At 45.3% G+C, this 144,179-nt stretch overlaps 2 protein-coding genes across 3 annotated transcripts; one reads left to right on the forward strand and one right to left on the reverse strand.

Moving 5' to 3' along the window:
• The first annotated feature begins 34,355 nt into the window (after positions 1–34,355).
• Positions 34,356–39,455, forward strand: fgf16 (fibroblast growth factor 16). Its single transcript, XM_056292443.1, has 3 exons — positions 34,356–34,823; positions 36,622–36,725; positions 39,205–39,455. Exons 1-3 carry the CDS (start codon positions 34,547–34,549, stop codon positions 39,448–39,450), a joined length of 627 nt encoding a protein of 208 aa, XP_056148418.1. The 5' UTR covers positions 34,356–34,546; the 3' UTR covers positions 39,451–39,455.
• A 2,731-nt stretch (positions 39,456–42,186) lies between these two features.
• Positions 42,187–108,373, reverse strand: atrx (ATRX chromatin remodeler). 2 transcript variants are annotated; one of them, XM_056282493.1, is made up of 34 exons: positions 108,077–108,373; positions 106,403–106,464; positions 106,212–106,261; positions 105,983–106,104; positions 105,805–105,885; positions 105,513–105,622; positions 105,306–105,373; positions 102,621–104,605; positions 102,389–102,455; positions 102,114–102,259; positions 101,821–101,994; positions 100,530–100,644; positions 100,322–100,421; positions 99,898–100,083; positions 99,605–99,746; positions 92,445–92,554; positions 72,873–73,019; positions 72,465–72,642; positions 71,801–71,938; positions 67,375–67,550; positions 67,139–67,256; positions 65,847–65,977; positions 65,311–65,405; positions 65,054–65,193; positions 63,761–63,911; positions 63,478–63,578; positions 62,473–62,581; positions 62,155–62,332; positions 61,833–62,024; positions 47,195–47,344; positions 45,092–45,208; positions 44,740–44,835; positions 44,319–44,447; positions 42,187–43,830 (listed from the first exon to the last, which is right to left on the reverse strand). In XM_056282493.1, exons 2-34 carry the CDS (start codon positions 106,457–106,459, stop codon positions 43,606–43,608), a joined length of 6,084 nt encoding a protein of 2,027 aa, XP_056138468.1. In that variant the 5' UTR covers positions 106,460–106,464; positions 108,077–108,373; the 3' UTR covers positions 42,187–43,605. The 2 variants fall into 2 exon arrangements, with proteins under 2 accessions (XP_056138468.1, XP_056138460.1); XM_056282485.1 differs by lacking the exon at positions 108,077–108,373 and adding an exon at positions 107,895–108,028.
• Between the last annotated feature and the right edge of the window lie 35,806 nt (positions 108,374–144,179).

A 144,179-nucleotide genomic window follows, 5' to 3' on the forward strand; every position in this document is an offset into this window, starting at 1 on the left:
TGCAGTTAGCATAGCCCTGCACTATGCCCTGCAACACCTGGAATCACCAAACACCTATGCACGCATCCTGTTCACAGACTTTAGTTCCGCCTTCTACTCCATCAACCTACTCAAACTCTTTACCATACTCTTGGATATGAACAATACAACCGAAACCATTGATCAGTTTCATATGCAAATATGGGTGTGACCACTAACTAGAGTTTCAAAGGCCATGTGTACTAGTCACAGAGGATTAGGGAATGTTGCAATCACACCATTGTAAGATGGTGACAGATGGTCAATGGTTTCAGTCGTTAGGCAACAGTATTGTACTGTGTTGTTTATAAGGGATGGGGATGCCTGCAGTCAGTTTAGACTGAAGATGTCACTTAGTTGAGTGATGAAACACTGTATCCAGATAAACCGATTCAACCTTGTTTGATTTTCTTACCTGGATTTTCTTACCTGGATTATGCATCAAGATGTTTCATGTAATCTTCTGCATCGGAATCTTGAAAGAGATTCTGATGGATCAGGGCATCATTATGTCACAAATTTTGCAAGCAATATGAATTATTGGGCCTAAAATCAATCAGCACAAGTATGTATAAACCCCAAACACACAGGCTAATAATAAAACACTCTAAAACACGGTTCATAAGGTCATGCACAAAGATAGCCGTAATTGGGATAAATGGTTAGATCCTCTGTTATTTGCAGTGTGGAAGGTACCCCAGGCACCTCTGCAGGGTTTTCCCCCTTTGAGTTGTTGTTTGGCAGAACGCTAAGGGGGATGTGTTGGACCTGAATAAAGAAAGCTGGGAGGGCAGTCCAAGCGCCAGTAAAAATGAAGTATAGTACGTCCTCGACCTGAAAGCAAAACTCCATACACTTGGGCAGTTACCACAGGAGAATTTGCTCCAGGCCCAGGAACGTCAGCAGCGCCTGTATAACAGAGGAGCGTGACTGTGTCTACTTGTACAGGGAGAGAAAGTCCTCGTATTACTTCCAACTTGTAGCTCCAAATTACTTGCCAAGTGGCAAGGACCCTTCATTGTCACATGGTGATTCGGGGATGTCGACAGTGAGGTTGTGAGTAATGACAGGGGAGGTGCAACACAGATTTACCTCACCAACCTCCTAAAAGCACGGAGAGAGGCAGTCCCAGTTTCTCTGGCCATGGTGGTATCAAAGTGAGATGAGTTCCCCTCCCTGCCAGGACTCACAATCCTCATAAAGCACCGCATACCAACATCTCCAGGTGTGATTGTGCACTCATGCCCAAACACAAAAAGAAAAATGATCAGGCAGAAGTCAAGGCCATGCTGGAAATGGGAGTAATAGAGGAGTCTAGCAGTGACTGGTGTAGCCCCATTGTCCTTGTGCTTAAGTCAGATGGGTCTATATGGTTCTGTGTAGACTACCACAAGGTGAATGATGTATAAAAGTTTGATGCCTATCCAATGCCGCTGGTTGACAAACTCCTGGACCGGCTCGGCTGTGCTTGCTTTTTTACGGCACTGGATTTAACCAAAGGCTACTGAAATTCCGAGTATAAGGAAAAAACGACTTTCTCTATGCCAGAGGGCTTGTACCAGTTCGTGACTCTTCCATTCTGGCTGTTCGGCGCTCCAGCTCCATTTCAGCACCTCATGGACTGTGTGCTGCGGCCACATGCTGCATATGCAGCCTCCTACTTGGATGATGTGATCAACCACAGTAGCAGCTGGGACCAGCCCAAGGCCCAAGATGAAAAAGCAGGCGAGGGCATCTCTGGGACTGGCCGGCTACTACAGGTGGTTCAATCCCCCCCTTTGCGGAGCTGACCAGTCCCTTGACCAACCTCACCAAGGTGTTGGCTGGATGTGGCGAGAGAGGGGGCATGGGCCATGGGGAGACGATGCATTAGCGAGGCTGATTAATGCTCAGCCTCAGGTGTGCCAGACAAACAACCTGCTCTTTATATTCTGCAGTGAGGCAGTGCAGGGAAGTCCTGGACTGACACCTCAAGCAAACACAAGCAAAGAAGAGAGCAACAGAGAGAGAAGGAAACAGAGAAAGACGAAGATTGAGAGGAGAAAGAAAGTCTAAAGCACTGCTGAACACCGGCCCATTCAGCGTGCGGAAAGGACAGTTAACTGTGTAAATTAAATAGTGTAAATAAAAGGAAGTCTCTGTTTCCGCCAAACCCGTGTCCATCCTCCATCTCGAAACCTTCTCATGGCACTAGCTTTGCCACAGCCTCTCTCTGTTTTTTCACCCATCCAAAAACTTCAGGATGTTAAGCCCCTTCATTTTATTGAGCATGAACTTTGTTTTGGTCTCGCTCCAGACATGCGATTGTTCACTGCCACTCACTATGTTGTCCTTCGTCTACTGTTTCTGGGTCAGATTCTAGTGGTGGGAACTTTTAGGTATTTACCACTGATCTATAATGAATTATAATAATGATACTGGTAGAATGCCCCCTATGGTTGAAGCCACCGTGACACCATCTTGGTATTCCTTAAAAAGCTGTTTATGTCAGGGGTTTCCGCTGGCTTATCACAATGACTAGATGTGCAGCATAAAGAATGCAGTAAAAATACAGCCAATATCAATGTTAAAACAAATAGTAATTTATCATATATGTATGGGTGTGATGTTATTTTTAAAATTAATTATTGTTAACTGCATTTTTTAGATCTGATGGTAGAAATGGCACACGGTATTAATGGTCAATGGGTATTAAGCAATGGTCAGTGGGTATTAAACACATCCATTCATCCATTATCCGAACCACTTATCCTGCTCTCAGGGTCGAGGGGATGCTGGAGCCTATCCCAGCAGCCACTGGGGTGGCAGGCGGGGAGACACCCTGGACAGGCCGCCAGGCCATCACATAAGGCCGACATACACACACCCCCACACACTCACACATTCAGACCTAGGGACAATTTACTATGACCGATAAACCTGACCTACATGTCTTTGGACTGTGGGAGGAAACCAGAGCCCCCAGAGGAAACCCACGAAGACAAGGGGAGAACACGCAAACTCCACACAGAGGGCGACCCGGGACAACCCCCAAGGTTGGACTACCCCGGGGCTCGAACCCAGGACCTTCTTGCTGTGAGGTGACCACGCTAACCACTGCGCTACCGTGCTGCCGTATTAAACACATTCATAATCATATCAAAGAAGGTTGAATTAGTTAATCTGGATTCAACCTCCTTTGATTTTCTTACCTGGATTATTGAGTATGCACCAAGACATTCATGATCTTTAGTAGGAATTCACATTGGCAGTGGATTCACCCAGTACCGGTGTGGGAAGATGGCGGCATCAACTTACGTTTGTGGCGGCCTCACCCAGTACCGTCCATGCAGTGTCTTTGTCCACGTCTGTCCATGTCTTCATTTGATGGCTGGGAGAGCTTGGTCTGCTGCATCCTGTGGGCCCAGGGACCACGGCTCTGCCCTGAGCTGCATACCAACAGGAAACACGAGGGCGGTCTGACAGTACGTGGAAGCAGGGCAGGCTAAGCTAAATGCTAGCCCACGCAGACCGGCAGTTCCGATAACACCGAGGGTGGTCTGGTGGCGGCCACGCCTGGCGTTGATGGTGTTTTTGGTGGAGTGCGGGGAGATGTGTCGATGGTGTCTGGCTGGGAGAGCTGGTGTTAGATCAGCTGGGGGAGCCTGGTCTGCCTGGAGCTGCGTCCGAGGAGGAAACACTGAGGGCTGTCTGACAGAATGCAGAAGCGGGCAGGCTAAGCTAACTGCTAGCCCATGCAGACTGGCAGTTCCAACAGTTATCCTGGCATTCGTTATCTCTGACAGCGATTTTTTTTCTAGTTTGATGTATGTGTCCCTGTAGTTTTTAGGTATGTTTGATTGTCTTTGTGTTGCACTGCTGTGGGCTGGGGGTAACGATATTTTTTTCATTTTATGTACACAAATGCATGAAATGAAATGGTAAAGTGTGCCTGATTCCTGATAATTTACAACAATATTATGGGTGACATAAATGCTTACCTAATGGGAAACAAGTTGCTGGCGATGTTCATCCACTTATTTGTGTCCACAACTACCTTAAAAACCTAACCTTAACCCTTATGTTAATTTAATGTCACCCCCGGGCGAATTGGAAGAGAGTCCCTTACTACCACACCGATGTAGGGAATAACAAGATGGCATCACGGTGGTTTCTCAGATTTTACATCAGCATCAATCCAGAGTTTATTATAGCTCAGTGATCCATATGCACAACCGTTTCTCTGAAAGAACTCCGGTTAAGGTGTATACAAAGCAGCCTAAATTGAATGATTGCTGAAAAATCTAGCTTGGTTAATTGCATTATGCTTGCATCCATTTAAACCTTAATTTGATGAAGGTATATTGATTAAACATGGCAGTCGCAATAATTAATTATTGCCTTAATCCGATTAAAATCGAATATCTAACTTGCATGTAAACACACTGATTTTTGATGGTGCCAATATAAAGGCAGATGGCTTTTCACAAACCACTTAACTACATATGGCTGTTGGACAGGAATTCAACTTGAACTGAGCATCACTTTAGGCCTTCTCATGGCGTTATATCTGAAAGTGTGCTGTTTGTCCAAGGTAATTTTGATCTGGCTATAACCTAATAATTTCCTAAATTTAGATCCTCAAGGGGAAAAAAAAGATATCGAAAAAGACCCAATTAGTAATCCACAGACTTGTTCCAAAGGCTGGAGACATTTATGTATACTAACTTTCCAGGCAAGAGCAGAAGATGTGATGTCAATCAAACATTATTCTACCAAAACTTTTTTCTTTCCCTCTTGTTAAAGCTGTTTCATGTTCTTGATGAAATCTGATTCAGAGACACATCATAATGAAATGGCAGGCACACATCATGGTGAGTCTACAAACTCTACCCCAGCGCTTCAGTTTAAGTGTAACGCTGCCTGCGAGGTCTCTATGAAATCCAGCTGTTGCCCTTACTAGAGCTGACAGACCATGATAATTAATAACCTCTCTTGTGCCTCACACATGAGAAGCCAGTGAGAACATGTTTAAAGTCAAAATACACACACTGCCATTACAAACAGCCCCATATTTCATCCATCAAGTGGTTACTTTGGTGTTGTATGGCCAGCGAAGTCTCGGCCTTTCACACCCGTTCTGGTGTGGCTGGCAGCTTGGATGCTCATTTTTGAAATGCATAGACAATTCATAGATTTATCTCAGCTTTTTAGAAAACATCAGAACTGACATGAAGTTGATATTGCGAAAGGAAGGTTTTGTTTTTTTGGGGGGGGGGTTTATACTTGTTTCCCCCTTTTTCTCCGCAGTTGTACCCGGCCAATTGCCTCACTCTTCCGAACCGTCTCGGTTGCTGCTCCACCCCCTCTGCCGATCCGCAGAGGGCTGCAGACTACCACATGCCTCCTCCGATACATGTTGAGACTCCAGTTGCTTCTTTTCACCTGACAGTGAGGAGTTTCGCCAGGAGGATGAAGCGCGTGGGAGGATCACGCTATTCCCCTCAGCCTCCCCGAACAGGCGCCCAACCGACCAGAGGAGGCGCTAGTGCAGCGATCAGAACACATAACCACATCCGCTTCCCACTCACAGACACGGCCAATAGGAACGCCCGACCAAGCCGGACGTAACATGGGGATTCGAACCAGCGATCCCTGTGTTGGTAGACAACGGAACATTACTCTACCCGGACGCCATGTGAGAGGAGGATGTAAGAGGGACCTTACTGACAACCTTGTTTGACAGGCCTTTAGAGAATGAAAGGGGTGGAGACCAACCCCCTTGCGTCCCCTTTCCACGGTAGTGGTCAGTCCTTCAGTTTCACTGTTAGATAGAGTTGAATAGACACGAGCAAACATACGCAAGCTCTTAAAATGGAAAACAGGCTCATACTAATGCATAAGCACGCAAGCAAACACCTCTATGCTATGCCCGCTGCTGAAGTGAGATCTGACTGGCTTTACTGAGATGCTGGCTCTCAGGTTTTCCCACTGACAGTTTTGAACCCATGCCCCCTAGAAACATCAGAGGGCTGCCAGAGTCAGGTTTTGATTCCAACTTTAGATACTAAAATAGATTGAAAATGTGGATAAGAGTCTTTGAACCGTCGGAGAGACGGACAAGAGGGTAAATGTCATTAGAAAACAGGCACTTAGTACCACCCATCCATCCATTATCCGAACCGCTTATCCTGCTCCCAGGGTCGCGTGGATACTGGAGCCTATCCCAGCAGACATTGGGCAGCAGGCGGGGAGACACCCTGGACAGGCCGCTGAGCCATCGCACAGCCCCCCCCCCCCACACACACACACACACACACACACGCACACACACAAATTCATAGGGGCAATTAAGTACCAGCCTGTCTAAAATATTTGCATGCCAAAACTACAAAATACTGTCAGTGTGTAAGAGTATTGTTCTTATGACTTGAATAACTGATGTTCACTAAATGTTGGCTGATGTGATACAGCTAAACTTTACAAGATGTAGATTTGTACAAATAAGTTAATTCCACATTAAGTGGTTTAAAACGTCATAGTCACGAGGACACACACACACACCCCTCCCCCCCTCCTCTTTAGCCTTGTTAGAAAATGCAGTGTATAGTTGTGGCAATAATTAACCATTCAATACTGCAAGTAAACTGTTGTCGATTGTGTCGCTTGTTTTTTTTTGTTTTTGTTTTTTTGTAAATGTCTGTCCCACTCTTTAGATGAAACTGCTCCTCATCCAACCTTTAAAAGATTGCTTTAGATCTGAAATATGATAAGATGATTTACAATATTCAGATGGACACAATGAACTTTTAATTTGTCCTTAATCAGGTGATCAGGTGCAAAATTAATTTTAGATTACATGAAATGCCCAGCAGACCAAACAGTTGTGGGCTTACTTCTCACTACGTGATACATACATTCCTAAAATCATTTCATGCTTAAGGGTACATTTGAAATACTAACCAAACATCGATAGTGCACTATAAAGCCACTCAAAGCACAGCGGCAAATTAAAATCTAAGCAACAGGTAAACCAAAGAGGCTTTGTTCCACCGTGTCCCTGATAACTTACTTTTATCTTTGCCCTGCGTTTTTTCCCCTCTCTAATCTCCAGCACATTGACTCGGACAAGGAAATGAAAACTTCTATTTGATTCCATAAATCCGTTTGGCGCACAAACAAAGCCTCCTCTCAGTGTGTGTTCCCCAAGAGAGGCAGTGCCTCATCAAATTACCAGAGCTATTCATATCTGTCTCTCCTCTGTTGAAAAGACTTAGGCAGAAACCAATCCCATCTTTCCTCGACGAGCTTCAATCTCTCCTAATTGTTCGCTTTTTAACCGGTGGATTAAATAGCAGCAGACACAACCAGTGGAAGTGACGTTATGGATCAAAGCTTCGGTCTAAACTGACATGGATGGAGATACCAAGAAATACACCATTCTGAGATGCTTGTCCGTTGACAGCCCCCTACCCCAAACTACTGGTGAGGACTATGTAGGAATAACTGATGGGGAGATGTTGGGTAGCATGACTAGACAATAGAGTGGCATTGTTTCTCAGGGTAGAATCACAACCAGAAATCAGGAATCAGGAACACTTTGTCATTTCACTTCATGTACTTGCATACATGAAATGAAATGAAATATTGTTCCCCCAACCCACAGCAATGCAACACAAAGACAAAAACACATATCGAAAAATTACAAGAACACATATATCCAAGCTAGAACACATATATCCAAACTAGAACACATCCAACCTAAACACATATATCCAAACTAGAACACATATATCCAAACTAGAACACATATATCCAACCTAAACACATATATCAAAACTGAATACATATATCCACACTAGAACACATATCCAACCTAAACACATATATCCAAACTAAGAACACATATATCCAAACTAAACACATATATCCAAACTAGAACACATATCCAACCTAAACACATATATCAAAACTAAATACATATATCGGAACTAGAACACATATCCAACCTAAACACATATATCAAAACTAAACACACATATCCAAACTAACACATATATCCAAACTAAGAACACATATATCCAAACTAAACACATATATCCACACTAGAACACATATATCCAAACTAGAACACATATCCAACCTAAACACATATATCAAAACTAAATACATATATCCACACTAGAACACATATCCAACCTAAACACATATATCCAAACTAACACATATATCCAAACTAAGCAACAACTAAAAAAAAAATCATTGTCCAAGAGTTTGAACGCCAGCCAGGATGACTGTCGGAACTGCCGGTCTACATAGGCTAGCAGTTAGCTTATCCTGCCCCGCTTCTGTGTCCTGTCAGTTCACCCTCAGTCTTTCCTCTTTAGGCGCAGTTCTGGATAGGGCCATGGTCCATGGGCCCACTGGACGCAGCAGACCAGGCTCCCCCAGCCAATCCAATGCCAGCTCTCCCAGCCAGACACCCTCGACACACCTCCCCGCACTCCACATGATGACACCAAAAACACAGTCAACACAAGGCGAGGTCGCCGTCAGACCACCCTCGGTGTTATCAGAACTGTCGGTCTGAATGGGCTAGCAGTTAGCTTAGCCTGCCCCGCTTCCAAGTCCTGTCAACCCGCCCGTAGTGTTTCCTCTTTGGGCGCAGCTCCAAGCAGGGCTGTGGTCCCTGGGCTCTTTCTCCAATCATCAATTGGCCAATTCTATCTAAGAAATACACATTGAAATCACTGCACATGCCAAAGATTTTCTCTTGAGCGTTTAAGAAACACATGTTATGATCAAGCATGCCCCACAGTTATTTTTTAATAGTGACAACCAATGCACTCATCTCATCTCATCTTAGCCTATATATTTCAACCAATTTTAGCAGCTTTCTTTTCTGCAAATGCACCTTTATGTGACAGGAAAAATTTTAAGTGTGGCCATAATCTGTAATTTCCAAGGCATGCAACCTTAAATTTTTCTGTCAGCATGGACTAAAATATCGAAAATAAGCACAGACTGGAGAGTTTCTCGTAACTCTGGCTCATTTTCTATCTGTCCAAGTTGGATTACCATCTGGGATAACATGGATGTAACGTGATGGAGGATTCAATTTCTATGAGAGCAGCGCTCAGAGAGGGGGCCCTTGTGAGTCTGATGCGTGTGTACATCCTTGTATCCTGCAGGGCAGAAGTTTCCCAAAGCCAGAGATTTACAGCCTTACTATGGGAGGCCTACAGCCCAGCATTATGTTGCTGTCTCCTTCATGTAGCAGACTGCTTTTGGATGGAAAAGCATATCTGCTTCAAACAGCTTTGCTAAACCAAGAGGCCCGAAGCCTGATTTTAGAAACTGTGAGTAATCAGTGCCTTGGCATGGTCAGCCAACAGCTCAGCAACAGGCCAAATGTAAAACACAAAGAATATGTACCAATGATTTCAATCATATCAGCCTTAACAACAGCAAACTGAATTTGAGGTGGCGTTTAAGTTTGTTTTTGTTTGGCTGCAAACACCTAGATTGATTAAGCCTTTTTCTGCGTGTCTGAACAACAGGTGTCTTTGTGTGTACAGGTCTGCAGCGGGCAGAGAGTGCCCGGCGCTTAGGGTTTCAGCCTTTGAAACCGATATGAGTGAGCTGCTTTTCTCAGGCCTAACCCCAAATCTGCCGTTGATGGACAGACCACCCAACTCTCTGCGCTTATAGTCACATAGAAAGGCCAGGAGCAGCTAAGGCAACCCCTCGCCCTCCTCTGGGGAGGAAACGGATCAAGCAAAATGTGCATCAAGTGAAGAGTCTTCTTCACAGACAAACAGTCAGACTTTCCAAATAATGGCAGCAGTGTTTCCTGGAGCTAATGGATGTGACTGGAATAACATGTTAAAGTGTTAAACCCAGTCCTTAATATCTTCCCCAACACAATATTGACAGCAATAGCACTTATTCTTTTTTGGTATTTTACCTTTTTATTAGACAGTACAGTGAAAAGGCAAACAGGACATGTGGGAGAGGAGTATGACATGCAACCAAGGTCGGCAGCTGGATTCAAACCAGCAACATCGCAGTATGCACTCTAACGATTCGGCTATGGAGGCATCCCTGTGATGACACATATTCTTGGGCAAAATAAAAAACAATGCATGTCAAGACGTATCAGAGAAAGTGAGATCCATAAAAGAAGGATAGCTAAAATAAGTGCCAGCTTGTGCACTCTGCTCTCTTCAGCTCTTTTAGTAAGTATATGATGATTTCCTTCTCTCTCCTTTGCCTGACTTTACTGGTGACTTTTACGCTGTCGTCTCATCAGAGTAAATATTCCCCCAGGATGCCGTAGTGACAATGATCAGATTGCCATAGTCATTGGTCAGAGGCGGAGGGCAAGGGGTTAATCTTGCTGGGCTGCTCAGTCGACAGCACTTCTTGGCCGACAGTGGACAAAGACTGAGACAACAAACTCACACCCATCCTCTTCTCTCCAGGCGTATCCCCTGTCACGTCTCCCTAATCATTTCGAGGGCAAACACGGCCACTTGGTGAGTTCAGCGTAGTCCTGCACTATACTACCATGCTTGTTCCTAAAGTGAAATTACACAGTACATGGTCACAATACATGGAGAATTTCTAGGCAGTATTACACTGACTGTAATGCAAATGTTACAGCTGTGTTCTCTCTCAAAAAAAAAAGTTTTAGACAGACAGACAGATATGATCATTTTGCTCTCAATATCCTCTCCATGATTAATAAAGGATAGCCGTGCAGGGGAGGGACACAGTAAGGAGGCACACGATGCAGAAGCAGTCAGTGCTAAACTGAAGGCAGAGACCGCTCCTGCTCTATCCCATTTTCTGGCACATCAGATCCACTATCTTTTCTATGGTTTTTGGATGAAACTGCTCCATCTATCAGCCCCTCAGATCGTATCTCGTTCTGTGACCCACCACTATACACAGGCTTGTGTGCCCAGTTAGCGATATGATACAAGCTCTCTTTGGCTGGTGAGGGGGCAACCACTGAGTCAAAATCCTAAACATATGTTCCCTGTGTGCTCGATGAGATCTGAGATACTGATAATTACTTTAATGGCTTTCAGGGGTGAGCACTTATGAGGGGACCCCCTCCCCAATTAAACTGGGGCCCCATGTGTCTCTCCAATCAATAAAATGGAAACGGGATCAGATTGCTCAGCCCCTTGCCAACAAACAACACTATGCATAGCCACCAAAATTTTTCAAAATACAACTTCAAAAAGGGGAATAGTCTGCCTCTTGCTACATAAATCTCACACAAAACAACAGAATTGTGAGGAGATGAAGAGTGATTAATTTTTCTGTGAAAATCTTTGTCAAAACGCTTACTTCACCCCGCACTTTGTTCATTACTCAAACACATCTGGTTGACAGGTGTCCCATCTGTTAAACGTTGAGTAATTTCATTCCACCGAAGAGGAGCAAACTCAGAGGAGGAGCGGAGGAGAAGGTATTCTATCTTCTATCTGTGATGACATCAGGGCTCTGGGAGCTTGTTAGAGATGGAGAGGAACATTGCTTGGTTTCCACAGACAGTAATCCAGCCTGCCGCTGTCAATGCCCTTTCAAAGCACTGATTACTCCATTTCCAAGGGTCTAATCTCTGTAAACAATCTCTGTTTTCATTATCTTTTAAACTGATTAGCCCGATGAATATAACTTTCCAGAGCTGGACTCAGACAGAAAAAAAGCCCTGCCATATTGATGCCAGCTGTAGCTGCATGACCTTACAAGAGAAATAAAGCTGTGATACAAACACAGATAGAGGAGAGGACTGCGAGGAACATATGCAACTAAGCCATGCCTGAAAAGTATGACAGACGTCGGATAAAAAAAGATTTCCTGAGGGAAAATCCTTAACCTACTTGTGGTTTTGCACAATTTGCAGTTGGATATTATACTCAAAACCTATGAGTAAACAAAGTCTAGACCATTTTCTCTCAGACGAGATTGACAGTTTAAAAACAGCCTCACACAGTAGGGTTTTGTACTTTCCATCACCCCCAGTACCAGCGGTGTATTTTGTAGTGTGCACCAAATGTACCGCTGTCCCAGTCCCAGGATCCCATATCAGATTTTAAGGCGAATAGAAGAGTTTGCATTGGCATTATGATCAGTCACTCCTTTTCTCTGCTCTCTCTCTCTCTCTCGCTCTCTCTCTCTCTCTCTCTCTCTCTCTCTCTCTCTCTCTCTCTCTCTCTCTCTCTCTCTCTCTCTCTCTCTCTCTCTCTCTCTCTCTCTCTCTCTCTCTCTCTCTCTCGCTCCATCCCTCTCTCTCTCTCTCTCTCTCTCTCTCTCTCTCTCTCTCTCTCTCTCTCTCTCTCTCTCTCTCTCTCTCTCTCTCTCTCTCTCTCTCTCTCTCTCTCTCTCTCTCTCTCTCTCTCTCTCGCTCTCTCTCTCTCTCTCTCTCTCGCTCTATCCCTCCCCTCTCTCTCTCTCTCTCTCTCTCTCTCTCTCTCTGGAAATGAGAAGCTTTCCATACTCGCCTTGTCCACACCATGCTTTTTCTCTCTCTCTTTCCTTTCTAGACAATGTGAGTTAATGTTTGCCAGCACATGTCTACATCTGTTAACAAACACTTCCAATATGTTGAGAACAACATTTTGGCCTAACTCTGCTCCATCAGGATGTGATGAACACTGTGCACCTGCCTCCCACCTCATAGCCTTGTTTCTGGCATTAGAAGAGACTGCCTTAACCAAACAACTATTTGCCCCCATAACATCAAAGACATATGAGGGTAAAATTTAAGTGCTGAGATGAAAACATGGTTGGGTGCTGTGGTTTCTTTTCCATATTAACCTCCCAAAACTAATTATCAGTGCACGAACCTGCTGCCCCCGTTCGTTTGTTTTGGTATTTCCCCGTTTGCCAAAAATCACTTCAAAACCAATTAAAATGTCACTGATAGAGGCCATTGATGTCAATGAGAGGAACTGTTTAATGTCTCTGAGCACGCGAGAAACATGCTTTCTGTTAATCCTATTTGGTAAACATGCTTTTATTAACGTTCTCATATGCAGGCCCACACAATTGCCTTAAACTGTAAATCACTCTAGATAGCAAATTATCCCTAAATAATATGCCAGAGCTCAGCCCAGGTATTGACTTGTATCAACATCAGGGGGTGGGGGGTAGGGTGGGGTGGGGGTGGGGGGAGTTGATAACACCAACCTACGTCAGACACTGGAGCAGCCTTGATTACAGATACTGAGAAGAACTTATCCAAGCGAGCCAGGAGGGGCAGCAAATTAGACTTGACTCTGCATTTGCACCGTGATACCTTGGAATGTTTAGCCAATGAAAGGAAAAAGTTGAAAAATGACTAACATCACCCCCGCCTGAACTCTCCACTTTAATTAGCTAATGTATCTCCATTTGTCATAGCGTGAGATTGCATGATTCCAAAGCAATCTGTGATGTTGGCTCTAGCTCGGGGGAAACATGAGCACCCTCTACTGACCAATCACACAATGTTATGGCCCTGCTAGTCTTTTGATTTCATTTTTTTTTTACTTAAGTGAAGGTTGACTGTTGAATACATCGTGATATTTCTGACACCGGATAATGTCTCATGATATTTCTGACACTGACTTGTCTTCAAATGGGGGAATACATCAATCCCCTAAGATAGCAGTATGTTACTGAGGCCTTTATAAGACACATGGAAATCACAGTTACAGCTAACCGTCATACATTCTGCAGGAAAACCTTGCTTGGTCCAAGACAAATGGATGGAATGGAAGCTCTGCGTCTATTAAGCACAGCAACTGAGACTATCTACACTTCCCTGGCTGTTTCCAGCAACCACAATTTGGCTCCCACCGCTCAACAACTCTGAACTGTTGAATATGTAATAAACCACTTTACTGTAGCCACACACATATCAGTGATCATGCAGGCTTCAGTAAAACCATAAATCCTTTTATAACACCTTGCAAGGTTTATAAGAAATCAAATATATGCTGAAAATAAGAACAGTTATCATTCTGAATTCTTTCTTCCCACATATATTCCAGCCAGGGCAGAATTAAGTTAATATAACAAGTACAAATTTAAGGGATATATTTGGATTTTCTTTGAAAGGAGATGACTAAATATAAAGTGTGGTGTAAATGTTTGCGTCAGCACAGAGATATTCCGAGATACAGAGCACCTGGCCTATCTCACCTCTCTGTACGGAACCCACATCGGTATGTCACTGTCTCCTGCGCTAAACAAATTAGCAAGTTTTGATTGATCAAAGTTTACACGAAAATGGGTATTCCATTTCAAACAGAAAGAGAGAGGGAGGTGGAGAGAGGAGGAGGCATATGAAGGGAAAAAGAGGCTGTAAACTTGCAGAGACGGAGAGAAAGAACAAGGGAGGAGGCGAAAGACTGGCGGAGAAGAAAGAGGGGTATAGAGGAAAAGGCGAGGGGGAGAAATGGAAAGAAGAGGAGAGAGAGAAAGAGAGCGCGAGAGAGAGGGGGGGGGGAGACAGGGGAGGGACAGAGAGAGACAGGGAAGGAGAGAGAAAGAGGGAGAGAGAGAGCGAACAAGCAGCTGGATTGCCATGTAAATAGCTGTGCAGATAGGTAGGGTTGGGCTCCTTGCCAAGGGTTCTACAAAGGGCTCCTAACATCTGTTTGAGGGTAGATTCCTGCTCCGTGTTGTAGTAAGAATAATAGCCTCATACTGAAGGCCTGTTCTCTCATCAGACAGGAACATGATCACGCATATACACTCACTGGTTTGAGCTCTAATGTCAGACCACAGCCTTTCCCAGAGCCGAGAAACCCAAACTGAACTGTTATTACACCGGACCTCAATCATCACAGTGGATAGACAGGTGGAACATCAGTCAGCAGATCTGCTCAGATAGAAAGGATAAGAGGTGGGGTGGTCTGAGGCCTAATTTGCCCCATTTACCTTGTAATTTATTCACTAATCAGCCATGTGCATCTCCTGATTTGAACACACATAAGTCATGGTCAAGTCAAAGTCAACCTGTTGGAATTGTTGCCTGTGTAACCCTTATCAATTCAACTGGTTGATCCATCAATCAACAACATTAAATTGTGCACAAACAAGGAGCATAAAGAAATCAGCACAGGGCTCCTATCGCCTAACTTATTATTGTGACCAAACCACAAAGTATACACTTTGGAATAAAACCTGGGAACTTTTCCGTTTCATTTCCATCAGACATTTCGCGAAAAATAAAAACCACAAGTTTGAAGTATGGATAATTAACTGCTAAACCGAAAGTCTTGGCGACTAAGTTGAAAACTTCTATCAAGGTTTTCCCATCAAGACAAAAAATACTATCGGGACAGCTCTGTTGGTGTGTCATGACAGGGATCTTTTTTTTCCCCTCCCCAAGAACATATGCAAGCAATTTGTTCAACAAATGTTGGTTTTAGACTGTGTTCCTTGCATACTGGTGGCTTCTCAAAACCTGGAGGGCTCCATTCGTTAGTACTTGAAAGCAATGCAAACAAATTAATTAACACTATCTTTACATGGGTTGGCCAAGGAAAGCAGGCGCTGAAATTTTACACCATTACCTAAATTCACATGCATCTGTCTATGTCTTCCACCCCCTCCTCCCCTTGCAACCCCACCACCACCCCAGCTCCAGCGCGCACTGCGCCCTTGAACAAGACCGAGGGACCACCTGCGTGAAAGAGGAGACCCTCTCTGTTATGTCTCTGCTAGGGAATGAAATAACACGGAATCCAGCTCTGCAAATAACTCAGAGTGAAGATCATTTTCCGCATGCCGCTTGACAAAAGGTAAAATAAGAACAGATGATATCCTTTCTGCCTCGCTGGGACTTCGTCGCTCCACTCTGCTGCTATGCTCAACTGTTCATCCACTTCGTTGAGCCGGACCCTGCATAAGGGTGAAGGGTTTTGACCCGTTTAGTGGCCTTGTCAACTGGGTGGTATGAGATACAAGTTTGCATTCCTAATAGCAACTGACATGGAGTCAGGCATTTTTTCATGCCCTCACTTGGCTGAGGTTAAGAAGGGGCAGAGGAACTAGATCCTAGATCTGATGGTTGTGCGTGAGCTGTCAGGAGCAACAGGAGGCTTTCTTCTGGCCTCTTGCTAAAGTGGCCATCCATCACAGGAGAGGGGGACTGTAAATGGCACTGCAGGCTCACTATCACCCAATGCTGGCCTGTGTTTCAAGAGATTCATACCCTGCAATGGCAAGAGACAACATATCTGAGCAGGCTCCAAAGAAATTTGCACAAATAACAGCCATCTGATCTATTTATAGGACAAGCATCATGGCACATATGTGAATGTAACAGTGACTCTGCTTCAAGGAAACATCCCCTGTGGTATCTACGTCATCTTCTCTGGGTATAAGATCAAAAAACATCGCATTGTGTTAAACACAATTGTTTTGTTTTACCAAACAAGCCTTTATTCAACCCTCTGAAGAGGACTAATGCGAAACTTGTCTAGTCTAAATAAACAGGCAAGGCACTTATTAGCCCCAATTCACATTGCAAGTGTAACCTCATTTTCAATTTCAGCTCTCTCACTCTGTGACTCATGGGAGAGCAACTTCAAAGCTGTAGTCGTGCACTTGAGGTCATTATCTTCATTTCTATATCCTCTGCAGGTTCTCAGCATATGGGAACATTTTAACTCTGGATTTTTTGTCTGCAGCCATAAATCTGCCATGTCAACTATAAAATATAGCTGACCAGCAACAGATGTAGCTCTAATAGCTACAGAAAAAAAATAAAAAAATAAAATCAAAATTTTACTACCCCTAGATTTTCAGCCTGACACTTAATGTGTAACCAAAAGTCCTTGTACAAAAGTTTGGAACATATCCCCAGGAGACAGTGAACGAAAGACAACGCTGGGAAGAGTAGGGGGCTGGGTGTTCCTTTTTTAACTCTCAATTATTCTGTTTCTCATGCTCACTCTCTCGCTTTCTTTTTTTTTTAAAACTCTGTCCTTCCAACCTTGGCTGAGACGAATCCTCTTTTCATCCTCTATTGCAGCGAGGGCCCTGGTGTCTGTTCACACAAAGCCTGACCATCCCTGACTCCTCATCAACCCCTTGCCCAATTCATCACCCAGAGGCCCCTGGACATTCATCAACCCCACCACCTTTCATATCCAGCATCAGCTGAAAGCCACTGTCCCACCTCTGACTTCAATACAGCCGTGACACACCCATAAGATTTATAGTGGCATAATTAGTAACAGTGAATAAGAATTGCCCACTGCAGGCTGTATGTTTTTGAGGGTCACCCATACTGTACCCGACTCCCACTTACTCTCACAACCAGTCACCTCTGATTGAAAATTTACCCGCAAAAGTCTTTAGACTTCATGAAATCTAGATGTTAGATGCAAATCACCTCATGACCCTGGCTTTGAACTCACTCATTAGCACTGGCTAAACTGGCATTTAGCTGTATCATCGATATGTGGATTTGGGAGGGGGGCAGTTGCCAACTCTCCAGAAATGTTTGCAAATGAGTGCATCGAAAGATATCTGCTGAGATGATAAAGATTTAGAGGTTTTTTTTGTTTAATTTAAAATGTATCAAAATTGGTAAGAACATTGGCAAAATGTTTTTTTTTCTTCTGCACTCCCCATCACCCCTCTCTCTTAGACTCTCTCTCATATTCTAACTTGGTATTGCCCATGCCGTTTCACTCCAGGTAGGATGTCACAGAAACGTGCCCTATCACCTTTGACATGCTTAAACAAGTTCTTTCGATAAATGTTTTTGAAGTGGTTCTGATGTTTTGGACTGTAGCTCAGCCGAGCCGGTTCAAAGCCATCTATTTTACAATGTCAATGTTTACGGCCCTGAACATTGACATTGTAAAATAAATGGCTTTGCACCAGTTCGACTGAGCTACACTTCAAATATGCTCAAAATGTCCTCCCAATATATTACTATAGAAATATAAATTTTAAAAAAAACATGTTATGCTACGACAGGCAACCCACACACCACCATCTGAAATAATCATTAGCAAACATAATCATAATCATAACTAAACTTAAAGGTAGAACGGTTGGTATTCTCCTAAAAATCAGTGTACAGACTCATACAAAAATCCCTTTCAATGACCCACTAGACGTGTGTGGCGGTGTCTGTATCTGCAGAGACCCTGTGCTGTCCCTTAGTTTTCTTATTTTGCTGTGTACGGGGCGGTTCTGGGCATCAACCTTTGGGCAGCGGGACTCTATAAAAACGCAGCGACCAGGTGCCAGATTGAGATTGTAAACACACATCCAAAGGGAAAGCTTTGACAATGGCGGACACAGCGCCGAAAAGACACAAATATGGCGTGGCGAAACGCCAAACAGACAAAGCTCGTTCCACAACGAGAGTGAATGTGGGGTTGGCTTTCTTCGCCCGCGGGTGAGCACTGACGAAGAGGATGGGAATGAAGAATTGGCCTGTAAGCAGGGATGTGTTCTGGCAACTGCGGTCAGGGGCGTGTCCTTCCGGTGACGTTGCGCCAAGGAGGCGGGGACAACTTTTGGACGTTGTGTTTACAAACCGAAACTGACAAATCCAAATCCCACTTGTTCCACCTTTAATAAACTGCCATTATTGTTACTACCGATTCTAGTATGGTGTACTGCAGTTCTGCGTGTGGTTTGTCCAAGTAGTGTTGCCGTACCACAGCAGGTACAATCGAGCACAGTATTGTTACGATCACGGATGAATAGGCTCGGTAGCCCTTGGCTAACGGGTCGAACCCTTTAGTCGAGCGGTTGGCGATGTCGCCCGCGGTGCGGGAGATACGGGTTCGCGTCCCGGCTGCGGCGGTTCCTGTGATTGCCCCCCGAATTCGCTACAGTATTGTCTCTCTGTTTCATTCATACATTCGTCTTCAGCCGCTTGGGGCGCCCGGGTGGCGTAGTGGTCTATTCCGTTGCCTACCAACACGGGATCGCCAGGTCGGATCCCCGTGTTGCCTCCGGCTTGGTCGGGCGTCGCTACAGACACAGTTGGCCGTGTCTGCGGGTGGGAAGTCGGATGTGAGTATTTGTCCTGGTCGCTGCACTGGCGCCTCCTCTGGTCGGTCGGGGCGCCCCCCGGATCGGAAGAGAGGGGGTGGAGCAACGACTGGGACGGCTCAAAAAGAGTGGGGTAATTGGCCAGATGCAATTGGGGAGAAAAAGGGGGAAAATTGAAAAAAAAGTCTTCAGCCGCTTCTCCGGGGTCGGGTTGCGGTGGCAGCAAGTAATAAAGGCGTTTTCACACTGGCCAAAAAAACCCACTAACATCCGCCTTTGGTGGTGAATATTACACTGACCAAAGGCGGATGTTAGCGGGGTTTTTTGGCCAGTGTGAAAAGTAGGGCACTCCAGACGTCCCTCTCCTCAGCAACGCCCTGTAGCTCCTCCTGGGGATCGATCCCAAGGCGTTCCCAGGCCAGATTGGACATGTAGTCCCTCCAGGGAGTTGTAGGTCTACGGTGGGGTCTCCTCCCAGTTGGCCTCCAAAGGAAGGCGCCCAGGAGGCATCCTAATCAGATGCCCAAACCACCTCAACTGGCTCATTTCGATGCGAAGGAGCAGCGGCTCTACTCCAACCCCCCTACCGGATATCCGAGCTCCTTACCCTACCTCTAAAGCTGAGCCAGAGCACCCTACGGAGGAAACTCATTTCAGCTGCTTGTATCTGCAATCTCACCCTTTCGGTCACTGCCCAAAGCTCATGACCATAGGTGAGGGTTGGAACGAAGATTGACTGTAAATTGAGAGCTTTGCCTTCCGGCTCAGCTCTCTCTTCATCACAACGGTCAAGTACAACGTCCGCATTACTGCTGATGCTGCACCAATGCGCCTGTCAATCTCCCGCTCCATCCTACCCTCACTCGTGAACAAGACCCCAAGATACTTGAACTCCTTCACTTGAGTCAACAACTCATCCCCAACCCGGAGGGAGCAATCCACCATTTTCCGGTAGAGAGCCATGGTCTCAGACTTGGAGGTGCTAACTCTCATCACGGCCATTTCACACTCAGCTGCCCAGTGCACTCTGAAGGTCAAGCTCTGATGAAGCCAACAAAACCACATCATCTGCAAAGAGCAGAGGTGCAATTCTGACATTCCCAAAATGGGCACATTCCTCACCTTGGCTGCGCCTTGAGATCCTGTCCATGAATATCACAGTCTCTCTATTTCATTACTTTCAAATGTATTAAAAAGTGGAAAACTAGAATGTAATATGAGTGTTATTTACTTGCTTAAGGTTGTCTGTCGTGTCCGACGATGACAATCCTGCCTCTGCTACTTGTGAGTCTTCTTGTTGCTGTAAAGCCCAATCCGCGATCCATACTGTCTGCCACAGACAGAAGAGGTGAGAGAACTGACTGGGGGTGCAGGTGCGGTACTGGCTTTATGTCTCTTTAGACGTCTCCTGGTTCGTTGATCACCTCGGTCCTCCTTGAGCTTTCGCACCCCCTTGTTGACAGAGCTGCCGCCAGATGGAGTGTTGGGCGGCAGTATCCTCCAACTGGCTCGGGTTCAGGCTACACTTTTACATGATGGTCTTCAGATGGTCTTTGCACCGTTTTTCTGGCCTCCTGCCAAGTGGCGGCCGAGCTGTAGCTGGCCATACAGCACTTGAGTGTTACATAGGATATATCACTATCGATTGTGATCATTTTTGTAAAGTGTTATAAAAATTATAATTTTATGAATGGTTATCTCGCAATATTACGCTAAATTCCTGTCAGATTGTTACCTAGCCAGCATACTGTAGTATATAGTGCTGCGCACTGATACTAATACGGAAGTAACTGTAAAAAAAACGGTGATTCGTCTGGCCATGCGTTTAGTGTAGTATGTGTATGCTGCATGGGTTGTCGTTAATACAGTCACATGTCATGCAGTCAAAGTCAAGTCTGTATATTCATCAGCTAAGTCGAGTCTTCCGGTCATGTAAAACCATAACATGGTGTCAGAAGCCAGTCTAGTTCGTTATTTTGCTGCAGTTGAGTTGAGAGAACTGAGTTTTCTACTAGCTAAAAGCTAAGCTAGCGTGTATGGTGTACACACAACGAAAGGTGAGCCACCGTCTGAAGATGGGCCAGTTTACGGTACCACCGCTGCTAGTGCTGAGAAACCATTTGGGAGAAAATTGGAGACGATGGGAACAGCGCTTCCAAATATACATGACCATGAGTGGTGCAGATCATAAGGAAGGAAAGGTAAAAGTAGCCATTTTACTGCACGCACTAGGTGAGGAAGCTCTTGAAGTGTGTAACACACTTGATATTGACTATGATGAAGAAGAGACTGTAGAAGAAATCCTAGCAGCTTTCAGAGCCTATTGTCAGCCTAAGAAAAACACAGTGTTTGAAAGACATCAGTTTTGGGTGCACCCTATGTCAGAATCTATCACGATAGAGAAATATGTGACAGAGCTCAGGCAAAAGAGTAAAGACTGAATTTGGCATCTCGGAAAATGACATGATCAGGAACAAGATTGTGTTCAGTATGAATGACCAGCACCTGAAGACTTTTAAGAGAACCAAATCATACAGTAGAAAAGGCGATAGACACCATGTCGTGCTGCTTAGACTGCTAAAGTACAAATACAAGCAATGGGTGCAGCATCCCAGGAGAGAGCTATACATGCAGTGCATGAAAACAGAAAACAAAAGGACAGTCAACCATGGAATAAAGGACAAAAATATCCAGTTCAATACACACAGAACAAGGGACAAGGGAACACATGCAGGAAATGTGGAAAATCACACAAGCCAAGGCAATGTACAGCATATGGTGCATCCTGCCACAAGTATGGAAAGCAGAATCACTATGCAAAGATGTGCATGTCAGGCAAAGCACAGCATGGAAAGACAGTACAGGAAGTGAATCCTGAAATAGATGCCATGTTTATTGAAACAGTGAATATTAATCAGCTAGACCCTAAAGTTGACAAATTGTGGTACTCTGAGGTAAATGTAGGCAATATGGCTGTCAAGTTCCAGTTGGATACGGGGGCAGAGGCCAACGTCCTGCCAATGAGGATGCTTAAGTCCATGAAAAGGAAGGCTAGGTGTGAATGGAGAGCACATCTACTACTACAGCCCACAAAAACAGTGCTGGTGGCATATGGAGGGATGAGCCTGAGACCAGAAAGGAAACTCACTCTCAAGAGCTCCACACCCAAGGCTCAAGCAAGTCTACCATTTTATGTATCCAGGCACTCCTCCATACCCATCCTACGGAGGGAGGCATGTGCATCTAGTAAAAAGGGTGGACATGAAACATCAAACAACAACAGAGCAGCTGATAGCTCAGCACGCAACTGTCTTTGAAGTTCTGGAGGAGTTCTCTGGAGAGTATCACATCCACACAGACCCCAAGGCTACACCAGTCATACATGGCTGCAGAAAAATACCACTGGTAGTAATGGACAGACTCAAAGCCACTCTGGACAATCTGTTAGAAGCTGATGTGATTGCACAGGTAACTGAACCGACACCATGGGTGAATAGCCTTGTAGTCACTGAAAGAAGGACAAAAAGAAGTTATGGCTTTGCTTAAACCCCAGTAAATTGAACAAAGCAATACTAAGACAGCATTACTCAATTCCTACAACTGATGAAGTTTTGAGCAAACTTGCTGGCAAGAAAATATTCACAGTGCTTGACGAAAAGGATGGCTACTGGCAAGTAAAGCTAGACAAGGAGTCATCACTACTGTGCACATTTAGCACATCATGGGGGAGATATTGGTTCAAACACCTACCATTTGGAATAAAGTCAGTGAGTGAAGTCTTCCAGCAACGCAACTGTGAAACATTTGGAGACATCCAAGGAGTTCACATCATAGCTGATGACATGATCATCACTGCATCTACAGAGAAAGAACATGATGAGATAATACAGCAGGTGATGGCCAGAGTGAAAGAGACCAACGTGAAATTCAACAAAGGGAAAATACAGTATAAGGTGAGCAGTGTGAACTACATGGGCCACAGTGTCACTGCATAGGGTGTTAAGGCAGATGAAGCAAAAGTTAAGGCCATTGCTGAGATGCCGCCACCTACTGACAAAACAGGACTACAGCGAATGCTTGGCATGATAAAATACCTAGCGCAGTATATCCCTGGTGAGGCCCGTATAACAGCACTACTAAGACAGCTGCTATGGAAGGACAATGTGTGGCAGTGGCAACATGAACATGATGATGCAGTCAACAAACTGAAACATGCCCTCACAAATGCTCCTGTGCTCAGATTCTTCGATCCAAAGAAACAGCTCATAATACAGGCTGATGCATCTAAAGGCGGCCTGGGGGCATGTCTCCTACAAGGGGGCCACCCAATAGCCTGTGCATCAAGGGCACTGACTGAGACCGAAAAGAACTATGCACAAATTGAGAAGCAACTCTTACCTATTGTCTTCTCTGTCAAAAAATTCCACCAGTATGTGCATGGGGTGAGGGTGAATGTTCAGTCAGACCACAAACCATTGGAAAAAATCATGAGAAAGCTACTTGGAACAGCTCCTTCCAGACTGCAGAGAATACTGCTTCAGTTGCAGTGATATGACTTAAATGTCACCTACACACCGGGTAAAGATGTGCTGATCGCAGACACACTCTCATGAGTTGTAATACAAGAACACCACACGTCAGCAGATGACGTCATGGACGAAAAAGTTGTATATGCTTTGGTGCCCACAGATGCCTTGAGTACAGAGACTCTAGAGCAGCTCAAGGGTGAAACAAAGAAAGATGAAACACTGTAGCTGTTGTAAGTCATATGCAGAGATGGTTGGCCCCGACACAGGAAGCAGGCAGATTCAAGACTGACTCTATACTGGCCTATCAGACACACAGTGGCTGTGAGAGAAGGAGTAATGTTTGCTGGAGACAGGATAATCCTCCCAAGCACAATGAGAACAGAAATACTACAAAAGTCAAATAAAGCTCATCAAGAGATGCAGCAGACTAAAGCACTGGCCAGAAAGTACTGATACTGGTCAGGAATGACAAGAGACATAGAACAAATGGTTGAGACTTGTGGGACATGCCAGCAGCTCCAGCCCAGAAACCAGAAGGAGCCACTGATCTCACATGATACCCCTGAGCTTCCTTGGCTCAAAGTTGGGGCTGACATCTTTGAAATAGAAGGTCAGTCATTTCTCTTGATAGTAGACTACCTCTCAAAACACCCAGAGGTACTGAACATTAAGGACAAAACATCCCACACTGTGATCAGCAAGATGAAATAGGAATGGAATAGGAATACCAAAAGAGATAGTGTGTGACCATGTTCCATTTGCAAGTCAGGAAATGAGAAACTTTGCAACGTCATGGGGCATAAAACTCATTCACTCCAGTCCAGGTTATGCACAGTCAAATGGACTAGCTGAGAGAACAGTGAAAACCGTGAAACTCGTGCTGAAGGAAGCACAACAAACAAACAAACACAGACTCCCATCTCGCACTTCTCACCCTTAGGAACACACCTGTAACAGGCATGGAGTACTCCCCAGCACAAATGCTCATGGGCAGAATCCTCAGAAGCACTCTACCGAGCTCCAGCACAGTTCTTCCAGTGCCCAAAGATGTACACTCAACTCTCCAAAATATACAGAAAAGACAGCAGCAGTACTACAACAGAGGAGGAAAGTGGCTTCCAGAACTGCACCCAGGTAGTACTGTTCACATGGAGACAGCGCAATGTTGGTGTCCAGCTGTGGTCACCGCACAGAGAGGTGAACCACGATCCTGACATAGTGACATCTTCAGGTCAACACTACAGACACCATCTGAGGAAAACACCACCCAGCACTCAGATGAACTTAGAAACAGACTTAACAGATGAGGGGCAAACCAACACACCAGATGCAGGTACAGCAGAGTGTTGATATCGAGCTCTCATCCTCATCAAGGCCAACTCAAACCAGGAGTGGTCGAGTTATTATAACTCGACTTTCTGATGAGCCGGCGGTGAGAGTCACGCTCCAACTATGCTCATTAAAAGATAAATAAATTGTTCAAGAAGGAAATGTGATTTGAAATGTTAGACTATTTGAGCAGCAAGTTCTTTTTTTTCTTATGTTAAAGCAAATGTGTGAGTTGGACAATAACAGTAATGAGACACAAAGTTCAGTCCTAAACAGATCTTCATTATAGCAATGTTGAAGTGTGACTTTCATGTTGAGAAAGGAGGATGTAGTTTAAAGTGCCGCGCACTGATACTAACACGGAAGTTGATGATGTGGATGTGGAGTAACTCTGTGATTCGTCCGGCCAATGCGTTCAGTGTATGTGTATGCAGCATGGGTTGTTGTTAATAAAGTCATCTCATGCAGTCAAAGTCAAGTCTCTGTATATTCTTCAGCTAAATTGAGTCTTCCGGTCATATAAAACCATAACACATACAGTCCATGCATTAGCTAGCGAACAGCCCATACATTCTGAGCATTTTCCACTTGCTAGCTTTGTGTGAACTTAGGATCCGTTAATGTTATCATCAGTTGTTGATGGGACACTTATTATTGTAACACCATACTGACAATAACACCATCTGGCCACAACCTAGTAACACTTCACGTGCATGAAAAGGTAACGTTAACGTCAATATGTCATTTTGCACTGGAACTGTAATTGTGGAAAGAAACAATATTTTGCTAAAAAATCTTACTGGAAACAAACCTTTTGGTGAAAACGGGCCGATTTGCGAGTGCTAATCGATTAACCAGCCCTAACGTTGGTTATCATAGCTAAGTTACCTGGTGTAAACTACTAATAAGACACGTTAGTCCCTACCTAACGGGTTTGACCCTTTAGCCGAGCAGTTAGTGATGTCGCCTTGTGGTGCAGTACACGCCGTATCGAATCCCGCACCGGGCAAGAAAATAACCGGTTACATTGGTGGCAGCGGTGGGATCCGGAAGTGCGCAGATCCTCAGAAGTCTCTTCGGAGCGCGGGAATAACAAAGCGCGAGGGCGCGCTTCCGGGGAGGGTGACGACTGTAAACTACTAATAAGACACGTTAGTCCCTAGCTAACGGGTCTGACCCTTTAGCCGAGCGGTTAGTGATGTCGCCTTGTGGAGCAGTAAAAACCGGATCGAATCCCGCACCGGGCAAGAAAATAACCTGTTACACTGGCAAGTTGATTAGCCACACATTCACCCAGCGACCAACAATGGTGCTCATGGATGGGCGTGTTCAACTAACGTTAATGTCGTTATAACGTATTTGTCAGAAAGCCCATGTGAAGTTGTTGTGTTCTTATGGACAAAGTACCCAGAGATGACTTTATGTAAAGGAGCTTTTATTCATATCTGTCGGCTGTACATGTCCACCTGACTGTCAAGGCATTGGAGAGCGCAGTCCCGGGGTTTGGCGCTTTTGCACCTAATATTTATATCCTTTCTGGGCGGGGTTACATCCGGTCAACAACATGTAAACAATAAGTAGTTCCGTATCCACAGTGAATGATAGAACATTTATCAATACACCACATTCCTCCCCAGAAACTTTAAACCTCTCATATTTTCATCTGAACAACAACAAAAAAAATAAAACCCGTTTTCCACCCACAGCAGTGACATTCTTTTTCCTATTACATACAGTCAACACTCAATGAACAGTTGTTTACAATCAATGTTTCTCCTAAGCAGATTATAAAGTTAACCTATCAGGTGCTCGTCTGTTTCGCTGTGGTCTGGTGCGTGGTGCTTCCGTAGCGGCAGATGCTTCATCTCTTTCCAGTTCGTCACTGGGTACCACCTCTGTTTCTGGAGCCCTGACAAACACATGTTCTGCAATGTCAAATTCTGGGTCTCCTGTGTTGTCTGTGGTCTTATCTGTGATCAACTGGTTAATGTGTTTCTTGAGGGTTTGCCCCTCTACCTTGACTAAGTAAGTCACTGGCCCTAGAGCTCGCTCTATCACCACTGGTTTCCATTTCTTCCCATCCCCTCCCCGAAAATCCCTAACCTTCAACTTCTGATTGGACTGGAGGGTTCTAGGACTGCCTGTAACCTTTGTGTGTTTCTCTTGCATCTGTGCTGAGAATGTTGGCTTTATCAGCGACAACCTGGTTCGAACCTGTCTTTTCAGAAAGAGCTCAGCTGGGGTTTTCCCTGTGGTTGTTGATGGAGTGTTCCTATAACTAAACAAAAAACTATCAATGCACCGTTGCACTGGATACCCATATTCCTTCTGCTTCTCTAAAGACTGTTTAAAAGTCTGGACCAACCTTTCTGCCTGTCCATTGGAAGCTGGATTGTAAGGAGCGGACTTGATGTGTTTGACTCCATTTTGTTCTAAGAAGGTTTCAAACTCCCTTGACACTAGCTGTGGGCCATTATCTGAAACGACCACTTGGGGGAGCCCCCACGCTGCAAAGAGGCCCCTCATTGCATCTACTAGGGCTGTAGCTGTAGTCCTGGTCATAAGCTTGACCTCTGGCCAGCGCGAGTATGCATCACTGACCAAAAGAAACTGCTGTTTCCCTTTTTCTGCAAAATCGATGTGGATTCGTTCCCATGGCTGCTCTGGCCATTTCCACGGGTGTACGGGCGCTTTGGTGGGCAGGTGTCTGTTTGCTTGGCATAAAATACAATTGTTTACCATATTTTCTATTTCCTGATCTAAGCGTGGCCACCAAAAATGGCTTCTGGCTACTGCTTTTGTCTTCACAATGCCCAAATGCTCTGCATGCAACTCTTTCAAGAGTGTAGGTCTCAGTGTCATGGGTATGATTACCCGTAAACCCCATAACACACAGTCGGCTTCCACTGTGAGCTCGTCACGTCTTTTCCAGTATGGCTTTAATTCTTCATCTGCTACATGTTTAGGCCATCCTGTCTGTATAAAATGCCTAACTTTTGTGAGCACCCTGTCTTTATCTGTTTGGATTTTAATATCTTTGGCTGAGACTGACATTGCTTCTAACCAAGACACTCTGTACTCTGGGTTACTCGTTGGTGCTTCTCCCTGTACTGGGAGCCTGGACAGACCATCTGCATTTGCATGCTGTAAGGAGGGTTTGTAGACTATGTCATACTGATAGGCAGAGAGGAGTAATGCCCATCTCTGCAGGCGGGCAGCGGCTAATGCTGGCACCCCTGTTGTTGGCCCTAGAATCTTTACTAAAGGCTTATGATCCGTCACTGATATGAATTTCCTTCCATATAAGTAGTCCCTAAATTTTTGTATCCCAAAAATGATGCCTAGTGCTTCTTTCTCAATTTGAGAGTAGTTGATCTCAGTCTAGCTAAGCGTGCGTGAGGCACATGCGATTGGACGTTCACTACCATCTGCCATTCTATGTGCTATCACTGTTCCTAACCCATAGGCACTTGCATCACACGCTAGTAATAGTGGTAGCTGGGGATCAAAGTGAGTCAGCACTGTGTCTGATGTTAACTGGCTGTTGGCCTTCTCAAAGGCTTCCTGGCACTTAGTAGACCATACCCATGGCTTGTCTTTCTGTAACAACTCAGTCATAGGCTTTATGATAATGGATAAGTTGTCCATAAACTTCCCATAATATGTCAGTAGGGCTAAGAATGCTCCCAGTTCTGTGACATTCTTTGGGGTGGGAGCATTTGCTATGGCTGTTACCTTCTCTTCCACGGGGTGTAACCCTTCCTTGTCTATTTTGTGCCCTAAATATGTAACACTTGGCTGGCAGAAGGCACACTTGTCTTTGTTCACCCTTACACCTCTGTCTTGTAACCGCTCCAGCACTCGTTCTACATTTTCCCAGTGTTCGGCTTTTGTTGTCCCTGTGATGAGTATATCATCTAAATAGCACACCACCCTTGGCAGCCCCTGTAATACCTGATCCATGATGCGTTGGAATATTGCTGGGGAGCTTGCTACTCCATATGGCAACCTGTTTAGACGATACAGCCCCTTAGGCGTGTTTATAGTAAGGTACTGCTTGGATTCATCATCCAGCTCTACTTGCTGATATGCTTGTGTGAGGTCTAACTTGGTGAAATACCGGCCACCTGCTAGTTTAGCAAACAGGTCTTGTGTCTTTGGCAGAGGATATTTGTCTACCTCTAGCCATGGGTTTATTGTCACTTTATAATCCCCGCATATTCTGACTTCTCCATTTGTTTTGGAGATACATACTATGGGAGTAGCCCATTCACTATATTCTACCGGGGTCCATACTCCTTTTTCTTGCAGTCTGTCTAGCTGCTGTTCTACTGCTGTAGTCAGTGCATAAGGCACTGATCTTGCTTTGCAAAACTTGGGCGTGGCGTCGCTAACCACCTGTAACCTTGCTTTTACTCCTGAAATGACCCCCCTGTCTCTTTCAAACACCTGGAAATATTTATGATACATCTCAGTCAGTGGATCTACTACCACCGGTACATGGTTCACTCTAGACCAGTCTAACTTTAAGAACTGGATCCAGTTTCTACCCATCAGTGTTGGCCCATGTCCCTTACACACTAACAAAGATAGCTGTTCTGTTTGCTCCCCACACTGTACTTTCACTTGGAATTTACCCAACAATGGAATCGGCTCTGAAGAATAAGTTTTTAAACTTACACCACATGACACTTGCTAAACCTCTGTCTGTACAGTTTCTCATTTATGATACTCATGGCTGCGCCTATATCTACCTCCATTTTGATCTTTACACCATTACATCTCACCATGACCATAAATGGTCTGACATATTCATTGTCATTTTTAGGCCTACTGGTAACTGAAAACAACCCCAAGTCTTTTTCAGTCCCTGTTACCTCGATGATGGTCAGCTTGTGGGTTTTGTTGGAGGCCCTGTAGTCCTCATAATCAGTCTCTTCCTCCGATGCACTTTGCTACTCGTGGGGGGACTCCTCCCTGTTGATGTAGCGAGTCTGCCTCTCTGCAGGAGTGGCCCTCCTGCTCGTCCTAGGTCCCCTCTGGAGCTGCCGTCGTGGTTGACCGTCTCCGACTCCGATGATGCAGTGAACCTGCACGCCCTCTCCAGATGGCCCTTCCGGTTGCAGGCTCTGCACTGGAACTCTTTGTACCTGCATGTCGCTGCTTGATGTCCCTCTCCGAGGCACCGGTAGCACGCCGTGTCCCTGGCGCCCTTTTTCATGTCGTGTGCCGCGTTTCCGCGCGCACTGGCGCTCCCTTTGTAGCTGCTGGCTCTCACAATGTCTGTTCTCAGCGGAGCTTGCTGGAACGCTCTAAGACTCGTGGATATGCACTCAAAATTGTTCACCGTGTCCATCACTTTAGCCCAGTTTAGCTCTTGTCCATAAGCAGCACTCAACAGCTTAGTTCTCAGCTCTTTACTACCGATACCATATATTAGCTGATCTCTCAGTTGTTCTTCTAGCGCCGCGCCAAATGCGCAAGAGGCTGCTAACTCTTTTAGCGCGGCAACATACTCGGCTAGAGACTCACCACTTTGTTGCTTGCGGGCACGGAAGCTATAACGTTCGCTCAGGACATTCTTCTTCGGCACATAAAAGTCCCTCAATGCCTTAAAAATATCAGCTAATGGCGTTTCCGATGGCTTCTTTGGCGCTACCAAGTCAGTCAGTAAAGCAAACGTCTTTGCACCCACCACGGATAGGAACACAGCCCGTTGCTTCCCCTCCTCAATCCCGTTGGCTTCGATAAACTGTGCAAAACGATCCTCGTACGTGCTGAAGCTTTCGTTAGCCTCGTTGAAGCACAAACCCGACTCACTGCTAAACACAGCCATTTCGTGACTGACGTTGCTAGTTGCTCCTTTGCTTGCTAGCTAGCGCGTTGCTCCGGTTAGCTCTCTCTTCTCTCACACCTTTTTCTCCGTCTCAGAAGAAAAAGTTTTCGTGGAAAAAAAACGAATCCCCCTCGTCGCCAGTGTTGTGTTCTTATGGACAAAGTACCCGGAGATGACTTTATGTACAGGAGCTTTTATTCATATCTCTCGGCTGTACATGTCCACCTGACTGTCAAGGCATTGGAGAGCGCAGTTCTGGGTTTTGGCGCTTTTGCACCTAATATTTATCTCCTTTCTGGGCGGGGTTACATCCGGTCAACAACATGTAAACAGTAAGTAGTTCCGTATCCACAGTGAATGATAGAACATTTATCAATACACCACAGAAGTCTGAGTAAGTAAGCGAGTAAATGTCAATCATTTATGGTGTGCTGCATGTGTAATTTATGTAGACAGCAGTAGCTTTCCTTTACTGCATATTCCTATAGTATACTGTATAGCTGTACTTGCATAGTTATGATAATTAGCATTTTTAGTGATTGATTAAAGTTTAAACAGTTTTATTACAGTCAGCTTCTATTCACAGTGTCATCATGAGCAAGAGGAACGGTGGCATTACCATTCGTCAATTTTATAGGCAGCTTCAGAAAAGACGAAAAGTAAGTTGAGAGAAAATGAGTACCAGTCAGTTGATAGTATACAGTCGTACAAGAGATGAGTCAATATTTCTTGATATGATAACCATTGCCATTTAGATCAGACATGGTTAGTAACCCATTCCTGAACATCATGGCAAGAAATACCACTTGTTTACTGATAATATTTCTTTCATGTTCACTCTGGTGCATTCAGAGTAAAGAGAGCGGGAGAGAGAGAGCATGAGGATGCTGACAGGGCAGGGAGAACAGGTAACACAGTGGTGATTGAGAAAAGGAGCAAATATTGGTGATTTAGACGAAATAATGACATCACAATAGTCTCATCCTAATGTTAATTTAAGGTGAGATATTCCTCTAAGTATGGCTTCTGGTGTGTATTTCAGATAATACAATCAAGCAGGGAGATTGGGTTTACCATGCCAAGTTTACGTGTTAATATGGAAATAAAAACAACAATTTGCTAATATCGGGACTTGTCTTCATATGACAATGCGTAGATTTCTGTTGATATGGTTATGGTTATGGTTGGTCTTCATTAACCACTAATCTCTACCATTACGTACAATGAAACAGGCAAAGGTAAAAAATAAAAATAAACAGCAACATAATACAATACAATACACTATTGGACGTGATTGTAAAAATGTAAAATGAATAAAAAAGTTCATCCCATGTGTTCGTGAATTTTTAAATCTTTTTCAATGGCAGGAAATGAGTTCAAATTTTGAATTGTTTTCTGAGGGGGGGGGCTGGCAGATCCTGGCAGATTTGCCCCCCTCCCCCAAATGTTGACTCCATGGCTACGGCCCTGTCAATGTTAATCCTACAGTAAGTACATGATGTAAAGAATGTGTAATACGCAGCTGAAAATGTGCAGTCAATACTAGGCCTGCTTCCAATCACAAACTTAAGACAATGATCCTACATTGTTGTGTCCTTGCAGAAAGCATTTTGTTTTTGTCAAATGAGGAACTCTAAAATGTATAAACTAATTAACCCCGCCCCCCACACACATACACACACACATCATCATCACCCCTGTAAAAATGTAACACACACACACACACACACACACACACACCAGTACTATAACAATTTCATAAATGATCGGCACCCCGAGATTAATGCCTTCAGTTTCTGCACCTTCAGCAGTAACTGCTAATATCACCATTTGCCACCATTCATAAAAGCAACAGTGTGTTGAATCTTGTCGTGAACCACAGTTACTCCACGGGGTTGGATGCCTGCGATGTGTAGACTTGAGGTGAGAAGTCCCCTCGAGAAAAGGGGGTTTCCGAAAACGGTTGAAAGAAGGTTTAAAACAACACTTCTAGTAGTTAAATCGTCTTATTGATGCAATCGTGCCCTCCCCGCCGCCCACCCATCCTGCTGTCAGTGGCATCTCAGGAACAGCCAGCTAATTAAAACACCCCTGGAATTTGTTTTCATTTCACTCCTTGCAGAAATAAAGTCTCCACAAAACGACCGCGTGTTGTTATCTGCCGTGGTGCAAGTCGCGGCGTGTCGCGCTATTGTGCACATAAAATGGGCCTTTATAAAAAAAATCCCCATTCAGTCGTAAATTACAGCTATTATTCATTGTTCGGGTTATGGCGCTCATCATATCCCCCACCAAGTGCACCGCTTGACGGTGCATGATGGCGCAGCTCGACGCTGCACCTGAAATATCAAACGCTTGACATCACCGTTCTTGCATGCTCGGCAGGCTGCCTTGACTTTGGCTGAGGTGAGGGGTGGAGATGTGGAGGAGATGGGAGATGTGGAGGAGATGTGGAGGAGATGGGAGTTATCAGCGATAGTGTGAGTCAGGAACACGGGGTAGTAGCTTTTTTTGCCGCTGCTTGAATCAAATGCAAGTCATTAAAAACGTATCACTGTGTTTTTGTGAGCCATCCCCTTCCCGAGCCATGTCTTGACAGAGACGTCTCCTGTCTGAGGGAGCACCACCTGTTTGGACACTTGTCGAGCAGAAACAGGGTCGGTGGAGGAAAAACTGACATGACCGCGTAGCCCGCGGACAAAACTCCCGTTGTCATCATCACACGTGGTAACTGCACGCGTTCAGAAAACAACCCCACCGGCCACATTCCGTCATGCACGTCATCGGATTTGGGATATTTGTCGCGGTTCCTTGCTTGTAGTGTAAGTGGTTAAAGCTGCTGGTTCGCTGCGAGCTCCGGAGGGGCAAGGAAGCACCTGCTTCCAGCGGGGAGGTGGAGAAAATGCTTTCATGAATATTTCGGTGTTGCACTGAATCCCTCGCAGAGGAGGTTTCGAACCGCTCTTCACTTGTGCACAGATTCTTCCGATAGTCTTCCGGAAAATATTCTCTCTTTCTTTTTTCTTTTTTAAATTCAGATCAGCGTGAGAGTGAGGAGGGGCAGTGGATGGTGCGACCCCCCCCCCCCCAAAAAAAAGAAGAAAAAAAAGGATAAATAATGCATTAGCTTTGTGGTGAAGTCGTTGATGCCAAATTTATGAAACATGTGGGTTTCATGTCAGCCACCATTTGCGTTTTAACTATAATGCTCTTTGCTTCCACATCTGTAACGCACTTCCAATGCACGACGACAAACTACTGGCAGGGTTTCTTGCTGTTGGGTAGGCGATGTGGTTTTATCACAAGTCCTCAAACCGCAGTCCACGGCGGTGAGGCCACAAGGCGCAAAGAGCCATAACACTCCTTCCCATGTGGATGTACTGCTTCTGCGTACGCGAGGATACGAACAGCTTGTAGAGACCCCGTGACAAGCCAGGAGACCGAGACGGCGGCGTCATCAATAACAAAAAGTTGGACTCCAAGTACACTTTCAATGAGAAAACTGATGCGCGTAAAGAAGGGATGCCAGCCAGGCGTGGCTTGTATTTGAATATCCAATGTGAGAATGCGTGGGGAGTATGTATATAACAGGGTATTTCCATCTGATAAACAGAGATATCAAACTGGTGAATGTAGTGAAGGACGACCGATGAACTAAGAGGACTCCGACCGAGGAGGGAGTTCATACCACGGCGGGGCTCGGTGCGCGCTTCGCGGCGTATATGGATCGAACTTCTGCGCTGCACCATCAACACTTTCCCTCCCCGACTCAACGTACATTTCAGTTGCGCTCAAGCAGAATTGGGCAGTGGTAGCCTGCATAATGGCAGAGGTAGGGAGTTTTTTGGGGACTCTCGATTTGGATTTACAAAGCTTTCCTGCACTCGGAAATATGCCCTTACCGGAGTCGCAAGTAGGCTTGAATTTGAATGAGCGGCTCGGGCAGATTGAGGGGAGGCTGCAGCGGGGGTCGCTGACGGATTTCGGACACCTCAAAGGGATTCTGCGGCGGCGGCAGCTGTACTGCAGAACAGGCTTTCAGTTGGAGATATTCCCCAATGGCACAGTGCACGGGACTAGACAGGACCACAGCAGATTTGGTGAGCGCAATTCATTCATTATCGCCCTGGCACAGCCTATTGGAAGACAAACTTTTGTGCGCGCGCGCGTGCGCGCGTGTGTGTATGAGAGAGAGGGAGAGCGAGAGAGTGCGTGTGTGCGCGCGCAGCGTGCGTGACAGTTCTGATATCATTATAACAGAGCGGGAACTGTATTAAAAGGATGACATTATATATATATAGATATATATCTATATATATATGAAGCTCTTATCTTACAACGTCAGGTCTACTTTCAGTTTTCGCGTTACGTCTGCTCGCCATCTAACGCAGCGCTTTACGCCGTGCCGAGGGTTGAGACGTGTGCATGGTGGTGCATTATAACGTAAAAACAACAAGATGAGGAAAGCCACTCCCCCCCCCGTGGTGCGCGTCGGGGCGCAGGTGTCTCTCTTCAGCCGCAAACAAGCACCGCGCACATGCAGCCAGGGGGGTGGGGGTGGGGGGCTGCACGTCTCCCCGGCTGCGCGCAAAGCAACCAGCCCACACAGGCGCGTACATGCTCCCCCGATGCTGTTATTGATGTAAATCATCCGAGGCGTGGTTTGCCCCGGAACGACAAACAAATGAGGCAAGGGGGCAGACATGCGTAGATTTCTCGCGTCCCATATCCATGCAGTCATTTCACAGGTGCAGGCCCTTGTTTGCTCGCTGGAAAGAGGAGTAAAAATTGAAGTATGACCACTGAGGAATTCAGGGAAAAGGTTTTAATGCTCGCTCCTCCTCAGCCAAAACAAGCCAGTTTACAGGGGTTGGGTGGTCCATATGTTTGTCTCCGGCTTCACTTGGCTTAAACTGCAAGGTCTTTGTCACAGCTACAACGAGGCCACGGCTTTGATTAAAGGGATATGAAACATGCTCCTCACCCCACAAAAAATTAGAGGGATCTTCTCTATCATCCTCTGGCATCAGATGAAGTCAGGAAGATGAAGACCAGGTGTCACACTTGGCCCATGCCAGTCAAGTCATCCCACTGCCTTCTCTGTTACTAACCTTTGTATCACCGTGTGAGGGTGTTAATAAGTGGTTGATGACTTTAAATTATAGAGGCTGTACTTCTTCCTTTGAAGGAGGCAATTTGCTCACTTTACTGTTACTTCCTCTGAGTCAGCAAACCATACCCACATTTCCTCTCAAATTAAATGTTCACTCACTTCTAGTAACCCACCGTGGGACTGCAAGACCGCGAGACCGAATCTGCAAGACGGAAAACGCACGTGCACGGTCTTCAGTTCGTGCAATATGATAGACTTGAGTGATGTATGGCCCGCAGTCCAGAGTGAAGCCAAAATCCAATAGTGTGATACTATTGTAGCAAATTCGGGGGACAACGCAACTACAGGAACTGCCGCGGCCGGGAAGCAAACCCGTGTCCCCCGCACCGCAGGAGACATCGCTAACCGCTCGACTTAAGGTTCAGACCCACCAGCCAGCGGCCAGCGTGTCTTCTTATCCATGCACGTTACACTATGTGAGAGGGTTACGTAGAGCAGAAATTCATCTCTGGTGCCGATCTCACCTGATTCATACAATTTTACCGGTCTTTGATACGATGTCAAAATCAAGCCAAACGTTAAACAGAGGACTGCAAAGTCAAGCATAAGCACAAGATGACAATGAAACGTCTACTACATCATACAGTAAAAATTATATGAAACTACTAACTGCACATGCACGACAACTGTGGGGTGCACATAGCCCCACTGTCAAATGAAGGCAAAAACACTGTCTGTTTCTAAAGTTTGTGGTCCTGTCTAACCAATGGTACGTTTGACCCCAGGTATCTTGGAGTTCATCAGTCTGGCAGTGGGTCTGGTCAGCATCAGGGGGGTGGACGCTGGACTGTACCTTGGCATGAACGAGAAAGGAGAGCTCTATGGGTCGGTAAGTCAAGTCACGTCAAGCCAGACTGCTCGCCCGCCGTGACGCTTTTCGGGTCATCCTCACAGAATGTCACGTCGTTACCATTATTTACAGACCACGCTATCAGGATGAGACATCAGGGTAAAATTAAGTGTGTTTCTAGAGGTCGGCTCCTTGACCAGGTTCCCATATGAGAGACTGGAGAAACGCGTGAGACAAAGCGAGTGCGTTTCTTTTTGAAGGCCGCATGCTACCCACCTCCTTAGTTTCCAGCTGCTTTCTATAATGGTCTGCAGCATGATCACTATTAAAAAAAAAAGAAAAAAAGCAATAAAAACCCGGGCTCTCAACTTGCTGACTTTTAGACTAAACAATCAATAACAACAGTGGCAGAGAGCTTGTACTGTTTACTTGTTTCTTCGCCATGGGACGGGGGATTTCACGGAAACGTTCAAGATCACACCAGACATCTATTTGCAGAGCTACGGAGGGAACCAAACTCTTCATCCAGTTTTGAGATATGCTAAAATATTTACATATTTCTGCAAGGAGAGAGGGGGAATATTTGGAGTTCACTTTGGATGCACTGTTAGGGGTGAAGCTAATTGAGGTCAGTGAACAGCTGCGTTTGGGTTAAAATGGAAATGTTAAGTATAGAAAATCTCTCATCTTTATGTTGTGTGCGGCACAAAATAAATCTCAGTGACCAGTTTGTACTGGTGGGAAAAAGAGAAGAGAGTAGAGATGAGTGTGTGTGTGTGTGTGCGTGAGTGTGCGCATGCGTGTGCATGTGTGTGTGGTGAGAGAGGGAGGGGTGTTTTGGCGACTCATATCAGGTATCCGAGGGCACTACCTGAGGGGCCTCTAAGGTTCGGACAACCCTTTGTTCACACAGGCCCTTCTTAAGCATGCCTAATATGTTGAAAATAACTGTGCGGATGTCATTAATATGTTCTATCAGGGTCTGGCATGCTGCAGCTTTGACTCTGTGTGTGTGTGTGTGTGTGTGTGTGTGTGTGTGTGTGTGTGTGTGTGTGTGTGTGTGTGTGTGTGTGTGTGTGTGTGTGTGCACGATTGCATGCATGTGTGTGCGTATGTGCGTGCAAGTGGGAGGGGGGATTATCTGGTAATCACACACCTGACTGAGTCACCTGACTGACATAGGGAGGGATGTAGACATGCCTGTCTTTCTTTGAGGAGCCAGTGGCTGGGATCAACCAAACCTCTAGGAAAAATGGCCAGCAGGTAGAAGGGTGCTTCTGTCCCACAACCAGCAGACCTTGACAAGCTTTTGATCCTGTGAGCGTTCTGTGTATATATCAGGATTGAGCAGGCCCAGTCATGTGCTCCTACAGCTATGTTTACAGACAACAGCTCACCGCACAGCCGCAGTCAAGCAGAACCTGACAACTAATTGACAAAATTGTTACCGGAGGAAAGGAAAGATAGAACATTGAAATAACTCGGCTTTGGGACAGAGCCAAAACCTCTGCACAGACACTTGCCAGACACTTTAAACACAGTGGTATTGACTGACCACAACCACAAGGATAGATTGAATGACCACAACCATTTATCTAATCTTGCAGAGATGCCATGTCATCCCCAGCCAAAATGGGGGACCGACTAAGTCCAAGGGAACAGAGTATCGGATCTGGATAGACAGAGAAGTTGAGGAAATAGGGAACTTGACTGTCTGAGACCCACTTCTACACAACCCTCACTAAGCCTTTATTTTTGTGTCTGTGCCGTCTCATCGATCCCCGCGATACGCCTGAGCTTCAGCCTTCTTAAAAGCAGCTCCAGGAGTAGGCGTTGTTACAGATCCATCACATGACTGACGGATCTTGGCAGAAAAAGCGGCTCTCACCCTGATGTCCTCTGCTGTGTTCTCACACACTCAGTCAGCCAGCACACTGTCACCTGCTGAACCCTCAGCCATCGCTCACACTGTGCTGTCAGTGGATGCCTATGCTCTTAGAGCTGTCACGTATACCTACGTGAGAAAGAGAGTGAGAGAGGGATAGGGAGAGAGAGACAGAGAGAGAGACAGAGAGAGCAGTTGAATGTCTATTCAGTGTTTTTGTTGCATCACAGGGAGCAAAAAGAATTCCCCATGCACACTGAAAGGTTAACAGGTCTGAGGAGTGAGTTTTGGGTGTGAAGTGAAAAGCCGCCACTAATGACTTTCCCTCTTTTTTCATAATGAGCACCTGCCTAAAAGAGTTTCTTTCCACTGGTTCCTTTCAGCCTTTGGGGGGAGCACCGAAAAACGTGCTGAGCCGAAAATGGCTAATGACATACATAAACTGTATTAGGAAGAGGAGCGAGATTTTCACAGAGTCCATCTCAAACCAAGTTGCATCTCTACATGTCTTTCCGTCTCTCTTTTTAGTTATCACCTAAGGTCTGTCAATTTCATTTCATGCAAGTTTCTTAACTGGTACCACATGTGCAAGGTGGTGCCATCTGCCTAATCATGTTGCTCTCTCCTTTGCAGAAGAAGCTGACAGCAGAATGTGTGTTCAGGGAGCAATTTGAAGAGAACTGGTACAACACCTATGCATCAACGTTGTACAAGCACACCGACACGGGGCGGTTCTACTATGTAGCCTTAAACAAGGATGGCTCGCCCAGGGAGGGTGGCAGGACTAAAAAACACCAAAAACTTACCCATTTCTTGCCCAGACCAGTGGAGATTGAGAAGATCCCACAGGCATACAGAGACCTGTTCCAGTACAGGTGACCAGTGTCCACACTGAAGGAACTGGAGATTCAGAGAAAGAGAGGAGGAGCGGCAGAGGGGTGTGGGTGGGGGGATACAGGACACAACTCAATACCCTCTCCACCTTCTTGCATCACTCACCAGCCCAACACCCCCGAGGTGTTCATGTTTGTCCCTCGTTCCACACAGTAAGCCCGCCGCTCCTTGGTCGTGGAGATGCAAGACATAAATATTGTGCCTGTGTTCTTGGATGTAGTCACTTAGCCCCTGTAGCAGATTCATAACCACAGAGCAGAGGGGAAACCACTGCAAATATGGAGAGAAGAGGTCGGTCTGATTTGCAGTCGCTAGCCTCAGGCCCATATGACCGCCCCAGCTGCCGGACGGGGAAAACGTCACAAATGAGCCACACATTCAGCGTTTGAAGAACCACTTTCGGAAGCAACTGGATGCTCAAGTGAGGAAAGACTGCATCGTTGTCCTCCAAATGAACCGTGTGGTCGCTGGGACTCTAGTTAGAGGGCGACCATCAGCAACCGAGACACTGAGCTCAAGAGGGTGAGGGGCCGCCGCCACACAGCTCATCAGCTGCATCTCTCATTGCATTCTAGCTTGGCCATGTTTACGCCGATCCTGAAGCTAGCGCGCCAGTTCACCAGACAGGCACGGCTCATTTCACATAGCATCGTGGTGAAAGAGACGTGGGTCACGTCAGACGGAGTGACACATCGTCCATTGGGATCTTGCAACCGTGAGGTGCTAAGAGGTCCGGTGAGAAATGAGGTGAGACACGGATGACCCAAGTTGATTAAGTTCTCTTTCGAATCAGAGACGAGAGCGTAACGAAATCTGTGTGTTCATGGTGAAACATTGGCCGATCAAAGAGCACTTAATGCCCCCAGGGATCTCCAGAAGTTTTGATGATTATATTTAAATAAAAACTAATGATTCTTTGTAAGGATTTTTTTTAAAGGTATATAGAGGTAAACTTGGGGCAAAAGCACTTCTCTGACTGTGGTTTCTGTAAAGATAATCTGCATTTCTGATGGCTTCTGAAAGGAGGGCGACTTGTAATGTTCAGGGTGTCAGGAACATTATTAAAAATACAAGCAGCTGAGGTGTACATATGGGTGATCCTATTTATGAGATGTACGATATATTTATTTTCTACATATAAAGTATAAATATAAATCTATATATTTATTTATTGCAAAGACTTTATTTTGTAATGAACTTGAAGTTATCTGAATTGTAGATTCTACTGAAATTATACAGAAAAAGCAAACAAAAAAAAAAAATGAAGAAGAGACGAATTTGACAATAAAATTGTCCTGCTATTGACTGTTCATTGTGAGAGACTATTTTTGCTTGGTTAAGGATATAAAATGTACCAATTAAAACCAAATCTAGAATATGTGTGAATATATGGAGTTTTTTTTTTTATATATCTGTCTCATCTTGACTCATAACACCTGAGAATATTCCTCAAAGCCAGCGGGTGGAAGTTGGCCGACAAACCACTTGTGGTTGAGGTGAAGTTGCAGAAAACCACCATAACTTTTAAACATAGCTTGTTCTCTTCCTTGTTTAGAAACGATGAGCCTTGCCGTTGACGCAAGGACAGCATTACAGAGCAAGTTCATAATTATTAAAACGCTCAAATGTAATCGTTTAAAAGCAATGCCCCTTTGGGTATTTCATCCAAAATAGTGACAAGAGACATGGTGTAAAAGGATACAGCTGATATTTTCCCACAAAATATCCATGCAATCCCATGGCAATTTGCGCCCCTAAGCCCTGTACCAAGTTGTTTTGCACAGGACTCCTCTGTCTCCATGAGGTCTTACAGTGAGCCTACATCCACCGTAGAAAATCAGATTCCTTATGCAACTGGATCTCGACCCCTAATTGGCTTTACACATCAGCATGGATTTAGGGCAATGATTGGTTGTTCGATGCAGGGGCCTCACAAGCTTGGTTTTTAGCGTGCACCGTGCCAGGCCTTCACAATGGACAGAAACAGCTGCCCGCTTCACGGCGAGCCAGCAGGGATGTGCAGCAAACCTGGAGTGGTGGTAATCCGAGGCTAAGAGGGGATGGGATCAACGTTTCAACATCTGCAAAGTTGTAATGTTTCTCTTCTGGCAGATATCTGTAAGCTGTGAGAGCAAGCTCCCCCGGGGGCAGGGAATGGAAAAGTCAAAAGACATGCAGGGGAAAACCCTGGCAGACTGAGAAATGAAAACAATACCGGGAGGGGAGAAAATAGATGAAAGATTGAGGGGAGAGTGGAGAGAGTAGGACAAAAGGGCTGAGACAGTGGTCTGGGTGTGAAACATCTCTCTTGTCTAGGCCCATTTCATCATGTACCAGAAATTGCTTTTAAACCAGCTATTTTATACAGATCATCTATTTATCATTTCTAGTTACTGGTGCCATTCTTGAAACATAATGACTTAATTTGACTTAATTCATAAGTCAAATATGGAAAAAATATATCAAATCATGTATGCAGGTATGTGGTTGACATATGTGGAAATTTAATGCTTGGCCGCTGACCATCTAAAATGCACACTAAGTGAGGTGATATTTGATGTCTTCTGATGTCATTAATTCTGTTGTTTTTATCCATTCATATTTACACACAGTTATAAGTAAATTCACCTTATATTCAGTCACTCACCCAAACCATATTTGAGTCAATATAACCAGGTATTGCAATCCATGTGAAAAATTAACAAAAAAAGAGGCTGTCATCCTTTTGGTCACTTTATTAAATGTTATATTAAATACGTATGAAGATAATAGCCGATTAGATTAATGACAAATCAAGTTGGTGTATTTGCTGACATAAGAACATTCTTAGGAGGGCAAAAGAGTTTCTCTACATTTATGAAATACACTTTGTGCAAACCTAGGAGCCAACAGTCTACACCAGTTTAATTATTTAGAAGCAAAGATGTGCCAAAGTAGAATACAGGTAGTCTGTGGGCCTGCTTGGTGAGAGCAGAGACATTGCTTAAGAGGCTGCATTTGACAAAGCGCTGTGTACAAGCCAGCCAGCTAACCAACCAGATTTCCAGTCTGTTTGAATCCTACCAGGAAACCAGCGTTTCAAATTCAAATTTACTGACAGACAAGCAAGACAACAGCTTTTGGGTCCTCTCAGTAGCTGGCTAACTTGAGTCTGCTTCACGAGGCCCAGTTTTTTACCTAGGCTCAGGTGTAACACAAGTGGAACATAAACAATGAACAGGACACAGTGCTATGCTAGACAACACCTGACAATGAGAATGACGTTACAAAAAGTAGGAACCGGCAGGCAGTTTTGAACACAAGCATTCCATTAACCATGTTCAGCAACAACTAATGTAAATGCCTAAAAGTATAATAGAAAAGATTTTCAACATATCTCAAATCTCAGAACTTTACAGAACGTTTTAGGAAATGGATATAAGGCCATAATTTTTTTTTTTCCTCTTCTTGTTGTATCAATTAATCTATCTCCTAAAAAGAGCAGGACTTTGCAGCACCAATAGCTGTCTGTTCGCTTGACATTGGTGGAGGAATCTATCTTTGCATCATACTAATTTCATCACCAACAACACTGGTCCCACTCAGGTTTAGTTAGGCATTTAAAACTGTATAAAAAAGAACCAGGTTTAAATAATCAACAACCCCTCCTTGAAGGAGAAAAACAATGCAACGCTTAAAAGCATTGGGGGTACAATTTGACTTTTTTTAAATACATGAAAAATGAAGAAATAGAACTCGAATAACATGAAGGCGTTATATACATAATTTCAGATGAAACTGCTAAAAACCCCAGGTCATACAGTCTATACATTACTTTGCACTTCCTCCTCTCGGTGACAGCACTGGAGAAGGAAGGGCGAGGGGTCTCTTGTGAGGGAGATCCTTCCATCCCAGTGGGGATCCCAGTGAACAGCCGCCTCATCTCAAAACCCACACACTCCCCCGCCTGGTGCACCGTTTTCAACCAGATTGAGGTGAACACTATGTTTCGACCATATCAAATACTATGGCAGTTTGGATCACACCCGTTCAACAGTGCATTCAGTAGAAAGAGCAGGGCAATGCATGGACTGGGCCACTGTGAGCCAGCCGGTTTGTTAGGTGGGGTTGGGGAGAAGGGTGAGGAGAGGTCTTCCTGACCTACAAGCCTTTGGAGGGCCCTGGATTCTTGCCCATGGCTTGGTGAGGGGCCATGCCATGGAGCTGTTGGTAGAGCCCCAGCAGGTCCAGCTGGCTAAGACCAGTGTTTCCCAGCATTCCGTTCTGCATGGCTAGCTGCTTCAGGTAGTTGGCCTGGTTGGCCATAGCCAGCTGCTGCTCCCGCACTTTCCTGTTAGCTACCACCTTCTGCACGTACATCATCAGCTGTGCAGACAGAGAAACAAAAAAAGAAGATTAGAATTGGTCTACTGTTCCTTTACAGATGGACGACAACAAAACAAGGCTAAAACATTAGGGAAAGGATGCAAAAACTGACTCTGAAAATGAGCTGAGTCAAAGTAGTTATTTTCTGTACAGTTGTAGCATTCATAGACTTTTTGTTTGGTAAATGGACTGTGTTAAAAACAGCTTTGGAAAACAAACATACAGGTAGCTTGGCTTTTGTGAATCGACTTGCTGGGGTGTAAAACAATAGCCTCCAGCTGCAAATCTTTGACAGTAACTGCTAAATCCATTTTCCCTAACAGCCTTTTGTGCAAGTGACCAACCATCCTTTGGAGGACCGTAAAAAAAAAAAAAAAGTAAAAAGGTTCTGCTCCTGAGAAAATGGCGGGTATCAATTGGGGAATCACCAGCCACTAAACCAGCCCTATACACAAACAATAAGCTAAGTTTCCATCCTTTGGGCTTACCGTCTGCTGCTTGCCAACAACATCCCTGTAGACAGCCTCCCGGTGCTTGAGCTCCAGTTCCACAGTGGCCTGTCTCCCAAGAGCCATAGACTGGACCTGGCTCTCAGTAAGTGCTGGATTCTCATTCCACTGCGGTTAGAGGGGACAGTTAACACAGGTTAAGCTCATGGATCATCATCATAACTACAATACCTATAATATCAATTTGTCTATTTCAATTAAATGACTTAGTGCTATAATGGCCAACAACTATTAGAGGCGAGTTTGTTTGAGACCATCTATTTTTTTCCCCCCATTGACTTGGCCTAAATGTTTATGATAGTCCTCAGGTGTATCTAATGTGCTCCTTGGATACAAGCATTGACAGAAGATTGGTTCACAGAAGAAAGGAGTTGTAATCTCTTGTCTGGCTGACACTCACCACATTGGCAATAATATCTTCCAGTGACTCCCGTGGTAAAGTCTTCAATGCATCTGTTGCTTCCAGAACTTTCTGGCGACCTTGGTTTATAAGGTCCTGCAGACACATGAACAGGAAGGGAAAAAAACAACCTTAAGTCCATGTATAAATAGCAGCTGGCACAGCCATGGAAGTACCAACTGTTTGGTAGGGGAGTAGGGCTGGCCTTCCTTGGGGCAGAGCTGGGCTGGCCAGCTAGTAGACTGCTGTCACAATTAGCAGCAGGGTCTATGGAATGTGGGGCTCCGTGCTGTGGGGGTGGAGGGGAAGGGGGGGGGTCGCAGGAGAGGGGCATGTGGAGCTCATTACTTACCTCCAGCTGCTGGTTGCTCATAGAAGCCAAAGCAGCCACGTTGAAGGGGAAGTAGCCGGAGGCGCCCATGTCCATCTGGGGGTACGCTGCCGGGTAGTTGGACCTCATGGACAGACCCTGAGAGATGAAAGACAGAAACAGAGGGGGAGAATGAAAGGCTGACAACAGACACCCCCCCAAACCATCAAAAGAGCAGGACTAGTGCATGTCAATCAGGGAAGTATTACGAACCACCAGGGGCATGATGGGAGAGCCTGGATGTCATCACTGTGACTGACAGAAAAGTACCCCAGTTAATTTAGCCTTCTCTTCTTCTTAACTGGCTGTCTCAATCAAACATGGTCTAAACACAGCCATTTTTAACAGCACAGCACTTTGGACCCTCCATACACAAATTACTTCTTGCTCTCCCATTCTTGTCATTGCCCTTGAATAGGCTACTTTAGTGTGAGTATATGCCTGAACCAAACAGTCTTGTCCTATTTAAGGGCAGCAGGATGCCAGTGTTTGTGTGTAATTGAGCCTCTGCTACAGATGCTCCTGCCCCTGCCCTGTAATAAGGCCATCCGGTGTGCATGTGTATGAGGATGTGTGAGAGACCAGGTCAAAGGCAGGTGTGCAAGCCTAAAAATCCCAAATCTCAAAACATCCACAAATACACATGTGAACAGAAATACACTCTCTCCTTATACACCCGTACATCTGCTCTTCTCTTGGAATGGGTACTCCAAAAACTGCCCAGTAACCATTATGAAGTAGCCCTTGTTTGAGTTCAATTGCAACTTTAGATAGTCTGCAGACCTCTTTCATAAATTCTCACACACACACACACACACACACACACACACACACACACACACACACACACGCATGCACACACAACACACACACAAGAGTCACGAAAGCGCCTTATTTCCAACACTTGATGTATTGTCTGAAATCTGAATTTATGACAGAAGTCTTGCTAGGCTCTGTACAGAGCTTAGGTCATTCCAGTGAGACCGAGAGCTCCTGAGACCAGTATCGTTTTGAACGCCTGATCACTCTCTCACCGTTTTTCCCATTTCCTGAGTTGCAAATATAAAATACATGCACATCACTTTTCCTTGTCACTGTAGACCAATCCTTCAGTAGTGAGGACAGAAACATGGGGAGGGTCATGTTCCACTTGTTTCTGTTCTCAAACATCACAACACAACATGGACGATATTGAACTCCCTTTCACTGACATATGGCTTCTCGCGGCACATCGGTGTACAACTCTTGACCATCTTTAGACTCTACCTCTGGGACTGGATCAAAGATTGGAGAACAGAGTGACTGCAATTTAAATCCTCCTATTCACACCAGTGCCACTGATTTGCCTGCGACAGGGTACCCTCTGTTCTCTTGAAAAGCAGAGGAGCAGAAGGGGAAAAGCTGCTTAGAGCCCAGAGAGGGCAGAAAAGGGAGAGTTAGTTGGAAAAATAATCGTTAGAGTGAATTAGACTCTAGGATTACACAGAGGGGAGAGGAGACCTGCTTCCTCACAGCAGCCAGTAAACCCTATCTCCTTTCTCCAAATAAACGCTACTAATTGCTCACTGACTTGTCCCAAAAGAGAGGGGAAGAATAAGAGATAGAGGAAGAGAGAGACATGGGTAGAGACAAAATAGAGGGTGAGCTAGAGGAAAAGGGTCAAGTGCAGACAGAGGGAGACAGAAAGTGTTCCTAAACCTTCTGTGGACCTGCCTGCTTACTCATGTACCACTCACTCTGCTCTGAGAGGCTCTCTGACTGGGCTGGCACTCATGTCAAGCATGGCCCGCCTTGAGAATCCACAAATGGCTGGTGTGTAGCAGGGGTCATACAACATCATAAGAGTTGAAGAGTGGCCCTGTCATCTGCCAGCTCTGAATGACAAGAGGATTATAAACACTCTGCATTTGCACCTCATGGCAAAAAAAAAAAGCCTTAGCTCACCCTACAATTAACGTCAGCAACATGGACAGCAAACGAAAAACAAAAGTTCAATGCACCTTTGAATTAAGACCAGGCAGGTGTAGAGATGTTTTGTCAGTAAATGCCATCTCTTGTCATGTATGTTTTTTTTTGTGCACCTACCTTCTTCTCAGCCTCATACTCAGCCCAGGCAGCCTTGCGTTCTTCCTCGCTCAATGCTTCCTCCTCCTTATGGTCTAGCAGGGAGTCATGCTCATGGTAGCACACAATCTGGTCCTTGAGGCTGTGCAGCAGCTCTGCCAGGAAGGGATCCTACAGCATGGCGGTCAGATAAAGAGACAAAATGATTAGAGGGAGAGCTGTGATTAGAGAGGAGGGAGAGGTAGCCTGGAAGGGATTCCATACTGTTTACCTGAGAGTCACACAGAGGGGATGGTTAGCAGATAAAATACAGCAATAACACCAGGACTGAACTGAAATCTTGGCTGTCTTCGTTATGGGCCCAAAATCAGCACTTTCAGTTCTTGGCCAATAGAGAAATGATGCGACAAATCTGACCAATAACCCTACACACATTCTTTTTATTATTTTGCCCAATTATTCTTTTAAAGATAACTGATGCTCTTCTCTGCCCTCTTGACATCCTGTTTAGCCATGTCACATTATGGATCTTTCTGGGGCTATGAATAACTGACTGCCTAATGTGAGCAAAAATGCTAGCAGTATTGAGCCATTTCATGGTTGCTGTTAAGGAAAACAAAGTGGTTGTAAAAGCTGTTATACTGAAATATTAAGAGGGGATACTCTGCCAATGAAGTTCTCCAATACAAATTTAATTTACTACCTGAAAACATGCCACTTAGTCAGCGTGCAGAGTAAAACAAAGCAATGTCACGTCAAATGTCACCTTCTCAACATTTTGACCCCATCAGACATCGCAGTCTTCAAAATCATTAAGTTTTGTTTTTTTTGGGAACATTGTCCTCTGGAAAGGACTGAATGTTGTGTAATGCTAATAAAGGTTGTTTTTTTTTTGTTGTCCCATCCATGTTGTTTTGTGACTGAATGTTCATTATAGAACTTAAATCCAAAATAAAACGAGTTTGATTCATATAACAGTAGTTTTTGAAATAAATGAGAGAAGAAAGAACTCTAGTACTGGTTTCCAAGTTGGCCGAAACGCTTTTTTTGATACCGTGCAAAAGAATTTTATTTTGGTGCACAAGTCACACCAGGACAATGCTCACCTATATGCAATTGTAGCCGATTTAAATGAGCTTTTAAGGATTAAGAATCACAAAACAATGACAAGCTGGCTTGTTACCAAAATGCCAACCAAATCTGCACTTGAACAACCAATCAGAACACTAAAATGTTTACTGATCAGATACCAGATACAGATGTGTGTGTGTGTGTGTGTGTGTGTGTGTGTGTGTGTATGAGAGAGAGCGCGCGCGAGAGAGAGAGAGAGAGAGAGAGAGAGAGAGAGAGAGAGAGAGAGAGAGAGAACACGTAAAAATAATTTAAAAAAAAAAAACCCTGACTAGATTCAGACGCCTTCGTGCGACTCGGGTTTCCATGACAACACTGTTATTGAAAACAATACCTGAGTAAAAACGAAGTGCTGGGCCAGCCCAGGCCCCGATCATGCAAACGTGGTTTAAATTACTCTCTCCGACTCATGTTTGCTTTTCTTTGTCTCGCCTTTGCTTTACATTAAAATGGAACTTCACAAAGTGGAAACGTCACTGTGCAAGCGTTGCGTCGGTACCTTTCAAATTGGCCCGCTTACAACGGGCTCTGCTCACTCTGTGTTCGTTTGATCGGCCCTTTCTCTCCTGCCCCCTTTCTCTCCGACTCTGATCAGTGACAACCAGCTCAGTGCTACAAACAAAATTAATCATAGATGTCATCTGTGTTGGGGGGGGGGGGGCACCAAAGTCTACGAAATAAAGCAGTGATTGCAAACTTGCATTGCATGTACAGAAAATAAACAGCACACCGGACCAGGCGAAACTGGATCCCTCAAAGGGAGGAAAAACTGCTGGGGAACCACAGGAGGCCCTATTTTTAGGCCTCTACAACCTTATAGAGCAAAAGATAAGGTGACTGATAAAGGTAAGAGCTAAACGGGGTATGCTCGGGTCATTCACCATGAACCGACGATGCTCGACGCCCACATGCAGGTCGCTAAACAACACTTGGGGACCCTGGAGCTAAGCAAGTCTGATGGTGGGAAAACAGAAACATGTGTCATTGAGGAGCATAATCAGGACAGAACCAGGCCACCCTTGAGCAGCCCGACATTTTGAAGCAGAGGCCCATCCGGCCATTTAGCTGAAGCTTTGCTCACTAATTAGGACATAAAAGCACAGAGGAGCTTGCAAGTTGGACAGGCACGGCAGGCATCCATAAGTGCTTTACTCTGCCAATACAGGATGGCTAAAAGTAAAGCAAAAAAACAAAAACAAAATACCGTTACATCCACTAACATGGATAAAAGCACTGGTACACAACATAAAAGACTATGCCGTTAACGATTAGCTGACAGCTACCAAATTGGGCATCTGTACATCTTGGTGCAATGATTGTCAATGTCAAGAGTTGCTTATGTGGGCCCTATGGCTGTCACTCTGAAGCAGAATCATGGAATAAAGGTATAAAAACAGTAATTTGTGCTTAAATCATCTGTTGCTCTCCTTTGCAGAAAGCCTGTCATGCTTCTGACAAATACGTATGTTGTATGGGATGGAGAAACAGGTGATCCGCATCAAAAAAGGATAACATCAAATCCGACATTAATGGCTAATGTCGTAATGGACTTCAGACCAGAACAGTATCCAAACGACTAATGAACTGAACAACTGTTTTGCAAGTTTTGTCAACACACCTACTCACATAAAAAGACAGTAATTCATGCTCTTGATTGTGCAGTACAACTCTTAATGCAAACACTTTGACTAACATGAACTAAAATGCCATTTTGCTTTTGTTTTTATTATCGTACATGATTTCACAACTGTTCATACAGAGAAAACAGAAAAAAATTGAAAATGGGTGAAAAAAATAAAACTGATTTCATAGGGCCATAGAGACGATACTCTGGAATGAACAAGTTTGACCATTGTCCAAATTCCTGGGCGAATCCCTCTTGATGTGCACAGACAGCAGACCATTTCAATGTTCACGAAAATACACCGCCGTGGCAAATATGTAGCCTTGGAGAGCTTCAGCACCCGTGTTCACTCTCAAAGCTTCTCTGACACTGAATCTATACTTGTTTACTCTTTCAATGTCATTCGGGATTAGCGCTTCAAAAAAATGTCTACAGAAGCAGCTGAAGCTAAGTGGATGTCAGTTGTCATGCCACAAAATGAAAACTATCTGTTCCTTAAACAACATCCGAGGGACCTTTCATGCAATGACCATTTACTCACATTGTGACTGACCACTTTTCTGCTAGATCAGTGGCTCCCAAACTTTTTCTGCAGGCCCCTCTTTTTTAGATCAAAATATTTAAAAGCCCCCACACACACACACACACACCTACATGCACCCACACACTCTCAGACATGTCCTTTGCTTCCTAATTCCTACAATTTATTTGAAACAAAGTCTGTAATTAATACAGAGCTGCAACTCCAGTGTGTGACATCTTACTGAAAAAACTAAATGAGGAACAATTTAGAGTAGAAGCATTAAGTGACACTACAGCATGCATTTTGTAAATTTTACTGTGTAACAATATTCATTGATTCCAACATTTTTTTCTGCACAAAAATGGCAAGTTTACCAACTCTCTGAGAATAAACAAAGACCTGAACATTTTCTCTGCAAGAATTACACTTCTAGTCCTGCAATCTTTTCAGTGACGGGTGTGGGCTGGCTTTGTGCTGAAGACCTCAAATCGGGGATACAGCTGTGAGACTGCCACTCTTTTGCCACTCTATTTTTCCCACAGCACACACACAACTGCTGCCGTGGGCTACGCGTTGCAAATTGTGGTCACTCACTAACTCGTGAACGACCTGAAAGGGATGTTTAGTAGGACTGTTTAGCAGGACACACTCGCAACTCCCATCAGGCATGCCTTGAGTCTGGACGGTTTTGTGCTTGTTAATTAGCCTTCTTCTAAGTTGTTTTACGGCAGTTGGCATCCGTAAATGTTGTATTATCGCCTTCTGCTAGATCGTAACAACTTCATAGTACAAACTATTTATAGCGTCCACCCAAAGTGAGGTATATTAGTCTCACCCCCCCCCCTTTAAACTCCGCACCTCCCAGTTTGGGAACCACTACTCAAGATCTAGGCTTTACCTGGACAGGCCACTGAGGTATATTTGCAGTGCCATTTTAAAAATGTACAATTTTTTTTTACATTTGTCCGAGGAAACATGAACCACAATCAGTCAAAGAGGAAAATCTCCCCTTGTTCCAATTTGCTCTGCTTCTGCATGCTCAGCATGTGCAAGAGGGGGATGTATACAAACTGCACACACTTTACTGAGAGAAAGAAAGAAAGAAAGAAAGAAAGAAAGAAAGAAAGAAAGAAAGAAAGAAAGAAAGAAAGAAAGAAAGAAAGAAAGAAAAGAAAAAGAAAGAAAGAAGCACTCTCACATTTTCCTTTTCACTGACTTTGGTACATGCTTTAAATTCTATTAAAGGAAGCATAGAAGAAAAGAAGAAAGGAAGCAAGAATCAAGAAAAGAGCTAATGCTTTATTCATTGGTATGACTCTTATCGACACTAACTATGGGAAACAATGCTGACAAGTTCTTATCTGCCATCTTATTTGGTAAGCTTACCCAATAACTTTGGATCAGAGATGCCGGACTATAGGGACAATATTGGCGGACGAAGCACTGGCGGACAAGATACATTTTACATTTTAAACAACATCCATTGCTCATCAGTGCAACTATGAAATCACAATCTCTTGAGCATACGTGAAACTATGTGTTAACTACAAAAAAATCTGACCACATGAAAAAGAGGGTCATCGTCGAGCTGCGGCGAACCGTCAGGGCCTTCTAGGCCTTCAGCGAAGGCCCAAGACCCCACAGAAAAAGGAAAACACTTTCATAAATATAATACAATCTTCTAATCAATTTGTTAATATCGCATTACATTTCGATTTCGACTACACATACGAATTCGGGAGGCTCTGCTTGCAGTCTCTCGGCCAAAAAAAATCATCCAATCAGCTTTTTCCCTCTTTTGTAACCGTGTGAGAGGACTCCTCCTGCCAGTGCCTTCGGCATCTCGAGTGAAGGTCTCCGCTATGTAAATAAGTTAGGTGTTAATACGGGATTGATAGATTACTCAATCAATCAGATTTTGATGTGTAGCAGATGGGCGTATTCTTTTATACTTGCACAGCGTCATAGTACCTTTGCTGCATACAGCCAGGTGACTGATTGTTCAGCCAATCACCAGCAGCGCCTAGGCAGTTGGTGGCTAATGGTAGCTAGCATTTGTGTTTTTTGATTTAGTTAGCTAAGCTAGCTAGCCGTGAATGAGAATAATGTCTCAAGGAGAACTCGTGAATGATGTGGTGGCAGATTTATTAGTCACACCATTTTCAAGAAGATTGTTAGGGGAAAAGCAAAGGATTGTGGAGACGGGCAGATCAACCCCACAGTCAGCGGCTCTGACCCAACTGGGGAAGACATATGTGCGGCATTTCCAGGCAAGCATCTACGAAAGGTACCCGTGGCTCACTGGATCCGAGCAAAGCGGAAAACTACTGCTGGGCGTGCTTGTTTTTCTCGTCAGAGAAGGAGTCATGGAACTACACAGGCTTCCAAAACCTGGCTTGTCTTATTTAAAAGCCAAAGGAGTGCTCTATGACTGTGCGATCGACCGTTTTATCCAAAAAAAAAAGGAGAATGGATTTTGTCTTCAAATAGACAACACTGGTGAGTCAAATGTATTTTTTTGTACAGGAATTTGATTTGCTTAATGTTGGCTTGTTTTTATGCCCAGCAGCCCGGCTGGGATGTGTTTGTTGAGTTTCTTGATAGCATATTCATATGCCCAGCGGGATTACTCCAGTAAGGCTGTACGTTACACCATGTCGCCACACGATGTCGCTGTTGTAAAAGTGAAAAGTGTCAAATAACGATGATGGTGATGATTGTGATGATAAACACTTTTGCGTTTGTAGCATGGCAATATCACGGCTGTGTTTGGGTAATTATGAGGAGGTGACGTCTCACCGAAGGCCTAGGTCTGAAATGCAAGGTCGGCTACTGTCATCGAGTATAGGCACGGTGAGGGGGTCAGTGGAGCTGAAGGTCAAATGACACCACAGATGCCCCCCTGGGGCCCATTGCATTCTGGGATGCCTGAGTAATTCCTACCAACAATGGCTCTGGGGTGGTCCGGTCCATCTCCCATCTTAGGGCACCATGACTGTGTGTTCCGAGCCAGCACTAATGATGGTAGGTAACCAGACCTGAGCTATTGTCATCATGAAGAATCTGGAGGGGAAGGCCTATCGTTTTACTGCAGGGGCACAAAGAGAGAGGTAGAGGGAAGGGGAGAAAGAGAGAAACGCTGGGTGGGCAGATGCTCGGAGGGGGGAAAAGAGGTAAATTACCCCACTCAGCTCACTTATATTTTTTCCTCTCCAACAAAGGAAGAGGAACAGAGAAAGGATATTTCTGAGAAACAAGATCTGGGAAGCAATTTTGGCATTTGGCTTCACAGAGTGTGTATGAGATTCTGACAGTAAAGATAGAGGCAGTGTTTCAAGCTTGAGGACAAGCAGAAAATTCCTTCCATTATACAACCTGCATAAACAGCATCTCCACGATCCTTTTCTAATAATCAGTGAGAGCCCGATAATCTTCTGTTTTGATTCTGAACTGCACATTTGGGTGCAAAGTGCCTTTTAGTAGACAAAGGGTCAACCAATGAGCTATTAATGTTAAGCATGCTCTGGGCTGAATATCTTGGCTTAGACAGACTGCAGAGCAAGGAAAAGAAAAGAGGGTTAGGGGAGTAAATAAAAGTGTAAGAATTGGTATACTAATCCAACTAGGCATCTAACAAGCATGACATTTAAACACTGTATCAAAACCTTTCCATTCTTACCACTGAGAGAACAATTTATGTTCTCCTGAAGCCAAATTGTTGTATGTGTATATTATAAAAATGGCTAACCTGCCAGCACTCTATAAATGATGTAAAGCAGTTTTGAATTTAGGCAGCCCCCCACATCACTGAGATGAAAACATGGGAGTCGCCACATGAGCGGGCCTCATGTAGAAGACTTAACAGCTTGGCACAGGCACCTAAATGTACTTTACCATGAGACTTTAGATGGCGCTTAACTGGAAAAGCTCTTATGCATTTAAACACCCCCCCCTTTGTATTAATAGCTTTGGTTGCCGCACAGGCAGGCTTTTTTGGCCGTGTTATCAGATATTTGCTCTAGCTGAGAACACTCTCAACCATGTTAACCCAATTTCCTGCCTCCAAATTGCGGCCTATTGTGTTGAGAAAATTTAACCACACTCCTGCATTCACCGATTTTATTTCTCTCATTACCACAATAATAAACCTCTTTTTAACAGGGAGATCCACCTCGTGGGGGGGTCATTAAGGGCAGGTGAGGAGAGAAGTATGCTGAGATTGACAGAGGGAAAGATGCAGTCAGATTCAAGAGTTTGATGGCAATGGACGAGGTTGAGTGTGCACGTACAGGAAGGAGAGATAAGGACAAAGAGGTAGGAGCACCTGACAGTGGGTAGAGGATAGAGAGATCCCATGTAGTCTGTACTCTTTTTGAGTTGCCCAGCAGTGGTCCAAGTGTACCTAAATAAACTGAAGGGTTTTCTCATCCTTGAGGCTGCACTTGCTTGCACTAACTTTTGACACACAGGTGCTTTAACCATAGCAACGGAGGGGGCCGAGGCAAGATCTCAACAGTAGGAATGCAAGGGGCTGAAATATTTTAATTACTAAACCCAGCCAGTCTTCCCCAGCTTCACACACAAAACATAAAATACACACATAACACTATGATACATACATAACCCTACCAGCCTGGTTCAAATGGTTTCGCTGCACTTCACCTTAGGCACTGTGCCTGATATTAGAAGGCCACCCACACCCCCAAGGACCACATTTTCTTTCATCTCCCCTAAGCACTACAGACAAGTTATAGGGTTTATCGAGCTGTCACTCAGTTAATAAAGGAACAAATCTTTCCATGTCAAGAAAAACAAAACAAAGACAATAAGCATACCACATTCCTACAAAAACAAGCATCGGCTAGCTGTGACGGGGGTATACATTTAAAGACCTTACTTCAAGGCGCGCAGTATACTTGAAATAATGAAAGAACTCCCAAACTAGGTCAGATTCTGGTATATGACTGGACTGTGTATGGTCAATGTTGGAAATTGAGGTCAGTTGGTTACAGGGATAATCAGTCGTTGTCCATAATGTGAATTCCTGGATATCAAAAGTTCATCTGCAATTTTCTGTAGCGGTCCCAGTTATATTTGTTGTTTAAGTGTACTGAAGTAGCGTATCACATAACATGGTTAAGCTACGTCAGAGTATATAAATGCAGTTACAAGAAATATACTTTCTGTTCACATCTTGGGATATTTGATTTGAAAGAGAACTTAATTTAATTGCAATTATAACTATTCTAATGATCTGATAACTCCCCCTCCTCTTTTATCCGTTTCTACCTGCGGATGTCTCTCGTTTTCCTAAGACTCACTCTGCATTGACATGCGAATTCACAAAGAATGGATTGCTGCCGCTGATAACACCATGAATTGTGCATCACTTGCAACCGCTATCTGACCTGTCTCAAGGTCAAATTCACAAACGATATTGCGCGAATGATATTACAGTGAAAAACACACCCATAAAGTTTTGCAGTCGAGTGCAATTTGCCCTTGTTTTGCATCTGATTGCAATTATCCATGTGGCAAACAGTTTTGGAGATAACGTGTTAGAAAAGTAACATTACAGTAATATATTACTTTTGGCAGTAACAAAGTCATACAATACGTTTCCAATAGGATTTCGGTAACATTATTACAGTTACTATTGCAATTGTAGGGCACGAATGTCCCTACCAGGTGACCAACGATAGTTCCAGCTAGCAGCGACATCACTGAAGTTACATGATTGGTCCGCCAACCGATGATGTTGCTGGTTAACACGGAAGTGGGAGTTTCCCTATTGGCTGAGAATCAGCGCTGCAGTTCACACGTTAACAAATGTGCTGCTTGTGGATACTATACGCCTCATTGCAAAAAAAGTCCAACTCACAAACACCAGCACTAATAGCCACACACAGAGAGAAAATTATTAGCATCTTCAGAAAGCTGGTGGTAACTGTAGAGCATTTATAAGGGGTGTCCCACCCAGACTTTCCAGTGATCATGGCAGCAGTGATTGTAGCCAGGTATTTATTTCATATAAAAAAAAACTGTTGCTATTTAACTGTATAAATAATCAAGATTTGAAAAGTGTTGTCCAGTATAGCTGCTGTTCACAGAACCAATGTCAAATAACTACTTTCTAAATGTAGTTGCAGTCCAGCCATATACTAGGTTTTTACCTAGTCTTGTTTACCTGCTACACCAACTGTGTCTGTGTTGCGTGCCAGCTGTGTTTTCTGAGGAGATTTCAAGTAGGCTACTTTGGAAAATGGGTTTGTTAAGTGGCAAATTCTTTAACTGGTACTGAATTAATTAACTAGATCGTTTTAACTACAGGATCATGGATACACATTGGTTTATCTTAATGTGCAATGGAAAAAAAAAAAAAACAAGGCTGCATTGCTGCGTCACATTGCTTCTGGTACAATGAGGAATTTCTTTTAATCAATTTCAAACAGATTGTACTCCTGTTGGAGGACCGTGTAGCTGGGCATAGAGAAAAAAAATAGACCAGCCACATAAAAATAGAAATGAGCAGCGTGGGCGCCCGCACGGGGGCACACAGCTTACATGGGTCAGTGTTGCAACTTCAGTTGATTACGATGAACATGTTCTGCCGTAGCAGACATTTCGCACCGCTTTTGTGCCTGGTGTATTTAGGCTGTAAATTAAGTGTTTGTTGTTTTTTTTAAAGAATTCATCCACACGGCGCCAGTGCGCCACCAGAAAAAATATCCCCCGAAGAACTGTCTTGTTGCCAAAATTCATTGGCTGAGATGGCTGCAGAGTCAGACTCTACGTTTTTGAAATGGGTACACCCCAATTACTTTGTTTATCAAAGAAAAGGACAAGAACATAATTTATCGGACTGTGATCTTTTTATTTTTATTATTTTGCCATTTTCCGCCATTTATTTGATCGTGATAGTCAGGAGACAGGAAAGGTAGGGAGGAGTGAGGGGATGACAAGCAGCAAAAGGCCCAAGCCAGATTCGAACCCAGGCCGCTGCAGTAAAGACTCAGCCTTATGTGGTAAGCAGTCTACCAGGTGAGCCATTGGGGCGCCCCCCAGACATTGATCTTTTGTATGCCTGCCCATCCCTGTGTCCAAGGCCATTCGTTTATTTAAAAAAAGTCTAGGCTATTTAATTTTTCTATATCATCACACTATTGTTAATAGAAGCTGTTTCAGGTCTATGGCTTCATCAGGCTATACAATATCGCCCACCTCTGGGTTTATAATGAACTACAATAAACTTGAACTTCTGTGCCCACTATGAAACAATATTACCCTCTTCCATTTCATAATACCTAGTTGTACTTCTGCAGTTATTTTGGCCAAGTAACGCAAAAGTAGTGTAATCAGTAATGCATTATTTTACACAGACATTAATATTGTGAAGTACCTTTCAAAACGTTATTTTCAAATGAAAGTAACTAGTAATATGTAATGCATTACTTTTTGAAAGTAACTTGCCCAACACTTGTTGTATGAATGGTGGCTTTGCGGCAAGAACACAGCAGGCAGGCTCAATGTCATCCTTGATGTCATCAAGTATAGCAAGATTTGTCTGACCAGGCAACCTGTATCTGTGAATGATTTCAGTCTCAGCAAAATCAAAAATTGATATTCTCTAGCGAAATATCTGCTCATGAGCCTGTCTGGCATGATAATGCCCCTTGCCTGGCAACAATCATTGCTGCCATGATTACTGGAAAGTCTGGGCATGACACCCCTTATAAATGTGCTTCAGTTACCACCAACTCTAGGACGACGCTAAATTTTGACTCTAGCTGTGTGTGTGGCTGGTAGCACTAGTGTTTTGCAATGAGGATCATTTGCAGAGAAAAGGGCCAATTCAGTACCAAATGTATGCATATTACCGAATTTAAATATGTGCAAATAGCATCGGAGCACCGAGACCCTATTTGCTTGGCAGCGCAGTTAGGGGTGCACTTCACCCTTTGCGGGTGTTTTGAGAATTACACGGTTTCTTTTGTCTTATTTGTGCAGGTTTAGTGGCCACAAAAACCACACAATCCTTTTGTGAATTCTCCAGTGAGTATTTTGTCCGATTGATTGTTATTTGGGGTGATTTAATTGTGCTCTCTCCCTCATGCCTCTCGGTGCTCAGCCGACCAAATCATGTAATTTCAGCGATGTTGTTGGTCACCTGATCCAGCGGCCCAATCGTGTAAAACACGATCAGTCAGTCAGAGACATTTGCATTTGTAGGGCTGGCCTGCTGGTCCAGTCCAGCCAAAAAAGAAACACTGGCAAACATGTCCCCAAACACTTGTTAGTATATTCAATACAAACTTTGTTCTTCGTTATGTCACTTCATGTTGCTGGAGGATGCGGAATGATTATGAGGCAGGTAGGCACAGTTGATCTGGGCACCAATCAACCATGATGCAACCAACCATATGATATTTTTCCCAAACGCAAACGGGGGGAAGAATATGAACTGCTTACAAAACAGTGGGCTGTTTGCACGAGCTGTTTGCACACACTGTATGGCACAATCAAAACACTCCTGGTCTTTTTGTTCAACTCTTTGAAATACGTAATTTTGTTCAAAAAGTTCTGCTTCATTTTGGATATATTGCTGCTTTAAAAGGACAACCAGTCTGACATGGAGGCCACGAAGACAAACACAGGAACGGCGAGGTGTATCTTTAGAAAGATGACAAATTTTAGAAAAAGCTGGCAGTTGGGTTACACAAGAGAAGAGCTACCCCAGGGGGTTATTTCTTTGCTTCTCCTAGGTATCTTGTCCAGACTAAAGGATAGGAGGCCAGAGGCAGTGTTACATCTGGGCTAATCTTAGGTCATTAAGAGCCAGCTGACTTCTAACTTTGAATAAGTCAAGTAAGGTGCTGCTTCTGCCTGCCTTGGCTCACTGCAGTTCTACTGCAGCCTTTCGAAAAGCTTGCAGAGTAATAAACAAAGGGCCAACTGAACACCTATCCACCATCGACAGCACAAACAGCAAGGCTGGCAGAAACTGTAAATGTTCTCTAATGTAATAAACCGCAAGTTGCAGACCTTTGGAGAGATAAATCTATTGTATATATTTTAAAAAATTTGACAGATGAGCAAAACATGTCCAGATAGTCAAATGAGCCTCTACATGCTTACAAGATGGAGCTCGAGTTGGGTGGATGGAGTGGGCAAATGAGGAGGACGCGGCTGGCGGGGAAGGTGTAGAACCTCAAGTCTAGGCCATCGAAACCTTCTTTGTCATTAGCGGGAAGTGCGCCTGCTTCCTTTGTCTCCAATTAGTTTTTCTGAAGTGCAAGGAGACATGTTTAAGAGAGGGTTTTTTAAATAATGACCCTTCAGCCAGCAGAGACTGGGGGAAAGAAGAAAAACAACTTCACCAAGCACCCTTTGAACATTCAGAGGCAGAGCAGTGAGTCAGGGTAACAGATGGTACCGGTGATGGCAGGGGGAGGACATGGGGAAGGCGGGGGTGGGCTGGAGAATGGAGGGGAGGAGTAAGCACAGACAAGTAGGGGGGATAGAGGAGGAGGCCCAAGAGAAGGGTTCAAGGTGAGGAGTGTGGGACCTGGGGTGGCGGGAAGGTGAAGGCAGACGATGGCTGCAAGCTGCACGCGCACATACAACTGAAGGTGGTGGCGGGGTGAGGGAAAACCAAGTATGTAAGGGGAGGGTACACTCTGAAGTGTGATGAAGCAGGAGAAAAAAACAAACCTATAGGGACAAATCTGAGTTTCAGTTTTTTTAAATAAAACCAGGCCTTACACAGAACAGATGAGATGCTGGGAAAGGTTGTCTCTTACAAATATCAACTTCGCACCATAAGCCCAAATATTAACTATTACGACTCCAAGGGATACCAACTACTATGATGTCAAGGGACAAGTCAGTGAGCTCTGAAGTAAAAGGTTCTCTCTGACTCAGAGGACATTACTTCTCTTCAGCTGTGTAAAGGAGGTGAAGAGACAGGAGAAAAGTAAGCCCTCCGCCATGGCTATAATCATTCTCTCCCTCTGTGCAGAGCATAGTTGGCTGAAGGTGATGGAGGGTGTCTGACTCATCTTCACATTATTCCAGCCGGCAAATTCCTTCCATAATACTGCAGTCCTGCTGCCACATCATAGTTAACCCCCTGGCCAAAACAGGTCAGCTTGTTAAAGCGCTTGTCAGCCTCTCCATCTTTTAATACTGTGTCACATAAATGTCACTGGGCTTGTTAAAGATCACACACACCTAACGAGCTGTGGCTCAATGAATACATCTTTCCTCGTCAAATCTCCAGCTGTGCTCAATTGCACTAAAAGTAGGCTATTCGTGGTCAAAAGGCGTACTGAAGCTGAAAGGAACAGGATAAGGATATGACCTGCAGGTTGAAAGTCTGCATGCAATGTTACTTCCCATTAATAACCATAAGAGGATGAGATAAGGACAGAAAATGCAGTTTCCCATCAAGGTGTTCAAAAGTACGTTGTCAGGCATCTCTGAGCCTTTCCAGTAAAACACACACAACGGTGAATCAACAGTGTTGCTTTTATCCATTCTGTTTATAGACCTCTGTAGAGGAACCCAAGACAAATCAAAACAAAGAGGAAAATCCACTTAAGATTATCAGGGTGAACCCAGGGACTGCAAAAAGAGGTTGGATGGCGGTGGTGGGGTAATTCAGAATGAGAGAGAGGATGGGACAGCTAGGAGAGAGAGAAGCAGCAGCAGCTCTGGTCTGCAGCCGTGTTGCAATCTGAAGACTATTTAGTAAATAGCAGCAAACAGATGAATCTGTGCAGCTGTGTGCGATTGGACGGCCCATCTAAGGGCCGTATGTTCTTATAAAAACCACAGGGGGCAAACTAAACCTTTGGGGAGTGGGGACTAGTGACACAGCACCTGCATCCAGGAGAGAAGAGGGCAGTCACGGAAACAAGGAGATGATGAAAACAGAAAACAGTATGAACTGGATTCAGGTTGGCCACAAAGCTAAATTAGCAGGGATTTATCTCTGAAGTGGTTAAGTTCAAAGCCAGTGCACACTCCCAAGTGCAGCTCTGGAAAAACAGTCTTGGCATTTAAAATAGCATTTAGTGCCATTCGCTGAAGGAAATTAAAAAGACAATTTTACTACTGCAGTTTTTTAAATGGGCATTTAGCCTGTTCTTCTGCACGTTCTGTTAGGGTTCAGCCTAAAGAGAACCATGCAAAATCTCTCATTGATTGATGAAAAGCCTTAAATAATAGCTCTGACTCATCAAAAAAAAAAATTTTTTTTAATTGCGATGCTAGTTTACCTAAGGAAAACATTTTCAGTCATCTTTTCAGGTAACTGTGCATGCACACACACACACACACACACACACACACACACACACACACACACACACACAGCTGACCTTGGGCAGCATAGGTGTGGCCCTCTTGCTTTTCTTCTCTGAGGGGTCATCCAACATGTCTGGCTCAAAGTTGTAGAGTTCAGTCAGCTCGTTCATAGTAAAATGCCTCTCAATCTGCTGCTGGTCCACGACCCGGAATGACAGGGACTGTTTGGTCACTTGCCGCTCATAAATCTTCTCTTCCATTGTGCCCTGTAGAGCATTAGGGAGACAAAGAGTGATAAGGGGTACATTCATGTGACTGCAGAATCACAATGAGTCCTTTACATGTCACAGGAGGATTCCCAACAGTACTGGGAGTAACCCAGCAGGAGAAGCTCACCTGGGCCAGGAATCTGTAGACAAATACAGTCCTAAGCTGACCAAAGCGGTAGACTCTGAAGATACTCTGAATGTCATAGGAGGGGTTCCAAGAGGCATCAAAAATGATGACCCTGTTGGCAGCCACCAGGTTGATGCCCAACGATCCAGCTCGTGTTGAGATGAGGAAGAGGCGACCCCTGGAGAAGAATTTTAGTGGAGTTTAGATAGTGAAAAAGTGTTACGTATAATAGAACATGACAATGTCCACCAAGCAGAGGATGGGGTGGGTTTGCTTATGTTGTTTTAAATGACAAAAGGCATTTAAGACAGGGTTTACCTCATGTTGCTGGAGTCATTGAAGTCTTCTGCCCATTTCTTCCTGGTGGTGGCACTGGTGGAGCCATCCAGGCGATAGTAGTCAATGTTCTTGAACCACTTTCCCTCACCTTCCACAGAAATGCCACAATTTAGGACATTTGCTTTACCTGCTCTATGTTAACTCATCTCCAGCAACACAAATTTCTTAACACACTGGTCACCACATGCTGTTCTTTTTCTTGTCACCAACTTTAAACATCAAGGGCATAGATTGTGTGAGCAGATAGGTGGATTCATAGAGCCAAGCTGCCCTCAGCCTTTAAGATACAACCCCCTCCAACGAGCCTACATAACTAACAATTCAGTATGTTTCCAATTACAGCACTGTGATCTTTTCATTACAAATTGCGAACCCTAAAGCAAACATTTTTGGGGTAGATAAAAAAAGGCCATGGTCTAATCATTTTCAAAATGAAAGCAAAAACAGCTGCTGAAGTTTAATTAGGAACATGACCTTACGCCAGAGGCTCTGTGTGTTTCTGTGAGAATCTGTGCATGTTTAGAACGGGCACTAAGTGTGCCAGTGTGTACTCAAAGACATGCTGCAAGAATGCTGTCTTACAAGTGTGAAACCTACATATACATGTGAAAGTGCTTCAGCCTTCTCCCAACACTAATGTTAGCAGTCTTGATACCTCACACATGGTTGGTAGGTTCAAAGACCACAGTGCAAAACCACAAAAATTAACCTTAAGACAGACAACTGTGCTCCCCTGACTCCATCCATCGGTAGTTTGCTTTTAATATAATAGCTTACATGATGAAGTTAGCACATTACAAAACCAAAAACAGCCTTTCACATCATAACATAAAACAGGGAGGCTTATCACATGTAAATAAAGGTCCCTAAAGACCTATATGTAGACATAATCACTGACATGTCTTTGAAATGCGTGAAAACAATAGTCATTTCCTGGGGGGGGGGGTGTCATGAAAAAAAAGACCAACTATTCTTAAAATCTACCTTTGTATGGTGAGAGCTTGCCCTCCTCCTTAGCCCTGCCAGCTAATTCCAGGAAGTCCTCGATCAGGTCTAGAGATATCAGAGACTGGCTGAACACCAACCTAAGGAAGGACAAGAGATGAGGACAGGGAACAAGAAATACACCAATATCAGCTTACTAGTGTGAATAACCCAAACATTAACCTGTCACACTGCAGTCCTACTGCATTACTGAGCAGATTGACAACTTGTTGTTTCTGCAAAACAAAATATAAAACTTTCTCGCTTTGAATCAAACACATACACTTTTTCGTCGACTTCCTCAGCCATGCGCAGGATCTCCAAGAGGAGGACCATCTTTCCAGAGTGTTCAAGAATCTCAGAGTCGGCTTCGGTAACAAACTCTTTGTGCCAGTCAGCAGAGGGACTGCCTGGGCTTGAGCCAGAAGGCCGTGCTGTTGGGAGTGTCAAAATGTAAAGATCAATTTTCAGCAGACTTCCACATTTTTATGACCACAAACTTCAGCAAGGCACAGTTGCGTCACAACCCAAACCAGTAATTGGTTTCAAATGCAAATTGCCGTGACCAATGGCCACATGTACTATTCACAGAGGATTGGGGAACAGTTGCAATGACAGCATTGTTGATCGCCATTGGTGATTTGCATATGAAACCGATCGCTGGTTTCTGTTGCTACACAACTGGACCGGTTTTGGTTGTTATGCAACTGTGCTGTTTATACAAGTTTGGGGATACCTGCAGTCAACTGAGACTGACGAAGTCACTTAGATGAGCGATGAAACGTTTCTCCCACCAAAAGTGTCCAGATTAACTGATTCAACTTTCAGGGGTTTCCTTGCCTGGATTATTGAGCATGCATCGAGACAAACGTCACTGAGTTCTATTATTCTCCAGCAGATCGAAGTCTAACCCAGCCACTGAGGATGTACAAGCCAATGCATTCCTAGTGCAGGTCCCATGCCCGGATAAATGGGGAGGGTTGCGTCAGGAAGGGCATCCGGTGTAAAAACTTTGCCAAATCGAATATGCGAATTATAAATCAGATTTCAATACCGCATCGGTCGAGGCCCGACTTACCACTGACTGCCACCGGTACTGTTGGCCAGCAGGGCGCTGGTGGAAACTATGCTACTGTTGGGCGAAGGAGAAGGAGAGGAGGAAGGGTAGGAGAGTGGAGTTGAGAGTCGGAACTTTGAATGTTGGCAATATGACTGGTAAAGGGAGAGAGCTGGCTGATATGACGGAGAGAGGGAAGGTAGGAGTAGTGGTAGTAGTAATAGTTGTAGTAGATCCATGTCTGTCTGAAACTCAGATATATGCACTGTCCAGTACACCAAAGAGACATATCTATAGCATATGGAATAGTAAACGCATATGAATTACATATTTTTAAGGGCGCTCAACTGATTTAAATACATGTGCAACTGTGGAAATTTAAACTAGAGGAGGTATCTTGGAGCGCATGCGTAAACATTTGATGCGTTTTGCATGACCTTTTGCTTATTTATAGCAATGTTTTTCTGCTGCGATGGCATCTGACTTATTCAAGCAGTCTTGAGGTATAAATTGTTTTACCCTCTTCTATGGGGTCAGCCCGATTACGTCCCTCTGGGTTCCCACCCCGGGAACTGGTGTTCCACTCCTTGATCACCTCCAGGTCATCGCTATCAGATTCATCCGATCCCTTCTTTTTCCCCTTCCCTCGCTTCTTCTTCCTGTCAGGAAAATGGCAGAGGTTGACAGATGGCAGAGGAGAAAGCGAGACAGGGGAGTGCATGTAGTTGTATGGTTGTGTGTGAGGGTGAGGGAAGACAGGATTAAGGCCCTTTTACTTTTTCAGCTTCTCGTCCTCGGAACTCAGGCTCATAGAGGACTCGTCCGTCTCTGAGGCAATGAACTCTTCCATGCTGTCCTCATCAAAATACCCCTGGGAGAGGAGACATAGTGCATATGTGTAAGTCTTAACTGTGCAGTAGTACAGGGTCAGCAGAACACAGGCAGCTTGATCACATGTAGCAGTAATGATTCAAGGGGAAATTCTTCTGCAGTGCCAAGTATGTGGATTGTTCTCCCTTGGCAACTGGCGGCATTCTTTTCAGGTAGGGAGGAGGTACGCATGTGATAGAGATACATATATGTTTGTATAAATTTGAAATAATGCAGTCCTAGCATTTGATTTGGAGCAAACAATTGGGGTTTGGGGGATGGCTGGGTGCTTAAGCAGACAGGCACTTGTTTCATCCCCTCCCCCACACTATCTTTAAACACGCGCGCACGCACACACACACACACACACATACACACACACACACACACACACACACACACACACACACACACACACACAAACAAACAAACAAACAAGCACCTTATTTTCTTTACTGATGTAGTCCAGCTGAAGGCACCAGGGATGGGTCCAGATTCTACTTAGCATCTGGAAATCCTGGAAAAGTTTGGTCCCTGCGCGGCCCCGGCCCCCCTCCAAGGCATTCCCCACACCTGCACCCAAGGGAAAGAAGAGTGAGAATGAGCACAAACAAGTGTCTATAGTACCCAACAGCCTCCTCGCAGCTGCAGCCAAGCCACCACCCCCTCACAGTATCAGCAACAGATTAGTATGAGCTTAATGTAGTGCTTTCAACAGCTGAGACATTGATTGTCCATATGCAGCCTCAAAGACCCTGTCAATAGCTGGGTGGAACTCAGTTAAACGTTGTTACTCAATGCAAATGTAGAAAACCCAACATTCTGACACTCTTTTGGACGGCATTGTCTGGAAAATACCAGATAAGCTTTGGAGTCAGTGACATCCTTTCAAGTCCAACCTTGTAACAAAGTGTCTGTTGTGCTGTGTTCAATTAGCAGCTTCATGAACTAAGTCGTTGGCAGCAGCTAAAATGTTAATGCTCTGCAAGCTGTGTGCCAGCTGAGTAGTCTGTACCAAGCCAGCAGGGGGTTCAGGAGTTAAGATGAACAAGCATGATGAGATCAAGAAGGGGGGGGGGGGACTATGAAAATTTGGTCAAGTCACGCCCACACATACCCCACAAACACCCCAGGAGTGGCTAGTGGTCCTGAGTGCTAAGACACCACCTTGGGGGACCAGAGCCACAGCCACAAAATCAGCAATGCACTCTTAGGAAAGCCAGGCCTAATGAGCCACTGCACATACCACTCCTCCTACTTTGCCTTTCCTTATATTCGCTATCCTGGTCGCCGTTTTCTCTTTTGGTATAAAACTTTGAACCGCCCCAACACACACACATCTTTCTTTTCTTGCCTTTATGCCCCCACATTCCCCATGTCCTCCCCCTGTTCCCACTCTCCCAGAGCTCTTCATTAGAGAGGGAGATGTGGGAAACTGGGCTTAAACCCCGCCTGCGGCACTCTGCCAGCTGCCACACACACACACACACACACACACACACACACGTGTCTGCAGGCCACATTCTGAGACGCAAGACCACTAAACGACTTAACAATATGCATGGGAAAGAGTGCGCCGGCAGACCATCCATTCATCTAAAAATCAGATTCACGTAAATAACACACAATATTTTCTGGGGGGGGTTAGGGAAAAAGCTAAAAAACTTTGTGCTAAACTTTTAAATTAGCTCTTGGGCCATTTTTGTGCAAGCCAGTGTACAGCAGAGCTCTTACCTGTGAAGTGTTCCAGGTAGTATCTGTACAGTTTGCACTGGATTGGGGTCACCCTCACTGACAGCACATACTCATACTTGGGAGGCAGGAACTTGGTGAGTGCTGTGTAATCTTTCCTCTGTGAAAGGGTGAATAGAAAGAAGCATGTATTTGAGGCACAGTGTGTCCCTTGAAAGAGTCAGATTATGACTGAGCAGGTCAGTGACATTTATGCTCAAGTATAGTAGGTGAGCTACCTGTACACATCCTGCCAGCATCTCATAGAGGATGTGAGCCCTTTTCTTCATGACGCGTACGTCTTGTGGTGTGGAGTCGGCACACTGGCCATTCTGAATGGGGTTTATGAAGCGGTTCCTGAACTCCTTAACTGACCCAAGCAGGTTCTCCTTGATGAAGGTCACCATGCAGTGGTCTGGAGGGAACAGGGCAGAAATTGGGAGTAATTTGCAGATAAAATACAAGAGACATACATTGGTGCTTCTAAATTTCAGCACAACATTTGATGTTATTGATCATTGTCTTCTTATTGCCAATTTAAATATTTTCTTTTTTGCCTTAAGCCCTTGCTTGGATCGAGAGTTATCTTTCTGGTAAAACAAAACAAGTATATTCCAATGGGAGCTTCTCTGATAACAAAAACATTTTATGGAGTCTTACACCAACTTTTATTGTCAAATTTCATTAAGAAAATAAAAAATATTGAACATATAAAATATAGATAATTAAAATGTCGTAAAAATTATGTATGCAGACGACTCCACAGTGCTCTGTATTGCACTGTCTTCCACAGAATAAAAAGGGATTTTCAGTGCAGAGTTGCACACCATTACTGAATAAGTAAAGACAAATAGATCAATTCTGAACACAGCAAAAACTAAATGCACTGTTTTCCGCAGCAGATATGTGCTAGCAAAACCCCTCAGCTAAACTTGTCTGTAGATGGGACACCAATAGAGCAGGTCACAAACATTAAATTGTTGGGGGTGAAATTCAATCTTTTGCCCTGGTCTGATCACATTGACCATTAGAATTATGGGTGAGGGTTTGGCTGTTTTTAGGAGGTGCTCTGCCTATGCTCCATCTTACAAGATGTGTTGATAGGTCACTTTTATCACACCTTGAATGCTAAATCATCTGGCCCGGTGCCGCTGAGATTCATTTTAAGATACTTCAAATTGCACAGAACATAGCAGCCAAATCAGCTCTTAATTGCCCATCTCATCTCATCTTCAGCCACTTCTCCAGGGTCAGATCGTGGTGGCAGCAAGCCAAGTGGGACAATCAAGATGTCCCTCTCCCCAGCAACGCCCTCCAGCTCCTCTTGGAGGATCCCAAGACGTTCCCTGGACAGATTGGACATGTAATCCCTTCAGCGAGTTCTGGGTCTACCCCAGGGTCTCCTCCCAGTTGGACGTGCCTGGAAAACCTCCCAAGGAAGGCACCCAGGAGGCATCCTAATCAGATGCCCAAACCCATTAACTGGCTCCTCTTGATGCAAAGGAACACCGGCTCTACTCCGAGCTCCCTCCGGATGTCCAAGCTCCTCACCCCATCTCTAAGGCTGAGTCCAGACACCCTACGTAGGAAACTCCTTTCAGCCACTTGTATCCGCGATTTCACCCTTTCGGTCACTACCCAAAGCTCATGACCATAGGTGAGGGTTGGAACGAAGATTGACTGGTAAGTTGAGATCTTTGCCTTCTGGCACAGCTCCCTCTTCACCACAATGGTCCGGTACAACGTCCACATTACTGCTGATGCTGCAGCAATCCACCTGTAAATCTCCCACTCCATCCTACCCTCATTTGTGAACAAGACCTCGAGATACTTGAACTCTTTGACTTGAGGCAACAACCCATCCCCAACCCGGAGGGAGCAATCCACCATTTTCCGGTAGAGAACCATGGCCTCAGACTTGGAGGTGCTGACTCTCATCCCGGCCATTTCACACTCAGCTGCAAACCGCCCCAATGCATGCTGGAGGTTGCGTTCTGATGAAGCCAACAAAACCACATCTGCGAAAAGCAAAGATGCAATTCTGAGGTTCCCAACACTCCTCACCTTGGCTGTGCCTTGAGATCCTGTCCACGGATATCACAAACAGAATCGGAGACAAGGGACAACCTTGGCGGAGTCCGACACTCACCGAGAACATGTTTGACTTTGTGCCGAGAATACGGACACCGCTCTCACTTTGGTTATACAAGGACCGGATGGCTTGTAGCAACTGCTGGAGTATGGGGTACCGGTCAAGCAGCCCCCCCCCCCCAAGAGTGTCCCTGGGTACATGGTCTCCAAGTCCACAAAACACATGTAGACTGGCTGGTCAAACCCTCATGTCTCCCTCAGCACTTCCGCAAGGGTAAAGAGTTGGTTCATTGTTCCACGGCCAGGACAGAATCTGCATTATTCCTCCTGGATCCAAGGTTCGACAGTCGGTCGGAGCCTCTTTTCCAGCACCCTAGAGTAGACTTTCCCTGAAGAGTGTGATGTCCCGATAATTGGAGCACACCCTCCGGTCCAAATTGCCCATTCCGAATGAAAACCCAGCTTTTTACAATTAAGGGTTAGGGTTAATCCTATCTGTGACCCTGACCAAGGCAATGGAAAGAAGAACTGGAGTTGGTCCCCTGCTCCTATACAATAGGATGGGTTAAATGCAGAGAACAAATTTCATTGTAAGAACACAATTCGTTGTAAGGTACATTGACAAAATAAAGTGTCTTTCTCATTCTTCTTAATGTGAAATGCTGTCTGCAAACATGCCCTACTGTTTTATGGAATAATTTGTATTGATTGGTAATTATCATAAGTGTTATACATGACAAGTAAGTACAGGTCATCTCACTGTACACCACCCATAAACCAATTGTATGAGAAAAATTGTCCTCTACAGATCCACTTCTGCCTTGAATGCGGTACCAACCCAGATTAAACAATTTAAAACTAAAAACTTAAAATATTAATGAAACAAAGATTGATGGGCCTGTTTAAGCCAATAAGTGTTGTTGCCTGCCAGAGCCATTGTTACCGTTTGTTTTGTTGTTATTTCTGTTAGACATATTACTTTTCGTTTCATTCTTGAGTCCTAATGTATATATTTATGTGTGTATATATTTATGTGTGTATATACACTCACTGGCCACTTTATTAGGTACACCTTGCTAGTATCGGGTTGGACCCCCTTTTGCCTTCAGAACTGCCTTAATCCTTCGTGGCATAGATTCAACAAGGTACTGGAAACATTCCTCAGAGAGTTTGGTCCATATTGACACGACAGCATCACGCAGTTGCTGCAGATTTGTCGGCTGCACATCCATGATGCGAATCTCCCGGTCCACCACATCCCAAAGGTGCTCTATTGGATTGAGATCTGGTGACTGTGGAGGCCATTTGAGTACAGTGAACTCATTGTCATGTTCAAGAAACCAGTCTGAGATGATTCGAGCTTTATGACATGGCGCGCTATTCTGCTGGAAGTAGCCATCAGAAGATGGGAACACTGTGGTCATAAAGAGATGGACATGGTCAGCAACAATACTCAGGTAGGCTGTGGCGTTGACACGATGCTCAATTGGTACTAAGGGGCCCAAAGTGTGCCAAGAAAATATCCCCCACACCATTACACCACCACCACCAGCCTGAACCATTGATACAAGGCAGGATGGATCCATGCTTTCATGTTGTTGACGCCAAATTCTGACCCTACCATCCGAATGTCGCAGCAGAAATCGAGACTCATCAGACCAGGCAACGTTTTTCCAATCTTCTATTGTCCAATTTTGGTGAGCCTGTGCGAATTGTAGCCTCAGTTTCCTGTTCTTAGCTGACAGGAGTGGCACCCGGTGTGGTCTTCTGCTGCTGTAGCCCATCTGCCTCAAGGTTCGACGTGTTGTGCGTTCAGAGATGCTCTTCTGCATACCTCGGTTGTAATGAGTGGTTATTTGAGTTACTGTTGCCTTTCTATCAGCTCGAACCAGTCTGGCCGTTCTCCTCTGACCTCTGGCATCAACAAGGCATTTTCGCCCACAGAACTGCCGCTCACTGGATATTTTCTCTTTTTCGGACCATTCTCTGTAAACCCTAGAGATGGTTGTGCGTGAAAATCCCAGTAGATCAGCAGTTTCTGAAATACTCAGACCAGCCCGTCTGGCACCAACAACCATGCCACGTTCAAAGTCACTTAAATCACCTTTCTTCCCCATTCTGATGCTCGGTTTGAACTGCAGCAGATCGTCTTGACCATGTCTACATGCCTAAATGCATTGAGTTGCTGCCATGTGATTGGCTGATTAGAAATTTGCATTAACGAGCAGTTGGACAGGTGTGCCTAATAAAGTGGCCGGTGAGTGCATATGTACAATATATTTTGTGTACAGGTGTACAGATAAAGCAGGAGTTAATTTATGAATTTTATTTTTTTCCCATTTACTTAATTATTTTTGTCTCCAGTTTTAGTGTGCCTTTTAGTGTATTAGTGTATTAATGGTTGTCTACTTTCTAAGCGTGGACCTCAGGAGGATTAGCAACCAGTATCTGAAAGCTAATGGGTATCCAAATAAAGAATAAAGACCAGAGCAAAGAAATGCTGTATTTCAACAATCACACATATAACCGACAGATGAGGTACAGATAAGAGAGAGGGAGTAGTTCGAGACTTACATTCTATAAGATTGTTCTGAAGAGGTGTTCCAGTAAGGACGATCCTCCTCCTGGTCTTGATGGAGTTCATTGCTTTTGATACTGCAGATGACTCATTCTTCAATATGTGACCCTCATCACAGATAACAAAATCTGGACCTAGTTTGGGAAAAAGAAAGAAAGAAATAGACAATCGGGAAAAGAAAAGTTTTTGAGAAATGAAGGGAACATGTCAAAGAGGGGGGAAAAAAAATCAACACTACTTGGAAGGGGTAAGTGACTTGTCCCATGACTGACTGGTTGATCAATCCACAGTTTGCAAAATAAAGATTGACACATCCACGCATTACTGCTCAAAGCCACACTACTTACCCTCCAACAGTGTTTCAACACCTCACTGAGATCTAGGGAGCTCTTTAATGTGCAATAATGCTAGATTAGTTGAAAGATATAGCAAAAGCTAAGAAGAATGGTAAAACAGGTATGGGGATCCTGTAATACAACTGCCCTCTCCCTGCCAACCAATTCTCTTGTGGTAATTCATAAAGGAAAATTGCACATTTCATTTTAGAAGAATTTCAGACATTGCAACAGTAACTAAATAAGGAGAGATTTGTAGAAACTTTGCAGATTATCATTATCTGGGGAATTATGCTTTCTATGTAAGCATCACTGGTTACTATACCTGGATCTACCAGTGTCTTTTGAAAGATCTCCTTGAGCTTCTTGCTTTTGATGTTCCTGCCCTGTGTGAGGTTGCGGTACATCTCGTAGCCTATGATCATCACGCCCCCATCCTCTTGCCAACGCTGAAGTGCATATGCTCTCTCCTGAGGCCTCTTCACAGTGGCCAGTTCAGTCACCTGGCAAACACACCAAAGATCCACATGCAATGTCATACCCAAAATATACAGCTTGCCTGATCAAAGTTTTATGTCACAGAGAGACAAAAAAAGAAAGTATATATTTTGAAATAAAAGGAAATGTGAAAATCAATGATGTGTCTTAAAAAAAAAAGGAAATCCTGAAAAGTCACTGGAAAATAAACTAAAATCCCTGTAAATATAAAAAACAACAAGTGACAAATTATTACCTCTAAGCTCTCGTCATCTTTCATTCCTTCCTGCCATTTCTCAAACTCGTTGAGCCAATTAAGGACAGTGTTCAGGGGACACACCACCAAAGCTGTGGTGAAGTTGACTTTCTCACAGAGCAACAAAGTGTGAAGGAATGTCACCACCTACAGTGCAAAAACAGAACTACATTTAAACACAGGGAAGCGATATGGAGCAGGAAGGTTTACTGGTCGATGATGACCAAAATGTCTGCAGCCAGGGATGTATAGATTATTCAGGACGCATACCAAGTTACATTTTCCACCAGTCAAAGGCTGAAGCAAGAAAGAGAGACGAGATCACAGTTAATCAAATCAAACCTCTTCATCGTATGGAGCTGTTTGATGTCTGTTGCAACTCTTCACCCCCCCCCCAAAAAAAACAAAACATTTAAGAACATTTTTATCAACAGTGTTGATCAGACACATTTGCAGTTGTAATAATCCATCAGAATGTTTCCCCAGGAGTATGATCTCTCATCCCTATTGAACAAATTTTTTTTAATTGATTTTGTGTATTTGTTTACTCTTCATATTTGCTCTGTTTAATTAAAGCATATATTTGTATAGAAAAACATGAGGTCTTTCATATTTTTCGATCAAAAAGCTGAAAGAAGGCCTCCAGTTTTGACATGACCTAGTGAGGACGTGTTCCAAAGCTTCTTCACTGAACTTCCATATATTTCCTGCAAATATAGTGACTGAATTCTCAAAACAGTGCACATTGTTGCTGTAAATTAGTACTAATCAATTCTTAATGTCCAGAAATAAGAACCATGTGGGGAAACAGCAAGTCAACAATGCTGACCGATAGCTCTCTACTAGCTAGCCAAATAACAGGTAAAATAGCAGAGGTAAACACTGGTGATGAAATGATCACCACCATCCGCACTGAGGTGAAGGAGCTACAAGCAGAGATTATGGCTTAATTTTGTGCAACAGCTGTAACTATGTGCGAAGAAATAGTTAAAGAACTTTGTTCCACAATAGCTTCACTACAGACATCAGTGACTGACCACGCCAATAAAAAGCACTGCACTGGAAACCTCCCAAAATGAAGTTAGGGACAGGCTGGCGGAGCTGGCCATTGTTTGCAGCCAGGGTGAACAATGTCAAGCTTGAAGCCGCAGTGGATGACCAAGAAAATCGCTCCCGTCGACAGAACCTACGTGTGGTTGGCTTACCTGAGAGTAATGAGGGCACCAACCCAACTGCCTTCATGGGCCCCTTTCCTGAAGGAAATCCTGGGCAAGGAAACTTTCGCCAACACACCGGTTGACAGACCGACAAAGAGCACATAGCACCCTCACAGCCAAACCACCACCAGGCAAACCTCCGACAGCCATGCTGGTGCGGCTGCATTACTACCGGATGAAGGAGCCGATTCTCCATGCATCCCACGAACGTGGACAGTTGTCATACAAAGGGAAAAGGATCCAAATATTCCCAGACTATTCTGTAATGCTGGCCTGACGCAGAGCGGAGTTTACGGACGTGAAGGCACTACTCCACCAAGCCGGCGAGAAGTTTGGTCTGGTCCAGTGGTCAATCCTGCCAAGCTATGGTTTACTTTGCAGGGAACTGTCCACACTTCCAATCATCCCAGTGCAGCAATTCTTCTTCCAAAACACAATTCAACCTACGACTGAGCGACCGGACAACAGAAAATGTAGCCTACCTAAGTAGAAGGGTATATAGCTTGGCTTTGGCTGTGTACTACATAGGGCATTTCTATTAATTATACAATTTTGGGACGCTCATGTTAATCTCGCTGCACTTTTTGGTTTGCGGAAGAAGTGTTGATCGAAATAGAGCAAAAACTTTTTGGACTGACAGTGGAAGAGTTGCACCGTCTAAGTAAGTATTGCAGTATTACGGACAAAAACAATGTGAACATACGAGATAAAAGCCGTTGAGTATTAGTGAAACATGTGGGATTGCTAAGTGAAAACAGACAAATTGAGAACAATTTTAACGGCACGTTGTAAGTACAGGTTACCCAAAAGTCTCCGGAGAAGTTTGTTAAAGCACTGTGAGTGGCTGTTGCAGCTATTAGAAACAAAAAATGCAACTTGATTTGACCGATTGATCCTATCCAGTCTATCGGTGCCTGCTTTTATTTAGTTTGTGGGCCACATATGCGATCTGCTTTGTCTATTGCCATTTTAGAAATGGTCAAGGTTGTTCCGGGGGTTAAATAAGGAGATGAGTCACCAGTGCTGATATAGTCTTTATCCCAGTTGGAGAGCAAAAACATCCAGCGTACAACACCTTTACAGCGATATACATGCAGTAATGCAGCACTACCTAAATTCCAACAGATGGCAGCAACGTACCATCTAAGAACCGTAACAAAGGTTATATATAGCTGTACACGTTACATGGGGCCTCCGTTGATGTGGCCCACACTATACTCGTTTTCATTTGTTTTATGCTTACTTTTCAATAGCTGCTGCTTACAAAGGCGGCTGCTTTTCTTTTATTCGGATTGTGTTAGTGGTATTTCTTTGACTATTTTTTTTTTCAATTGAGAATAGGACTGACTGGGGCTACCAGGGTTTACATTTAAACTCAAGCTACTTTTGTCAATTGTTCAGTGGAGTTACTATGTTAGTTTAATGACAGAGAATGACTATTACCTGCACAAGCGTTTGCTGCGATGGAGTTTTGAGTTCAAGATGCCCACTTGGGGCAGGTGGGTGGGAGGCCAGGGTGAGAGGTGGGTGGGACTGGTGGCAGAGTATATATATATATATATATATATATATATATTTAAAAAAATTTAATTGTTATTTACTCTTTTTTCACTTCTTCCTCATATGTGTGTATAGCTACTATATGGTTTTGGTTTCAACGACAATTGAACATTATTTCTTCCACATCCAAAATGGCTGATTTAAACATTACTGAAGGTAGTATCCGTTTTGTCTCTTGGATTGTCAAGGGTTCAAACAAGGTTACTAAATTAAACAGAATAATGTCCCGCTTACAACATTTGAAGGCCAACATAGCTTTTCTTCAAGAGACACACCTGTGCACCTCCGAGGTTCCAAGGCTCAAAAGGGGATGGGTTGAGCATTTATTCCACCCCAGGTTTTATGGTAGAGCCAGGGGTGCTGCCATTTTAATTTGGAAAAACATTGCTTTTGAACTACTCAGCTCCACCGCTGACCCCAGTGGCCAATATGTTATTGTATCAGGTCTCATCCAAAACACTCCTGTAGTCCTTGCCTGCATATATTCACCTAATTGGGATGACAAGTCAATTTATTTCCAAATTCTTTTCTACATTACCAGGTTCCAACAACAGTTAAGGGGGGATTTTAACATGGTCCAAGACAATACTCTTGATAGGTCATCTACCAAACACGCAGTCCTTTCTGGCTCTGCTAAGGTTACGACCTCCCATGCTGAGCAGCTGGGCATATCTGACCCCTGGAGGTTCACCTTCCCATCAACCAAAGCATACTCATTCTTTTCGCACCCACACCAGACATACTCGTGGATAGATTTCTTTCTTGTTGATGACAGACTTTTACAAAAGGTTAAGTCATGCGAGTACCACAGTATTGTTATATCAGACCATGCCCCTACCTCTATGGAGATCAACTTTTCTGATTATGTCACCTGTGCTACATGCAACCTATATGGATTCTGTGTATTGTGGTTTGCAGCCAAATGTTTGTTTGTTTTACTTTTGTATTCTGACCTTTCCCACTAACTATTCTATACTTGATGGTCTTGTAATGCCAACACCCGCCCCCTTATTTTTTACTATTTATCTCTGCTCTGGGGATGGGAGGGTGCGCACCCAGGTAGCGTGGCAGGCTATTCCGTTGCCTAGCAACAGGGGGAGCGCTGGTTCGAATCCCTGTTACCTCCGGCTTGGTCGGGCGTCCCTACAGACACCATTGGCCGTGTCTGCAGGTGGGAAGCCGGATGTGGGTGTGTGTCCTAGTCGCTGCACTAGCGCCTCCACTGGTCGGTCAGGGCACCTGTTTGGGGGGGAATAGCATGATCCTCCCACGCGCTACGTCCCCCTGGCAAAACTCCTCACTGTCAGGTGAAAAGAAGCGGCTGGCGACTCCACCTGTATCGAAGGAGGCATGTGGTAATCTGCACCCCTTCCTGGACCAGCATAGGCGATGGAGCGGTGACTAGGACGTTTTGGAAGAGTGGGGTAATTGGCCAAGTACAATTCGAAGAAAATCACCCCCCCCCCCCCAAAAAAAGATGGAGGGGATGCATATGCTTGATTGTTTGTTTGTGTCAAATTAAAAAAATTGCAAAACCCAATCTGCGTTTACCACTTTTGGCTGGACCGGCCAGGCCAGCCCTACAACCACGAATGTCTGTTCCGGATCATGTGACTGAGAGAACAAGTTACATGACTGGGCCACTGGATCAGATGACCAGCAACGTCACTGAAGTTATGCGATTGGTCGGCTAACCAATTGATGCCACTGGTAAACACGGAAGTGGGAGTTTTTGGCTAGACCAGCCACGATACATTTTTTTCCAACCGCACTGCTAGAATTCTGCTCTCTGATTGGTTAAGGTTAGCTAGTGTCAGGGTGGGGTTAGGGTTAGCTAATCAAAGGCATGCGAACACTTTTGTCACACGGACGTTTGATCTGAAGTTGGTTGGAAAAGTGCTACAAGGGGACCGGCCAGTGGGGCCAGCCCTACAACCGTGAATGTCTGTCACTGTCTCAGGTCTTGTTACTCATTCTGATGAGATTCTAATTCTTGGTGATTTCAACATTCATCGGAATAAGGCAGCTGATCCTCCAAGTAAAGCTTTTCTAGTGCTTGTTGATACTTTTGGGTTCGCTCAGTTTGTTCAGGAGTCGACTCATTGCAGTGGTAATACCCTTGATTTGGTTTTATCAAAAGGGATAGCTGTTTCTGATCTGAATGTCTCTCCAACCACATCTGCTGTGTCAGATATTTTCTTATCAAATTTGAAGCATTATTGGCCTGTCCTATTAATGTCGGCACAGATGTAATTGCTACTTGCTACATTGGTCCATCTGCTGTAGCTGCATTTGGCCAACAACTGCCTGAAGTCTTGGCTCCTTTCACTGCAGACTGAATCTGTTGAAAATTTCACTCGTGATTTAAATGTGGCCCTTTCTAGTCTCCTTGATTAAGCTGCACCTCTCACTACCAGAGCTAGGCGACTAAAGAGGCACCCTGGTTTAACGATGAGACACGTGCTCTTAAGCAGGCCTATAGGAGACTGGAACATAGATGGCAAAATTCAAAATTGGATGTCTTTTACCTATCTTGGCATGAGTGCTTATTGAAATACAAGCATGCTTTATATGCTGCAAAAGCAGCATATCTCTCTCGCTTAATCAATATTAATAAACATATCCCCAGATATCTCTTTGACACTGTATCTAAATTTACTAAAAAGCAGCCATTTATCAGCTGCTCACCATTCACGGCCCATGAGTTTCCAGACTTTTTCTGCAATAAGGTTGATGAGATCATAAACAAAATTAGTTCTTCAACTCCAGGTATTCCTGCAGCTACTCCTCCTGGAGGTGGCGAATATTGGGCTAGATGTCCTACTTGCTAAAAGGAATGCGAAGCGGTGTGGTGGCCTCTTGCTTCCTGGTGTAGTGATTGCCGCGGGTCCATCAGGACCTTAGCATTTGGCCGCTCCTATGCAAATGCGTCCGCAACAACACCGTCTCGTGATACCTCCTGTTTTCACCAAGTCTGCTGCAGGGGTGACCGGGTTCCCGGCGGTATAACTGGGTTGGTCGATTGGACTTGTTAGCCTTGGTTGGCAGCCAATCTAGAAGAAGGACAACTCTGATTTCAAAACCGGGTAGCTGAAGCTCGTTAGCCTTGCCAGGCAGTTCATCTAGCAGAAGGAAAACTCTGATTTAAACCTCCGCTGCCTTGCGGGTATAAATGTATACAGGAAAGGCTTCGGGAAGAAACCCTGAGAAAAATCTGCACCCGTCTCCATTGCCAGTCATCTTGCTTAGTCTTGCCACTGGTAGTAGGTGGTCTCGGACGAGAGAGTGGGGCTGATGATGCGCAACTCTTTCATTATGCAAGTCATCAGTCATCCATCACAGGATGACTAGATGGTCCTTGTCGCTGCGACGGACGTATAACACCTTACCAAATTCATATCGATACAATAAGTCACTGATAGTCCCTGTTATTACAGCTTGTAAGACTATCTCCCTTGATACTTTGACAAAGCTTGTGTCAGCTTCTAAATCAACTACTTGCCTACTTGACCCTTAACCAGCAAAACTTTCTAAAGACCTCTGGCCTTTCCTGGGACTTACAATGAATTGTTAACACTAGAATGACTGGTATTTCATTCCTACCTAAAATGACCATGGGCGGTCAAATTGACAGCCGGTTTTTAAACTCTATATTCTGTGAACATAAATACCTAATTGAGATATTAATGTATTGCATATGTTAGTATGTCTGTTTGGAAATGACTGACACCAAAATTACCATTTTAACAACTATAATACTATTTTTAAACAATTAAACTTCAGAGACATGGTCGAACTTGAATAGCAAAACTGAAAAAACGAATATAAAAACAAAACGGAAAACAAGGCCTATAAAACGTGAAATGTAAAAAAAGAGCTGAAAATAAATATCGAAACAGTCCCAAACAACGACCAGAACTTAAAAACTACTAGAACGACCATGGGCGGTCACTTTGACCCCCACGGTTTTAAAATTCTACATTCTGTCAAGGCCGGAGGGTGTGCTCCAATTATCGGGGCATGACATTGCTCAGCCTCCCTGGGAAAGTCTACTCTAGGGTGCTGGAAAAGAGGCTCCGACCGACTGTCGAACCTCAGATCCAGGAGGAACAATGCAGATTCCGTCCTGGCCGAAAACAACAGACCAACTCTTTACCCTTGCGGAAGTGCTGAGGGAGGCATGGGAGTTTGACCAGCCAGTCTCCATGTGTTTTGTGGACTTGGAGAAGGCTTACGACAGTGTACCCCAGGGCACTGTGTGGGGGATACTGCAGGAGTATGGAGTACCGGGACAGTTGCTGTAAGCCATCCGGTCCTTGTATAATCAAAGTGAGAGCTGTGTCCGCATTCTCGGCACAAAGTCAAACACGTTTTCGGTGGGTGTCAGACTCCGCCAAAGTTGCCCCTTGTCTCCGATTCTGTTTGTGATATTCATGGACAGAATCTCAAGGCGCAGCTAAGGTGGGGAGTGTGTCCATTTTGGGAACCTCAGAATTACGTCTCTGATCTTTGCAGATGATGTGGTTTTGTTGGCTTCATCAGAACGCAACCTCCAGCATGCACTGGGGCGATTTGCAGCACCTCCAAGTCTGAGGCCATGGTTCTCTACCAGAAAATGGTGGATTGCTCCCTCCGGGTTGGGGATGAATTGTTGCCTCAAGTGAAAGAGTTCGAGTATCTCGGGGTCTTGTTCACAAGTGAGGGTAGGATGGAGCGGGAGATTGACAGGCGGATGGAGCAGGAGATTGACAGGCGAATTGCTGCAGCATCAGCAGTAATGCGGACATTGTACCGGACCGTTGTGGTGAAGAGGCAGCTGAGCCGGAAGGCAACGCTCTCAACTTACCAGTCAATCTTTGTTCCAACCCTCACCTATGGTCATGAGCTTTGGGTAGTGACCAAAAGGGTGAAATCACGGATACAAGCGGCTGAAATGAGTTTCCTCCGTAGGGTGTCTGGACTCAGCCTTAGAGATGGGGTGAGGAGCTTGGACATCCAGAGGGAGCTCGGAGTAGAGCCGCTGCTCCTTTGCATCAAAAGGAGCCAATTAATGGGTTCGGGCATCTGATTAGGATGCCTCCTGGGCGCCTTCCTTGAGAGGTTTTCCGGGCATGTCCAACTGGGAGGAGACCCTGGGGTAGACCCAGAACTACAAGCGGCTGAAATGGGTTTCCTCCGTAGGGTGTCTGGGCTCAGCTTTAGAGATAGGTTGAGGAGCTCGGACATCCGGCGGGAGCTCGGAGTAGAGCCGCTGCTCCTTCGCATCAAAAGGAGCCAGTTGAGGTGGTTCGAGCATCTAATTAGGATGCCTTCTTTTGGAGGTTTACTGAGCACGGCCAACTGGGAGGAGACCCCGGGGTAGACCCAGAACTTGCTGGAGAGACTACATGTCCAATCTGGCCTGAGAACACCTTGGGATCTCCCAGGAGGAGCTGGAGAGCGTTGCTGGGGAGAGGGACGTCTGGAGTGCCCTACTTAGCTTGCTGCCACCGTGACCCGACCCCAGAGAAGTGGCTGAAGATGAATGAATGAGTGAATTCTGTCAAGATACATACCCAATTGAGATATTAATGCATTACATATGTGAGTATGTCTGTTAAGAAACTAACTGACACCGAAATTAACATTTTAACAACTTTAACACTATTTTTCAAGCCATTTAAAATGGCCACTGTCCAACACCTGTAAATACTACAACGCGTCAGTGGTAGTCATGGTGCATCTGAAACAGTGTCTGTAACAAGACATGTTGGCAATAATCAAAAATCAAGTTTAGACTACTACTCTTCACTGGAGAACACTAGTGTTTTTCTAGGACAGAGCAATTAACTTGGCGAAGGAAATGATATGACGAACACGTGTCGTAAATAGTGACATGATGCGCGTGATCAAGTGCAAATTACGTGCGGTCATTTTGACTGGTCATGATTGTTTTAGCTAGATCTTATCATAACTTTTTTGTGTGCAATTGATCTAAAACTCATTTTAATGCAAATATATGCAATTTTAAGAGCATTCAGAGAGCGGCAGGTCTGTATCTTTTTCCCCCCCACAAAGTTATTAAACTTTGAAAATCCAAAACGGTCACACGACTGTCTTTGGTCCTCTAGTGTTCAATTTTAATTGTACAATGTTAATTTATCACTCACTACTGCACTCTTGCCAGCAGTTTTAAGACAGCTGTGGTTAAACCTCTACTTAAAAAAAAACGCACCTCGATCCAGGGTCTCTTAATAACTATTGACCAGTCTCTAATTTTCCATTCTTTTCTAAAGTACTAGAGAGAGCTGTGTATCATCAACTTTCGACCCATATAGAAGAAAACTATCTATATGAACCTTTTCAATTGGCTTCGGGGCCCGTCACTCCACTTAAACTGCTCTGACAAGAGTGATGAACAATCTTCTACTAGCTATGGACTCCAATTCCACTTCTGTGCTTCTACTACTGCACCTCAGTGCAGCGATTGATGCCACTGATCACTGTATACTATTAAGACAGAATAAATTCTAATTTTGGTGTCTCTGGCTTAGCTCTCTCTTGGCTTAAGTCCTACTTATCTGGAAGAACACAGTGTCTGTTATAATATTACATCAAAATTCTCTGATGTTAAATATAGCATACCTCACAGCTTGGTTCTTGGCCCTCTACTTTTCTCTGTTTATATTTAACCTCTTGGTCAAATTATATGCAGTCATAGAATAAATTTCCATCGCTATACGGATGATACTCATCTGTATATGCCAATAAGGGCTGATGAGCATACCTAAATTACTAATTTAGAGGCCTGATTGGGTGCTGTTAAAAATTACATGTCATTAAATTTCCTGCTTTTAAATCTGGATAAAATTGAAATGCTGGTTTTTGGTCCTAATAGACACAGACCAAATTGATCAAGTAACAATAACAATCAACAACTCTGATTTCACAAAGTTTGGCAGCCAAAAATCTTGGTGTTACATTTGATCCCAGCCTTTTCTTTGATAAGCACATTAAAGAAATCATCAAGACAGCCTTTTTTCACTTATGTAACATAGTTAAGATTCGGTCTTCCCTGTCTATGGCTGATGCAGAGACTTTAATGCATGCATTTGTTTAATCCTGACTTGATTATTGTAGATTACTGTAATGTTCTGTTTTCAGGCCTGCCACATGCTAGTACTAATTCTTCAGATGGTTCAAAATGCTGCAGCTAGAATCTTAACTACAACTATAAAATTTGACCATATTATATCAATTCTTGCCTCCCTTCATTGGCTTCCTATCGTCGTTAGATCAGACTTCAAGGTACTTTTGCTGACTTATAAAATCCTAAATGGGTGTGCACCCATCATACCTGTCTGGTCTCCTTAAACAATACATTCCATCTTGAGCTCTCCACTCTCAAAATACAGGGCTCCTGTGTGTACCCAAAGTTAAAACGAAGTCAGCTGGGGGCAGGGTCTTTTCCTACTGGGCCCCATTCTTGTGATGAAACGTTTCTGTCAATAAACGTACCAGTACCTCTGCTGCCTGCTACTGCCGCTGCTCTCCACCCTGCCTGCTTCTGCTGCTGCCGACTTCCACAGCCCTCCTCTCCAATCTGCTGATCCCCGTAAGCCTCCCCCAACGCCCCCTCTCTGCCCAGCCCTTGCTCCACAATCAGCCCCTGGCCCCCGATAATCTTCCCATCCCAGCCCCTTTCCCCTGCTGCTCACCTTCCTCGGCTGGCTAACCAGCTAACCAGCCTTCACTCTCTCCCCTCGTTGCACCCCTGGCCTCGGCTACCTTCCCCGCCAGCTAACCAGCATCCGCTCTCTCCCCTCGTCACCCCCTGGCCTCGGTTAACTTCCCCGCTAGCTAGCCAGCTCCCACTCTCTCCCCTTGTTGCACCCTCCGACCTTGGCTAGCTTCCCCGTTAGCTAGCTAACCAGCTAAACCAGCCTCAGCTCTCTCCCCTCGCTGCCCCCAGCCTCGGCTAGCTTCCCCGCTAGCTAAACAGCTAGCCAGTCCCCGCTCTCTCCCCTTGTTGAACCCCCCGGCCTCTACTAGCTTCCCCGCTAGCTAACCAGCTAGCCAGTCCCCGCTCTCTCCCCTCGCTGCACCCTCCAGCCTCGACTAGTTTCCCCGCTAGCTAAACAGCTAGCCAGCCCCCGCTCTCTCCCCTCGTTGCTGGCTGCTCACCCAGTTAGCCGGCTAGCTTGCCCTGCCGAATTGTTGGGTTGATAGCTAACTTCAGGACTGCTGGGTGCAGCTTAGCTAAGCGAACTACCTCGAACTGTCGCTGAGGACTGTCGTTCTGTGGGTGAGTGCCATTCTCTACTCTAGCGGACTAACCATGGCTAAAGCCTGTCTTCTCATTATGCTTTTCATTGCGTTTTCTTCCATTCTTGCGCGTGAACCTTATGCAACGTTACCAACGTGTTTGAGTGCAGTGGTACCTAGCTGTGAAACAGCTGGTACCTATGCACCAAACAGAGACAGCGACGCACTCCTGCTAACCAGAACCTTGGGACTGACACATAATGCCAACGATATGATCTCCTTTGTCCTGCCACTGCTGTCATGTCATATTATGAATTTGCTCCATAAAATGATTTTGCTGCCTTCTGATAAAAATCCTGATAAAACTGTGTATGAAATGAAAAACGTCACAACCCCCAGTTAACTCCCTGCCGTGCTTTGATTCTGCTGCTACTGTTAATGTCTGGTAATGTTCATGTTCATCCTGGTCCATGTCATGTATCTAGTCCCACAAGCTCTGGCAATGTCCTGCTACTGCAAATCACTGTACTGATACCAACCCTATGAACCTGACCTTCGCTGATTGCTCCCGCAAAGCTCTGGGTTTCCTCCATGTAAATGCCAGAAACCTGTTGCCAAAAACGGATCAGATAAAGGTATGGGTTCACAGCTCTGAACCTGATGTATTAGTGATTTCCGAATCCTGGCTAAAAAAGAGCTTGCCAGATTCTGCTTTTGCTATTGCAGGCTACAATGTCTTTAGACAGGATAGGTCCTCCAGAGGTGGTGGAGTAGCTATCTTTACTAAGGAACATCTCCATTGCTCCATCGTCACCAGGAAATCCATGTCCAAACAGTTCGACCTACTTATTCTCACCATCCAGCTGGCCCAACACTCAACACTGTCTGCTGCTGGCTGCTATCGCCCCCCCTCTGCCCCACCGGTGCTCTACCTGCCCTTAGCGTCCTCCTGGTCCCTTATACCAAGTCTGAGCTTGTGCTAATGGGCGACCTTAACTGGGACATGCTCAATCCTCCAGCCCAAGTCCTACGACAATGGGACTCCCTTAACCTCACACAAATTATCTCCAGTCCCACCCGGTACGACCCCATAAACCCAGATCTGTCTGAAAAGGGCACACTTATTGACGTCATTCTTACAAATAACCCCAATAGGTACATTTCCGGTGTTTCAGTAGAGACCTGAGTGACCATTGTTTCACTGCCTGCATCCGCCATGGTGGCATAGCCAAACAACCTGTCCTAATTACCCACAGGTGACTGCTCAAACAGTTCAATGAACAAGCCTTCCTCCACGACTTAACTGCTGTCAAGTGGGACAGAATAAGCCTACTCCCTGACATCAATAACGCCTGGTCTTTTTTTTATGACTCCTTCCGCAAGATAGTCGATAAACACGTCCCTCTAAAAAAATGAGGATCAAAAATAGATGCAGCCCGTGGTTCGACCGTGACCTAGCAGAACAGCTCCGCCTTAAAAACGCCATCTGGCATAGAGCCCGCTGGTCAAAATCTCCCGAAGACTGGCTATCCTTCCGAAAAATCAGAAACAAGTGCACCCAGGCCATCCGCAAAACCAAAACCAGCTACTTTCAAAAACAGTTCAGTCTCAGTGCCTCAATCCTCACAAGTTCTGGAAGGCCGTTAAAGAGATGGAGAAAAAACCCTCTTCATCCCAACTTCCCCCCTCCCTGGTGGTCGACGATCTGGTCATAGCTCGAAAGGAGCGTGTGGCAGAGGCTTTTAATAACCACTTTATTAAAGCCGGAAACCTGTTTGAGTCTACAGCACCTTCTGCTCCACCATCTATCCCTCGGCCTCCCAGTGCCCCTATGCCTCCTACCTCTCCTTCTAACCTCATGCCCTCCAGTGCTACAGTGCCTCCTGTCTCACCCCCCACCTCTCTGCCCAGTCCAGCTACATACCACAGCTTTGGACTACAGGATTTTACTGAGAAAGAGGTTTCTGAAGTCCTCAGTAAACTGGATCCCAGGAAGCCCCCTGGCCTCGACGGGTTGGACCCCTTTTTCGTTTCAGTATGCAGCAGCCAATAGCTGGAACAGGCTACAAAAAACCCTGAATATGGAAAAATGCATCTCCGTCCGTTCCTTTAGGGAAACCACAACAAATACACTAGTGCACTCTTGCAGCTGTTTTACCTGAGCCACCATTACTGTTTGTCTGTCCTCCTGCTCCCATGATTGTTTTATACTCTGCCTGTATGTCATAGACTAACCTGCTGCCCCCCCCCCCGTGTTTTTAAACCCTGCTAAACATGCGGTATGTCATAACCTGGTGCAACATCCCTGCTGTCTGCTTTATCGCTGCTAAATGTACTAACTACCTGAGTTGTATGTCTGCTTACCTCCTAACTGCCTGCTACACTGTCCCATTAATTGTGCTGTCTGCTGTAATTAACTGTCCACTGTCTAACCCTGCTGATCTGTATGCTGCCAATACCATTAATGCTTTGTGTGTGTTGTATGTTGCCACCACTGCTTACGTGTATTAACCTACTCCTGGGTTATTCCATATTTGCTGCTACTGCTCTACTGTGCGTGAACGTGTGTGCTATGTCTTACCTGTTGCTATATGTCAGCCTTGTTCCTCTGCACACTTAAGTATGACCACTATGAATGTTTTGTTGTACTGATTGTGATGTCCATATCTGTGTACTTGGCCTGTCATGTCACTGCTGTTCCTTGTTTTTACCTCTTTTTTTATTTTACTCCCCATCCCCTAGGGGGCACTTACCCCCAACATAGGCCGTTATTGTAAATAAGAGTTTTCTCTTAATTAACTTGCCTATTGAAATAAAGGTTGATGATGATGATGATCTTGTGGAATAACCAGCCTGCTGCTGTCAGATCACAGTCTGTTGAGTCCTTTAAATCCAAACTTAAAACTCATCTTTTTGCCTTAGCCTACAATTATTTGCTTTTAAGTTGAGTGCTTCCCAACGTGTACTGCATGACGGGTCAGTTTCTGTCTCAATGAATTTACCAAGCACTGTTCTGCTGACAAGATTATAGAGTATAGATTACTGACTATTGCAAACTGTTCTCTTCTCTTAAATGTCTTTTCTCTCTCTGAATGATGTCTTCTCATTTCTCTTCTTCTGTGTATGTGAATGGTGTGATGCGAGTCTCCCTTATGTGCATTTGCAGTCTGTCCTCCTCCCAGGTCTCCATGGTGATGGTGGTCACCACCTGGACACTGCTTGGCATCCCCCTCATCACATTTTCTTTTTAAATATCTTATAAATCCATATAATGTTGTTATCCTGGTTCAATGTTATATCCTTCTCACACTCAGATGTGTTACTAATTTTTTTTTTCTTGTCTCTTCTCCCGCATGTCAACAGTGTGATGTGAGTCTCTTGTGTGCATGTGTAGTCTGTCCTCCTGTCAGGTCTACATGGTGATGGTGGCCACATGGCTCAGGTCCTGGGCTGTTCCGGTGGCATCTGGACACTGCTTGACACCCTCATCATATTCTTCACATATTTTATAATTCCATTATAATTCTGTTAACCTCTTTCAATGTTGTATTCTGTAAATTGTGTTCAGACAACGTCCATTGCACGTCTGTCTGTCTTGAGAGAGATCCCTCCTCTGTTGCTATCCCTGGGGTTTCTACCTATTTTTTCTCTCTGTAAAAGTTTTTTTTTTTTTAGGGAGTTGTTCTTTATCCGATGTGAGGGTCTAAAGACAGAATGTTTTATTGCTATAAAGCCCAATGAGGCAAATTTGTAATTTGTAATATTGGGTTATACAAATAAAACTGACTTGATTTAAATCATGTTTAGAGTGACTGAGAACAAGTTACAAGATTGGGCTGCTGGATCAGGTGACCGCAAATGTCTGTCACTGATCAAGTTTAGAGTGACTAAGAACAAGTTACACGATTGGGCCGCTGGATCAGGTGACCAATGACATCACTGAAGTTACACAATTGGTCGGCCGACCAACGACGTCACTGGTGAACACAGAAATGGGAGTTTCCCTATTGGCAGCTGCTCTTTCAAAATGAATCGGTGCAGCGGTTCCAGCTTATTCCACATTCGTCGCATACTAATGAATGGAATATATTGCTGCTACTGAAAAGCTAAGGCCACATTCACACTACATGCAGCAATGTGCGAAAAACGCCAGTCCTCCCATTCATTTGAATGAGTGCAGTAATGTGTTCAGGCTGTGGCAGTGCGTACCGCAGGGGGTTCAGCAAAAAAAAAAAACAACAAAAAAAAAACAGTGGCTGGCCTGCAAGAAGTAGAACCAGAACCAACTTTTGCCGCAACACACCCGGACGTCACACTGTGGTGGTCAATCACGTAAGCTGGACGTAAACTGGAAATCAGACCAAAGAAGCTCACAGGAAGAAGAGCCTTGTTTCTCCAATCCATAAGGTGGCAGTAGTTCACCTAAAAGCTGTTTGCCAACCGCCATTCTTTTTTGTAGTTTAATGGCAGTTGGCAAACACATTATAAGCCTGTTACTGCCACCTTTTGTGTTGGGGGATGGCGTTAAAGTTCACAAAACGACGTCACACAAACGGGCCATGTAAAGACCCCCCCACACCTCCGCACAACCCTGCGGCAATCTGAACATAACATTTTGCTGCTCTTTCCACATCTGGTTTTGCACAGTAACAGTCCAGCATAGAGCAGAGTAGGAGAGAAAACAACTCCCCATACGCCGAGGCATGAGCAAGAGCACACAGTTAAAGCATCCCAAATAAAAATCACTCAAGACAAAATATGCAATACAGAGTTAGTCTTAGAAAAACAACAGACATCCGCAGATAGAAAGATGAAAGAGGGGGTAGTGAACAGATAACTAGAATAGTTATAATTAAAATTAATTTCTCTTTCAAATCAAACATCCTAAGATATGAGTGGAAAGTATTGATCTTGCAACTGCATTTTTTTTACTCGAATGTAGCATAACCATGTCATGTGATATGCTACTTCAGTATACTTTAACAACAAATTATACTAGGACCACTAAAGAAAATTGCAGATGAATATTTAATATCCAGGAATTCACATTATAGACGGTATCACTGACTTTCCCTGTAACACATCGGCTGCAATTTCGAACACTGACCACACGGTCCAGCCGTATATACTAGGTTTTGACCTAGTCTTGTTCATGGTCGCCATGATAACATACAGTCCATCCGGAAAGTATTCACACCCCTTCACTTTCCCCACATTTTGTTATGTTACAGCCTTATTCCAAAATGGATTAAATTCCTTTTTTTTCTCATCAATCTACATACAATACCCCATAATGACAAAGCGAAAAAGGTTTTGTAGAAATTTTTTGCACATTTAATAAAAATAAAAAACTGAAATATTGCATGTACATAAGTTTTCACACCCTTTACTCAGTACTTGGTTGAGGCACCCTTGGCAGCGATTACAGCGTCAAGTCTTCTTGGGGACGAAGCTACAAGCTTGGCACACCTATATTTGGGGTATTTCTCCCATTCTTCTCTGCAGATCCTCTCGAGCTCTGTAAGGTTAGATGGGGAGCATTGCTGCACAGCTACAGTGGCTTGCAAAAGTATTCATACCCCTTGAACTTTTCCACATTTTGTCACGTTTTGACCACAAACATACATATATTTTATTGGATTTTTATGTGAAAGACCAACACAAAGTGGCACACAATTGTGAAGTACAAAGAAAATTATACATGATTTTAAAAAATGTTTTACAAATAAAAAACTGAAAAGTGCGGTGTGCAAAAGTATTCAGCCCCCCTGAGTCAATACTTTGTGGAACCGCCTTTTGCTGCAATTACAGCTGCAAGTCTTTTGGGGTATGTCTCTACCAGCTTTGCACATCTAGAGACTGAAATTTTTACCCATTCTTCTTTGCAAAACAGCTCAAGCTCAGTCAGATTAGATGGAGAGCGTTTGTGAACGGCCGTTTTCAGATCTTGCCACAGATTCTCAATTGGATTTAGGTCTGGACTTTGACTGGACCACTCACACATGAATATGTTTTGTTTTAAACCATTCCATTGTAGCCCTGGCTTTATGTTTAGGGTCGTTGTCCTGCTGGAGGGTGAACCTCTGCCCCGGTCTCAAGTCTTTTGCAGACTCCAACAGGTTTTCTTCCAAGATTGACCTGTATTTGGCTCCATCCATCTTCCCATCAACTCTGACCATCTTCCCTGTCCCTGCTGAAGAGAAGCACCCCCAGAGCATGATGCTGCCACCACCATGTTTGACAGTGGGGATGGTGTGTTTAGAGTGATGTGCAGTGTTAGTTTTCCGCCACACATAGCGTTTTGCATTTAGGCCAAAAAGTTCAATTTTGGTCTCATCTGACCAGAGCACCTTCTTCCACATGTTTGCTGTGTCCCCCACATGGCTTCTGGCAAACTGCAAACGGGACTTCTTATGGTTTTCTTTTAATGATGGCTTTCTTCTTGCCACTCTTCCATAAAGACCAGATTTGTGCAGTGCACAACCAATAGCTGTCCTGTGGACAGATTCCCCCACCTGAGCTGTGGATCTCTGCAGTTCGTCCAGAGTCACCATGGGCCTCTTGGCTGCATCTCTAATCAGTGCTCTCCTTGTTCGGCCTGTAAGTTTAGGTAGACGGCCGTGTCTTGGTAGGTTTGCAGTTGTGCCATACTCTTTCCATTTCCGGATGATGGATTGAAAAGTGCTCCGTGAGATGTTCAAAGCTTGGGAAATCTTTTTATAGCCTAACCCTGCTTTAAACTTCACCACAACTTTATCCCTGACCTGTCTGGTGTGTTCCTTGGACTTCATGATGCTGTTTGCTCCCCAATATTCTCTTAACAAACCTCTGAGGCCGTCACAGAACAGCTGTATTTGTACTGAGATTAGATTACACACAGGTTGACTATTTAATCATTAGGTCAACATTCGATCATTCAGCAATCATCAGGCAACTTCTGAAGGCAATTGGTTGCACTCAGAGAAAAGGGGGCTGAATACTTTTGCATACCGCACTTTTCAGTTTTTTATTTGTAAAAAAAATTTAAAATCATGTATAATTTTCTTTGTACTTCACAATTGTGTGCCACTTTGTGTTGGTCTTTCACATAAAAATCCAATAAAATATATCTATGTTTGTGGTCGTAACGTGACAAAATGTGGAAAAGTTCAAGGGGTATGAATACTTTTGCAAGCCACTGTATTTTCAGGTCTTTCCAGAGATGTTCAATGGGGTTCAAGTCTGGTCTCTGGCTGGGGCACTCAAGGACATTCACAGACTTGTCCCGAAGCCACTCCTTCGTTGTCTTGGCTGTGTGCTTAGGGTCGTTGTCGTGTTGAAAGGTAAACCTTCGCCCCAGTCTGAGGTCCTGAGCGCTCTGGAACAGGTTTTCATCAAGGATCTCTCTGTACTTTGCTCCATTCATCTTTCCCTCGGTCCTGACTAGTCTCCCAGTTCCTGCCGCTGAAAAACATCCCCACAACATGATGCTGCCACCACCATGCTTCACTGTAGGGATGGTATTAGCAAGGTTATGAGAGGTGCCTGGTTTCCTCCAGACATGACGTTTGGCATTCAGGCCAATGAGTTCAACCTTGGTTTCATCAGACTAGAGAATCTTGTTTCTCATGGTCCGAGAGTCCTTTAGGTGCTTTTTGGCAAACTTCAAGCTGGCTGTCATGTGCCTTTTACTGAGCAGAGGCTTCCGTCTGGCCACTCTACCATAAAGGCCTGATTGGTGGAGTGCTGCAGAGATGGTTGTCCTTCTGGAAGGTTCTCCCATCTCCACAGAGGAATGCTGGAGCTCTGTCAAAGTGACCATCGGGTTTTTGGTCACCTCCCTGACCAAGGCCCTTCTCCCCCGATTGCTCAGTTTCGCTGGGCGGCCAACTCTAGGAAGAGCCCTGGTGGATCCAAACTTCTTCCATTTACAAATGATGGAGACCACTGTGCTCTTCAGGACCTTCAAAGCTGTAGAAATCTTTTTGTACCCTTCCCCAGATCTGTGCTTCAATACAATCCTGTCTCGGAGGTCCACGGACAATTCCTTTGACTTCATGGCTTGGTTTCTGCTCTGACGTGCACTGTCAACAGTGGGACCTTATAGACAGGTGTGTGCCTTTCCAAATAATGTCCAATCAATTGAATTTACTGACTCCAATCAAGATGTAGAAACATCTCAAGGATGATCAGTGGAAACAGGATGATGGGTTTATTCTTAATAAATTTGCAAAAATTTCTACAAAACCTTTTTCACTTTGTCATTATGGGGTATTGTATGTAGATTGATGAGAAAAAAAAGGAATTTAATCCATTTTGGAATAAGGTTATAACATAACAAAATATGGGGAAAGTGAAGGGGTGTGAATACTTTCCGGATGCACTGTACCTACACAGGCAGAGCACTATGCAATTGTGCTTCTCTTTCCTTAATTATCAATTGCAAGTAACCTGATTCTAAAAGTTAATAAGGTTTGACTGACTAACAGGGTTTTTTTTTTTTTGTAAAATGTGACTCTTAATTTCTTTTGTCCACATGGCTCCTCTCAGACAGTTCTGCTCATCTCCTTACCTGAAGGGTTTTCCCGAGTCCCATACAGTGGGCCAGAATGCAGCCAGAGCCACCAGATTTTTCTGTCTTTCTCACAGACTCACAGCAGCAGTCCCACATAAACTGCACCCCTGCGGCAGGCATCAAAAACAGAGTAGAGACAAATTCAACAAAAAACATTAACTCTGTCAAAGCTTTTCATTTACAGGGTTGCCATCAAAATGTTTAGACTCACTCACTCTCTTGACACACACACACACACACACACACACACACACACACACACACACACACACACACACACACACACACACACACACACACACACAACCTATGAACATGTAATATTTTCTCTGTGAATACTGTATGTTGTGAATAATACCATATTGTACTAGAGACACCATTGTAAATTTGTCATATCCCTCATGTATGCATAGATATTTATTTTTAGAGTAGCAAACTCTTGCAGTCATGTTTTTACACACCTACGGATCCAACATTTCAGTATTAATAGTATTTATTTATATATATATTTTTTTTTTACACTAGAACGACTGGGATTTCGCTCCAACCTAAAACGACCATGGGCGGTCAAACTGACGGCCGGTTTTTGAACTCCACATTCTGTCAATATAAATACCCAGTTGAGATATTAATGCATTGCATATGTATTAAAATTTTAACAACTATAATACTATTTTTTAACAATTTAAACTTCAGAGACCTGGTCAAACTTGAATGGCAAAATTGAAAAAATGAAAATATCTGAAAAAAAAAAAAAACGGAAAACACATATTGCTAATCTAACAAACATAACAAGGCCTATAAAAGATGAAATTGAAACAGTCCCATACAACAACTGGAACTTCAAAACTACTAGAACGACCATGGGAACACCCACGGTTTTTAAACTCTATATTTTGTCAAGATAAATACCTAATTGAGATATTAATGCATTACATAGTATGTTAGTATGTCTGTTAAGAAACGACTGACACCAAAATTAAAATTTTAACAACTTTAATACTGTACTGGTAATTCATATAAGTTGTTCAACTCCAGGTATAAATGCATGGTGTTGAGCGCCCTCTAGTGGTCATGGTTAATCTATAAAAGTCCGTTGCATCAGTTGCCATTTTAGTTGTTGCATAACTGCAGCTAGTGTGCAGTTCAGCATTTTCTCTCAGTGAAGTTTTGAGAATATATGCCTGTAAGTATTACATAACTTGATTTGTTGTATATTGTTATAAACTGGACAAAAAGCCAAAAATGAAGGAGCACTTCATCAGTTTTATGCAGAAGATCTTTGAAAGCCAGCATGCAGAACTAGCACCACCTTTGCAGAGTGAAGAGGCATGTTGGTACTTACCAATATTTGGGGTGTACCACCCACAAAAACCAGGACAAATCAGGGTTGTGTTTGACTCAAGTGCAAAGCATGACAGGTTCTCTTTGTATGACGTCCTACTAAGTGGGCCTGACCTCAACAACACACTGTTGGGAATGCTCATGCGCTTCTGCAAAGAACCCATAGCCATAACTGCTGATATACAGCAGATGTTTTACTCCTTCATTGTCCGGGAAGATCATCAAGATTACTTGAGGTCCCTTTGGTATCAGGATAATGATCTTCAAAAAGACAGCTGAATACAAAATGAACGTCCGTGTGTTCGGAAAAAGCCCCTCACCAGCCGTAGCAATATATGGGCTGAGAAGGGCTGCCCAGGTTGGGGAAAAAGAACATGGCAGAGATGCAAAGCAGTTCATCATCACAAACTTCTACGTTGATGACGGTTTGACCTCACTTCCCGGAAAAAAAAATGAGGCAGTTGATCTCCTGAAGAGAACAAAAGAAATGTTGGCAGAGTACAACATCCATCTTCAAAAGATAGCGTCGAACAGCCCAGCTGTCATGGAATTGTTTTCTCCAGAGGATCTCGCAATGGATCTCAAGGATTTAGATCTCGAAGCAGATCCCTTACCTGTCCAGAGGAGTCTTGGATTGAGCTGGAATCTGGAGTCTGATAGTTGCATCTTGTATGTGTCTTGGGAACAGAAACCATTTACCAAGAGAGGCATTCTGTTGACAGTTAACAGTCTCTATGGTCCTCTGGGGTTTGTGGTTCCCATTATCGTGCAGGTAAAGGCCTTAATCCGAGAACTTACCACTGAGCAGTGTGAGTGGGATGGTCCTCTTCCACCTGAAAAGGAACAATACTGGAGAGCCTGGAAAGAGTCTTTGAAGGGTCTTGAGCAGCTCTGCATTCCAAGGCCCTATGTCCCTGTGTCCTTATCATCAACACAGCGGAGAGAAATCTGTGTTTTCTCCGATGCGTCTACGATGGCCATAACAGCAGTGGCTTACTTATGAGTTGTGGATTCTGCAGGACAGTGTCAACTTGGACTTGTGACGGGAAAAGCCAAATTAGCACCATGACCAGCACACATCATCCCAAGGCTGGAATTGTGTGTTGCTCTCCTTGCTGTTGAAATGTTAGAGCCGATTTCTCATGAGCTGGACCTTGACATCCAAGCTATTAAGTTTTATACAGACAGTAAAATTGTGCTGGGGTACATCCATAACATCTTCCAGCAGTTTTATGTCTACGTAGCCAACCGAGTCACCAGGATCCGAAAGTCCACACACCCTGACCAGTGGTATCGTGTAAACTGATCACAATCCAGCAGACCATGCCACTAGGCCTATTCCAGCAGGTCTTTTGGGACAAACGACTTGGTTCCATGGTCCTGCATTCCTCAAACAAGCAGAAACAAGAGATTTTGCAGTTGACACGGTGAGCAACTTTTAGCTTGTGGAGCCTGAGATAGATGCGGAGATCCGGCCACAAGTCATCGCCTTCTCAACAAAGGCTTTTGGAGAACATCTCAGCTCACATCGCTTTGAGCATTTTTCATCTTGAAGATTAATAATTCGAGGCATAACAACTCACTCAACTTGCCAGGGCCTACTCCAAAACTCAAAACCCGAATGCTGAAGACAAACAATCGCAAGCAAAAATCATGGTCATCAGATGTGTACAGAGGGAAATCTTCAAAGAGGACATCAGCAGACTAGAAAAGGTACAAGATGTTTCCAAGAAAAGTCCCTTGTGGAAGTTGAACCCTACCATCGACCAGGAAGAGTTGTTAAAGATTGGGGGTCGCATATCTTCAGCTGACCTTCCAAATGATGAAAAACATCCCTACATCCTCCCTAAGAAACATTACATATACACTCTGCTGGTCATTGTCACAAAGGAGTTGCCCATCAAGGTCGCCATCTTACGGAAGGAGCCCTTCGGTCTGCTGGAGTATGAATTATTGGAAGTAGAAGGCTGGTCTCTAATGTGATCCATAAATGCATCACCTGTCGTAAACTGTGAGGAAAGATAGAGGAGCGAAAAATGGCAGACCTACCAGCCAATCGACTTGCCACTGAACCACCTTTCACCCAGTTTGGTTTAGATGTCTTTGGGCCATGGAACATCACAACATGCCGCACCAGAGGAGGAAGTGCTGAGAGTAAGCGCTGGGCAGTGCTGTTTACTTGCTTGGGAACCAGAGCTGTCCACATAGAAGTAATAGAGTCCATGTCAACCTCAAGCTTTATTAACTCTCTGAAAACATTTTTTGCCATCCAAGGTCCATCCAATCAACTCAGGTCCGACCAGGGTACAAATTTTATTGATGCTTGCATGAGCTAAAGATTAAGTCAGACGACTCTGAAATAAGAAACTACCTCTTAAACGAAGGATGCTCCTGGACCTTTAACCCTACCCATTCATCACATATGGGTGGATGCTGGGAGAGACCGATTGGGGTTGCACGACCCATCTTGGATGGTATGCTGATGCAGGTGGGCCTTACTCGTCTCACCCACGAAGTCCTTACCACACTGAGGGGAGAAGTGATGGCAATTATGAATGCCAGACCACTGGTTCCTCTGTCGTTTGATCCAGAGCTGCCTACCACCCTCACGCCAGCAATGCTCCTGACCAAAAAGATGGATCCAACATCTGCTCCACGTGGGTATTTCAATCTAACAGACCCTCTATAAGCAAGAGTGGACACTGGACAGAAGAATGTCCAGTGTCTTGCTGACACATTCTGGAAGCGCTGGAGGCAAGAATACCTGGGCACCCTCCAACCTTGCAGAAAACAGACTGAAGAGAGATGCAATGTCCAAGTGGGAGATGTTGTTTTGCTAAAAGAAAGCCAAATCAAACTAAATGAATGGCCCACCGGACTGATTGTGAAGACCTTGTGTTGTAGTGGTCATTGTTAGTTTACATAAAAGTCCGTTGCACCAGTCGCCATTTTAGTTGTTGCATAACTGCAGCCAGTATGCAGTTCAGCATTTTCTCTCAGTGAAGTTTTGAGAATATATGCCTGTGAGTATTACATAACTTGATTTGTTGTATGATAGCTGGATGACATGTATCCTTTTTGAGTTGTTTCTGCAAATATTTGAATACGTTTGTCAGAGCAAATATCTTGCTTATTCACGCTAGAATGTTTAGTTAGCGCAGTATCCTAGCTGGTTCGCTAGTCATGTGCTCAGGTTCACTCCAAATTGAATTGATATTGCCTACCTGAAAATACTGTATTTCATTGTTTTAATGTTTTGTTTTTTTACAGTTGTTTTATTTGACATCGTGGTTGCAATAGAAATGTCCTGGAGAATATATTGTTTATCTTTGGGAATGCATACTTACCTATAGTGTACCTGTAATATGGAAGCAAACAACTACATTTACTACTAATTGTAATCAGATGTATTTTGTTTGTATATTTTGTTTCAGTCTTACAAAAGAAAGAATTCAATGAGAAAGCTGGATAAACAAGGAAACTCAGTAAAAAACAAATGTGAACTTATTTAAGCCTTAAGTCTTTATTGGATCAACCATGTTAACTATCTGTCTAGTCTGATACTGGAACGTTAGTTAGATGAAGAAAGAATAAATACTATTTTTCAAACAATTTATAATGGCCGCTGTCCAACGCATGTAACTATTGCAATGCCTTGTTGGTAGCCATGGTGCGTCTGAAATGGCGTCTCTAACCAGACATGTTGGTAATAATCAAAAATCAAGTTTAGACTATTACTCTGCACTGGAGAACGCTAGTTTTTTTTCCCAGGACAGAGCAATGAACTTAGCGAAGGAAATTATGTGACCAAAACACGTCGTAAATAGTGACATGATGCGCATGATCAAGCGCAAATTAAGTGCGGTCATTTTGACCGGTCATGGTCATTTTAGGTAGGTATCAAGTTTTTTTGTGCAATTGATCTAAAACTCATTTTAATGCGAATATATGCAATTTTAGGAGCATTCAAGAATGTGGAAGAAAAAATGCAGACCTGCCAAAGTCATTAAATTCTGAAAATCCAAAATGGTTATGTCTGTGAATGTTCTAATTCATCCAGGTCATGGTTATCCAAAGGAGTTGAATCAAGTGCAACTGGACTTGGTATATATCCGTGAAGACGTTTCGCCTCTCATCCAAGAGGCTTCATCAGTTCTTGCCTTTCTGACTAGACCAAGCAAGTCTGACTGGCTGGTGATGAAACTCAGATATTTATCCTCTTTGGAGTCATTATCAGAGATAACAATGTCCATGGCTCTTTGTGTTGCGATGTTTAGCAACGCCCGTCGTTATCAGAGCTATTGATATGCGTGGCTCTTTGTGATCCGATGTTAAGCAGCGACGGTTGTTGGGGGTGTTAAGTTTCAACTTCGTTAGTGCTCCATTCAGTGGTCATGAGTCGTTGCAGCCGTTAGTGACTGACTGTTGTTCTTGGAGGCTAAGCTTCTTGAGTCTCCTGGGTAGAGATGAAAGGACGGCATTGTAAGTGGGAGATGGGTGGTGTCGCAGACCTCCTCCTCTGTTGAGGGATGGTTTTTCCAATTTTGCATAGATGGCTTCCTTCACCCCTCTTTCAAACCATCTATCTTCCCTGTCCAAAATGTGTACGTTGCTGTCCTCGAAGGAGTGCGTCTTCTCGTTAAGGTGTAGATAAACTGCTGAGTCTTGTCCTGAGGAGTTTGGCCTTCTGTGTTGGGCCATCCGTTTGTGTAGTGGTTGTTTGGTTTCTCCTATGTATAGGTCAGTGCAATCCTCATTGCATTGTACAGCATACACCAGATTGCTTTTTTGGGTGTGTGGTACATGGTCTTTGGGATGAACCAGTCTTTGCCGGAGTGTGTTGCTGGGTTTTAAGTATACCGGGGTGCGGTAACACCGCACCGAGGAAACCTACACACACAGACCAATATCTACTTTTCGACTCACACTCACATCGCTGCTTCACATCGGATCACAAAGAGCCACACATATCAATAGCTCTGATAACGACGGGCATTACTAAACATCGCAACACAAAACAGCCACGCATATCAATACCTCTGATAATGACGGGCGTTGCTACACATCGGAACACCAAGAGCCATGGACATCGTTAGCTCTGATAATGACTCCAAAGAGGATAACTATCTGAGTTTCATCACCAGCCAGTGAGACTAGCTTGGTCTAGTCAGAAAGGCATGAACTGAGGAAGCCTCTTGGATGAGAGGCGAAACGTCTTCACGGATATATACCAAGTCCAGTTGCACTCGATTCAATTCCTTTGGACAAAACGGTTATATGACCATCTTTGGTCGTTCTAGTGTTAAATCACTTTTGATTTGTTTTTTACTCATTATCTTTACCTTGATTTTCTTTGTTTTAATATGCAGTGTAATGTGAATTTTATTTGGCAATAATACCGATTGTCTTAAATTACCAATGGGCAGTAATTACATTGCCTCAACAACCAGGATACACACACAGGCGTTTTTGATTACTTTAGCTGATTAGACTGCTTTGCATTGTGGGGTTGGGTGAAGCCATGTATGATACAAGGCAAGGTCAGCTTGTACTATGTACTCAGAAGAACCGATGGGTAAGTTTTCTACTTAACAGGTGCAATGAAACGAACATAGAAGGGTCAGGGAGATATCAATCAAACAGTGTGTACATGCCCAGACAGACCTAAGAAGAGGTCTAATAAGCAAAGTCAAGTGAAAAAAAAAACCTGTGCAAGTGTCTTGGGTCTTTCAATTTCCTCGTGAATTTTAGAATGACAATAAATGAATTCGCACCGAGTTAACCTGCCTGAGATAACATGCCATGGCCCTTACCGTCCACCTGGTGAGGTTTGAGCTTGGTGACCAGGTTCCTGTGCACCTGAACCATTGGCTCCTTGGTCTCTTCGTCCTCGTCAAGCACCAGCTTGGTGGTGATAGGACACACCATCTGGGATGACTCCTCCACCACAATCACCTGAAGAAGGGAGATTGAGGGGTAGGGTGAAGGTGAGGGGGAATGGAAGGGTAGGGTGAGGGTCAAAGATGAAAATTCTAGAGAATAGTTCGGGGCTTTGCATAGGTGTGCTCCAGAAAAACCACTTGGCACTACAGCAGCCCATTTTTACCTCCCGTAGCTTTTTCCTAAGTGCTTCTCTCTCTGCAATACGTTTCCTCCTTTCCTCCTCTTCTTTAAGAGCATCCCTTGTCTCTGTCCGCAGCTTGTCATCCTTCAGGATTTTACGGATTTTCTTCCGACCTTTAGGGGTGTCCTTGGCGTCTTCATCTTGGTCTTCATCATCCTCCTTTCCACTCTGTTAAAAAGCACATTAAGTCAAGCCTTCTGATCTTAAGCGCCTGTGCCAAACACTCAGCCTTGTTCCTGTCAACACCCTAAGGGTTAAGTTCAAATACTTTTTAAAATCCGTCATGCATGACTTGACTTGCAATGGCTATAGTTTCAACTCTACTGTTTACAACATCTTGCAAAGGGAGCAGGTAGAAACTCTGGAGTAGTGTCAAAAATAACCCACTGTACTGTATTCTCAATACCTTCTCATTGCTGGAGGAGGAATCCTGAACCTTAATCCTGCGTCTTTTCTTCTTCTGCTGGTAACTCCTCTGCTTCTCCTCATCCTTCTTCTTGGCAGCCCTACAGACACAAACAGGATCTATATAAGCAGGGGCAGCAGCTCAATCTGGGCTCAGTGACACTGGAATAGAATAGAAGCCAAGAACCAGACAGTTCCTTTTCACCCACCTTGTCTTTCGACGTTTCCCCTCTTTCTCTGATCCGCTAAGCTCTTCACTCATCGCAGACTCGTCACTGGACTCAGACTTCTCAAAATCTGAGTCTGCCGAGTCATCACTACCGACTACCAGAGAGATATACAAGAATCCGTTACCATCCTCAAGATAATTCCCACCAATAACAGACAGAACATCCACATGTACACAAATAAAACTAGTGCACTCAGTAGAGTGCAGATCTCCACCAGATTGTATGCATCGCCCCTTCTCTGTACACACACACACGGACAGAAAAACCAGCATTTTCCTACAATTATAAGACTTTGCACTGCGCCCAAGTCAACTGAAGAGGAAATGTGAAAAATAAAAGTTTTTAATATGCAGTGCTCAAGCTAACAAATCTACCTAATAATCAAGCTAAAAAAAATCTACCCAATAAAAACATTTTGCCTGTCAGTCTGCGGATTCCCAGCCTCCTTGGCCGATCCTCGCACGAAAACGACCAAATCTGTTATGAAATGACAGCAATCAGGCTATCATAATTTCAAAGCCCTTATTAAAAGATGTCCAATGTGTTTAACCGCCGCAGTTTTCATTATATAAAATGAATGAAGGCGAATGTCTGCTCTACTGATTGATTTTAATTTATTCTAAAGCAATACAATGGTAAGAAAACATAGCTCAGCCGTGAGAAATGTTTTGTTGTAGCTAATGAGGTGATTGCCAGCTGACTGATTAACCCTACTTTTGAAATTTATTTTTAAGACGGCGTTTTAACATTGGAGACTATGGCACTTCCACGCAGAAACTCTGTGAAAAAGGCGAATTATTTTTGGTTCATCCAGTGTTCCTCCAGTTCTCCTGTGCCGAGCTCAGCCGTGAATGACTTGCTGGCTTGCGAAATACGATCAACTTCTGATTTACTTTCAAGACTCATACTCGAATACATAATGTTTTTGTTTTGACACTATCGCTGCCCGATCTGAATCAACCGTGGATGTGAGTTGCGCATGCACATGGTTGACTCAGAGCAGGCAGCAACAGACAGCAGCATTGGTCGAACGAGCTAGAGCGTGAATGAGAAGAAGCGGTCAATAGCGAGAACAAATGTTCATTGAAGGTTTTTAATCACAACCACGAGAGGTTCTTAATCAGTCATAACTGTGCACAACAAAATTTGGGCTTATAGGTCCAGTAGTTTGCAAGATTAGCTGTGACCACACACACACACACACACACGCACAATTGCCTCCAGGCTACCACCTGGCGGCGGAATTAATCTTAAAAGGTTTAAAATCAACCTTTCCGTCTAGCCCGTTTCTTTGTTGCCTTGCTCTTCTCGGCTTTACTGGCAGGTTTTTCGTCTCCTGTTTCCCCCTCGCTCAAGGAGAGTTTATGGCGAAGCAAGTGGTGGCGTCGGCCTCCCTTCTTCACTTCTATATCGGAGCCAGAATCTTCTGATTCCTCCTCATTATCTGCTCGGGAGAGCAGCATGAAGTGTCAGAGGAAATAAAACATTAAGATGCTTCTGTGATCAGGATGGCAGGCACATTTCAAAAGGATGGTGTTCAGTTATAATTATTCAGTATGCTACCTTCCTCTTCTCCTTTATCTGCCTCGTCTTTCACCTTCATGGGAGACAACTCATCTTCCTTATCTGCATCTTCATTATCAGAGGAACTATCTGCTCCAGAGGAGTAGTTGGACTTTATTTGGGCCAAAAGCATTTTCTTTGCAATTCTTTTGGGGGTCAAAGAGAGGACAATTATATTAATCATGTGAAAGAATGCAAGAGTTTTTCCAAAAATGGCCCTTTTGGACTATGAAAAAAAATGAAACATTTCCTGAAATGGAATACAACACAATTACCTATTTTCAGCATCGTCATCATCTTCGCAGGCTTGAGAGTCTTCGTCTTTACCATCAACTTCATCTCCTACACAAGAAAAGATCGCATTTGCTCAAGTGATCAATACTCATTTTAATAAGCAATCAGTGACATGCTTTTTTTTTAAAGAGTCTTCAAAGTAACTCCATGTGTCAAGTTGAACACCACCGCACATCCCAGTCCAGTACTGCTAAGGGGAGAAAAAAAATGTACCTGAGGACTGATGGAAAGTTCCACATCCTGCTGCCACATTGTCCTCCACAATGGGTTTTATCTTTTGCTGGTCACTGTCCTCTCCAGAGTCACCATCACCTTCCCTCTCCTCTTCCTCATCTTCACAGGACAATGATGACGTCTGCTTGGAGCCTCGTCTTGTTTTCCTTGCCTTGTGCTTCTTCTCATAAGACCTCTTACGCTCCCCTGTCTTCATATCAGGAGAAGATTTGACCTCCTCTGCTTCGTCCTTTTTCTTCACCCGACTGGACCTCCTCTTTCCCAGTTTGCTCTGCCTCTTCAACTCCTTCGCTAAGTCAGAGTCTGATGAGTCTGACCCACTGTGTTTCTTCTTCTTAGTAGCCTTCTTTGAGGCCTTCCCTGACGCTGCAGTGGTATTGTTGCCTTTACTCTCAAAGTCTGAATCAGAGGTATCGGAACGTCGTTTGCGCTTGGCTGGCTTCTCCCTGTCCTGGGAGGATGTATTATTCAGCTTGAATAAGCACTTTTTGACACTCTTTCCCTGCTGATCCTCATCTGAGCTGCACTCATCAGCTGCTTGCTGCAACAGTATGTTAGGGACTTCATCCGAGTCGGAGTCCACTCTCTTGACTCCTGATGAACAAGCCTCAGTCCGCTTCCCAATCTCCTTCTTGATGCTTTTGGTCTTCTTGGAAGACTTAGCCTTCTTTTGACAATCTGCCTCAGATTCAGACTGTGAAGAGTCCCCCTGGCCCTTGTTATGATCTGCTTGCTTCCTCAGAGGAGTGGTCTTCACTCTGCTAGAGCGACGGCTGTGTGGCAGGCTGTCACCTGTGATTCCATCCACTACGCCAGGAGCATCTTCTACCTCATCACATTCTTCTTCTTTGCCCTCTGCACATTCTTTGATATCTTTAGACCTGGAGGACGTAGACCCCCGCGTCGTCACCACCGGCACAGGAGTGAGTTTCACAATAAGGTTCTTCACCTTGGGTTGAGATTGTTGAGAGTCTAATGACTTCTCATTTGACTTTGTGTCTGAGTCTGAGACAGTGTCAGTTTCGGCAAGAGAGAGCATGGAGGAATCAGCGAGACTTTCTACCATTTGAAAGAGCTCCTCTGGAACAGAGGGAGGAATGGACACTATGTCATGATCTAGAGACATTTCACCAGCTGACACTGGCCCACCATCACATTCTTCTGATTTGACTATTATTTTGACTGTATTAGTTTCAGTTTGGCTTTCTTTCATTTCAGCATCATCTGAATTTCTATCATTGTCCATATCAGGCTCCTCATCTACACCAGCTTCCTCAGTTACACTGGCCCCCTCAGCTACATCAACCATATTGTCCAAGTGGTCATCAGCTGCAGAGGCAAATGCAGTAGTGCTTTTTTTATGAATATGAAGCCCTTCATCACCATTCTGCAACTCCATGTTTTTGAACTCAGGCTCCAAAGCCTCTTCCAAGGCACTGTGAGCCTTTTTCAAATCGGCAAGTACAGCTTTAAAGGCCTTTAAGTGTCGATACCTGATGGAATTATCTCCTTGTTCTTCTGTGGCCTGCTGGATAAACTGGATGAAGGTATTATTCAGTCCAGTTGTAGTTTCAACAAGTTTTTTTGCTTTCTTTACTAGTTCTTTGGGTAGCTGCAGCTTTTTGTATGAAAACGTCACAGTCCCTGAGCCCTCTGAGTGCTCCTTTCCATTGACAACAGCTTTGTGCCCTTCCTTGTCTTTGTGTAGCTTGACAGTATGCTCCTGGTTTTTATCTGTTTTTCGTTGCTTGCGCCACACTTGGTCCAGTTTCTCGAGGATACGGTGGCATTTGGAGGTCAGGTCCTGGAGGGGCTCTGAACTGCAGACATAGCAGTGCCATTTTGAGTTCTCATCCGTGATGACTGACAACTCCTTCCTGCCCAGGTTGCGAAGGATGCACTTCTTACAGAAGGCATTGTTACAGTAGTCACAGCAAATGAGCTTGCCGCCTTCAGCACACCACCTGGGGAGGGAGAGAATGCAACAGGGTTTCAGATTACAAGAGGCAACCTATATTTCAAATAGTTTGACCATTTTCAACATGGACACAACAGTATCCAAAATCCCTTTAAAATCATTAAGTGGACAGAACAAGTGTCTTTTGGATGTTTCATAAAATTTCATTTGTAAAAGATGGCATTTTACCTGACTACAACCCTTTATTTAGATGCTGACCATTGACCACAAATATAACATTCAACAATAAGTATGAACTATCAAGATAAATTCATACTGTAGACTTGTTTCGATGTTGTATGGCCTTCCATTTTTAAAATCATGGCTCACCGTGTCGTTTCTTAAATTGATCCTTTATCAAGAAAGCAAGTAAGCTTAGAAAACATTAAGTTAAATTCACGTAAAGTTGAATCAGTTCATCTAGACACAACATTTATTGAGAGAAACGTTTCATCACTCATCTGAGTGACCTCTTCAGTCTCATCTGACTGTAGGTATCCCCACCGTTATAAACAATACAGTGGCATAACGACCGAAAACGATCGGTTTAATATGCAAATTGTCATGGTCATTTAACTAGAGTTACATTGGCAATGTGTACTATTCACAGAGAATTGGGGAATGGTTGCAATCACAGTGATTTTCTTACCTGGATTATTGAGCATGCATAAAGACATTAAGTTAAATTCCTGTATAAAATGTCATACCTGCACTGCTCATCCATTCCATCAGAGTCTCTGCTTATGTCATCACTTGTGTAATACTTGTAGCATGACTAGTGGTGTGGAGAGATTAAATTATGAGTTACAATCGAGAAAACGGTTAAAAATGTTAAAGTAAGTTTACAATAATTGGATTCACTCTATTTTTCATTAATCTAGTTGTCATGAGAGAAATATAATCGGAATTCCTACCTTGCAAATGAGTACTTTCAGTATGGGATGCTGACAGACAGAGTTGCGCTGAAACTGGTTTACTTGTTGTCCACAGGCAGTGCAGTTAACCTTTTTCTGTAGGGCATCATCTGTGGTAGGAGACAAAAAGAGGCAGGAGCAAGTTCCATATTCACTCTGTCCTCAATGAATAAATGAGGGATGACTTCCATGTCATCCAATTTATCCAGATTAAGATACATTGGATAACACCGGGACAATAACCACGTAGCACAACAATTACATAATCACTTTCTGAAGAATATGAAGTAACCTGTGTGTTTTTGTTTGAAATCCACTCTGAGCTTCATAGCGCCTTTATTTTGATTCCCAACTGGCCTCATTATCAGTGTGCCTGAAGACGAAAAAATGTCCTTTAAAACTGTCAAATTAATTAACATAAAAAACACAACAACAAATGATCAATGTCAGCTAAATGTGCCACATTATACCTTTTGACGAGCTGTCTGGGTAGCTCTCTGAAGGATTGTCAGAAGTGGCGTCTTCATTTTCACTCTCCTCTGAGGTGTTTGACTCATCCAATGCAGTCTGCTCAGATGAGGCAGCAGGCTTCCTAAAGGTTTTAATGTTGCGTTAAGCTTTGATTAGTAAGAGTAAATCAAAAAGACTCAAAATGCAACAAAACCATCGACTGCAAAATCTAAGTAAACTGTACTGAACCTCTTGGGATGAGAAGGAGAGGCCTTCATGGTTTCTGTTGAGCTGCCAGGCTGATGAGGAAAGACAAAAACTTTTGTTTTTTTAAATCATCTAAGTTGCTTTCAGGTCTTTCTTTTCTCCTGTAAACAGTAAGGTCATCAATCAGGACTGTAATATAGCCTGTATTTGGAAGCCAAAAAAGCCGGACTCACCTCCTCTGCAATTTCTGCCATTTGGTCTATGTTTGATTCAGAAGAAGCCATACTCATTTTACCTGTGAGGAAAGACAATGATGTCTGATATAATGATTCATGCACTACATTCTATAAAAACTGTCCATATCCACCCGGGTTTACCATTTAACCTAGCTGGAATAAAAGCTTGTATTCAATACGCGTAATGGGGGGGACAAATATTCGCTATGGCAGATACTGTTTTCCCCCAAAACCAACAGCAACTTGACATTTCCTGATACCAGGGTTAAGAATTTTACTTTTCTGTAGAGCTTTACAATTGAAGACAAAACAAAAATAATTAAAAGGAGCAAAACAATTTCGGTGAAAATTTCTTTCGGTAAATGTCGGTTCGGGCAAACGTGAGCAAGATGTCACGATTTTTTTTTTTTAATTGACCACGCATGGTCTGTTTCTATTTCATTTATTTTCAGAAACTTATTAGAATATATCGTCATAATTGAATAATTGCGCATTCAACTTAATCACTGAGAAAACCACCTAAAATACATGAATGAGATATTGGATTTTGATACATTTCATTAAAACATCCTGCAACAAAACATGCGTACACGCGCACCCACCAGAGGGACGCGTTAAACTTATCGTCTTTATTATCGCTGAGAAGCTCGCAACTTGTAAAGCAATGTTTAGGATTTCCACCATTACAAAACCCTTTAACACAACGCTGAGATGAAGGAATAGCATCAGTGCATTTGACACAGCATTTGAAAACAACATTCCCCGATTTGTCATTTGTAAAATCGAGAGGACCGACCACTGTTTACATTGACGTTTTGCGTCATCATAATGTGCGCGGTACGATTAGACGGCGATCCAAGTGTTGATCCATCAGCTCAGTCATGCAATCAGCAAGCATGTTGTATCCGTAGACCTAATATTAACAAATACTCTGCGCGTCGGATCGTCAACAAAATTAAGTCACAAAAAAAAAAATACAAAAAAAAATGCAGCAGCAGCACACTCTAAATGCGCAGCCACGTAAGATACCCACAGGTCCCTTTGGCCCGAATTGCGCTACATTTCCGTGTTTTGTCTTGACGCTAGCTGGGAGCTAACGAATTTGCGGAAACGGGTCCGAGCTATAGCTGCCATCACTGCAACCGAGTCTGGTTTCCGAACCTCCGTTACCCTGGCAACCTTGCAATCTCAGCGGCGTGTGCAAGGTCCAATGCATAGGCATGCACTGAGAAATGCAAGCAAAGGCCTCCCGCAACCCCCTGACGGCGCCATGGCGTAAAGCAGGGCACTAGCTGCGTGGGGCTGTGGGCCTGTGGCACAGACTAGCGACATCAAAGCTAACAGCAGGGCACACATATCCCGATGGCTAGTTTAGCTTTCCGATCGCAACGGAAACCGTTGTTGTTGTTGTTGTCAGCTTGCTAATAGCTAGCGTGAGTTCATGCAGTAAAGGACACAAATGCATGTTCAAACTGACACACTACCTCACCGGATGCATTATGCATGGGCGAACATCCGTGGATCGAGAGGAGAGGGGGTTGAATACTGCCGGGTGCGCGACCACCGCTGAGCTACTAAGCTAACTATCCCGGTCAGCCACTGGCTAACTTAGCACAGTGGTCAACACAAAATTCGCTCATCTAAACAAATGGCTTTGGGTTCTTCCCATACCTCCTTTCCTTAGCCGTCATTTCTTGATTGAGAGTCACGTATTAACTGCAGCGCGGTCAACGCGATTCAGTTCGATTTTCCGTTTTGGGATGGGACCGAAAGAAGGGGGAAAAAAACCGTGACTACTGAAACAACTCCGGTCAATGGAGACAAAGCGAGGGGACCATCTTGCCGGATGGCTGTGGACGCAGTAAAATGGCGCATCTCCCCAAATCCTACACGCAGTCCTATTGGCTGATGATCTCAGAACTCCTTGCCTTCTGAATGGTCCGTCTGTGCCGCTTAGGGTATACGATATGGTGGGTACTATACTCTGCAAAATAAAGTGGTGTGATGCGAAGCAAGCGCAGTGTTTTTGATTCGGTCGTTTACGTTAGACAAGGGGGCGTGCGCATTTAACTGACGTTCCAACCATATGGTTGCAGTGAAATAATCACTCCTGCAGAGGCGAACGTAACATTCCGTATAAGAATTAATTGTTTCGCATGGTTTGGAAAAAGAATTATTTTGCAAAGTCTCTGCTGCTATGCCCCCAGTATATTAATAACAATAAAAATATCGTAACGATCACGGATGAATAGGCTCGCTTAGCCCTTAACTTTAACTCGACCCTTTAGTCGAGCGGTTACCGATGTTGCCCGCGGTGCGGGAGACACAGGTTCCCGTCCCGGCTGCGGCAGTTCCTGCGGTTGCCCCCCGATTTCGCTACATTGGTGTCAGAAATGGAATGCGCGCGGACGCGTTTCCCGAAGAACGGGGGCAGTGTAACGGGCATGGATAAGCAGACGCCTTAGCCGTCGGACCCTTTAATCGAGCGGTTAACGATGTCGCTCGCGTTGCGGGAGATACGGGTTCGTGCTGCGGCGGTTCCTGCGGTTGCCCCCCGAATTCGCTACGTTGGTGTCAGAAGTGGAATGCGCGAGGATGCGTTTCCTGAAGGAGGGGGACGTGCATGTATAAGTAGACACGTTAGCCCTCTGCTAACGGGTCGGACCCTTTCGTCGAGCGGTTAGCGATGTCGCCCGCGGTGCAGGATACGGGTTCGCGTCCCGGCTGCGGCGGTTCTTGCGGTTGCCCCCCGAATTCGCTACAATAAAAAATGCTTTGTGGAAAAGTTGTCGCTGCTAATACTGAATAACGAAATTCAGGCAAGATGGGACTTTGAGATGACCACTTCTTCGTTTGAATCTCTGTAAATTAACATTGTAGTGTAACCAGTTATTTATTTGCCCGGTGCGGGATTCGATACAAGGTGTACTTCACCACAAGGCGACATCACTAACCGCTCGGCTAAAGGGTCAGACCCGTTAGCTAGGGGCTAACGTGTCTTATTAGTAGTTTACAGTCATCACCCTCCCCGGAAGCGCGCCCTCGCGCTTTGTTATTCCCGCGCTCCGAAGACTTCTGAGGGTCTGCGCACTTCCGGATCCCACCGCTGCCACCAATGTAACCGGTTATTTTTTGCCCGGTGCGGGATTCGATACGGGGTGTACTGCACCACAAGGGGACATCACTAACCGCTCGGCTAAAGGGTCAGACCCGTTAGCTAGGGGCTAACGTGTCTTATTAGTAGCTTACAGTAGTTTAGTTCATTTTGTGGGAGTGCAGGAATGAGAAGACGGGGCGATCGAGTCGAGTCAATTCCGTTTACTCGCCACACAAAACGACACCGATGCAGCACAATCTCTCGTGGCAACCAGCTAACCGCTAGGCTGCTGCAAACATGGCTCCCCGGAAACCCCAAGCAGTGCCGAGTGCCTACGTCAGCACCCTAAACTGTCTGCCTTAAAGGAGCCGCTGCCCCTGGTGAATCTACCCTCAAATATGTATCACCACACAGCGCCCCCCCCCCCCAGAATTCACCATCACGAAAAAACGCAAAACAGTAATGCAACACAAAAGTACTCAGTGAAACAGTCAACGTCTCGGGGGGCAGACCAGGTGGCCAAAACGGCTGCACTAAATGGGTATGGGGGCGGGGGCAGGGGCGGAGGCTGGGCCAGGGGCCTGAGAAGGGGGGCGTCCACGCCGCGAGGGCAAGGCAGGGCCAGTTCGACCGGCCCACCCAGGTCAAAATGGGCAGGCTTGGGACGGTCCACCGAGACCCGCTCTGGCTTGCCCCCCATGTCCACCACAAAGTTCTTAGGCCCTGCTTCCAGGACACGGAAAGGCCTGTCGTAGGGAGGCTGCAGTGGGGTACGGTGGCTGTCGTGGCGGATTAAAACGTACCTGGCCCACAGCAGATCCTTGGGGACGTAGGACTGAGGGAGGCAGTAGTGAGATGTATGGATCGGAGCGAAAGCGTTGGCACTGTCCCGGGCCACAGCCGATGAGAAGCTGCTGACCAGGGGTCCACAGCGTCCGGGAGAAACTCACCCGGGACACGCAGCGGCTGGCCGTAAACCAGCTCGGCAGACGAGGACTGGAGGTCTTCCTTGGGGGCAGAGCGAAGGCCGAGCATGACCCACGGGAGGCGATCAACCCAGTTGCTGTCCGTGAGGCTGGCACGAAGAGTGGCCTTCAATGAAACCGCTCACAAAGTCCCCGGTGAAAATCCTGTCCGCTGCCACACCCAGAGCGCAGTAGTCTTTGGTGGAGGAGAGGGGGGAGCTGGCTAACGCTGTGCGCATAGGCGCTGGGAGCTGCCGCAGAAAAATATGGGTGAAAATGGAGGGGTCCGCCGACCCCAAAACGGCCAACATCTTCTCCAGCCGCTCAGAAGGTTTGCTATCGCCGAGTCCGTTGAGTGACAACAGGTGATCCGCCTTCTCCATCTCCGACAGCTCGAAGAGCTGTAAAAGGAATGCTTTGAGTGCGCCGGGGGGGCTTCCAGCGGCCCCATAGCTCGGGCCGTCGTCTGGGCATCCAACGCCGCCACAACATGGAAATAACTCGTAACGTCCCGCGTAATTCCTCCCAGCTCGAACTGGGCTTCAGTGTGCTGAAACCATGGCCGGGGACTGTGCTGCCAAAACTCGGGCAACTTCACCGTCGCTGCCGAGATGCTTTGGGTCGACATGTTCATTGTCAACGTGCGGGGTCACCAATGTGGGAGTGCAGGAATGAGGAGACGGAAAGATCGAGTCGAGTCAATTCCGTTTACTCGCCACACAAAACGACACCGATACAGCACAATCTCTCGTGGCAACCAGCTAACCGCTAGGCTGCTGCAAACATGGCTCCCGGAAACCCCAAGCAGGGCCTACGTCAGCACTCTAAAATGTCTGCCTTAAAGAGCAGCAGCCCCTGGTGAATCACCACAAATGTGTATCACCACAATTTCACATATATATAGTAGTGAATGCGGGGGACAGCCCGGCCAGACCGTCACAGCCGGGACGCGAACTCGGATCTCCCGCACTGCGGGCGACAACGTTAACCAGTCGATGAAAGGGTCCGACCCGTTAGCAAAGGGCTACCGAGCCTATTCGTAGCTAGTTTAGCTTTCCGATCGCAACGGACACCGTTGTTGTTGTTAGCTTGCTAATAGCTAGCGTGAGTTCATGCAGTAAAGGACACAAATGCATGTTCAAACTGACACTACCTCACCGGGTGCATTATGCATAGGCGAACATCCGTGGACCGAGAGGAGCGGGGGTAAATACTGCCGGGTGCGCGGCCACCGCTGAGCTGGTAAGCCAACTATCCCGGTCAGCCACTGGATCAACGCAAAATTCGCTCATCTAAACAAATGGCTTTGGGTGCTTCCCATACCTCCTTTCCTTAGCCGTCATTTCTTGATTGATAGTCACGTATTAACTGCAGCGCAGTCAACGCGATTCAGTTCGGTTTTCCGTTTTGGGATGGGACCAAAAGAAGGGGGAAAACAACCGTGACTACTGAAACTCCGGTCAGTGGAGACAGAGTGAGGGGACCAACTTGCCGGATGGCTATGGACGCAGTAAAATGGCGCATATCCCCAAATCCTATACGTAATCCTATTGGCTGATGATCTCAGAACTCCTTGCCTTCTGAATGGTCCGTCTGTGCCGGTTAGGGTATACGATATGGTGGGTACTATACGCCCATTTCACGCCGCGGCCATCTTGGATTAAAAAAACCAAGTGGTGGGAACTTAGCCACGCCCCCTTCATACTCATTCGGAAATCAATGCAGCCGAGGCAGAGACCGAAGAGGACTGTGCAGACACAGGCCATGATGAGAGGAATTGAGTTGGAGCCCGTTGCAGCTATACAGTATGAGGAAGTAACTGGACACTCGGTCTCCACTTGCGGTTTCGCCATCAACCCCAACGCTCCACATTTGGGTGCCTCCCCTGACCGAAAGGTGGTGGATGACTCCGGTCAGCTTCAGGGACTGCTGGAAATCAAGTGTCCGGATGTGGACAGCTTTGTGGAGTGCAAGTACCTTTCTCTAAGACCAGATGGATCTTTTGCTCTCAAACACAGCCATGGCTACTACAATCAGATGATGGGACAAATGGGAATCACAGGGATGATGTGGTGTGACTTTTTTGTGAAGTGCCGAGATGACTACCACCTGGAGCGAATCTACTTTGATGCGGAGGAATGGGAGAATATGAAAACTAAGCTGGATCTTTTCTTTTTCGACTACTTTCTGCCTCTCCTGTGCCAGTGAGGAGAGACGCACACACACAGGGCTGTATTCAAAGAAGCTGTTTAATCACAATAAAATAAAAAATAAGATACATTTCATTTTTATACTGTACATTCAATATTTATACATTAGATTGTCCCATCTACAGTATTTTCATTCTTTGTCCTTTAACTTTAACAAAACTGTTGGTTCATTTTAAACTAAAATATGTTCGGTCAACTGTCATTCTGTTGTAGCAATAAACTGGAACTCGCTACCAACTAAAATCATCAATTGTTTACTAAACTAAGATAGTGATTGCTCATCTCAAGGTGTGGGCTAAAAAATGGGACTGTACTGAAATCAAGTTAAATATGTTTCAATCTATCTAAGGTTTGTGTGCACTATTTTCTTGTCAGCTGAATTTAACAAAGGTTTAAAACAGTGGTCCCTGAAAATTTGTTAGGAGAGCACACACAGTCCACAGTTGGTTGACTGTTCCACTTAGTGAAAGGGGTATGACTCCATCAAAAATGTGGTACTCCTTTATGCGTCTTATTGACCGTTCCACGTGTATTCTCACGCCAGCAATACTCTGTGTGTCTGTGAGCTCATCACAGCTAAACTGTCCACTTGGGCCTAAAAATGCAGGGATGACAAGTTTTACATCTATTTCATCGAGCAGGTCTTTGATAAGGAAGCCCTTATTGGCCATGACCTCGTCACCTGACTCTAAGAGGTCCAGAACACCTGACCTCTTAGTTATCTCCTTATCAGAAATACATCCTGTGTATAGATTACTTACCAAGCTAACTGACCCTGAGGGAGTGATCCCAATTAGGGATTTCAGTGTAGTGTTACTTTTATAATGGGAGTGTCATGGTGTTCAAAACCTTCGAACTAGCTGTCTCGATGCGGATCTCTGTGCAGTCTAGTATCACTCTTGTGTTTGGGTAGAATTCCCTGAATACTGGTGGCATTAGCTCGTCTACTGATGCTCTACTAGGCCATATTGGGAGGGTCCCTAACATAAAGAGCAAATAGTTGGCCCACGTCGTACAGTTCCTGCTGACTGTGGCCGGCGACACATTGAATCGTACAGATAAATCCAGAGCAAAAAAGCCCTGCCTCACACGGCACAAGAACAGGAAAAACTGATCAATCAGCGATAAATGCTCTGCATGGAAGCCAGATGCAGAAATGTGTTCTAGGTTATGGCTGTTCCTTTGCATTTGAGTCCATCGCACCATGGACTCTGCAGTAGGCTGTAAAGCTAGGAAGAGTGCTTTGAGGGTGTGGTAATCCTTAAAACCAGTGTAAAACCTGATCAGATTGGGCGCACACTGGAAGCGTTCTAGACCAAAACGCTCACTTTTCAGCTTTTTATTTTCGTCCTCCAGGAAAGCGATGCATTTCTTTACTGCGTCAAGCTGGTCTTCCACAGAAAGGGGCTTCACATCGTAGTCATGATCAGGTAGAGTCGCCCAAACCTCACTGGACGCATGAGGATATGTCATACATGTGGGAAGCAATATAAATCCACACATTTTCCTGTTATCAAGATGATGTGTCAGAACAGAGCTATCCACTATTGAAAGATTAGTGAATATATATATATATATATATATATATATACATATTATACAATGCAGTAATGTACATGTTTGAAAAATTGTATTGTACTGACCGTAACAACTCACCTATCTCCCTCATGTTCCTCTTCATCTTCTTCCGCTATTAAGTCACCAATGCGACTACAAACAGGAGCAAACATTTTTCAACGTCAAACTTCTGTCTCCCTTCTAATGTTTTAGTCACAGTGAAACTGGTCACCCCAATATTATCTAACTGGCTGTACATGGTGCAACCTCTGCAGCTCAATGCATACAGTAACGTTAAATGTACATGCAACCTCTGCAGCTCAATGCATACAGTAGCCTACATGTACATAATGTCTGTTGCAATAATAGCAGGAGGAGTAAACATTTAGCCATATGGCATCTTAATGTGGAATTTAGTTGTAAACATGAGTGCACAACGTTAGCTGGATGTTGTCATAAAAATGATTTTAGGATGTTGATGAAATGAAACATAATACCTGCCATTAATAACTTGTATTTTTAGGGTTCCTGTTCATGGTGGTCAACCTGCTGGGGAGGTGACACCCGAGTCAGCAGACGAGTGAGTAACGTTTAGTTATTATAGCTCTGCATGACCTACCCTGATGTCTGTGTGCTAGTAAAGTTAGTAAACTTAGCTACCTCCTCAGCGTAGGTTGATTTGACGATGGGAAAATGGTCGGTAGAGTTCCGGGTTTCAGTTTTGTCAGCCCAAGAAACGTCTTGCGAAAACAGTCTTCGGTGAAGTGCTTTGAGCACACCCTGGTGTTGTCTGTGATCTATAATGACAAATGATATCTGACATTACTGTCAGCAACATGTTAACTGTTATGGTTGTAGTTAGACCAGAAAGCTAGCTAACAACGTTGCTAGAGAGCTAGCTAGCTAGCTATCCAGCCAGCTAGCTAGGTAAAGGTAACGGTATTGGTAGTTACCTGAAAATGTGGCCCTGTATCCCTCTTAATTTTCACCACCCATGCCTTACGGGTGTGCAGGCGTTTGGGGAAGCGGTGAAACGTCAAGGATTTATCTCTTTCCCTTCTTTGATAGGAGTTGCAGGATGGTACACAGCAGTACGACATGTTGCTTCCAGCAGTGTTTTCAATGAAGTAAGAAGGGGGCGTGGCTAACTTCCCACCGCTTGTTTTTTTGAATCCAAGATGGCCGCGATGTGAAATGGGCGTATACTCTGCAAAATAAAGTGGTGTGATGTGAAGCAAGCGCAGTGCTTTTGATTCGATCGTTTACGTTAGACAAGGGGCCGCGCGCATTTAACTGACGTTCCAACCATATGGTTGCAGTGAAATAATCACTCCTGCAGAGGCGAACGTAACATTCCATATAAGAATTAATTGTTTCGCATGGTTTGGAAAAATAATTATTTTGCCAAGTCTCTGCTGTTATGCCGCAGTATATTAATAACAATAAAAATATTGTAACGATCACGGATGAATAGGCTCGCTTAGCCCTTGACTAACGAGTCGGACTCGGACCCTTTAGTTGAGCGGTTAGTGATGTCGCCCGCGGTGCGGAAGATACGGTTTCGCGTCCCAGCTGCGGCAGTTCCTGTTTTTGCCCCCCGAATTTGCTACATTTGTGTCAGAAGTGGGATGCGCGCGGACGCGCTTCCCGAAGGAGGCGGGTAGTGTAACGTGCATGGATAAGTAACGGGTCGGACCATTTCATGGAGCGGTTAGCTGTTGGGGGACACACTCGCGACTCCACACCTCAAGGATATAGAGATACAGTGTCCTTGTACAGAGGTAGCATCCTTCTTTGAGGATTTCAGCTGGAATATTATCAGGTCCAGGGGTTTTGTTATTTTTCATGGTCTTGACTGCATGTAGGATTTCTTTGAAAGATGGTGGGAGGTCTAGGTCTTGCAAGGTAGGCTGTTCAGGGAGCTCTGCCAGTACAGCTGAGTCCACTGGGGTGGGCTAGTTGAGCAGGGTGTTAAAATGCTCATCCCACCGCTCCACTATCAGGGCCTGATCCTTGATGAGAGTTGTTCCATCAGCAGACCTAACGGGTGCCAGGGAGCAGTTTCTGAGGCCATAGATGGCCTTAACTGCATCATAGAAATCATGCAGGTCGTTCCTGTCTGCATGAGCCTGGATTTCGTTGGCTTTCAAAATCCACCACTCATTTCGCAGATTCCGCAGAGTTGTTTGGTCCTCAGAGCAGAGGCGTTGAGCTGGGGTGTGCAATCTTCTTCTTGTGTGTGGAGGATAAGCAAAGCTTGACTCTGTTTTCTCTTTAGCCTTTAACGTTAGGCATATTTATTTAGGCAAATACAGCAGGTCTTGGCTCTCTACTACCGACTCTTACAACACAATGTCGCACACACAGAACGTGGCGACGTCACATCTGAATGTACCGTAATACAGTGAGTAAGGGCGCTATCAAATAACAACACTTAAAGCCCCCACTTGCTCTTAGCTCATTGGATTACCTGGAAAACAAAACAACAACAAATAAGGCTTCTTCTTTACCTTGACAATGAGAACACACTCTTTGCACTTCTAAGTGCCAAACATGTCTTGAGCAAACCTCTTTAGCTTTAGCTTGGTGGCTGGCTTTGTCATTACATCAGCGATCATTTGCTCAGTAGGACAGTATTCTAAGATTACCTTTCCATTATTTACAGTTTCCCTTATGAAGTTGTACTTAATATCAATGTGCTTGCACCTCTGCCTGTTTACTGGGTTTCTGGCTAGGGCTATAGTCCCTTGGTTGTCTTCGTACACCTTTGTTTGTGCATACTGGTATTTGTCTATACCTCTGAGTAGCTGTTCTAGGTAGATACATTCCTGTATGGCTGATGCTAGGGACATGTACTCTGCTTCGCAAGTAGATAGTGCTACTGTCGGTTGTTTTCTTGTCTTCCATGAGATCAAAGAGCTTCCTTCACTTAGACTGACACAATAGCCTGATGTACTACGTTTGTCTGTTACATCTGATGCCCAGTCAGTATCACTGTACACTCTTAGACTTAGGCTCTCTGTGTCATTTCTCTTTAAGCATAACTCCTGTTCTGCTGTGCCTTTGAGGTATCTGAACACGTGTTTTACAGTGTTCCAGTGTTCTTCTGTTGGTTCAGCAAAGTGCTGAGATAGTTTACTGACCACGAAACGTATATCTGGTCGAGTGCATGTGGACAAGTAAATTAAACTTCCCACTGCCTCTCGGTACTTTCTTGGCTCTTTCATTTTTTCAGCATTTTCTGAGTACTCAAATTTTGGCTCACATGGAGTCTCTCTGGACCTGCAATCCTGCATTTCAAATCTCTCCAGTATTTTGCTCACATATCTCTTCTGTGACATTTTAACTTGAACTTCTGCTTGCTAAAATCTATCCCCCAGAAATATTTCAACTTTCCCAGGTCATTCATTTTGAACCTTTCGGTGAGCATCCCCTTTACACTTTTCAGTACACCCTTGTCGCTAGCTGCTATGCAGATCGTCAACCCATATTGCCAAGATTACCTTTTCGTTATGTTTTTCTCTTGTATACACACAGTGATCAACGGGATTCTGTACAAAATCATTTTCGCTCAAACATGTATGAAACATAGCATTCCAGTTTCTGCCTGACTGCTTTAGACCATAGAGAGACTTATGCAACTTGCATACTAGTTTTTCACACATTTCTGACTTCACCAATCTGTGCTTTTGGACCCTCTCTGTGTCTGGATAGTACACTAGATAAGCTGGGCTGTTTTTATCGTAGCCAATGAAAACACCTTGCTCACACCTAGAGTCTACCTTCCCTTTCTCTTGCTTGTAAGCAAAACACATTGATCCAAATATCTGCCGTTTGGATATGTTTGGTTTCTTGCCTGTGAACAACTCATATGGCATTTTCTTTGTGTGCCTGCTGTAGCACCTGTTCCTCACATAAGCTGCTGTCTGCATAGCGTAGTTCCATAGCTTATCTGGTAACTCTCTTTCTATCAGTAAGCATCTGCTCATATCATAGAGTGTTTGCCAAACTCTCTCTGCTGTGCCATTTTGGTGGGGTGAATAGGGTGCAGACGTCTCGTGTCTAATCCTATTCTTGGTTAACAGTGCCTGGAAGTCTCGGCTTGTAAACTCAGTGCCGTTATCTGAACGGATACACTCGACTTCTCCATAAGGTGCTATGTCTGCTAAGAACCTTTCTGTGGCTTGCACTGTATCACTCTTGGACCTTAGAAAATACATCAACACGGTACCTGAGTAGTCGTCTGTAAAAGACTGCATATCTGTACCCTTCTATGCTCGGTGTTGGCATGGGACCGGCTAAGTCAGTGTGGACTAGTTCTAAGGGTTTCTTAGCCTTTCTGTCTGTCTCCCTATTTCTCGTCTGGGTGAATTTGCCCTGTGTACACACTTCACATAACTGATCTGGTCTGACTGCACTTCCCTTTATCTCTATGCGTTTCACTACACCTTGTAAATTTTGCACATCTTCATAGTTACAATGACCCAAAATTTCATGCCAAGTTTGCATGTCGTGACACCCTTTACATTGGTCAACACTCTCCTCAACAGTTGGCGAGTAATGCAAATTTCCACTCGTGGATGTCAAACCTGCTACCGTCCTTGGTAACCATGCGACTGTCCCCTTTCTTTTAAGTGATTGTCGCCCCTCCGTTTGTTGCTCTTGCCACTGAAAAGATGTCATGTGGGTATGAAGGCATGTACAGTGTATCCCGTAGCTGTGCTCTGTGCTGTCGTCCGGCGCTGTCTAGTCTAGTAGACATATCATCACCGTTCCTCTTCGTTGTGCTATTCCACTGCACTTGGTCCCATCGGCTAACTCCACTGAATGGGTGTCAGGCTGGAATGAGTTGTCAAAGCTTTTAAACTTTCCGATGTCGTTCACGATGTGGGATGTTGCTCCTGCATCCATCATGATGCTTTTCATCTTCACGTTGTCTGTTGGTCTCTAGTTCTCTGTGTGCTTGGCCTTGAAGAGATGGTCTTGGTCGCTATTTTGTTCCACTGCGACTTTTCTGACACCATCTTGTTCCCCCTTTTTCTTGCACAGGGATTCTTGGTGTGTATTATTTTTGCAGTAACTGCACCACACTTTTCAAAAACATTTTCTTGCCTTGTGCCCTTTTATTCCACACTTGTAACATATTACGCTGGCATCTTCACCTTTTCTGTTGCTAGCGTGCATCTTGGTGGGGCCTTGACCTTGCCTTGCACATGCCTTCATCACATTATCTGTAGAGCCTGCCGTGTTCATTTTCTCTGCCTCTTCATAGACCCGTAGTCTTCTTTTAAAGTCTGCGAACGTAACGTTATCTTCGTTTTGTGTTATGTGGTCGGCTAGCGTTTTAAGAGTCTGGTAGCCCGCCTAGTATCATGGCTACGATCAGTCCATCACTCATGGTCTCGCCTGCATCTCTCAGAGCCGTAATGAGGTTCTCCGCCCTTACTATGTAGTCGGTAACACTCTCGTTATTTGCCATGCGTAGCTTGGTCAACGACGTGTATAAATTTATTATCCACGGCTTGCTTTTTCCGGAATAATGTTCTTTCAGTATTCTCAGAGTCTTCCTGCCACCATCAGCAGCTTCATGTCTCATCAGCGACAGGCTTTTATCATCTATTAGTCTTATTAGCTCAGCATAGCAATCAGCATTCTTCCTCCTATCTTTAGCTAACTGTTCTACACTAGCGCCGGTGGGCTCGTGTAAAATAGTCTCTTTTAGCTTCAGGGTATGTAAGCAGCCTAGGAATCTTGTTTCCCAAAGTTCATACTTATCTTCGGAACCGTCGAACAAAAGCTGCGGTGCCAAGACTCCTGTTGCTCTGCTTGCCATGTTGCTAATGCGCTAATTTTACCGTGGCCTAAAAGCTTGCTATACTTTTTCTTTGCTAAGCTAGCTTGTTAGCTTCATTGGCTAACGCATAATACGTCGCGTAAAACTTCTTCCGAGAATATAAACACAGATTAAGAAACTCTGTGATATAAACGTTCACTTATCTCCAAGCTGGTCCACATAGCCTGTAGAAGTTCCGTGCAATACTTCGGTTAAACTTCTTCCAAAATGCTAGCTTGTGTCCAACTCTGCCTGGGCCCATAACCTGTTGAGCTGGGGTGCGCAATCTTCTTCTTGCGTGTGGGGAATAAGTAAAGCTTGACTCGGTTTTCTCTTTAGCCTTTAACGTTAGGAATATTTATTTAGGCAAATACAGCAGGTCTTAGCTCTCTACTACCGACTCTTACAACACACACTGTCGCACACAGAGAACGTGGCGACGTCACATCTGAATGTACCGTAATAAAGTGAGTAAGGGCGCCATCAAATAACAACACTTAATAGGAGGTCTTGCCCTTTTTTCTTTCTGGGATAGTGGGTTGCTGAGGGCGGCTCTGTGTGCCTTATGCATGTTGTCCAGGAGGGTGGAGATCGTTCCGGCATTGTCATCAAACCAGTCCTGATGTTTCTTGGTTTTGAAGCCAATGGATTAGGCTGTATTGTCAAAGGGTGGTGCTCAGAGAGATCCACTTTTCATCCATCCCAGTTGATCAGCTGTTCAATGTCAACTAAGTTGTCGGCTAGAGAACGACGGAAGGTGTTTCGGGTGTCGCTGTTGGAGAGTCTGGCGCAGTGGAGTGGTTTCTTTTTTGGCCCAGATTGGCGTCTCAAGGGTCAGACATGCACTCTGACTTTTGTCAGGATCATACGGTGGTCTGTCCAGCAGTCTGCTCCTCACATAGCTCTTGTAAGGAACACGTCTTTAAGATCAGCCCGCCTCACGATAGCGTAATCAAACAAGTGCCGGTGTTTGGATCTGGGATGAATCCAGGATGCCTTGTATTTATTATTATGTTGGAAAATGGTGTTTGTGATGGTGAAGTCATGTTCCGAGCACAGACTAAGAAGTCTTATGCCATTGGAGGTGACTTTTCCAATGCCGTGGGTGCCAATCACTCCATTCCAATTTTGCATGTTCTTCCCAACTCGTGCATTAAAATCACCAAGCTAAATGACTGTCGCTCCTTGGGATGTTGATGAGTAAATCATTGAGTGCCTGGTAGAAGCGATCTTTCTCTTCATCATGGGATGGTAAAGTTGGTCCGTAGGCACTTATCAAGGTGATGTATCGACATTTTGCAAGGGGTATGCGGACAGTCATCAGCCGTTCACTAATGCCCACTGGTGTTTCTTCGAGTTTGGGTAAGAGACTGTTCTTGATTGCAAAACCAACTCCATGGATGTGTTGACCTCTTAGGGGATATCCTTTCCAAAAGAATGTATAGCCCTCTGTAACCAGGTTAACCCCGTTACATTGGTGCCGTGACCCTCCTGGATCCTGAGAGTGACATCAGTTGCTCGCCGCGGGAGGCTGCTGTCGTCATCAAGCCCCAGATGTCCTCAGGTATTTCTATAGACTGTACGCTCATGTTACAGTGGACTGGAGTTGAGCTGTGTGGACACTGGACAGTCATAGCTGTGGTTACCATGGACTGGGCTTGTGAACAGGACATTTGTATATACTGAAGGAAGAAAAACACACGAAAAAAAAAAGAAAAAAGGAAAAAAGGTTAACATTGATGTGATTGAAGGACTCGTGTGAATAATCTATTGATGTAAACTACTGGATATGTGCATATGTGATTAATCTATTGGTGAATTTGTTGATTGTGTGTGATTGTTTCAATCTCTTAGTGATTTCTAGATTCAATTATTTAAATGAATTGAGCTTTTCACTTTTTTATTTTATTTTTCATTTTATCTGAGTGTTAGAGGTAGGAACATGGCAGAGGGTGGTTCGTACGTAGGTGGGGGTAACATTACTGATCAGGATCTTTTGGATCGCCAGTGTGCTATGGAGAGGGGGTACCAGTTAGATGTGGGTGGGGGTTTACGGCTAGGTGTAGGTAGGAGTTTCGGGCAGCTCTTAGAGGGCGGGGAACCAGACACCAGAGCACCAGGACCTAGAGACCTGACCACATTTGGCACTCCTCAGTTCACCTCCACACGCTACGTAGAACGGGCCAGGCCAGGTATCAGCGAAGGGGCTGTGCTAGGTAACAGCGAGCAGCCAGTGGGTGAGTTAGCAATGCTCATTACTCAGTTAGCAGAGAAGATAGGAGAGTCAATCACTGCTAAGCTGCAGGAAACACAAATGCTTAGAAACACACACACAGACAGTGCTAGGTCTGCTGAACAGTGTTCCGAGACAGTGCCTAGTGTTAGAGTAGTAATGCAGACAGACGCTAGGGAGCCTCCTATTTTCAGGGGCGATAGCTCTGATAAGTTTACAGTTCATGAGTGGGAGAGCCTTATGACTTTGTATTTGAGGAAGCGAGCCATTCCAGTTAGTGAGCAGTCACATGAGATTCTAGCTAAGCTTATGGGGAAAGCAAGGGACGTGGTGAGGATAAAGCTGCGCAACACATCTGTCGACCACATAGCGAACCCCCACATTATTTTTGATGTACTGAAGCAACACTTTAGTGACTTCACATACTCGAGCATGCCCCTGGCGGACTTTTACAGTACGCTGCCCAAGCCAGGTGAGGACGCTATGGAGTATTGGATTAGGCTTAATAAGACAGTGGAGGTGGCTGACGAATGCTTGAAGCGGCAAGGCCGTAGTATTGAAGAGCCAAGCCACGAGGTAAGCATGATGTTTATCAAACACTGTCCAGATCAGTCTCTTGCCAATGTTTTTAAGTTCAAGTCCGCAGGGAAATGGTCTGCTAGCGAGATCCAAGAGAGGCTTGATGAGCACATGCTGGAGAGGAAGTCCCGTGTTGCTGCAGGTGGACAACGTGAAGCAGGCGCGGTAGAGCGCAGGTTCCATTCACAGGTTCATGTCCCTGTAGTCGACGTGGCTCCCGACTTGAACACGACCGTGCCGGTGGTGCCATCTCCCGTCCCGGCTCATGCGTCATCTCCTATACCATTTTGTGCAAGGTCTCCTACACCGTCTCCTGCACCTGTCTCTGGCGGTGATGATTATATGAGGAGTTTGGTGAGCTTGCTAGACCGTTTGGTCAAAATGCAGACTCAGGTTCCAGTTAGCGCTGCAGTCCGGACACCGACGCAGACTCAACCGCCAGCTAGCGCCGCAGGGCAGGTGCCAGACGCACCGCAGCAGTTGTGCAGGGTTTGTAAGTCTCCGGATCACTCCACATTTTCCCACTGCAGCCGGGAGAACCGATGTATAAACTGTTTGTCTCCTGGTCATTGGAAGAGGGACTGTCCTCACCCTCAGCCGCCCAACCTGCTCCGTTTTCAGCCTGGTGGAAGAGCTGGTCATCAGTCTCGTCCATTAAACTACCAAACCCACACCTAGAGAGGGATGGTGTGGGTAAAGTAGATGTATCCCTCACTGATGTCTCCGACCTGGCTCACTTGTATGAAGACAAGTGTGCCAAAGCACCTCAGGGTTCGCATATGGTCATTCAGGCGACACAGAGGATTCAGGCTTTCAGTGACTTGTTCTATGCTCCTGTTCTTGTCAACCAGAGTGTGCAGCTTAATGGCATGTTGGATACTGGCTCAATGTCATGCAGTATCAGTGAAAATGCAGTAGAGAAGCTCCGCTCTGGGGGTGTTTTACCTGAGAAGCAGCAGCCTGAAGAGAACATTGTTTTGATTGGCTGCGGTGGTCTGGAGACTAGGCCTGATGGTTTTTATGACCTCAACATGCAGCTTTATGGTGTTTCCTTTGTCATACCCACTCTGGTCGTGCCCGGTCAGCATGATGATCTGATAGTCGGCACAAACGTCATTAAACATGTGGCCCATGTACTCAAGAGTGGTACTGAGTACTGGGACATCGCGTCCAGACAGGAACATCCGTCTAGTCCTGACGTTGAACAGTTCTCGTCCATGTTCACGAATGTAGAGCGCTGGAGGGGTGGTGCAGTTCCTGAGAAGATAGGTACTGTTAAGCTCACCCAGGCCGTGACACTCTTACCGAGGCACGAGCACTTAGTCTGGGGCAGACTTCCTGCTAAGGTGCCTATGTCAGCTGGAAGCACTGTTGTTGTGGAGCCGACCGACTCCAAGGCCATGCCACGCGGTGTCCTCGTAGGTCGACTTGTCACACCGCTCTGGGGTGATAGGTGGGTACCCATGACTGTTGTCAATCCATCTGACAAAGCCATCACGCTGAAAAGGAACTGCAAGTTGGCTGATGTGTTTCCATGCTTGGCGATTGAGGACTTTAATGTTTTCCAGGGACTGCAATCAGTTGCGGGGAGGCATGAGTCCTACGCCACAGGTAGTGCCTGTCCCCCTGTCCAGCCGGCTAGGAGTTTGTCAGAGCTCGGACTCAGTGACATTGACCTCAGCTCCTGTCAGGTTAGTGAGGCATGCAAGTCCCAGCTCACTCAGCTGCTCACCGAGTACCATGACATCTTCTCCAGGGACTCTCTGGACTGTGGCGAGGTCACAGGATACACACATCGCATCCATCTGGTGGATGAGCGCCCCTTTCGCTTGCCCTACAGGAGGGTTCCCCCAGCCCACTATCAGAAGTTGAGACAGGTTCTCACTGATATGGAGGAGAAAGGGATTATCCGGAAGTCCTCGAGCGCATACGCTTCACCGCTGGTTATGGTATGGAAGAAGGATGGCGGGCTTCGGATCTGCACTGATTTCAGATGGCTGAATGCTCGGACCTTGAAAGACGCTCATCCCTTGCCACACCAGTCGGACTGCCTTGCCGCGCTGGGTGGTAACTGCCTCTTTAGTACGATGGACCTCACCTCTGGCTTCTTCAACATCCCAATGCATGAAGATGACAAGAAGTACACTGCTTTCACGACTCCCCTTGGGTTGCATGAATACAATCGCATGCCACAGGGCCTTTGTAATAGCCCTGCAGCCTTCATGAGAATGATGATTGGGATCTTTGGGGATCTGAACTTCACGAAGCTTTTGTGCTATCTTGATGATCTTCTTGTCTTCGCGCCGTCAGAGGTTGAGGCTCTGTCGAGGCTCCGCACTGTGTTTCAGAGGTTGAGGGAGAACAACTTGAAACTGGCTCCGAAAAAGTGTCATCTGCTGCAGAAGCGGGTGCGGTTTTTGGGCCACGTGGTTGATGGCGGAGGTGTGTCTGTCGATCCCTCCAAAGCAGAGGTCATCTCCAACATGACAGTGCAGGATCTCATGGAAGGTGATGGGTGCACGCCTTCTGTTCGTAGGATCAAATCTTGCCTTGGTATGGTATTTTACTACCAGCATTTCCTCCCGAACTGCTCCTCCGTGGCTAAGCCCCTGTTCGCCCTTACAGCTGGACAAAAGAGGAGGGAGAGGTCGGCTAAGGATAAGAAGCCCCATGGCAGCTTCCATAAGCTTACCTCCGCAGACTGGACGGTGGAATGTGGGGAAGCATTTGATCTGTTGAAGACGATGTTACTGGAGTGTGTGGTGCTTGCCCATCCAAACTTTGAGGTGCCTTTCATTTTGTCGGTCGATGCGTCTTTGGACGGACTCGGCGCGGTGCTGTCTCAAGTGCCCCGAGGAGAGTCCAAAGCCAGACCTGTTGGTTTTGCAAGCAAGTCCCTCAGTGCCTCACAGCGGAAGTATCCAGCTCATAGACTGGAGTTCATGGCGCTGAAGTGGAGTGTTTGTGAAAAGTTCAGCCACTGGCTGAAGGGTCAAAGCTTCACCGTTTGGACAGATAATAATCCGCTGACTTATCTCCTAACGAAGCCGAAGCTTGAGATCCGCTGGGTGTCTAAGTTGGCGTCTTACACTTTCGATCTCAAACACCTGCCAGGGAAGAAAAACGTGGTGGCGGATGCCTTGAGTCGCGACCCTTTTTCCAAGCCCGTCAGTCAGAGGCTACTTAGGGAGCCCTACCCGGCCCTTGTTCAGGAAGCCGACGGGGTTGAGGGGGACTCTGTGCAGGATGTTTTCAGACTCAGTTGCCAGTCCCAAACAGTGAGTAGTGCGCGATCTGGGTTTGCTTGTGATGCAGCTGAGGTCAGGGCTTTTTGTCAAGCCAAATGTGACTGGCCTGATGCATCAGTATTCACAGCACTCAGTTTGGTCCAGCACGTTCAGCATCTGTCGGGTGGTCAGGATACACTGCCAATGTTATCCACCGAGGAGCTCAGGTTGAGTCAGGAGCAGGACCCCTGCATCTCCAAGGTGTTGCCCTTTGTCGCTGCTCGGAAGCGGCCATCGAGACGTGAGAGGCATGGTGCTGACCAGAAGGTCCTCAGGCTGTTGAAACAGTGGGAGAAGTTGGAAGTCAATGATGGTGTCTTGTACAGGGTGACAAAGGACCCAGTGTCCAAGCAGAGGAGGTCTCAGTATGTTTTACCTCTGAGTCTGAAAGACAAGGCACTGTCTGGCATCCACGATCACGCTGGTCATCAGGGCCAGGGCCGTACTCTCTCTCTTGCAAGGCAGCGTTTTTATTGGCCTGACATGGAGAGGGATATCAGAGCATATGTCAGATGCTGTCGGAGATGTGTGTTAGGGAAGACCCCAGAGCCAGCTGCTTGCGCGCCCCTGGAGAGCATTAAAACTTCCGCACCGATGCAGCTTGTGTGTATGGATTTCTGATCCGCTGAGGACAGTAAGCAGCGGTCAGTCGATGTCTTAGTGGTTACTGACCACTTCACTAAGCTTGCTCACGCGTTCCCCTGCACCAATCAGACAGCGAAGCAGGTCGCCAAGAAACTCTGGGATCATGTATTCTGTGTTTACGGGTTTCCGGAGAGAATACATTCTGACCAGGGCACAAACTTTGAGAGCAACCTGATTGCAGAGCTTCTCAAGTTGGCGGGTGTAGCGAAGTCCCACACGACGGCCTACCATCCTATGGGTAATGGCGGGACAGAGCGTTTTAATCGCACGATGGGGAATATGCTCCGTTCCCTTCCGCTTCAGCAGAAGCAACAGTGGCCTCAGCAGATCCATTCTCTCACGCTCGCGTACAATGCCACTGTTCACGAGACCACGAGTTATGCGCCTTTCTTCCTGATGTATGGGCGTGTCCCAAGACTGCCGGTGGATGTTATGTTCAGGCAGGTTTTGCATGATCCTCACGTTGTTGACTATGACTCTTATGCTCAGTCTCTGCTTTCCTGTCTAAGGAGTGCAATGGAGATCGCTCAGAAGCACTCCACGGCTGAGCAGCAGCATCAGGCGCGACAGTACAACAGACACGCCAAGGGCACTGTCCTGTCTGTCGTGGATCGTGTTTTGGTTGCGAACCAGAGTGAGCGAGGGAAGAGAAAGTTGGCTGACAAATGGGAGAACGGAGTGTACACGGTTGTCGGTGTCAACCCCAATATCCACGTCTACAAGATTCAGGATGCAGAGGGGCACACCAGGGTGGTGCACAGGAACCGTTTGTTGGAGGTCAACTTTTTGCCCCTTCCTGAGTTAGATCAGGGTGAGGAGTCCAGTACAACCAGTCAGTTGCTTGACTGCGCAGAGTCCGATGAGGAGGACAGTGCAGATGGCCTGACGGTTTCAGGGGATGCAGTGGGGCTAGCAGTCTCATCACTTGGAGACTCGCCTAGACCTGAGTGGGCAGAAGCGGAAGAGTTCATTCCGTCTAGTCTGGTAGTCAGTCACCCAACACACACGCACCACACAACACACATGCACCACACACAGAGGCATCACACTCACTAGATGTTGGTGTTATATCTCACACTGATTCGCACACAGAAGCACCACACTCACTCGATACAGATGTTGCAGCTCGCACTGTCTCACGCACAGAAGTAGAGAGCGATGGTCGGGTTAGGACACGCACAGGGAGGGTGGTGAGGTCAGTGAACAGGTTAATAGAATCTATGGCTCAGATGCCATTTCTACGGAGTGTGAGGGTTTGAACTTTGATGGAGGTTGGAGTCATTCAAACTAGTTTAATGTGAGTTATTAGGTGTCTATCAGACAGGGTTGTTTTGGGCCAAGTGCATGGTGTGGCGTATCAGGCGTCACATTGATCTAGGGGAATACTGAGACTTGATCAACCTCATTATTTTCTGAACCTCGTAACCGAGGTAGCTCCTAAGTTGACTGGAGAACTAGGTCCTTCTTTTCACTTGTGCCAGTAGTCAGTGATGGGCTTTTCCTTTCCTCTTTCTCTTTTTATCCTGCTGTCAGGATGTTGGTGAATTTCAGGAGGGGTGAATGTAACCAGGTTAAAATTAATGGACTCCGGTGGAATTTCTGCATCGTTGCTGCATGAGAAACGTTCGTCTTGGTTGGGTCTTTTCAGTGATTGATTGCTCCTGACGAGGAACTGGCGAGCCACCGCTCGGAACCAAGAGAAAGAGAAGATTCTCCACCTACTATCTTCCACACGTCTGGTGTGGTAGGACACTGAATCTAACCCCACAAATCTCCCACACGCCTGGTGTGGTAGGACTCTGAAAAACACACACACACACTTTTATTTTTATTTTCTTTATTGAACCAAAAGCGCTTACTGTATTAGGACCCGGGTCATTGAGGGATTATTGTATATTGCATTGTATAATTGTATGTGTACCTTTGAGTGTTGCAACTACAACACTAAATATTTCTACTTACCATTTTATCCTGGTTGTCCCGCTCCTATCATTTCTCAGTCCAGTTAATCACGACTCGTATGAACCTAGTAAAGAGGTGTACTTACCCTATGGTTACTACTACTTACCTTAGATGGTTATTAATCATCCTTGCAGATTATTCCTTATCCAAGTGGGTTACACCTGCACGCCATATCTCTGGGGCCCACTGCTGCTCCGAGATCCCCTGCCAAGTTAGCCTGGGGCCGCAAGACCCCAGTTATGTGTGCCCACGGGGAGGCCTGGCAGGAGTCTTGGTGAAGGAAAGGCTATGTACTGGCAAGGGAAGGCTTACACACTAGGATGCTTCCCTATTCGCCGCAACGGCTAGCCAGCGGCAGCAAGCTAAAGGCAGGAGAGACACAAGTAGGTTGGAAGTACACATGCACCTTCCCTCCAACTACACACTGCTGCACTAGACGCATCACAACACCCTGTGGGTTGCCCACAAACACACATGTGCGCGCACGCACGCACGCACGCACGCACGCACGCACGCACGCACGCGCGCGCGCACACACACACACACACACACACTTGCTTGCTGGTTGTCCATTGTGTCCGATGATGACCATCTTCTATATGTGAGTCCTTTGGTGGCTGAATAGTCCAATCCTGAATGCACAGTTGCGGTTGCAGACCGGGCATGTAAAAGTGGTGCTGGAGGGGGCAGGAGTAGCTTTGCGAGCATGGCTCTTCGCACCCTTTGCTACACGGGTGTTGTATGTGCTGGTTTTCCATATACTTCACTCCCTCTGAGACGTCAGAGCGCCAGGTGGTGCGGCAGGAAGCAATTTCCTCCAAAGAAGAGGAACACACACACACACACACACAAAATGTGAGGCGTCCAAACACGCACCGTACAACACAGTCAGTTCATAAACAAATAGAGGCTGTCTCGCCAGTGCTTTTGAAGTCTGGATGTGAACCGATAGCAGCTTTTCATAGGGCTGGTTAGAGCCTCTATGATGCTGTTCTCAAACACATCCAGGCGACACATAAAATTGTACATTAGCTGTCTTAAAAGTACATCACATGTAGGCATATCTGAAGACACAAACAACTGACTGGCACTATGCCATCTGGGGACATGAAGCAACAACCTCATAGCATCATTGTAAGCTACTCTGAGCCTCTGCATACTTCTCTTTCTGTAAGAAGACTAGAGATGAGCTGTATACAGAGCTGTTACAGAAGCTCTAAACAATGAACACTTTACATCAACAGAACACATAGAGAACTTCTGAAGCAACATATTAGCCTGTGCACAGATTTTACAGCATTGCCGGTATATATCTCTGTCATCCATCAGATCATCAGAGAGGACATTTCCAAGATATTTTATTTCCTTGCATGTATCGAGAGGACTATCTGATAACTGAAACACAGTAAAATTTGATTTCCTGTCCTCTCTAGTTCTGACAATCATGACATTAATTTTTTTGGCATTATATTTAATGTCATGTTCTTCGCCATACTGCGAGCACACCTTCAGTAGCTGCTGAAGTCCAGCACTATATGGGCTAACTAAAACTAAATCATCTGCATACATGAGATGATTGACAACAGAGCCACCCACAAGACAGCCCATGTTACACCTATTCAGCTGTCTCGACATATATACACGTTGAACAAAAAAAGAGACAAAATTCCACTTTGGCGAACCCCATTGCCTACATTGAATGTGGCAGACACATCATTGTCCCATTTAGAATTCTATAGTCAGAATTCTTGTCCCATAAGAATTCTGACTATATAATTTGGAACACCTCTAGCCAGCAATTTCATAAATAATTTCTCACGGTTAACCCTGTCAAATGCCTTGGAAGCATCATAAAACATAGAAATATAGCAGAATTGTGGCTTCTACATTTGGCTACTATCTCCTTTAGAGCATAAATGCATACATCAGTGCCATGTTTTCTTTTAAATCCAAACTGATTGTCAGTCGTGAGAACATACATTTCCAATCTAGTTAGGAGAAGCACTTTAGACAGAACACTGGCAAGGGCAATAGGTCTATAATTGTCCATGCTATTTAGTTTGCCAGCCTTGTCTTTAAGGACAGGGACTAACAGTACAGACATCACAGAATCAGGAAGAATCCCGTGAACCATAAGACCAGTGAAACACATGACAAGCATTGGGCAGAGCCTAAGACTGGCATACTTTAGGTGTTCTGCAGTAATGCAGTCCATACCACAAGTCTTGTCATTATGTAGTATCATAATGGCATCTGAGACATCAGCTGACCTGACTACTGTGTTAACAGAGAGATCAGCATTACCCACTACAACTGCATTACTTTTAACACAGTTAAATAAATTACAATAATGCTCTCGCCATACCTCAGTTATTTTGTCTGGGCCACAAACACCCTCAATACCAGATGGTAGGGGAGTTTTATGATTACTCATGACTTTGACCTCTTCCCAGAAGTCATTAAGATTGTTACTTTGCAACTTCCTGGCAAGCGAGTCAGCTCTCATTGTGTTCTCATTTTGCTTAACAAAACGAAGAGCATATTTAAATCTTGTATTTGTACGTTTTTTATGCTCAAACAATGCCCTGTGAGCATGTGTGTGTATATATATATATATATATATAAATGCCCTGTGTGATGGCCTGGTGGCCTGTCCAGGGTGTCTCCCCGCCTGCCGCCCAATGACTCCTGGGATAGGCTCCAGTATCCCGAGACCCCGATTGGGATAAGTGGCTTGGATAATATATATATATATATATATATATATATATATATATATATATATATATATATATATATATATATATATATATATATACACATTGGCAGCTGATGAGTGCGTGATGCACAAAAAAAGCTTGTACTGAAATGCATTAAAAAAAATCCTACAGGATGCTGAATATGGAGCTGTCAGGGAAGGAAAAGAGGAAGGCCAAATAGCAGGTTTATGGATGTAGTGAGGGAGCTCATGCCGGTGGCTGGTGTGACAGAGGAAGATGCAGAGGATAGGAAGAGATAGAAACGGATGATTCGCTGTGGTGACCCTAATGGGAGCAGCCGAAGGCACCTTCGTGCCAGCCCCAAAGAAGTCAGGCAAGGTGAATATCTGCGTAGACCTTAAAAGACTAAACAAAGCCGTGAAGAGGGAGAGATTCATCCTGCCTACGACAGAGGAGATCACAGCTGAACTGAGCGGGTCAACTGTATTCTCATCATTGGATGCAGCAGCAGGGTTCCGGCAAATACCACTCGACGAAGACAGTCAGAGACTTAACAACTTTTATCAGCCCTTTTGCCAGATATTGCTTTAAACGGCTCCCTTTCGGCATTAGCAGTGCCCCAGAAATATTCATTCATTCATTCATTCCTACATCATCAGCCGCTTCTCTAGGGTCGGGTCTGCCAAAGGAAAATAGTAGAAACACTGGAAGGCCTGCAGGGGATGGCTGTGTACATGGATGACATCATTATTCACAGGAGGGACATGGCAGAGCCCGACCAGCGCCTACAGAGGGTCATGGAGCAGCTGGAGTCTGCTGGGCTGAAACGGAATGCCAAGAAGTGCAAAGCTACACTTTCTGGGCCACAAGATCAACGCAGATGAAGTGCGGCCTTACCCAGCCAAAGTGGCAGCCATGAGCTCTCCCCACCTGAGAATGTTCAGGAGCTCAAGAGAGTCTTAGGCATGGTGAACTATTTGGGGAAATACATCTCCAACCTGGCCACTGTGGGCCAACCGCTGTATGAACTACTGAAGTCCAAGTCAACGTGGACATGGGGTCCAGTGCAATAGTCAGCATTCCAACAGATCAAAGTACTCCTCACCACCTCACCTATCCTGACATATTACGATGTCCACAAGCCCACGGCAGTCTCTGCTGATGCGAGCAGCTACGGGGTTGGTGGTGTGCTGATGCAGCTCCACGGCGAGGACTGGAAGCCCATGGCATACTGCTCCCGATATCTGAGTAACGCAGAAACCAGGTATGCTCAGACTGAGAAATAGTGTCTGGCAAGCGTCTGGGCCTGTGAAAGGTTTGGAAAATATCTGAACAGCCTAGAGGGATTCAAGTTGATCATGGATCACAAACCCCTAGTCCGCTGATGAACTCCAAAGATCTGGACAACATACCCATCCGCTGCTAGGGGTTGCTAATGTGGCTGATGAGGTTTAACCCCACAGTGGAGTACGCACCCGGCAAGACACACACACACACAAAGGAATGTAGAGTGCTATGTCACATCCATCATCATCGAAGGCGAACTGGCCGTTTCTGTCTCACACTCTGGCTGCCAACAATGGCCCACTGGCACTGTTGGGTGTCTCTCCAAGGTATATATATACCCAGCTGATGAGCAATTGGGGTCACTGGGCTCAATCAGTTCCACAGGAGGCGGGGCATTACCTGGAGAGGGAAAATAACAGACACGCGGCACTAGGGCCGTAACACCCCCTTCCATAAAAACAAACCCTAGGTTTGTATACGAGAGGGTAATTGTACACAACACACGGCCGTAACACCCGCTCCCATAAATACAAACCCTAGGTTTGTATTCATGAGGGTAGTCCTCTTCACTCAGTTTGAAGTTGGCTTCGTCCTTCTCCCTGAGCTGCTGCATCAGTCGGATGTTTTGCTCCTGCATGTCCTCAAATGCCTGGCCTGTCACATCCAACTCAGCGAGATGAATGTGACAGGGGGTGTTACGGCCCTAGTGCCATAACACCCCCTCCCATAAAACAAACCTTATGTTTGTATACAAGAGGGTAATTGTACACAATACACAGCACTAGGGCCACGTGTCTGTAATTTTCCCTCTCCCGGTAATGCCCCGCTTCCTGTGGAACTGCTGATTGAGCTCAGGTGACCCCAATTGCTCATCAGCTGGGTATATACTGTAACGTGCATGGATAAGTAGACACGTTGGCCCTTGATTAATGCGTCGGACCCTTTAGTCGACTGGTTAACGTGGTCGCTTGCGGTATGGGAGCCACGGGTTCGCGTCCCAGCTGTGGCGACGGTCTCCCAACTGCCCCCCGAATTCGCTACATTGGTGTCAGAAGTGGGATGGTGAGACCGTGAGGTCATTGGAAGCGCATACGCCCAGAAGCGTGAGGGAGCTGATATGCTGAAGCGCGGGGACGCGCTTCCCGAAGGAGGGGGGTAATGTAGCATGCATGGATAAGCAGACACGTTGGTCCTTGACTAACGGGTCGGACCCTTTAGTCGACTGGCTAACATTGTCGCTTGCGGAGTGGGAGATACGGGTTCGTGTCCCGGCTGTGGCGGTTCCCGGGCTACCCCCCGAATTCGCTGCAATACCATGGGGAGACACCCAACAGTGCCAGTGGGCCATTGTTGGCAGCCAAAGTGAGAGAGACAGACGGCCAGTGGGCTTTTGTTGTTAACCAGAGTGAGCTGTTGTGTTGATACCCATTACTCCTTGAGACGGAGCGTGAAACTTATGGTTAGTTTCTTTTTTTTTGTGGTTTGATCAGAGTTTTGTTTGCTAAGCCTGGTTAGTTAAGAGCCAGCATCTTCAGTTGCCTTTTTTATTCTATAGTTTGACTAACCCGATTTGTTTTTACCTGGTTCCGCCTCCCACATTTCTTATTCCCCCGGGACACTTATTTTCTTTGTTACTTCCCCTGGACCTTTAACGGGGAACGTAACAAATGGGGGCTCGTCCGGGATATATTTTAATATGAATATTAACTTGAACACCCTGATAGGACAAGGGAACCGAACGGTTACCAAACAGACTACTAATAAAAGTACCCCCCCACTCCTCTCTTAATAGTGCTCAAAAGCACCAAACCTAAATACAGAGGGTGGCAACAGCTCCTAGCCTAGTGTGTATAACAGAAGGTAAGCTACTTGATGGGATGTATGCCCATGGGCAACTTACCTTGAGCCCCTTGCCCAAAAGAACTAAAACTAAAGGCTAAACATAACTCAAAATACTCCAGACTGAAACAACACAAAACTTAACTGAAACTGGCCAGACTTTACAAACACAAAGTAGCTACAGAGACATCAACACAAGGTAGCTACAGAAAATCAAACTACAAACTAAACTAGTTGGCCGGGTAACTGAACACATGTGTGTGTGTGTGGGGGGGGGGGTTAAATAGTAGACTGCACAGCTGATGGACATTGGTTGATTGGTCGATTATGTGATGAGGAGCCCCTGGCGGATACCTGAATGTCGAATGAGAGTGAGGGTTAGATACAGATGGCAACACAAAACAACTATACGGACACACCCGTGGTCGTAACAATATGAAACATACCTGACAAAGTTAAAATAAAAAGAACCAAAATCCTCCGGTCAATAGTGATATATACTCTTCAGCCCCCACACAAATTAAATGTCACATGAATATGTTAAGTTTAAGCTAGCAAGTAATTTACAGGGGGGGGGGACTGTCGTTTACCTCTTATGTACAACACAAAACCCGCGAAATGTCTTCTTCTTCTTCTTGAATTTAATGGCTGACGGCAACTAGCAAGGTACGAGAGATGAAGGCGGGAGGCATAATTTATAGAGGGGGACCCACAAAAGTGACCGTGGGGAAACAGGAGTTGAACAAACGTTCCGCATATTGACTCTGGAGGCATATCATGTCAGGTTAACAACAGTTTAGTAACTATACTGTTACGGCTCGCCCACCCCGCGCCGTGGCCCGCCCACCCCGCGCCGGCAGCCAATCAGCTCATCAGGGCCGGGCTTAGCCGTCAGGGCTGGGCTTAAATTTGCTGGTCTCCCAGCGCTCGTTGTCAGTTCGTGCCGTAACCTCCTCGCAGTAGTGTGTACTCTTCCCCTCCGGCGCATTTCTCTCCCGAGTTTACCCCGCCCCTTGGTTTATGGTTTTCTTTGCAAAGCTTCCCCGTGGAAGTATCCTGCCGTGTTCCCAGTTTGGATTACCCGTGAGTTTTTTTCCTTGGACTTCCCGTTTTCTTGTCGCTCATTGCCATCCTGTGTTTGACCGTTGTACGAGCAAGTAATAAAGTACGCCAGTTTCGGCTAACCCCATCTCTGTCTGCTGTCGTGCGCTTGGGGTCTTCCACAAACCCTAACATATACAGATTTTTGTAATATTTGCTAGTAATATTTGATTTGCTAATGTCCCTTACGGCTTTCCGTAGCGCCACAACAAAGTCACGTGATGTACGTAACAACGTCAGTCGGAATCCGGTCGGTGAATAAACACCCAGCACGAGAGAAGTCGTCCTTGCTTTATTAATGTTATAAGTTAACATAGCCAGAGGGCACAGAACATTACATGGTGTCAGAGTAGCGGAGTTTAAATACCCAATATGAATTCGTACGGCGTTCCAGCTCCACGGATGGACTGGGAATCGGCGAACTTACCTGAAGCATGGAGACGATTTCGACAAACAACGGAGCTAATGTTCAAGGGCCCCCTGCGCGGGAAGAACGAAGAGGAGAAATGCAGCTACCTCCTGCTCTGGATAGGGGAAAAAGGGCGCGATGTGCACAACACTTGGACACTCAGTGGAGAACAAGCCAAGAAGCTAGAAACGTACTACGATAAGTACACCGAGTACATCACCCCCAAAGCAAACCCGATTTATGCCAGATATAAATCTCATGAAAAGATGCAGGGAGAGAGTGAATCCTTCTTACAATTTGTAACTGAGCTAAAGCTCCTAGTCAAAGACTGTGGCTACCCAAATGCCGACGAGATGGTCAGGGACCGCATCGTGTTTGCAACCAACTCACCCAGAGTGAGAGAAAAGCTACTTAGCCAGGGAGCTGAGCTAACGCTAGAGAAAGCCATAGATGTAGCCCGCTCACACGAGCTAGCAAAGCAACAGCTAAAGTTTATGGGCCAGGGCAGCACACATGAAACGGTGCACGCAATAGGCAGAAAAACTTACAAACCGAACGCATCCAAAGCAGCTAACGCTAACTTCAGACAAAGGGAGGGTAACGTTAGCACCGCCGCCAGGGCGTGTAGCTATTGTGGAGGGCTACACGGCGCTAAAGCCACTTGCCCAGCTAAGGGTAAACAATGCATTAAATGCAAGAAGCTCAATCATTTTGCTAAAGTATGCAAGTCTAGCTCCCAGGGACAGACAAAGTACTACCGCGGCACAGTACATGCCGTCGGAGAGAACCCAGAAGAGTACACCACTGACAGAGAGCAGGAAGAACTGTACTTCGACAACATTACAGTGGAGAGCACCGCTGTGGGAGAACTGACAGAGCTGTACATAGACTGCATCTCAATAGAGAACAACGGAAAAAGCAACGAGCAGGCTTACGTAGAGGTTGGAATTGGCACACCTCCACAGAAGGTAAAGTTTAAACTAGACACTGGGGCACAGGCCAATACTATTCCCACCAACCTGTTCCAGGCGCTGTTCAAAAATGTGACACTGAAACCAGCAATACACAGACTCACTGAATATGGAGGAGGCGCGCTGAGCGTGAAAGGCACATGCAAACTCAAATGTAAGTACAGAGACAATGCAATGATGCTGGACTTTTACGTCATTGACACAAACGCCCCACCAGTCATGGCAATGAAAACATGCCGTGACCTAAACTTGGTAAAAATAGTGATGGCTGTGAGCGAGGAAAACAATGTCACATCACAGAGCATAATGGATGAGTATGCAGATGTTTTCCAGGGAATAGGAGAGTTCCCAGGCGAGTGCACCTTCCGCGTCACACCAGATGCAACGCCGGTCGTCTGCCCGCCACGCAGAATCCCCATCACCCTACGCAGCAAACTGAGGGACGAGCTTGACAGCATGGAGAAAGGCGGCATAATCTGTAAGGTAACAGAACCCACAGAATGGGTGAACGCACTCGTCATTGTTGAGAAGCCAAAGACAGGCAAACTTAGAGTGTGTTTAGACCCCAGAGCTCTTAACAAAGTGATACAACGACCTCACTACCCCCTCCCCACGCTGGAGGACGCCACCACAAAGCTCGCTGGAGCTGAGTACTTTAGCGTGTTAGACGCGCGGTCAGGCTATTGGGCCATCAAACTGAGCACTGAATCCTCAATGTTGACGACATTTAACACAGTGTTTGGCAGGTATCGTTTCCTCAGACTGCCATTCGGAATCGTGTCCGCTCAAGACGAGTTCCAGAGACGCGTGGATGAAACATATGAAGGATTGGACGGTGTGACGGCCATAGTGGACGACATACTAGTGTTCGGCAAGACTAAAGAGGAACATGACCAGCGTCTCAGAGCGATGCTGAAGCGCACAAGGGAGCGAGGGGTGAGGCTCAACCCCGACAAGTGTCACATATGCGAGTCCGAGGTAAGCTACTTCGGCCACACGCTCTCACACGAAGGCATCAAACCAGACCCACACAAGGTGAAGGCGGTCAAGGACATGCAACCCCCACAGAACAAAGCAGAGCTGGAGACAGTCCTCGGCATCATCAACTACCTCGCCAGATTCGCTCCACACCTCTCACAGATAAACTCACCCCTCAGACAGCTTCTGAAACAGGACAGTGAGTTTGTGTGGGATGCAGTCCACGACAAGGCGTTCCAAGAGATGAAGAATCTCATTACACAGCACCCAGGTCCAGTACTCTCATATTTCGACCCGCAGAAAGAGCTGCGACTCCAAGTGGATGCATCCAAAAGTGGCCTTGGGGCTGTCATGCTCCAAGATGGCAAACCAATTGCCTATGCGTCCAAGTCACTCAACAGCACTGAAGAAAACTACGCACAGATAGAGAAGGAGCTCTACGCTGTGGTCTTCGGCTGCAAGAGGTTCCACGAGTACATGTACGGACGAAAAGTGATTGTGGAGTCAGACCACAAGCCTCTGGAGGCAATACTAAAAAAGCCACTGGCAGCAGCACCACCCCGGCTGCAACGGATGATCCTGGCGCTCCAAAAATACGACATCCAAATCATCCACCGCCCCGGTAAGGACATACCGGTGGCCGACACACTCACGCAAGTCAATAGAACACCACGACAGTGACCTACAGGAAGGGATGGAGGCCCAAGTGCACACAGTCCTCAGCAACATCCGTGTGAGCGACACAAGACTCACAGAAATCAAGCAGGAAACAGCGCAAGATCCACAGCTCACCGCACTCAGACGAGCCACACTCACTGGCTGGCCAGACACAAAGAAAAAGTGCACGCCCAGCATCCAGGAATACTGGAACCACAGAGCAGAAATCTCAGAAATGGACGGTATCCTGTTCAAAGGTGAGAGAATCATTGTCCCCCAAAAGCTTCGCAAGGACATGATACAGCGCATCCATGCCAGCCACCTTGGCGTGGAAAAAAGCAAATGCCGAGCAAGAGACTTACTGTACTGGCCTGGCATGGGGAAACAGATCGAGGATGCGGTAGCAGACTGCAGCATATGCCAAGAACGGCGCAGCGCAAATGCAAAGGAACCAATGATGTCACACGCCATACCCGAGCGGCCGTGGCAAGTGATAGGCACAGACCTATTCACATGGAACTCACAGGACTTCATAGTCACTGTGGACTACTACTCCAGATTCTTCGAGCTAGAGAGACTTTACAGCTGCACCTCATCTGCCGTCATCATGAAGCTGAAAGCAGCAATGGCTCGACACGGAATCCCCGAGACTATCATCAGCGACAATGGTCCGTGCTACAGCTCTGGTGAGTTCCGCAACTTCTCACAGACATGGGGTTTCTCACACACCACCACAAGCCCCCGCTACCCACAGAGCAACGGCCTCTCCGAGAAGACTGTCCAGACGGCCAAACGCAACCTGGACAAAGCCAAAGCTGAGAACAAAGACCCCTACATGAGCTTACTGGAGTATCGCAACACACCGGTGGACAACCTGAAATCACCGGCACAGCTACTGATGAGTCGGAGGCTGCGGTCCATTCTCCCATCAACAGCAAAACACCTGCAGCCACAGATCGCCAGTCAGGAGGATGTTCACAAAAGGAGAGAGGTATGTCAACAGCGCCAGCAGGCATACTACAACCGAACAGCCAAATCTCTGCCCCACCTGCCCGCAGGCACACCAATCCGCTTCCGGCAGGGGGATGGATCCTGGAGACCTGCAACTGTGGAAAGACCAGCGAACACAGACAGGAGCTACCACATCCAAACCAAAGAAGGTCAGATCTACCAACGCAACCGTCAACACCTGCGACAAAGCAGAGTGAACACTCACACTACACACACACACACTTCACAGCAGACTGTTACCAGCGCTAACAACAACACACAAGCCCATCAGCAAGAGCATGCTGAACCTCCAGACACGAACAATCAGCGACAACCAGACACACAGCCTGGTTACACCACGAGGTCAGGTCGCACGATCAAACCAAGACAAATCCTTGACTTATGAATGTTAAAAAAGAGAATTTTACACCAACCTGTACTATACCTGCTATGTTTTGAAAAGAAATATTTACAGCGTTCACTTACCTTGTGTACCTACCTGCTGTTTGCAGTTACCAGTAATGAAATGAAAAAAAAGGATGAAATGTTATTACGGTGTCACATTTAGACAGTGAAGGAAATGTTTTACACTACTTTGTTGCAGTCCAGTTATATAAGAGTTCCACTTTCATATTCTTTCTTATTAAGATTGTATTCGCTTATAAACGTGCTCAACGTGGTCTGTATCTCTGCAGAGAAAGCAGCACTTTTCAGAAAAAGGGAGATGTAATATTTGCTAGTAATATTTGATTTGCTAATGTCCCTTACGGCTTTCCGTAGCGCCACAACAAAGTCACGTGATGTACGTAACAACGTCAGTCGGAATCCGGTCGGTGAATAAACACCCAGCACGAGAGAAGTCGTCCTTGCTTTATTAATGTTATAAGTTAACATAGCCAGAGGGCACAGAACATTACAATTTTGTGTAACGATAATAACACATATTACGCCGGTATAAATGACAGTTAGACTCGGGTGTGGAGTATTTTTAAATTAGAAGACGTCCCCTCGAGGAATATTTAAGTTAACCCCCCATTGGTTGACAAGCACGGGGATGTGAAATGAAAGTATGTATTACCTAATGTTTTTTTTTGTTTGTCTTTTTACGTCCGTCTGTACTTTCAGTTTTACGGTGTTTTACAGTGTTTGAGCTATGTTTGAGTAAAAGGAACCAGAGTCTCGCATGTAATCAATGGGCGGCATAAATATAATGTATTGTAACGTGCATGGATAAGTAGGCACCTTGGTCCTTGACTAACGGGTCGGACCCTTTAGTCGACTGGTTAACGTTGTTGCTTGCGGAGCGGGAGACACGGGCTCGCGTCCCGGCTGTGGCGACGGTCTTCCGGACTGCCCCCCCGAATTTGCTACATTGGTGTCAGAAGTGTGATGGCGAGACCGTGAGGTCATCGGAAGCGCGTGCGCCCAGAGGCGTGAGGGAGCTGATATGCTGGAGCGCAGGGACACGCTTCCCGAAGGAGGTGGGTAGTGTAACGTGCCTCGTTAACGTTGTCGCTTGCGGAGTGGGAAACACGGGTTGCGTCCCGGCTGTGGTAACGGTCTCCCGGACTGCCCCCCGAATTCGCTACAGTATCAAAATACGGCAGTGGGCTTACAACTGTACATTTAAGACAAAAAACGCATCATTTGTTAGTCTCGTGAACACACTCGTAATACTGAGTATTCAATTATCAGGGAAACGATACTGATGACGAAATTATTCTTGTCACAGAGTCCTTGTTTTGATCTTCAGTTTCAGGAGAATACAATTCTCACAGTGAGGTCTAAAAAACAGACGTTTCTCTGCTTTAAAACTACCCGTTACAATAAGCAGGGAAAATGTAACAGATGCCGCTAACTACCTAGCGAGCCTGGGAAACCACCTCTTTTATTACAGCCCGCGAACTCAGGAGATTCCACCGAAAGTCTACTTGTTGACCAACCATCGACTTAAAATATAGCTCCTTACATTGATATTGTTATTTACAAAAAAAAACTTATTTTAGTCAGATGTTAATAATCCACGGCGTATTTACCGATTATTTTCCACGACGCCCGATCACATTCACTCCATGCGTGCATTACCAGGCTCAGCCAGGACGGAAAAAAGATAGAGACGCACCCAGCTCGCTAACCTTACAGTTTTCCAGACCGTGCCATCTAATGGACAGAAGTTGTAACTGGTAGTTACGGACTTTGATTATTTTCCAACTATTTACCATTACATTAGTCATTTAGCCGACGCTTTTATCCAAAGCGACTTACAATAAGTGCATTTAACGTAGGAAATCAGGAGAACTACTAGTCATCAGAGGTCATAAGTGCATCCAAACAAGCATCTAAGAGCAAAACCAGTGCTAAAGTAAAAGTGCAAGAAAGAGATTTTTTTTTAATGAGTGAATACAATAAGTGCTAAGAACAAGTAACAGGATAGTAGTTCTTAAAGAGGTAAGTTTTCAACCTGCGCCGAAAGATGGGCAGCGACTCCGCTGTGCAGACATCAGTGGGGAGTTCATTCCACCACTGTGGGGCCAGGACAGAAAAGAGCCGTGACCGGGTCGATCGGCAGCAAGAGCCTCTGAGCGACGGGGCAACCAGGCGTCCCGAGGCAGCAGAGCGAAGTGGTCGGGGAGGGGTGTTGGGCTTGACAATGGCCTGGAGATAGGAAGGCGCTGTTCCTTTCACTGCCCTGTAGGCTAGCACCAGAGTCTTAAACTGGATGCGAGCAGCTACTGGGAGCCAGTGTAGGGACATGAGAAGGGGAGTTGTGTGGGAGAACTTAGGGCGGGTGAACACCAGCTGCAGCTTTCTGAACAAGCTCTAGAGGTCTGATGGCCGACGCCGGGGCGCCAGCAAGGAGGAAGTTGCAGTAGTCCAGCCGGGAGATGACCAGAGCCTGGATGAGCACCTGTGCCATCTCGTCGGTGAGGAATGGGCGAATCCTCCTGATGTTATAGAGGAGAAATCTGCAGGAGTGAGCAACCGATGCAATGTTTTCAGCAAACGACAGTTGGTCGTCCAGGTTCACACCCAGATTCCTCACAGTCCAATTTGGCGTCACCACGATGTTGTCAATGGTGATGGCCAGGTTTCGGTGTGGGCAACCTTTCCCCGGGAGGAACATCAGCTCTGTCTTGTCCAGATCGAGCTTCAGGTGGTGTGTCGCCATCCACTCCGAGATGTCAGTCAAGCACGCAGCAATGCGTGTCTCTACTTGTGTGTCAGAGGGAGGAAAGGACAAGATCGGCTGGGTGTCATCGGCATAACAATGGTAAGAGAATCCATGCGAGTGAATAACAGAACCCAGGGATGTTGTGTACAGGGAGAAAAGGAGAGGACCCAGAACCGAACCCTGTGGAACGCCTGTAGTCAGTCTGCGAGGCTCCGACACAGATCCCCTCCATGTCACCTGGTAGGAGCGACCTGTCAGGTAGGTTGCAAACATTGAGAGTGCAGAGCCTGTGACACCCAGCCCCTTGAGGGTAGAGAGGAGGAACTGGTGGTTCACTGTGTCGAACGCAGCTGACAGGTCCAAGAGTATCAGGACAGAGGAGAGAGAGTTTGCTCTCGCAGAGTGCAGCGATTCTGTCACTGCAAGGAGGGCCGTCTCTGTCGAGTGACCCACCCTGAACCCAGACTAGTTGGGGTCCAGGAGGTTGTTCTGGTGGAGGTACAAAGAAAGTTGGTTAAAGACAGCACGTTTGAAAGTTTTGGATAGAAAGGGTAGAAGGGAACCTGATCTGTAGTTTTTGACATCAGAGGGGTTAAGTGATGGTTTCTTGAAAAGGGGGGGGTGACTCTAGCAGTCTTGAAGGCAGATGGAAAGCATCCTGCCTGGAGGGAGGTGTTGATGAGGTGGGTTAGATAGGGAAGGAGTTCAGGTGCTATAGACTGAAGAAGAGGGGAGGGGACCGAGTCAAGGGAGCATGTGGTGGGGCAACTGGATGTGATGAGGTTTAGAACCTCGTCGGGGGAGAGGGGAGCGAGGTGGGATAGGATGGGACGTGGAGAGGTGAAGGAGGGTGCAGAGGGTGGGATAGTGCAAGCAGCACTAACCGGGTGGTGAGAAAAGGAGGATCTGATGTCATTTACCTTCTTGTCAAAGACGTTAGCGAAGTCATCAGGGAAAGGGAGGAAGTAGGAGGAGGAGGTGGGGGTTGAAGAAGTCTAGAGAAGGTTTCAAAGAGTTTCTTAGGATTAGAGGGAGAGGATAGGATTTTAGAGCGATAGAAGGCAGCCTTAGCAGCAGAAAGGGAGGAGGAGAAAGTGGAAAGAAGAGACTGGAAGTTGAGAAGGTCCTCTGGGAGTTTGCCTTTTCTCCATTTGCGCTCTGCCACTCTCAGGCTCCATCTGTCAGTACGTACTGAGTTGGTCAGCCAAGGGGCAGGTGGAGTTGGGCGTGCAGGCCCAGAGGTGAGGGGACAGAGACTGTCCAGAGAAGAGGAGAGGGTAGA

This window comes from Lampris incognitus, chromosome 1, assembly GCF_029633865.1.
Source record: "Lampris incognitus isolate fLamInc1 chromosome 1, fLamInc1.hap2, whole genome shotgun sequence".
Classification (NCBI taxonomy): domain Eukaryota; kingdom Metazoa; phylum Chordata; class Actinopteri; order Lampriformes; family Lampridae; genus Lampris; species Lampris incognitus.

What these genes read in the sequence shown, in the direction of transcription:
- atrx (XM_056282485.1), bottom strand. An exon ending in CCTCCTCCAGCAATGAGAAG is followed by an intron (nt 100,084 to 100,321) that starts GTATTGAGAATA and finishes GCTTTTTAACAG; the next exon opens with AGTGGAAAGGAGGATGATGA. An exon ending in GACTCGGGAAAACCCTTCAG is followed by an intron (nt 73,020 to 92,444) that starts GTAAGGAGATGA and finishes TTTGCACTGTAG; the next exon opens with GTGGTGACATTCCTTCACAC.
- fgf16 (XM_056292443.1), top strand. Translation starts at nt 34,547, where the DNA reads ATGGCAGAGGTAGGGAGTTTTTTGGGGACTCTCGATTTGGATTTACAA. An exon ending in ACAGGACCACAGCAGATTTG is followed by an intron (nt 34,824 to 36,621) that starts GTGAGCGCAATT and finishes GTTTGACCCCAG; the next exon opens with GTATCTTGGAGTTCATCAGT. An exon ending in AAGGAGAGCTCTATGGGTCG is followed by an intron (nt 36,726 to 39,204) that starts GTAAGTCAAGTC and finishes TCTCCTTTGCAG; the next exon opens with AAGAAGCTGACAGCAGAATG.